This window comes from Mesocricetus auratus, unplaced genomic scaffold (assembly GCF_017639785.1).
Source record: "Mesocricetus auratus isolate SY011 unplaced genomic scaffold, BCM_Maur_2.0 Super-Scaffold_100015, whole genome shotgun sequence".
NCBI classification, from domain to species: Eukaryota; Metazoa; Chordata; class Mammalia; order Rodentia; family Cricetidae; genus Mesocricetus; species Mesocricetus auratus.
This window is the reverse complement of record NW_024429198.1, coordinates 27,878,508-28,022,686: the sequence shown is the minus strand read 5'-3', so window position 1 is coordinate 28,022,686 and position 144,179 is coordinate 27,878,508. Positions and strand designations below refer to the sequence as shown.

Sequence of the window (144,179 nt, the reverse complement as noted above, 5' to 3'; positions counted from 1 at the left end):
ACGGACATGGCGTGGGACTCACAGTGAGAACTCCATGTGTGGATTCAATAATGGTGGCTTTAAAAAAACCCATGATCCAGGCCTCTAGCTCACCTGTCCCTTCATTTCAGGCCTTATTTCAAATTCTATAGCATGTCATCTGAAATACTAAGTCAGCACTGGGTGTTAGTTACGCCGCTCCCATGTCAACTACACATCTCAAAGTACACTTCTCCAGCTCTCTAGCCATCCTGAAGGCGGCCGGAACCCAGGCCACCAGCCAGGCTCTCCAGTCTTCACTAGCCTGGGCCCCACTTAGCTGCGAGCTCCACCTTCTGCATCAGCTGCTCTCTGGCTTCATTTTTGTTTCCCTAATATACCATACGCACAAACGTGCATAAACATGCAATATCCGTATACACAGACATTCAAGTGTACCCTTGTGTACAACCATGTACCACATGCCCTTCTGTGCATAGACCATCAGGTGCATGCATGTACATGCACACATACTCACACACTCACGCATACTCACTCCAACACGCTTGTGCATATGTATTTGCATGGTCATGAAATACCCATACACACACTCAAGGGCTCACTCCTACACATATGCTTGCTCATGCAAGCATCTGTGCACACATGAATACACACCTTGCCGCCTCCTGTGCTTTGACCCTACTTCCCTTATGTGAACTCCCCTGTCCTCCACAGGGAGGTTGGACGTAGATTCAACCTTCCAGTCAAAGAAGAGAGTCTACTTCCCCTGAGGTGACATTCTTCCCAACTGGCATGGGGGCTTTTCCTTTTGCCTGACCTCCACCGTGACTTTCCCTGTGCAGTTGCCTGCCTTGCTGCACTGCACAACCCTAGGAGCAGCCACAGAGCTTGTTTTCAAGCCTGGATAGCACACATTCATGTGAACATACCTCACTACGTGTTCTAGAAGGCTGCTGTGCTGAGGGCATAGCGAGTTCTCAGGCTGATGCAGGACCTCAGAGTTGCTCCTGTCCTGGAGCAGGAAGGCTGCCCTCTGTTGCCATACTTCTCTCCCCTAAGGCTTCTCGGTCTCTGTGGATACAATGGAGTTCTCCAGGAGCCTGGGGAAGGAGCCTAGCGAGTATGAAATCTAAGGTTCCTGTATGGACCAGGTAGGGTCGCCTCTCTACAGACATTACTCCCTCGGGCCATCTACAGTTAGCCCTTGAATGGGAAACACCCCAAAGTGAGGATTGGGTAGAGGGCTGACAATGGGTATGGGAGGAGAATATAGACCAGGTATGTGAATCTGAGACCCCATGTCAGTTTGTTCACTGCGGATTTCAAGAAGCCATGGCTGCTGTTCTATCCTTACAGCTCAGAGCCATGATGTATGGTTTGCAGAGGAGGGTAAGCACTAGGGTTGGGGGGTAACTGTAAAAAAAACACAAGAAACAGCTACCCTATTGAGATGTTACCACTTCAGTGATTTTTTTCACCCCAGAGGAAATCTTTGAACTTGCAAAGCATTTCCCTGTGTCTGTGCTGATGCCACTGAGTGGAGAGCAGCACTGCAGGTGTTAAGCATGAAGACCAGCAGGACACGAATTCGGTGATGACACCTGCTCCAACTACCGAAGGCACCTGCTGGCTTTTCTTAACCAAGGGGCAACACAGAGGAAATGGAGTCACTCTGATATTAGGATTTTCTTCAAACTGTGCCTGTTCCCTTTAATAACAGTTATCAAAAGTCACTTATATGAAAAGCTTTGAGGCTGAGCAGAAAACATCTCGCATGTTTACTTGTTCTGTTTTTCTGAAATTCAAATCAGACGTGAGAGGCAGGTGCTGGGCACTCATACCCACATTGAACAAGGGTGAACTCACTTCAGGTGCCTGGCTGGGACTGGGTCCAGGTGGACAATGAAACAGATTTACTGGCTGTGAAGATGGAGGGTGGGAGGGCGCATGAACCAAGAAAATGGCTCCTCTGAGAAGCTGAGAAGGGTGAGAGAATGGAAGGCCTCCTCCCCAACTTCCGGGGGTGACAACTCCAACACTGTGACACTGGCCCAGTGAGACCCTCGTTCCTCAGGGTTCCAACCTCCCTCTTGACTTGGTTCCAGGGAAAATTCCATTAATCCCTGATGTCCAGATACCCAAGATGATAAAAGTGTTGGGAAGCTGTTAAGTTTGAAGTTGTTTCTCAGCAGCCATGAGAAACCAGAGCAACCATCACAATTTCACCCCAGAGAAATTGCCTCATAGTCTGAAGTCAGAGGACCTGCCTTGACCAACCACAAAGACGTCAGACCCCAATAGCTCTCTCAACCTGAGAGCCCCTCTCCCATTTGTAAAGTGTGTGTCCTCATGCCTCTGGGACTACCATGACTGCTGCTGAAGTCAAACTAGTTAACCAGAAACAATAGGAAGGACAGGCTCTTTTATTAATCTGTAATGGGCCTAGAAAGGAAAATTAGGTATGTCCAAACTGAGGCTAACCACTGTCATCTACTTCATCAAATTCTTAGTCAAAGAATACAATTCCTAAAATATCCTTAAGCATCCCACTTTTCTTTTCAATAATCACAAGCATAACTCTAAATCAAAGTGACGAGACCTTTAAGTTTGAGCAGATAATCCCCAAACCTCAGACATTAGAACTTTAGGTAGAGCAAACAACAGCCCAGCCAGCCTCCTCCTGAGGGAACTCAGAATACACATCCCAAGGCAGACATTTCAGGAAGCTTTTCCTACAGCTGACAGGAAGTGACTCTTGGAGGATTTTTATGGTTGGGACCTCGGCAGAAGACAGTGTTGACTTTAGATTGCCATTGACTTCTCTCAGAAAAGTGTTTTTTCATTTGTTTTCTCAATTATTCACTGATCGGTTGTTGACTGAGAGATAGACAGCTAATCAAGGGGTCATGTTAAGAAACCGGTCTTCTCCTGAGCAACGCCCCCAATTCTTACTTTTCTGAGGTAGGACCCTGCTGTGTAGCGCAGGATGATTCTGGGTTTTCATTTTGTTGTTTCCCTCTATTTTTTTATTGGAAATAGTTGTATTTTCATCTAATAGATTCCACTCTACTTCTCCATGTCCAGTGAATTCTGTAGTGTGGTCTTCAGCAATATGGCCTCACTATCAGTTTTTAGAGACTGACCAAAAGCCTTAGCAACAGCCTCCGTTGTTTGGGGATTCCCACAGGACCCCTTTGGCCACTGACTTGATTAGATGAAACCCGTTCCTACACTGGAAGCTTAACTTGGTGACAAGAGATGAGCTCCATCTCCCCTATTATTTGGCAATTTCATTTAGATCACTTTTATATGTATATAGATTTTAGGAACTTTTGAAGATTGAGGTTTCTGTCCCACCAGTTCCTGCCACCCTTCAGCCCCAAATAAGCACACAGAGACATATTAATTATTAAATTGTTGGCTGATGGCTTAGGCTTCTTACTGGCTAGCTCTCTCTTAATTATTATCCCCTAACTACTAATCTATGTATTTTTACATGGCCTTATCTTACCAAAGAACACCTGTCGTGTCCTATCTTCCTGGTCTCTACATGGCATCTCTCTCGAGGCTTCCCTCTCTCCTTACTCCTTCCTCTCATAGCCCCACCTATACTTTCTGCCTGGCTACTGGCCAATCAGTGTTTTATTCATCAACCAATAGGAGAAACATATGTACAGAAGGACATCCCCCATCAAACTTTCTACTGAATTAGGTTTCTATATTAATCCTCAAATGACCCTTAGATTTAACTGTCCTTCCCTGTATTTCCTCCCTCACCACCCTCTTCCCTGCCTTACCTGTTTGAGCCTCGATTCTTGTGCCCCACCATCATCCATTCAAAACCACACATTCTACTTCCCCTTTCTGAGGAGATCCACCCCGCCTCTCCTCCCTTGTTGTATATCAGCATCTGTGGTTATACAGATTGCAGCTTATCAAAGGCATAAAAACTGATATTCACATATAAGCAAATACATACCATATTTGTCTTTCTGGATCTGAATTACCTCACTCAGCATGATTTTTTTTCTAGCTCCATCCATATACCTACAAATTTCACGATTTTGTTTTTTAAGCATCTGAGTGATATTCATTTATGAACACGTACCATATTTTCTTTTTCCACTCATTTGCTGATGGACATCTAGGCTGTTTCCATTCTCTGGCTATTACGAACAGGGCAGCAATGAACATAGCTGAGCAACTTACTCTGTAGTGCAATGAGATGTGCTCTGTGTGTATGCCCAAGTGTGGGATAGTTGGTTCTTGAGGTAGATGCATTCGGAGCTTCCTGAGAAACTACCACACTGATTTTCACAATGGCTGCACACATTTGCAGTCTTCCAGCAAGGGATGAGTGTTTCCCTTTCTCCAAGTCCTCACCAGCATGATCTGTCAATTGTCTCATTGATCATTGCCATTCTGACTGATATAAAATGAAAATCAAAGTAGTGTTGATTTGCATTTCCCTGATGGCTAAGGAAGTTGAACATTTCTCTAAATGTTTCTCAGTCATTTGAAATTCCTGATCTGTAACCCATTTCAATTGGACTGTTTGCTTTCATAATATCCAGGTTTTTTTAAAGTTCTTTATATATTGGGTATCAGCTTTCATTAGGATATGTAGTTAGTAAAATAAAATCTTTCCCTACTCTGTAGGATGTTACTTTGTCTGAATGATGGTGCCCTTTGCTATACAGAAGATTTTCAAGTTCATGCGGTAACATTTATTAATTGCTGATCTTAGTGCCTATGCTATCAGTTTCCTGTTCACAAAGTATTTCCTGTGTTGATGAGTTCAAGGCTATTCCCCACTTTCTCTTCTGTCAGGTTTAGTGTGTCTGGCTTTATGTTGATATCTTTGATCCACTTGGAATTGATTTTTGTTCAGGGTGATAAATATGTGTGTATTTGCATTCTTCTACTTGCAGACATCCAGTTAGACCAGAGCCATTTGTTGAAGATGTTTTCTTTTGTCCAGTATATATTTCTAGCATCTTTATTTTTTAAAAAATCCATAGATTTGTGGATTTATGTTGGGGTCTTCAAGTCAATTACATTAATCAACATATTTGTTTTGTGCCAATACTCAGGGTGATTTTGAACTCAATACCCTCCTGCCTTCAAATCTGGGTTCTGGGAATATAGATATACACTCCAATTCTTAGCTTGGGAAAGCATTTTTTATCACTTCAAAAGTTATCCCACTTTCACTTCTTGTAAAATTCTGTTTAGAATTTTAATATATCACGTTTTTACAAAGGCACCTCGCAGCAGAACCTAGAACCAGTTTTGCAAAGGCCAGCATTCATTGAACATCTGTCTACACTTGGCCAGAAACCAATTAAATCTACTCTTGCCCTCAGTCCTTAATGCATAAAATATCAACAAGGCTTCCTTCAGAAGACTAAGTCAGTGAACTGCGACCGCTGATCTTTCTGGCTCTCTTCCCAGGCTCTTTGAGGAATGCCCCTAAGGTGTTAGGTTATTCCCCACTCTAAATTCACTTCCCACTGCATCATCTGACTTGGGTTTTAATCCACAGTACATAGACTACTAAATAATATTCTCTTTTCCAGCTACACATTCACTTAAAACACTATTTTAAAAGAAAACCAAATATGTCAATGTTACACAACCAAGGCTGGCCCAGAACTCAATATTCTCCACCTTTGGCATCTTGAGTGATATGATCACAGACACATGTCACCATGCTCAACTTCAAAACAGTACATTTTTGTAAATGCATTAACAATAGAAGAAAATGTGGTGTAGGCACCAACAGAAAACTCCAGCATTTATTCAGCCTGTGCACCAGGAATTTGTGTTGCACAGAAATCTTGTAAGAAATTGTGCACACATGCTATTAAAATGAGAAGAAATAGACAATAATTGATCAGTGATTGAAAAGAGGAACTATCAAGATGAAGTACCTTACTTCCTGTCTCTCTGTACAGACCTCCAGACCTTTATGGTTAGCTAGTGGAAAGCTCCATTCTCTGACTCCCAGACAGGCTTTATTTGTACAAGCAAGATATCTCCACAACCAAGATTTATACAAAGACAGCTAGAAAGTGGTGCCTTCCCTAAACTTATTTAGGAAAATGCAACATATCAAAATACAGTTTGGGAGACCTGAACAGAAAGGTCCAAGGCAGGAATGAACAGGAAGAATTGCAAGAAAGCAAAGGGAGGGAGCCAGAAGAGCTCAAAAGACACATAGACATCAAGAAGACATCAGAGAGGAGGCGGGCAACTCTCCAGTATGACATCAGAGGCCAGGCAGAAACCAGACGCCATCCACTCTACCCCAAGACTGTGAAATACTTATCCCACCTAAGTGTGATGAGAACACTACATGTACATTAGGTAAGAGGTAGCAAAGCCTGTTTTGCCTTCTGTTGTGCCAGTGGTAGATCACCCTGGCTGAAGGGCACAGAATGGACTACAGGAGGCCCTGTAAAGAACAGAGAGCTCATTCTCCAAGAAGCCGTAATTGAGGCTTGGAATCAAGAGGACTATGGTGGGAAGGAGAGTAGAAGGAAGTTGTGGGGTGAGTTTGGTATATGCAGAGCAAGACCTGGTGATCTACACAAGGGCTACAGTGACTGGATCACTCAATCCATCAATCTACCCCATCCCAAGCATGACAAGACTGTAGGAAAAGCACATGCTCACCACAGTCTCAGCTGTGCGATTTGTTCCGATGCGCAGAACACACTCCTGCTACCAGGGGAGCTGCACAGAGCATCATTAGTTTCTGCTCTCCTTCACAATGCTCTGCCACGCACCTCCATAGTCCAACTCCTCTGTGGTCTAGTTCCTGGGGGAAAATGACCACAGGTTTCCAGTGAACCTAAATAATCCCAGCCAAAAGCAGCGGAAGCCAGAAGTCTGCAGCCAAATTACAGTCATGGGATTTCAATGAGTAAATGTTAGCTGCTGCAAGGCACAGAGGATTCTGGAGTACTCATCATTCTGAGGGCTTACAGGTGATATTGGTAGATATTTGTTTTGTGGTGTGGTGTAGCAAGAGGGTGTGAGAGGGACTAACTAGATTTCATTTAAGAACACATGTAACAAACAGGAACATGGCTACTTAATGTACGGTGATGTGTACCTTTTACACTTCAACAAGAATAAATTATTTTCATTCACTCTAAGATTCTATCTCAGCCCTATCGAAATGATCGCCATCAGGAATATGAATGACAACAAATGCTGGCATATGAGGAAAGAGAAACCATTATATCCTGCTGGTGGAAATACAGCTACCTTGGAAGTCAATATGGAGGTTTCTCAAAGCACTGGAAATAGAACTAATATATGACCCAGCTATACCACTCATGGGAGTATACACAAAGGAATTTGTGTTCTAGCTAGCAGATATTTGCACATCCATGTTCACGTCTGCTTTTTCATAATAGCTATGAAATAGAACAAGCCAAATGTTCATCGCCTCATGAATAGATAAGGAAAACACAGTTCACATACACTGTAGTAGGACTTTCTTGTCAGACTTTCTTTGGGACTACTAGCTCCCCAGTAATGACATGGAAACTTATCATTAATTATGAAAGCTTGGCCTTTAGTTTAGGCTTATTCCTAATTAGCTCTTATAACTTAAATTAACCTGTTTCTTTTAATCTATAATCTGTCATGTGGATTTTACCTCTCTTTCATTCTGTACTTCCTACTTACTCCGTGTCTCACTGGTATCTTTCACATTCTAGATTCATCCTAAGCTCCTCCCTCCCTCCCCAGAAATTCTATTTTTTCTCTCCTGCCTAGTTATTGACCATTCAGCTCTTTATTAAACCAATCACAGTGACACATCTTCACAAAGATAAACAACTTCATTTACTTATTTAATGTATTTAATTTTTTTTCAGTTACAAAGAAAAAGGAACATGAAATTTGCAGATAAATGGATAAAACAGGAAAATATTGTGCTTACTGGGTCACCCAGGCCCAGAAAGACAAACCCACATGTTCTTTTTCATATTAGGTTTCTAACTTCAAACCTTCTGTTTGGTATATTCAACTTGGAGTACACATGGAAGCCAAGAAACTAGAGATGTGCTAAGAAGGGTTTCTCTAAAAAAAAAAAAAAAAGGAAAGCAATAGACACAGTTAAGGCAAAAGCAGAGCAGGAATACAGGGACAAAAATGTTTAAGCAGGGAGGGAATGGAGAATGTGGGAAATAAGGGATGGGTAGGGAGGGGAAATGAAGGATCTATGAAAAAGTCATAGGGAAGCCTACTATCTCGCCCCCAATTAAAAAAAATGTAATTGGAGGGAATAGAAGAACACACAAGATAGGAAAAAAAGATGTGTAATAGAGGAGATTAAAAACATGAATGTGGATGATACAGAGGAGTACAGGTCCGGATAAGCAAAACTAGGTGTGGATGAAAAAGTCTTATGGAAACATACTAAGCTAATTTTAAAACATAGATGTTTCTGTTTATGAGTATCTATAACCTGAATAAATAAGTCACAGATTATATACACAAGAGCACACACTCGCCCTTACTGTCGGAAAGTCACAAATATACTTAAAAATGCCCTTTCTCTGAAGGAGAAATGGGGCAAGGTGGGAGACGGAGGCAACCAAAGGGAGAGCGGCTAACAAGCCCTTCTCTTCAGTGAGCCTGGCAGAGGTGCCATGCAAACATTAGGAAAATGGCTCCATCAGCATCTTCACCCAGTAGTCACAGTGCTCTAGTCAGTGTGTCCCTGACACACCTGCACATATGTCTAGTGAAGATTTTTGAGTGTAGGAAAGGAAGTACACATTGACATTTTGATCTAGTCCATTCCCACAGTTAAATCGTGCTGTGGAATGCTATCCAGAAACACATTATTCTGTACAGAGCAGAATCAGAACACACCTGAACATGGCAAGCCACAGGCTCCTCAACTCCATAGTTGGTTGACTGATCTCAGAATCCCACCTGGACAACCATGACCCAAGAGTTTACAGTCTTTCCACTTTCTCTTTGGTGTTTTAACTTGGATGAAACCAGGTCACCAAGATTTCAGGAGCAACTACTGAATTTCATGCTAGCTGAAGCAAAATCTTCAAACGTAGCCCCACTGCTTCTCCAAATGCTGACTCACCATCGTCTCACTGATGCTTCCAACAGGGCTGGCTGCTGGAGGCATTTGAGCAGAATCTTAAACCTTCTGTTTGCCTCCTTTCAGACCTTAGAAGACCCTGGAGATCTTGCCACATAACTGAAAGGGATCACTTGTTCTGGATGGTCCACCATGCTCTTCTAAAACCATCTCCAGGACCAGACACACTTGAAATAGCACATGGTGGTGAGTGTCAGTACACTGCTGGCATTGGCGCTCTACAATTCTCCTTCAGTGTGACAGCATCCCATGTCCCATGGGCATCTCTTCAATTGGTGCTTAGAAGATAATCACCTTTACAATTGATCCAAGAATTGACCTATTTGGGTCTTTAACACTTGAAGTTAATAAGCACGGGAGCCTTCATAACACTCTTTCTCTACAACACAAACAACTGAAAGAGGAATCTAACCAACTGTCCCAGGAGGAGAGGGTAACAGTACACATCATTGGTTTCCTGGTCAATCCCCACAGCATCACAGTGAGGCCCCCACTCTTCATCCTCCCAGAGCTACTCTCATAGGGAAAGATGGAGGAGGTGTGTCTACCACCACCTCTGGACCTCCTCTAGGATCATCTCAGGCCCTGTTAATGTAATAGTTGGAGAGAATGAACATCAGGAGTTCTGCAGGGTCTGGAGAAGCAGCTGGAAGAGTACTGGTGCTTTTAAGAAACAGAGTGGCATTTGTGGGCACCCCATACCCACCCATCACTCACATGCTTATTTGGACACCCCAGATCCACCCCTAAACATAAGCGTCAAGAATACAAGACATGGATCTTCATGATCTTCTGAGTTTACAGCCTCGCTAAGTACAGAGAGCACTCAGAGGAAAAGTCTGAGTGCTAAGACATGGAGTTCTGAGAACTGGAGTATCAAATGATACATACTAGAAGGCTGATTATGTAACATAGCCCAGCTATGCCGGTCCAGAATAAAACAGAGGACAGAGAACTGCATGCATCCCATAGGCCTCCAGGCCACAGTGAGAGCACAGAGTTGCAGACTCAGGTTCTCTTTGATCCACTCAGAGAAAAGCGAGCATTCAGGCCTGTAACTGGCTAATTGCAATTTTTAAATCCCCATCAGAAAAACATACATAATTGAGCCCCCCAAAGTAGTATTATTTTCTTTTTGAATTATCCATATAATTACCTTCATTTTCTCCTTCACTTTACATATGCAACTGGAACCTCTTATCATCCTCTGGAAAATCAGCACAAAGAAAATTTCTTCTCTAACCATCCACATATTGATATGTGTGATGGACACTGGAGAATTACCAACTAAATCCCAAGTGCATTCTAAGCACCCTCCTCCTCCTCTTCCAAGGCTCACAGCCCTTCCTGCTTAGAAGAAAAATCACAGAGATGTGTCAGTCCAGTTTCTGTAGAGAAACAAATATAATTAAATGGGCTGCATATTAGGTTGGCTTACAAGATGTCATCTAGATGGTCCAAAGTCTGTCCCCACACTGCCATAGCTGCTTAGTCGGCAAGGTATGTGCTTCAGTGGTCCCATCTTCCTCGAAGGTATGGAAGATTCCTGGGAGCCGGGCGGTGGTGGCGCACGCCTTTAATCCCAGCACTCGGGAGGCAGAGGCAGGCGGATCTCTGTGAGTTCGAGGCTGGGCTGGACCGATAGCCTCCAAAACAATACAGAGAAACCCTGTCTCGAAAAACCAAAAAAAAAAAAAAAAAGATTCCTGGGGAGTCTCTGGACTTCAGTCCACTGAAGGCCAAGGTATCTGGGTCCTGATGGCAGCAAAGGGTGAATGGTAGCAACAGGGTCGATGGATGAACTAGCCAGAAAGACTTGAAGGCAAAGTAGGCAAAAAGCAAAGCCTTTTGCCCTCTTCATATGTGGGCTGCTGCTGGAAGGCACTGTGCACATTCAGATGTGTCTTCCTGCTTCAGGGAATATAATCAGGGAAATCCCTCGTAGGCATGGCTTTAATCTACTTACTTCACCAAAGTTTTGCCCTGGAACCATGATTCTTAATCGATCCCAGATCTAGACAGGTTGACAGCCAAGATTAACCATCACAGAGGTGAGGTGTGGTGTCAAGGTGCAGAGAAGGACAGTGTCAAGAGGTCAGAGAAGGCATGGAGTTAAAGAGATATGAGGCAAAGTTCAGTGCAGAGTTTATTACATAGTCTGTCATTCTCCATCAACCTATCATCCACCCATCTTCTCATTTGTACTTATTGAGAAGAAAAAGTTCACATACCTGAGGTATGTGTACACATCACCCATGGGAGTGACATGCTACCAGGCAGAACTCGCCTCTATTCAGAAGGGAGAAGGAAACTAGTTCAGGTTTCCGTGGAGTTCTGTCTTTGCATGCCCAACCCCAATCTTTCTATTGTTCATCTCCAGTTCTTTTGTATAGATTATGTTACCCCAACACTTCTAGGTATCATTTGGGCCATAATTGACACGAAGCTGTGGTTCTCATAGATTTGAAAATCGAATAACTAAAATTTATGAAGAGGCTGGGGTGGCCAGACACTAACTCCTCTGCTGTTGCTCCTGTGTACCCACCAGAGTCCCCTTAGTCTTGCTTCTTGTGTCACCTTCAGAGATTGGGATCTGGACTCCTTCTGACTCAGGGTGACATCAAAACAAAGTAGCATGTCCAAAGAGGAGTTAGGTGACCTGGATGCATCACATAAACAGAGACAGGCCTGTCTCTACTTGAGATTCCTTGCACAGCCTCTCTTAGATTTATCATCACATTCTGTAAAATGTTTTCTAGTGGTGAATGGAACAGTTCTGAGCTCTTTATACCTTTTGGTAAGGGATTCTCACTAGCCTTGAGTACATGCCTTTAAATGACAATTTTCCTGGAGGGACGCGTGCGCGCGCGCGCACACACACACACACACACACACACACACACACAGAATGCACATCTACTTATCACCCAGGGGTAGGAAACCCATGACAGACAACAGTAATTATGTTAAATTGTAATAGAAGGAATGTCACAAAGTTCAGAAATAAGGTAAGTTTAATTGTCATGAGTTTCTATTAGAATCAGAACAATTACAGTGGATATTATTAAAATGTGTCTTCATACTGATAAATACTATAAATTATTTTGTTTTCATAACTGTAGTTAATGTTCTAGGACAAACAGCTGACCAATGTGTATCCTTAGTGAGTTTCTCTAACTTGCAAGGATATTTTTGCTAGATTTAGCTAAGCAAGCAGAATGTATTCTTCTAGACGTTGGAGGCTACTATTTTGAGTGTCTTTATCAGACTTTCTATTTGTTATTCCTCCGGAACACAGAGTCAGCATGGAAAGCTGAGAGCTTAGCTTATCTTCTGAGGAAGAAGCCCATGAGCTAGCTAGCTAGTTCATTTATACATTCACTCACTGCATTTGATTTTATTCCCCCTGTGTGTGTGTGTATGTGTGTGTGTGTGTGTGTGTGTGTGTGTGTGTGTAAATTAGAAGCCTTATGTGTGCTAAACTTTACCCGTCTCTCACTGAAGCACCACTAGAGTCCGCCTCTGCAGCCTGTGGCCTTCTCCCATGATCCCACATAATCCTCCCCATGCTTGTTTGGGTCCTAATGCAGTCTAATCTCAGCTTAGCCTAATCATGTCTGCAAATACCCTATGTCCAAATAAGATCACATGGATACCAGCCAGGCATAGGGCCGCAAAGTATTTTCTACAAGACCCAATCCAACCTATAACAGGGGTTTGGTAGCTATAGGAGGAGACTCTAGCCAATGTCTGGCTGAGAGACCTGGGTATTATTCTCCAGGTGGGACCCAGAGTGAGAAGCATGGCTGCCAGGCCTAGGCAAGGATTTCCAGGGGTTATTCAACAATGTACTTCTGTTCCTCTCGGACCCTGGACAGAGCCCTCTACTCCCAGTTTTCCAAGGTTCCCAAAAGCCAGAAGCTCAACAGACTCTCCCTCCCTTGGAAAGGAGCCCAGAGTGGTGGGACGGGAAGAGCACCAGGACCCACATGCCTGAGGACCTCATCCTGACCCTGCTCTCTGAGCTGAAGCAAACTGGGCACCAAGCTTCTTACGAAATGAAAGGGTCACTGCTTTTTAGTTTTAAGCCTCCCACATTCCATTTTCCTGATGGCTTACACTGTAGTCGTGCTCACCCTCATTTCCCCTCGGGGCAGTCTTGGCTTTGGTGGAGGCTCCATTTTCTGAGTTTCTCTGCCCTTGCATCTAGCGGGGTAATGTATGAGGGAGTAGCTTTGCTGTATGGTCCTCGGGGAAGCTCCTGCCAAACTCCCTTTGCCTTTGAACATGCAATGATAAAATGTGTCCAAAACCAACAGGATTTGCACCTCCCTCCATCCCTTAAAAGAGAGGGCTGAAGAAAGTGACAACCAGTGAGAAAGAGGTCTGGCCAAGTTGACCCCAGGAAGACAGGACCAACACCCATCTTTTCTGTCCCTGAGAGCCGCCAGTGTGAGAAAGTACATGGCTCATCTCCTGGGGGGGGCACTTGGATGTGGAAACAAAGGGCAGGTTTCAGTAGCCGCCCACACTGGAGGTGTGGAAGGAGGTGGCCCAGAAACACCCCCAGGACCTCAAAGGTGCAGTGTTGTTTTTGCTGCGGGATAACTCGAACTTCCTGCAAGTGTGTATAGTACAGACCCTATAGACAGTTCTTGAACCTTCACCTGTCTGGCATTTATACATTTTATACTATTGTATTATCAACTAGTAATCAATGCATAAAATGTTATGATAAATAGTAAGCAGAAAATATACATGTGAAAACATTAGGGAGTTAAAAACAACACTGGTGGGCCAGGCATTGGTGGCACACGCATTTAATCCCAACACTCGGGAGGCAGAGGCAGGTGGATCTCTGTGAGTTCGAGACCAGCCTGGTCTACAAGAGATAGTTCCAGGACAGCCTCCAAAGCCACAGAGAAACTCTGTCTCTACAACCCCCCCAAAAAAACCCAGTGGTGGAAAATGTTAAGGAGATCCCATCAATCTTACATTCATCTCTATATAGCCTGTTATCACAGCCCTGCCTTCTGCTTCAAACTACTAGGAAATGGGGTGGGGTGGGGTCTGCACAGCTTGTGTGCGAGACTGGCAGCACTTGTAGCTTCAAAATCACTATACATGTCAAACCAACCAGCTAATGAATATGGAAACTAATTCTCAGCTTTAAAAGGTATTTGTAAACTATTTCATCATTATTAGTGACATTTTTATTGACCTTCATTTTCATTTTCAAAATAATTCTAAAATAATATCCCCCACTCCAGGAAGCAATCACCACACTACAGAAGCACTATTCACCACACCTGAGATTTGGTTGTCCCAAAAATAAGTATTTTTCCTTTTATGGCTGGAATTTTAATAATAGCAACAATGACAGATGAGGAGGCATGTGAAATTGGGACTAAACAATGGTCCAAAGATAACTGAGAAAGGGCTCTCTCCTGTCCTGCCTTGATGGGCCTTCATTTCACAGGATTAATGAGCAGGCGATTCCTGGTAAATATCAGACACTCCCTTCCCAAGGTTGCATAAGCTCGGCAAACTCTCTGTACTGCTACTCATAAATGGCTGTCAATCACATGGAATTGGTGGGCTCAGGCCTATGCCATCCCCTCCCAGGGAGTGTTGATCACAAAGGCTGTCCCTGAGCTGTCACCCACCCCACAGAGCAGCATCTTTCGGTTCCAGCTACTGAGAAGCAGGGCAGTGTCACAAATAAAAGTGTGCAGGCCAGAAGGGCCACAGGTGCAGCAGGAGGACACAGTGGTGCTGGCTTATGCCTGTACAGCTGTCAGATGAAGCCAGGACACCCTATCCTGCCTCAGGCCGCAGTGTTGTGGGGCCAGCCAATGAGTCAGCACAGGCCCAAGGTTTTCTCCAAACCTGGGTCTGGTGTTGTATGTGTAGAGTGATTCCCAGGGCTTAACCAAGAAACCCAGGTTACCACGGCAGCTTCCAGAACATCTTTTTCATTAGAGCCTTGGCAGAGTCCCTGACACCCATGAGGATCGCATTCTGGGGAGCTGGGTATGTGTAGCAGGGAAAGGAATTCCCTCAGCCAATGGCATGCTTATGGTGGATGTGGGACCAAATACCAATGGGGATAACCTAGGAACTCACGGTCACATTTCCTGGGTACTGCCCATTGGCCTGAAGAGGCTAAATTTCAGGTCCAAATTACAAACAAACTGTATTTCTGTAAAAATCTACCTCGGCCTTTCCTGAAGTAGGATAGAGTTTCTCATCATTTAACAGATGTGGGGCCGGGCGGTGGTGGCACATGCCTTTAATCCCAGCACTCGGGAGGCAGAGGCAGGTGGATCTATGTGAGTTCGAGGCCAGGCTGGACCGACAGCCTCCAAAACAATACAGAGAAACCCTGTCTCAAAAAAAACAAAACAAAACAAACAAACAAAAAAGATGTGGGGGCCCCAGAGGAGAAAGACCCAGCCCTGGTCCCATGAAGGCCTTCAGATACTGCATAAGCACAGCCTAACCTGCTTAGAAAGTTCTAGGCCAGTGAACTAAAAAATGCAAGGTAGACATAACTGAAGAATCAAATGGCAGAAAAGGTTGTCCTCTGTCTTACACACACACACACACACACACACACACACACACACACACACACACACGGGAGTGGGGGAAGGCTGGGAGAAGGGGGTATGTGGGGGGGTGACTAAGTCAGGAGAGGCCCTCAGATGTTGGTTGATACTGTAGAACAATGAAGACAGCGCCCTTGTGGGACCTCCTAACAGTGAGAGCAGCGGCTGTCTCTGACTCTTGCCAGCTTTTGAGAACCTGTCCCTCACAGTGGGTTGCCTTGTCCAGCCCTAATACAAGGCAAAGTGCCTAGGTTTGCTGCAACTCTGTGTTGCCATGCTTGGTTGATATCCAAAGAAAGCCTGCCCTTTTCTGAATAGAAATGGAAGAGGAGTGGAGGAGAGGGGTGAGGGGAGAGGTGGAGAGGACTAAGAGTCGAGGAGGGAGGGGAAACTGCAGTTGGGATGTAAATAAAAAATAATAATAATAATTTCAAAATCATTTTTTAAAAGATGTTACTATAAATTTAAAAAAGAAGGAAGTGAAGGGAGAGGAAGGAAGAAAGGAGGGAGGGGAAGGAAGGAGGGGAGGGAGGGGAGGGAGGGAGGTACTGTTAGCCATTGCAAAGCCAGGGGCTCTGAAAGGAATTCTAAGTGCCATAATCCGGCTGGACACCTGAGTCTGTCTTCTTTATTCTGAGAAGGAAGAGTCTAAAGACATTTGAAGTGGGAAAGTGAGGTGCTGACAGGTATGTGTGGTGCCGAGCTTTCCGTATTTTTATGAACATAAACCAATGTATACATACAGTGTTGCTGGTCTCATGAAAGCATAAGCAGCGAGGGAGGAAATGAGTCTGGGGTCCAGAACCTGTATCCTGAATGTCCTTCGCAAGCAGAACAGATATGTGGAGCAGTATTCTCTTCAATGCAATCTGTTTCTGCCTGGTGTATAAATAGCATTTGTACAAACACAGGTCTACTTAACTCAACAAGAGGAACAATAAAAAACAGGCTTAAATCGATGCTCCGGAGACCGTGCTGGATAAATGGGCGGCTCAGCTCACTGTGCTGACTCAGAGCTTGGCTGCTCACCGTGGACAGCTAATAAATGGTTATTAATAAAAAGTGGCGATAACGGCCAGCCGCCATTTGCTCCTAGAACACAATTAGCCTCACAGCGGGGTTCAGTGCACATTGGAACAGTAGCCTTCCATTGTCACTTCTGTTTCCAACCCGAAGCAGTTAGACGAAGGTGGAAGTCATCCGTGTCTTGCTTTGTGCCTTGGAAGTGTGAGTCAGCCTGACTCTGGGCCCCAGCTGTTGCTTTGGAAGAAATTGCTGGATGCTGTGTTAATGTCCCTTTGGGATACTGATGCTCCAACCTGCATACTCACAGATTAATAAACAGCACTGCACTAACTGGTGGCCCAAGGGCTACCGTGAGATATGCCTCCCCCAGTACTCCAGAGGGAATAAGGGGGCCTGGAGAGTGGAGAGATAGAGTGAGGAGGGATGGTGGGAGGACCAGTCTCCTCCATACTTAGTGCCAAGGCAGTCCTGGAAAAGGCACTAGAAAGAGCCAGAATCCTCAGAAGGTTGGGAGAGGAGGGGGTGTAGGAAAAAGATCCAAGAGAAAAAGCAAGAGGCATTGAGGGGATTCAAATGCCGGGGCTCCCATGCTTGCACAGAGCCCATCCCTAAGAAAGAGGAAGAAGATGCCAAGACCAGCAAGGTGGGGACAGACAGCAGTGGCTGAAGGAAAGAGGGGAAGCTTTAGCAGGTCCGGCTCTGGAAGGTTAGGCCCGCAGGAGCCCATCCATCATTACAGCAAGTGATGCCTGCTGTGGGCCAGCCTCAGACTGTCCCCACACCAGCCCAGGGGCTCAAGAAGCTCCTTGGAATATTGTACGTCCCAGGCACTCCCCTGCCCTGTCTCAGAAGCCTAGGGCCCACACCCTGCTTGCTTGCTGTCTGACTGTGCCTTGCCTGGGCCAGCATCTGATCTGTGCTCCTGGCTATGGCATGCAGGGCAAAGGCGAATGTGGCCTCCTGCCTCTGGGAGAGGGCCTGGAGGACAGAACCTCTGACCTTGTACCTCGTGAGCTGTGTGCTGCGGTGACAGAGCACAGAAGTCCCTGTGCTGGCCTGTTCTGTTTCTTTTCCCTTCTGTACATGTGTTTTTGTGTGTTGTACATGCTCACGTGTGTGTGGGGGGGGGTGTATGTGCACATGTATGCCCAATTCTCCAGTGGCTGAGGTTGGCATGGGGAATCTTCTTCGAATGTTCTCCATCTCATTCACTGAGACAAGGCTGAACAAGGAGCTTGTCAGTCAGACTGTCTTGCTTGCCCTGGAGTCTCTCCTCTGCTTCTGAGATAGACCAGTCACTGTGCCAGCCAACATTCCAGTCTCGGGGCTGTTGAACAAGCACCTCACCCACTGAGCCTTCTCCTTCAGGCCCCACGTGGAACTCCTCTCTCCCAGCCCCTCACAGGTAATGCTCCTGGATCTAGTGTGAACAACCTTTGTCTAAGTTGGATTGAGACCGCTATCTCCAAACAAGCTGCAAAGCTGCAGAGGGGTCCTCTGGCCCTCCCGTGTCACACGGCCGCCTTAACTGCTGGTCAAGAAGAGGCGCTGCCGGAAGTGCTGTGATCACAACCCCCCCACACACAAGGAATCAACTGCAGGAGCAAATAGCAGAAGGGTGGAGTATGGGGGGGCAGCAAACAGCAAGAGAATGGAGTGCGGGGGCAGCACACGAATGGAAACCAAAGAGGGGCAGGCGAGCCTGAGAGGACCATCAGTGTGGCAGTACTGGAGACCCCCAGAGTGGTGGCCCCACCAATCTGCTGCTGTGGGCTCTGAACCAGCCAACTCTGTAAACAAAAGCCAGAAATCAATATTCCATCAGCGGCCCCTTGTCTTCTCAGTGCGTGTTCACAATGGCCTCCCGTCTTCAGTGGCACCGGCTGCCATCCTTCCTGTTCTCATTACCATCGCAGCCCTGTCACAGAATCAACAGCCACAACACTCCTGCTAGCTGGACTGTCTGTGTCCACAGCATGCTAACGGCCAGGCTGTCTCCTCCTCGCCTTACAGTTTAGGCTGTGAGCCGGGAAAATTACCCAATGGTCTATGCCGGCTCAGGTCGGCATTGCCTTGGGTCCCAGTGTCAATGCTGTGTCCAGCCTGTGTGTGGGCTGGTTGGATGTGTGGTCTGCAAAAAAACAAAAGTCATGCCCAACAACATGTCTGTGAGCCCCCTTGAATGAAGGTGGCATTCGCTTATATGTGATCATACTTGCCACCCATGATGCCCCCAGCCTGAGGCAAGCAGGCTGTATTCCATCTCCCATCATCACTGTGCCCCGCCCTTGCTGATGCTCCTCACCTTCCTGTCAGGTGAGGGAGGGGGTTGGTCCTTTCACCTCAGGCAGTCTGAAAACAGAGAGATCTAGCCTGCAGTTCACCCCTGAGGTGAAGTAGAAACGCCTCTTCCCTATCTAGGCTCTGGCTATGTCTGTAAGGGGAGAGAGAACCTGGGTAGCCTGAGGATTAAATGGAGTAACAGCTGCCACATGCTCTCATGGTGCCACTGGCTGTCATCATGGAGAAGTTAGTGAGACAGCCTCATGGCCTCTGAGCAGTCAGCAATGCTCAGCTTCCTCAAGGCATGACAGCCAGTGTCACTTTCCTGGCACTGTCAGGACTGAGCCTCATAAGCCAGGAACCAAACCAGGCCCCAAGTCAGCAAGTGGGGGCATCAGTGAGGACCAGGCCCAACTGTATGGGCTTTAGAAGATCTCACGTGAGACAGAGAAGCTGGACCCCAAGCTGTGCCCACTCAGGCAACCCCAAGCAGGTCGGCATGGGGACCCCACACCAGCAGACTCATGGCTAATTAAGAGTCAAGTGTCTCCACTTCAGCTCTTGAGGACATGTGCTGTGCCTGTTTGCAGGGGAGTGAGCCTCTCTTCATTTTCCTGACCTGGGAAACTCCTGCAGGCAGCAAGCAGGCAAGCTTGCAGGCAGGACACAGTGAAGACAGCCTGGAGGGGTGAGGCCAGGATGGTGTAGGAAACCCAGTCCTCCCGTCAACAACACACACATAGACCATCAGCCCACCTGCATTTATGCCCTCTTCCTTCCAGGCTCTTTTAAAATGACCACATCTACGCTCCTGGACCGGAAACTGACCCTGTGATGGAACTGCTATTCCATTCAGTCTGTTCACAAGCTGGAATCTGCACACATGCAGGAAAAGTCCCTGTAGAACACGAATCTGTCTGTGTGGGGACAGAACTATGCATACAGCAGCTGGGCTCGTGGAATGACTACCGGTTGGCCCTTGGATTCCACCAGCTCTTCCCACATGTGTTTAAAATGACATACACATCTCCATCCCATCTCTGTGTTTACCCTCCTGTGTTTTACCATGTGTGTTCCAAAAGGAAATGATCCTTTATGTATGGTTTTTGAAACTTTTCAAACCAACATGGCAGAGCCTGCAAACCGAGCCCTACCAGTGTCTACCAGAAAGAGCCTTGACATTCATTCAAGGGGCTGGGAGCACACCTCACCATCCAAGGAGGGAATTCCATCCTTCACGTGCATTTTGGCTTGGCTAGGACAGTGGCCAATGTGCTTCTGTGTGTCCCCCGCCAGGCTCCCCAGGTGCATTCTGCACCATGCCCAGCTGCCCAAACCAAGGCGGCTGCACTTTCCTCATGGCCTCGTTATCTCTCTCTATGAAGTTTTCACGCAGGTACATGTGTGTCAAGGCCATCTGCAAGGATCCCTGCATTCTCAGGCTGTGACTATGTATTTCTTCCCTCCTAGCAAAGACAAACACTGACTACACAGACCTACCATCTAGTGTTTTCATGTCCTGGGTCCATCCCTCTCAACTTCTGAGCCACCTGCTCTGGGAAGAATAGGACAGACACTGCATGAGCAGGCCAAGTCCTCAGATGAGTGACAATACAGATAAATGCCACCACAATGAGACTTGACACAAGCCACCAATGCCAGGCACTGCTTGGCCAGAGCTGCCAGGAGGGCAATGTGGTGGGCTGGGTGGTGGCCCCGCAGGAGCATGTCCACCTGAAATCTAAACATGACCTTACTTAGAGAAATTGTCTTTCCTGATGTCACGTTAAAATCTAGGGACTGGTTATACTTTGTGTGCAATGACAGCGAATACCCTTATGAGACCCCGGAAGGCCATGTGGAAGGGTGATGCCGATGGGAACGAGGCCAACAGTGAAACTCGGGACACCTGCAGCTGTGACAGACAGAGGGAGGAGAGTGTGGCCCTCACAGCAGTGTGAGTCAGTGTGGAAGGCACCAGGTTCATGCTGTTAGGGTAACCCCTGGATATTCCAGGCAAGGAGCAAGAACCCCAGACCCCACTATAATCTTCAGCTATCCTTTTGACCTCAAAAAAGCACAAGAATATTCCTTCAAATCTACCAAAACTGTTCATTTGTTTTCACTTATCTCCTCAGCAATGCTTCTTCGGGTGGTAACTTCGTATCTATCAAGTATTTCAGGAAGCATTGGTAAAAAGGGGCCGTGACAAAGACTACAAGCAAGTAAAAATATGTCTTCAAAGGCCAGTGCCTAGAGCGCACCCTGTCACACGTGCCTGACCTCATGCTTGCACAGGTCACGTGTTACTGTGGCTGTCACACACCGTAACACAGACTGGAATCTATCCCCCACAGCTATGGAGGTTGGCAAACTGAGATATCCTTGGGGCTACACTTCTTCCCTGTCTCAGCTTCTAGGGGGTACGTGCTTCCTTAGCTTGTGGCTGTTTCTTCAAACCCAGAAGCTGGACATCGACAGCCACCCCTGTCCTCTCTTTAATCTCTGCTTTTTACCTCTCCCTCCTGTACAGACCACTGTGGCTGCGCTGGGGACCTCTGGAAACCTAAACAGGTTCTTATAGCTACCTCGCACCCTCTGCCAGCTAAGGTAACCTCTTCATAGAAATGGAATGAGGACACGGAGATCGCTAGGGTCCTTATGACACCAGGGCACAGTTGGATACACTACTAGATAATGATAATCCCGTGTCATACAGGAAACCTTTAGACAGGGAATGGGGAACTACCGTGAGAGTTGTTAGAGAGGAGAGCCGACAATGAGAACACTGATCAACATTTTGGAACTTGGCTAGGCACTGTCACTGTGACAGGCCAGCAGCCTATGGTCTGAGGTGAGCTAATGGAAGTGTCTTTACACTGGAGCCTGCTGTGAGTGCAGATGAGCTCAGCAGCTGTGAGAAGAGACCTGCGTGCAGGCTCCTGAGGAATAGTTCTGTGGAGAGAAGAGGGAAGTCGGTTGACACATGGTTAGGATGCACATAGGATGTGTGGATTACCATGTAAACCTGGAACCTTGGTTCACAATGAAACCGTGAGAAACAGGAGCCTCACCAGGCAAGGGTAGGGAGTGACAGGTAATCTGGGGAAGCCAGCACTGGGAGCTCTTACACCATAGCCTGGAAGCGGCCAGAGGCAACCCTCCCAACAGTAGGCAGATGACTCTGGGAGAAACTCTCAACACAAAGACCCCAGTTACTATTTCCTGAACAGGCACACGCTAATGACATGACACACCCTGAACAGGCACACACTAATGACATGATACGCCCTGAACAGGCACACACTAATGACATGGCACACCCTGAACAAGCACATGCTAATGACATGATACGCCCTGGCCATCTGTGTTGATGTGCATGCGCCTCCCCACACTGCACCCCAAATAAACCTTAATTTAAACCACTGCTGATGGGCATTCAAGTCACTGCTCTTTATCTTTCCCTGTTGTGAACACAAGCATATCTGTGCCTTCCTTCTGCAGGTCAGATCATTACGGACCCCTCCCCCTAAGCAGGAGCAGCATCACAAGGGGGGAGCTAGTTAGCCAGCAGGCTGGCAACTACCCTTAAAAACACAGCCCAATGCACCGCCTGAGGCTGTAGCACACTCCCCAAGGTCTGACCACACACTACAGCACTTGCCAACACTGTGAGAAGTCAGTGTGCTCTAGCATAAGCCTGGAAGGAAGAGACTGTGGGAAAGGGGAGCACTGAGCTGGGTTTAGAGGTTTCCTACCTACTGTGCCCGAAGAAAACAATGATTTATGAATATCATAGCACTTGAATTAACAGTTTACTGTTCACAAGACATGCTATTCTACCTTGTAAAAATGCTACAGAAGTAATTACATAGATTGAGCCATGTAAAACTTACTTTATTATGTCTAGTTGAGACTCATGAAAACAGTTGCATTCATATGCACCACATCTGAAAATGGAAAATATAAAACTCAGTTTTGTCTTATGATCCTGTAACAGAACAGTACATTAAAAGAAAATATCAAGTAGAATTCCGATCTCACATCACATTTCAGCAAGGCTGTCTTCCTGCCTGTCTTCCCTAGAGAAAGGAGGGACCACCGAAGGGTCTGAGAGCTGCAGGGACAGCTGGGGACACAGCTCTACTCCTCTAGTCCCAGAGTCCCACAGGGTCAAACAATGGGAGCAGGAGGTAGGAGCAAGGCCAGTTCCTGTGGCTGGAAGGCAGCATCGGCAGGCAGCTTCTCACTGGATCAGTCCCGGTAATTAAAGAGATGTGGGGGTCTTCACATATTTAGGAAGGTGGGTGATCTTCCCCACGAATGCTCCGATACTTGGCCATGTCTTCTGGAAACACTTTAGAAAGCTCCTGAATCAGCAGGCTTTTAAATTTCTACAAACAAAAATAGCTGTGTCAAGAAAAATCCAAGTTATAGGCAACACGACCCCTCCAAGGAGCCCACAATTCCAACTGGGCCACCCAGAGGAATGGAGCCAATTACAAGACTGCAGTTAATTAAGGCGTTACAGGGACACCAGTTCTCTGAAAGGGAACTATACCTTTAAGACAACTCCTTCCCTCCAGCCAGGTGCTCCCCCACAGTGGAGATGACTTCTGCAGGCCACACTCACACCACAATTTTAAATAACACTCGTGGAAGCAGTTACTCACTGGAATCACACCAAGGTCACGTGAGCAAACACCTCCTGCAGCTTTCCCAAGCGCAGGACATGCATCATCTACTGCAAACACCATGGATCTCCAGCCACTCATCCCAACATCTGTTCTATCCCAGTCTTAGAAGCTATCCAATGTGCCTGAGCCAAAGTCAGGGAGGCACATGCTGCTTCACTACAAAAACTGAAAAAAGTTTCCACAAGTTTTAACCGGTGCCCTCTAGGGACATGAAAAAATTTCCTTTAGACTGTGACAGATCTCAGGTGCACAAGGAAGATGAACCACACGGGCACCCATCAACGGGCAGTGCACACTAGCACATCCCAAGTCAGTGACCCTAAGATGCCTCCGCCCCAAGGGTCAATCACTGTGTCCACAGAGGAGATTTCTGCTGGACATCCAGCAAGTCCTCAACCCAAGCTGACAGGAAAGATAACTTAAGGGCTCAAGGCTAAGGGGACCAATCCCACTTCCATGGTGTATGATCTGACAGAGCCCACCCTCACTGCCGCCACTCAGCTAGCGCCTTCTGAACACCTGGACGCAGCAGACACACCAACCAGCATGTGTGCCCGGCTGACATCAGGCAGGTAGTGGGCAGCACAGGGGCAGACATGCAGTGCTGGAACTTACTAGTATGCAGAGTGGACAGTGGGTAGACAAAGAAAAATGGGCAGCCCAACTAGCACCTGGGGAAAGAAACTTTAAGGAAGGCCAGTGAGCCTCTCGGAGGAAGCAAGGCTCACTGTGCAAACAAAACATGAGCAGGCAGAGGAGAACAGAACACAAGTCAGGCCTGGTGGCTAGCTGGGAGCTCAGAAGACACAAGAGTCCACAGTACTCTCACTTTAGGCCACACACAGCACATCCACGGAAGGCCAGCGAGGTCCAAAAGGAGAAAAGCCAGCACCATCTGAGCCACATTCCAGTAACCGACGTGAGAAAACTGTAGTTTATAGTCAAGACACGGCTCCCTAAATCTCATCGAGGCAAACTGGCCAAGTTCTCTGAGGGCAGTGTCATGGGAGTTTCTAAGGGTCTGGAGGTCAGACGCTGGAGACAACATAAACCTCCCAGAATCCTCCACTGGCACACAAGAGGCCTCCAGTTAGGGTGAATACAGAACAGGCAGGCACACTGATGTTACATGTCACCCAAGGGGAGTCAAAGAGGAGAGCACGCTGAAAGCCCCACTGGCCAGGAACATCACCAGACAAAGCGTATGACTGTCAATTTATTTCCTTGTTTTTCAAAGGACTGAGGCTCAGCGGCAGTCAACATAAAAACTATTACACATGCCAGAAATCCCGCAGTGTGGCAGCCATGAGCAGCCCGCAGAGAACAGCGAAGTCTGTCACTCATGCTGGCACGCTTGCCAGGTGCGCACACTAAGATGGCTGCCTTTGTCTTACCTTCATTGTGTCAATCTTCCCCTTAACTTGCTCATTTTTAGCTAGAGCCCTCTCCAGGCACTCTTTGGTGTAGAGCTGGGGATTTCGGCCTTGATCGATGTATCTGCAAACAACAACGTCTCAATTAATGCACAGTTGACTCACTTAACCTCAGTTTTCTGGCAAACTAGGAAAAAAACAAAACAGTAGACACGCCTTCATGGGGTCAGTTTAGGAACCACATTCTTTTAGATTCTCAAATTTCTCCAAGCAACCACCTGTTTCTAGCAGTTCATGATCACTACGAATCCCAGAAAGCATCACAAACCACACCCTTTTATATGTCAGCACTCACCATTCACAACGCATCTGCATAAAAAAGAAAGGAACACACACAGACTGCTACCCTTCAGACCCTCTAACAGCCTGTATGATAAACAAGTCAATGTCGTGCAGGAGCTCAGGCCTGCAAGAGCCACAGCTGAGGTCTGGAGTGCAGGCAGCCTGACTGCTCAGGACATGCTTCCCGGGGAAGCTGAAGGGAGGAGCAGGGGAGATGCGGTGGGAAGGCCGCCTTTTCTGAGACTCAGAAGTTAACCCCACCTCTGCGGATGCACAGGAGGCACTGAGTAAAGTGCTGAGTTTATTCTTATCCCTGCCCTGGACAGTCCAGGAGCCTAGCAAAGTGTGTCCTAGCAAGGGCAGGGGAGCCTCTGTCCCTCCCACTGGGCTCACTGCCCATTGTGAATACGCCAAAGGCACCGGCTCCTTGCAGCCCACCATCTTCCCGGCCACTGATGCAAGACAGGTCTACAGGACTCTGGTACATAGCCACCCCGACTGAGGTCTCTTTCCTCACAACAGAGGAGGGGCCACCATCCAGGCCCAGGTCACCACAGGAAGCTTCCCCAACACCAGACCAAGCTATTTTTCCAGATGTATATGGGTATACATTTTTTTTTGTATTATAGCCCATACACAACTCTTGTTTTATTTTTCTTTTCATGACAGGGTTTCTCTGATAAGCCCTGGTTGTCCTGAAACTTTCTGTAGACCGGGCTGGCCTCGAACTCAGAGAACTGCCTGCCTCTGCCTCCTAAGTACTGGGATCAAAGTTGTGAACCGCCACACCCAGACACAGCTCTTTACTTAGTGAATGCTGAGGTTTTTGTTTGGCCTGAGGCTTTTCTCCATTGAACTCAGAAGCCTGCTTTAATGTACTTAACACGCTTTTAATTTCTCATTTTCACCAAGACACCCCTGGAGTGAGACCTATCCCTTTTTTAACCCCACGACATCCCATGAAGACAGGCAGTGCTGCATGCCTCCCTCAGCTCACTGAGGTGCACAGCTAACCCAGATTCAGGGCCGACAGCGGTCCACAGTGATACTTACTCAAATACTTCTAGAGGCACCGTGATATCATGCAGCTGCTGTCTGCACTTATCTATGTCTTGTAAGCCGGTAACAATAAAGTTCCTGGGGAAAAGGCAGAGTGGGGGGTATGTGGTTAGTCCAGATTACACAACCAGCACAGTCCGCACACAGCACTGCTGGCCACTGGTTTTCACACTGGTTAGAGTAGCAAGGTCAGGGGCACTGTGGCAGATAACTGAGGTGGCCACACTAACTAAGCAAGAGGGAGATAGGGCCCTGGGAAAAACAAGGAAGCCAGTCTCTGCAGCTTGCTTCCCACAAAGCCCTCCCTGAGGAGAAGTGCAAGACACCACTGCCCTCTACTCTGGTAAACATCTCCGCTTTAGATACATCCTTGCCCTCAGCTCTAACAGACGGAACTGTGGGTAAGGGTGGTTTCTAGGGCAGTCTCCCATTCCAGATAGGGGACCGTGGGGGTGGGGGTTCCAGCAGATTTCCAGGTCCAGACAGGAGAGGCGGGCCATGCCTTTCTGCTGAGCTGGATGTGTCTCAGCTGGGGGTGGCTTTCAGCCTGCTACATGAACCTCCAATACCTGCCTGCTCTACCTGTGCCTTCTCCCCAAGAGCAGTGGCTGCGCCGGAGAGAAGTCAGGAGACCCTGCCTCCCTGACCAGGCTCACACCTAAACCCTTAGTCGCCACAGGATTCTGGGGACACCCTTTAGACTTAGAAACCCACCTCTCCCGCGCTGAACCTCAGCTCCTTCCACAGCCACCCCACATCACCTCACTGCCCTCAGCCGAGAGTGTGTCCCCTATAAGGCGGAACATTTCGTGTTTGCCTGTCCGCCATCCCCAAACCAGGCTGCATGACCAGCAAAGATAGTGCTTAGAAAAAAAATCAAATCAACCCTTTCTTCCACAGCCAGGCCTACGCGACCGGTGGCTCCGGGTCCTCGGGAGGTCCATGGTCCTCTTAGAGTTAGGAGTGGACTCAGCCTCCCGGTGGGTGTGGTGGGGTGGAATGGGGTGAGGGGGGAGAGGTGTCTATCTCCCCTTGTGGTGTCAGTGTAGTCCCAGCTTGCCCTGCAGGGTCAGAGTGGTGCCAGCCTCCTCCCCAGTGGACTCAGGGCGGAGCTACTCCCACCCCCCGTGGAGTCAGGATGGAGCCCCCTGCCCTGCAAGGTTCCCGGGTGAACCCAATGGGCCCTAACGGAGTCCCCAGGCCCGCGAGCAGGGGCTCCGCATAGCAGCACCGACCTCCGCCCCGCCCGCCCCGCCGCCACTCACAGTTTCTGGCTGAGCCCCGCCTGGCTGCTGGGCTGGAAGTCGCTGACGATGATGCCGAGCTGCCGAATGTTCTCCACGAACTTCTCAAGGTGCTCCTCCAGGTGATCAAACTTCTCCGCCATCGCCAGCACCTCCCGCCTCTCCGAGGCAGCTCACGGCGACTACACAACTGCACCGCTCGCCCGCTTCCGGCTTCCGGACGCCCACTTCCGGTTCCTCGGGGGCGGGGCCTGGTCGATGGGGGCGGGGCGAGGCTGAAGTCCTGGACCCACAAACTGCTTGGAAACGTCTAAAAGTGAGGGAAATCGGGGAGAAAACAGCTGAAATAAAGACGGGTCGAAGATGAAAATTCTTAGCCGGTACCTAGCTTCCTTCAATGAAGAAAAGTCAAGTCTCAGCCGGGCGTAGGTGGCACACACCTTTAATCCCAGCACCTGGGAGGCAGAGGCAGGTGGATCTCTGTGAGTTTGAGGACAGCCTGATCTACAGAGTGAGTTCCAGGACAGGCTCCAAAGCTACACAGAGAAACCCTGTCTCGAAAAAAAAAAAAAACAAAGCTCTCATCAGAATCAGAGAAAAAAGAGAAAGCTAGAGTGCAGGAACATAATCTAATAATCTAGTTACACTGAACCCCTTGTATGTTCATAATCGGGGAAGCCTGGGAGATCTAAGCAATTTTCTTTTAAAATATAAACAAAAATCTGGGTCCAGTGAGATGGCTCCGTGCCTGACCGCCGAGTTCAATTCCCAGGAAACGGTAGAAGAGAACAGAACCCTACATGTTGTCCTCTGGCCTCTATACGTGTGCTGTGTCGTAAGCATGCCTGCACACCACGTGCACACATGGACACAAAATACATAAGTAAATGTATCTAAATTGGAAAATCAAAATAAAGCCATGCTTTTTAAAACTGGCCAGGAGGCAAAAATCTCTTTCAAAAAAAAAAAAAAGGTAGCCTAAACCCTGGCTGCTTCTCACTCTCACTTTTTTTTTGTTTGTTTTGTTTTGTTTTGATTTTTCGAGGCAGGGTTTCTCTGTGGCTTTAGAGGCTGTCCTGGAACTCGCTATTGTAGACCAGGCTGGTCTCAGACTCACAGAGATCCACCTGCCTCTGCCTCCCGAGTGCTGAGATTAAAGGCGTGGCCACTAACACCCGTCACTCTTACTTTTTAGATTAATCAAACACTAAAGAAAAATGGGCCAGGCGTTGGTGCCTCACGCCTTTAATCCCAGTACTCCGGAGGCAGAGGCAGGCGGATCTCTGTGAATTCAAGGCCAGCCTGGTCTACAGAGTGAGTTCCAGGACAGACTCCAAAACAATAAAGAGAAACCCTGTCTCGAAAAACCAATAAATAAATAAAGACAAAAAAAAGAAGAAAGAAAGAAAGACACTTTTAGGGACTAGAAAGGGAACACTTCCCAACTCAATTTAAAAGTTGGTGCAATGGCTTTGATGTGAAAATCAACCCTGAAGGACTAGAAGCAAAAATATAAGTCAACCTCTCAATCCTCACAAAAGGAGGAGAGACAAAGGGACCAATGGGACGGAAGAATAGGGAGAAAGGGGGTGCAGCAGGATGTAGAAGGGTTCCCTGTATTAGTTGGGGTTTTCTAGACTATTAGAACTCACAGAATGAATCTCTCTCCATCTCTATGTATGTATGTATGTATGTATGTATGTATGTATGAAATATGCCTATTCTCCTCCTTTACATATTTCATATGAAGAGAAAGTTCAAGAATCCACTAGCTGCTTATTCCACAGGGCTGTGTGTCTATGTCTCTGCTGCTCTTCCGTGTATGCTGGAGTCCCAGAGAAGTCGGCTCTAATGCCAGTGATGGAATGGATGTGCTAGCAACGTGAGGGCCAGCAGGCAAAGAGCAAATGTGAGTCTTTACACGGGCATCCAGCAGAGGGTGTGGCCCAGATGGAAGTTGTATCTTCTTGCGTCCAGACCCAGATCAAAGGCATCTGTCTTCCTACCTTACAGGTCTGGACTGGAAGTGGACCCACCCACTTCAAACCAAGCCAAAAAAATCCCTCACAGGTATACCCTCCATGTCTAGATTCCAGTTAATTCCAAATGTAGTCAAACTAACAACCAAGATCCCGTTGAACTAAGGTATGACACAGGACTGTGCTGTTAGTATACTCTTAAGAAAAAAACAGTGTGGATGTCCTGCTGGCCTCACTGGCTGAAAGCAAATGTCTAGCTATCATGGGGAGGAGGGGGAAATATGCTTAGCGCACAATATAGCCTCATATGAAAAATTTAAGTAACTTAATATATTCTTAAAAGAAAGCAGCTGCCAAAATATTAAACAAATCGCTGCCTAACAAACATCTCCTAGACTTGCAGTTTATAACCTGTTTTTAGTTTTAGTCATATGGCATTCACGGCAGATTCTTCCATGTGTCTTTTCAGCTGAGTTGATGTCACTGCACGTCACAGGACTTACATTCTAGATGACTCAGTCCATTGTCATCACATTAGTACACATTAGCTGAACCTCAGACTGAAAACTGTCCTTCGCCTGCAGGCAGATGTCCCTGTTGGATTTGGGGCATCTTCACCTCATGGTATTTGGATGCCAGAGCACTCTGCTCCAGCAAAGCAGATAGAAGCAGCCCCGCCCACACATTATGACATCACCATGGAAGTCCTACCGTAGCCATGGCATATTAGAATCCCTGGAAGGGAACACCAACTCAAACTCTCAACAGAATAAATAGGAGATCACTGTATTGGAAGAACAGAGGTGAGGGGATCTTCTGGAGTCATTTTTGTAACTCGAAGCCTGTAATTCATCCCATTTGAGAAAAATAAATCATCCAGTGGGAAGCTGGGCGGTGATGGCACACGCCTTTAGTCCCAGCACTCAGGAGGCAGAGGCAGGTGGATCTCTGTGAGTTCGAGGCCAGCCTGGTCTATAGAGTGAGTTCCAGGACAGTCTCCAAAGCCACAGAGAAACTCTGTTTCAAGAAACCAAAAAAAAAAAAAAATCATCTAGTGGGGCTTTTCTAGTGTTATGTGGATGATTTGATTAAATATCAGAAAATTTACCTCTGTAACTAGGATATTTAAGAAAAAAAATCTCAAGTTTTTAAATAGATGACTAAAGTTTTATTAATGAGTTTTAAATTAAGAAATGCTATAAAAAAAGAAAAATAGGGCATTTTCTACACTTGGTAAATGACAGCCACAAAAACCTCTACAAGACAGCAGACTTTTTGTCTATTTGGTTTTTTGTTTGGTTTTTTGAGGCAGGGTTTCTCTGTGGCTTTGGAGGCTGTCCTGGAACTAGCTCTTGTATACCAGGCTGGTCTCAAACTCATAGAGATCTGCCTGCCTCTGCCTCTACCTCCCTAGTGCTGGGATTAAAGGCGTGTGCTACCAATGCCCAGTTCAGACATTTTTTTTAAACGCTAATCTTGTAAATGCCTCCTGTCGTGTCACTGCAATTCCGAGGTGTTTACACTGTTGTGGATGCAGAGGGATGCAGAGGGCTAACTCTGTGGTTCTGATCTTAGACACAGTGGCAGCCTCAGCTCTTGTGTTCCTAGAGAAGTCCTAGGGTGTAACATGTAGTCTTCCCTGCCAGCAGCCGGTGCCCTGCCACAGTTGCAGTCCCCAAATAACACACAGGACACTATATTAATTATGAAGCTGTTTGCTTGTTTCCTACTGGCTATCTCTGACTGAAGTATTTAACCCATAATTGTTCATCTAAGTATTTCTCTTACCGGAGAAAAGGGTCCAGACCTCTTACTCCTCTGGCGGCCTATACCGTGTGTGTCTGACTCTGCCTCTCTTTCCCAGAATCCTCCTCGACTCCTAGTCCCACCTATCTTGCTTCCATATTGGCCAACAGTGCTTTATTTAAACCAATCAGACACATATTTACAGAATGACATCTCCCAATTCTGGGGCACCGGGAGAGCTAGAAAGTACTCAAGGTTTATTTTAACAGGCAAGAAAGTATACCTTCCAGCATGGGGTATAGACAGAGCAGAGCAATCACAGTCAACACCTTCCTCTCATATCTGGACACCTAAGTCTAGTCTACCATTTTCTCCCCTTGTCCACTCTTGAGGTGATCTGAGAGGCGATCTCCTCCCGAGAATAGGCGTGACTTTCTTAGAAGCCATCTTTACACACAATTCACTTTGTTTCAGCTAGATACATTCGGTAGTGGACTGTGTATAGAGGCACAACCACAAAGTTGAGAGGTGACTACGGGAAAGGGCAGTGATGCCTTACCTATATTTCTCATGGGGGGGGGCTTGGAAACCAGCTGGAGCCTTGTAAGACTGACTTTTCTGTTTTGCCCTGAATTCAGTCCCTCTTATCGACGTTTGGCTACCTCTTGTACACCTGGAAACCCATTGTTTGCTATCCTCACTGTTCTGAACTTGGCTGTTTTAACCCTGATAGTCATTTAACCTTAACATTTGTTTATACCATAGCAACGCCATAGTGCTCTCGTCAGGATATAGCTTGACTCCCAAAGTTTTTATCTTGTTTCTCAATATGGTGGTACAACTGCAGCTCTAAGATGTGGGACCAAGTGTATCATAGGTAGGACACAGGGACTTCACTCTTATGTATGGGCTAATGTCATCTCTAGGGAGTCTGTCATATCTGCTAAGAGTAGATAATTCACCTACAGAAGAGGACAAAATGCAAGGTCACTCCCTCCTGCATTTCCTGCTTCCTTTCTCTCCACGTGACTTCTGTGTTTCTTCTTATGTGTCCCTCTCTTTCATATTGAAATGTAGCCAGGAGTTCTTCCCAGGGTGCTAACAGCAGTCTATCACCAAGAAGTTCAGTGACCAAACTCGTGAGCCAGATAAATGTCTTATCATTCACCCGCCCTTGGGTATTTTGTTATAGCAGCAGCAACAACAAAAACTGACAGACTTCATTTCCCACCTATGTCATAAGCATTTGAGGATAATAATCTAATCTTACTCCTCCACTAAAGCCTGGTATATGTGTGACCTAGATCAATGAACTACTTTTGATCATCTGAAGGCTAAGGGAAAAGAAGGGGGGCAGAAAGGTGGCATAAAGAGACAGAAGTTTTCCTATGTTCCCTTTGCAGCTGCAGTTCTTCAGACTTGCTGTAACATTCCTGTGGATTTAGGTCTGGCAGCAATATGTCTTTCAAATAATCCAGAGAATTGGATGCTACCATATTTTTTTTTCTTAAGACTCCATCTGCCATGTTCCTTTCTTGTTCATTCTCAGAATTTGGTGGGTTGATCCTGTTGCCTACCTTACAAGAAGGTAAAGCTCAAGGTAGGACCTAATCTAAGAGAAACTTTGGTCATAGAAAGGTTTTCTGGGCATGTTCTACACAGCTGCCTTCTCTTGCCATCTGAAGCCTTGCCTAGAAATGTCTACCACCTATATGTTACTATGATACCTTTGAAATGATCCTCCTGGCCTCTGTAAAAAAAAAAAAAAAAACACTGGATACTAGCCAGTTTAAACCACAGAAATGCAAGGTCTTATAGATCTGGAGGCTCAAGTTCTAGGTTCATATGTTGGGAGCGCTCAGAGCACTGATTCCTTGGAGTTTTTCAGAGAGGATGTGCTGGCTAATAGTGGCTGTCAACTTGACTACATCTGAAACCAACCAAAACCCATGATGCTGAACCACTCCCCCTGGAGAGTTTCTTAATCAGATCATTTGAAGAAGGGAAAGCCATTCTAACCTGAACCACACCCTCTGATGACAGCCCACTGGAGAGGACATAGAAAAGGAGGCTTGCTTTCTGCCCACTTGCCCTCACTCTCATCGACAAGTCCATCTGTCCTGTTGCTGTGACCTGTATTATCAAACACTGTCAGGACTCCAATGTAGATCGAAGTCCTCTAGGACTTCATCAACAGATAGTGACTGAAGAGACACCCAAACTCCCAGACTGAACAATTACCAGATTCCCGGGCTTTCCATCCTTGCCTTTCCATTGTGAGATAGGGACAGTTGGACTACCTAGACCATGCCCTGAAAGCCAGTCTAAAAAGCATCCCTGAGTCCATAGTTCTCTCCTTGTGTATATGTTTGTGTGCATATTTCCTTTCTTATGAAAACATCATTCATGCTGAACTAACACTGCACTGACTATGTTGCATTTCCTCGAGAAAAAGATCACATTCTGAGTTGCTGGGGTTGGAACTGAAAGGAAAATTATTGGCTCAGGACCCCAAGACCAAGCTGTCAGCACAAAGGAGATTTATTTATCCCAGTGGGACAGAGGGCAGGGATAAGGGACAAAGACAGGAGATAAAGGAAAGGGGAGAGAGGAAAGGGAACAGGGAAAGGGGGCAGAGGCGTTTGTCCTGGAGAACAAAGGGCTGCCTGTGGACAGATGTGGCACACATAGGAAAATGGTAGTTTATAAAAGTACAAGAGGAAACTCACATTAGGGTAAAGTTCTAATTTTGACTGGACAGGTTAATTAGGTGAGCCAAAGGGGACTTTTGATTGCTGGATTTTAATACTTTGCTAGCTGGACCTTGGTAGTCAGCCTCAGCAAGAGGAAGTGGCCAAATAAGGGACTAGACCTTGGTGGGGTGGGTAGCTTCAGAGATGTAATCTAACAGTGTGTAGCAAGGCAGAGGGAATTGGGAAGAAAGGCGAAGCCTGCCAGAGCCATGCCCTCAAGTGGGACACCAGAAGGTCTAAACCCCGCCTCTTTTCTTCTGAAATTGCCACTTGTCTAGATAGTGACAAGACAATGACTTTACCTTTGTCTAGCCACATGAATATAACGTGGTAGCCATCTGACATTGCTGTGGTTTGTAATTCTCCATCATCTCTGATGACCATTCCCATCTGCCCACCCTCTGCTCTCTCACTCATGATGATGGCGAGCCCAAGAACAGAAATGCAAGGTTTCAAGTCCATCTCTTAAGCCAGGGACTGAGACAGGAGATGCAGAGGTTTCGTATACTTCTGAAACACTTCTTTACAGCTTGTCCAAAAGTACAGTTCCAATGCCTACAGTTTTCTGCTGAGGCCGGAGCATGTGAAAACCCACTCCAATCAACAGTAGCCTCCAATTCTTTACCTATCCATGAAGCAGTGACTGTGTTTCTCATTTGAAGCATGCTAGATACTATTGATTTGTCTGTAAGAAGCATTTTAAAATTTGAGCAGGTTAGACTTCAGGTAGCTCTGAACGATCTCTCCTTCAGAGTTTTAGACATCAGGACACTTTTGTTCCAGCTGGTAGCATTGCTTGGGGAGGGTTGCAGGATGTGATTTCTCTGAAGGAATTATGTCACTGGGGACTGACTGTGAGCTCCCAGTTGACTCTCTGCTTCCTGCTGGTTCCAGTTGTCATCTTGAAGCTACCAGCTCCAGCCACCGAGCCTGCACCCTGACATCACGAACGCTTCTCCCTCTGACACTGTAAGCCCGAACAAACGCTTTCCTCTCTAAGTGGCCTCATTTGTGGTGTTTTATCACCGCAATAGAAAAGTAACTAATACAGGGTTGCAAAGGTAAATGAAATGGTGGCTGGAAAACACCAGGAAATCAAAAGGCATGCTGGGAGCACGGTGCACATAGGAGCCTGCTGCCCTGTGATGACAACTTTGTCAGCTTACTGTGCCTCCGAAGTTCCCAGGAGCTGCCACTGGAACATTTCCTCACTTTGAACTCCCTGATCATGGAATCCGAGGACGATGCGTTCTTTTTTCCTTCATTCGTGTAATGACTATTGCTCTACCAGCACGCTCAGTCCTAACTGGTGTCGTTTGGAACATTTTTGCTATTCATTCTGAGTTATTCTAAGAACCACTTTTAGTTCAGTTAGGGGGAAAAAACATTTCTCCTACCGAGAGGGTAAAGCAGCTGGCTTCTGTCTTTTCTTTCCTTGTGGATTTTCACATTCGCAGTTCCAGCAGAAGGGAAGATTTGTAACACTATAATGAACAGCCGTGATGGTGGTGGTGGTGGTGGTGATGATGATGATGATGACAATGATGACAGTGGTGGTGACAAGAGCACTATCTGACATCTTAGCATAGTCTACAGAGTATCTCATTTGTTCTTTATGGTCCCAAGATGCGGCAATTATAACGTGAATCGCTCATGTGCAAATCTAAGCCATTTCCCCCCTAAGCACAGAATTTGAAGGTCAAATAATTTAGCGGATGGAGGATATTTTTAACCATGTGCTGCATCACTACACAAATATACAAGTGCATTAGGTACCAGGTCATTCATGGAGTTCACATGAAAGCACTTGACTTACTCAATATAAATAGAAATCACATCCTATTTACACACTGTGAGCACTAATAGTGGGACTTCTCTTTTATTTTTTTTACATGTGGTATTTGTAGTTCTGCCTTGAATTCTGTGAGAAAGAATTAAAGAGAAAATTAAGATTACACTAGGGCAGCTGGCTGAGTGACCTGCGTGCCAATCAGAGAACAAAGTGAGCAGTTGACTTGAATTATCAAGTTCTTGCTTAAAATTTGTTATAATTTCAAAGGAGACATCAGAATACACTACAGAAATAGAGATATGGTGAAAAGTTATGAATACACAGAAGGGCAAATTTTCTTAGACTACATGGCAGTTTTTACCCTATGACGGTCTTAAGTATGATGCTTAAGCCCTGGCGCCTTCCAGTCCTTTGCTAAACTGAATGCCACTCAGGTTGGGGTACAAGTTTGTTATTCTATCCTCCATTAGTGAACAGCTGAAATAGGCACCTGTGAGGGCATTTGCATTTTGTTTTTGTGGGTTTTGGGGGTAGGGGGAAACAAAGTGGAAATATATGGACATGGAAGATGGAGCTCAGAGGGGGCAGTGATGGAGACTGGCATTCTTTTGTTCCTTGGACTGACTCAATGATGATGCTCCCTAAATGTGTGTCCACATGATGGAAGACGCAGCTACCTGAGTACTGCTTTACCTGAGAACCCAACACTCTAGCTGCTGAAATGATGCCCCTTGGATGTCACGTCCTGATGAAACTCTGACAGTCCCCCAAACAAAGGTGTTCTATCCTCTTTCATCCAGATCCTCCCTGAGGGACGACTGCTCTCCCATCACTAATGAAAGACTTTCTGTACCACTTCAGGCCAGCGCAAAGCCAGCCAAGATGACTCATTCGCCCAGGCCTTTGGCAGGAGGCACCTTGGAATCATGCTCACCCACTGCTACTTTAAAGAACACGTCCCTAAGGACCGGTGGGAGATGTGGTGAGACACAGCTCTCCCTGGGAGCATCGGCACATTATCCTCACTCCTGTAGAGCAGGAGCCTGGCAGGAAGCCTTATTCACCGTAGGCTCCTGGAAGAGTCCTGGGTCTGGGCCACTCTCTGTAGTCATGGCTGGAAGATAGAAAATTGAGCAGATGTGGTGCCCAGGGATCCAATTGCACAGGATGAACCAGACCTGCAGAGCCACCAGACAGTCCCTGGGGCAGGGTGGTGGTGGCATAGATGTAGAATTCCTCTATTTTTAAAAATATATCCTCACTTTTTATCCTAGGGAAAAGGATGGAACTTGGGGAGAAGGGAATGGGGGAATGTTCACCAGACTTCCGGTTTCCTACTCAATATTCCATAGGGAAGACTTCTAAGGGGCGTCTTCCTCCTCAGAGTAGAGGGACAGCAACTGCAATAAAGGGTTTGTTGTTACACAAGGGACCTTCACTAACAACCCTTGTCCTAACAACATTTGAGATAAGGAATTATCACAGGTTCAGTTAACTCTCAGTGTGACAGGCCATGTGCCTCTTCTTCCTGCCCACCACCCAGAGGCTGGAAGCTGGTCCGGTCCCTGAGTGACATTTCTCAGCCTAGCAGACAGTATGCCCTGCATACTCGCTGCTCATCTCTGGAGACTTGGGACAGAAATGTCCAGAAAACAAAAAACAATCACCACATAATCTAAGTGTGCTTCTAAAGGTCCTCTGGTTGTCATCTTTACCTCCACAAAAATCTCAGTGGCTCTCATGCCAGGTACCTCAGGAGCAAACCTAGAAGAGAGAAGAAAGAGGTAAGAACCAATTGCACAGGATAGAGAAGAAGCTATAATAGGCAATTCAACAAAGACACAAAAGGCAGAGATCAGTGACAAAAGGTCTCCAGGGATGTGGGTGGCTCTGGGGCCCGCCTACAGTACCGAAAAATTAAACTATAACTAAGAACAGCAGCCAAAGTCTATAACTCCACTCTCCTGTATCCTTTGGCCTCCTCAACAAGGGATAACATAGTTCCTGGTAAGCAGAAACAGGGTGGTTGTTGTTACTATCATGGTCCTGGGGGAATGTCAGAAGCTCCTGAGGCCACAGTAACAAATGACACACACCTACTTCTCTTAAGTTCTGAATTTGAAGTGAGACTTACAGGACAAAAATCAGAGTGTCTTCGGGATCCCTCAGGGTAGGATTGGTCTCTTCCATCTGGGGGACACCTGTGTTCCCTGGGCCCCTCTACTATCCTCATACCACACAGATTCTGTCCTGTCCTAACACACACCCCCGCCTCTGAATCTGTAGCCTCTGCATCTCTCCTGTATAAGGACATCATTGATTGGACCCCTGAATATTGTAATAATACCCCTGTGGTCATCTTCCTTCGCTGTCTTAACTTCCTGTCTGTAGACACAACACAGCAAGGTTCTAGACAGTAGTACAAGCTTTGCACACACGTTATTCTGCACACCATGTGAACATTACAGGCATATGGTAAGTGGAAACATAGGCATGCCTAAGACCAGGAGGAATACTAAGCAATGAAAACTCCCTCATGGGAAACACAGCGGGAGACCCCACTAATCCAAGTGTCCCTGTACCCAATGAGACATAAAAGAGGAGGGACCAGAATTCATATCTCAACTTTCTCTTTTAATTTGTAATCCCAATGGAGGAAAGAGGGAGTGGAGGAGGGACCAAGTGGGTTTGATCCTGGGAGGTGATTTCTCAAACAAGTTCAGATGCGCATGCATATTCTCTCTCTCTCTCTCTCTCTCTCTCTCTCTCTCTCTCTCTCTCTCTCTCTCTCTCTCCTTCTCCCCCTCTCTCTGTCTATCTACATATCATCTATCTATCTCTACCTCTGTCTCTGTCTCTGTCTCCCATTCCTCCCCTACCCATCTCTCTCACCTTGTGGTGCCTTCCACCATGTACCATGAAGCAAGAACCGGCCTCACACTAGGAAATCGGCTGTGGGATTGTGTCTCCTTGAAATGACAGGGAAGTTACATGCATGCTACCTCAATAATTTGGCAGCCAAAATAAGACCTGAACAAGGATGACACCAATAGACATGCTCACACGGAAGAGGGGAATCTCAAGGGGCCTTACCCACAGACAAAGAATTTTGGGAAACTGAGGAATCCTGAGAATGGGAGAGATAGTGTTCCCCTAGGAAGAGGCCCCTAATTTGTTATTCAATACTAATCTGAAATCATATACGCACACAAGCCACACTTAATGGATTGACTAATGTGTGTGTGTGTGTGTGTGTGTGTGTGTGTGTGTGTACGCGTGCGCGTGCAGCTGTAGGATCTTCACACCAAACCATGAAAATACAGTGCAATGCCCTCCACACATGTACAAAGTGTATATGTAGTATATGTAACAATAATAATTAAAGGAAAAAGGCTATAATTTGAGAGGAACTGAGGACTGAAATCATGGGCACAATTGGAGGGAAGAAAAGAAGGGGAAATGATATAATAATATTCCAATTTTTAAAATATTTAGTTAATTAAAAGACAAAAACATCAGAAAAGAAAGCCCTCACAAGATGCCAACCCCTGTATCTCCCTTTCATGGTCTCAGGAACCATTAGCCAAATAACTTCTGCTCACAGGAGCTTACCGATTCTGTGCTATTCTGTGACAGCAGCAGAAAAATAATGCACTTCTGTATCTGGAATAAAAGAAACAATAAACCAAAGTGACTTTCTGTTTTGAATTTGTCAACTTTTTTCTGTGTCAGTGGCTATGGAGGCAGGGGGATGGCTGTGAGTGTGGTGTGGGGCATATCTGACTGAGTCAGGTGTGGCTGGGGTCAGCTCATCTTGACTTGTCTCATGTTTTCTCAAACAGAACCCAAGCTAAAAGGACAGCCACATTCTGGGACATGCGGGGCCTACAGTGGGATGCAGGAGCTGGGAGGCAAGGTCAAAGGGTCACATGGAAAGCTCTGCTCAGCCATGAAAATGTCTGCCCACTCACTCCCAAAGCCGGTGGTGTGTAACATGGCCCAGCCCCTGGGGTGGAGCACTGCTCTCCAGTGCTGTGGACTGACACATGGACGGTGAGCGTGACCATTTTTATGATGCAGATGGCCAAAGGACCAGAACAAAGTTGTGATCATTACTGTTGTAGTCACCGGGGTGCTAGTTCTGGCTCATTCACGGGAAGTTGGAAGCACCTGTCTCCCACCCAGGAGAGTCCCTCCTACCTTGATTGCACCTAGGTGTCTGTCACTCGGTTGTGTATTTGGGGAAGTATTCCACGTTAGCTAATACAGGACTAAGTCTCCAGACCCTAGTTGCTTTGCAGTGGGACACACATGTCTGAGACTCTCCGTTCTTGGAGAGTAGGTTGTCCGTATCAGGAGGGCTGGAGAGTGGTGGTGTGAGATACATTCCAACTGCAGCCCTGGGTCAGCAATGTGCAACATGACTGGCACTTCTCTGCCTTGTCATCTGCAATTAGGATAACTAAGGCAGCTTGACCTCCCAGTTCCCAGCAGGCTCCTCTGAAAACTGGAAAAATGCCACATAGAACGATGACAAGAGTCCCTGGTGATCAGACACACATTCTCTCACACAGAAACCCAAATACCAGCAAGCATGTAGCCCTAAGGGGGTGACCACTCCCTCAGTCCAGAATCAAAAGAGGATCTCCACCCAGGTTAACACTGATTTTGGTTCAAATGGTGTGTGTACTTACATGGTTCTCTCTCTCTCTCTCTCTCTCTCTCTCTCTCTCTCTCTCTCTCTCTCTCTCTCTCTCTCTCTCTCTCTCTCTCTCTGTCTCTCTCTGTTTCTCTCTCTCTCTTTCCTCTCTCCCTCTCCCTTTCCTTTTGCAGTATTAGGGATTGAACCCAGGACTTTCTTAATGCTTGACAAACCAGTAAGCTAGGCCCTATCCCTTTATACATTCTATTTAAAAGTAAACATAGAAAGAAAGAGCAATAATTTATAGTCACATAGGAGAAAAAGGTTCTGGTGTTTCCTTGCAAAGTAGGGTGGCATTAGATAGAAGTAATTTAGTGTGTGTTTTCAAAACCAGAAAAAGAAATTTTGAGTGTTTCCATGATAAAGAAATGGTCATTGGTTTTGGAGATGGGGAGTTTGCCCCAGCATGAGCATTGCTAAGTGTATGTATGCATTGTATGGAAATGTCACATGGTATAATTTATTAAAAATATACAACTTTTATATATAAATTTGAAATAATTAAATGCAATTAATCATTTCAAAACTAGGAACACTTTTTATCACTGTGCTCTTCCCTGAGACACATGTGATATTCTGCTTATTCTACATTTTACCAAGGCTCTTCAGAGTGTGACTCATTGTGTGTGTGTGTGTGTGTGTGTGTGTGTGAATTTGTGTGCCCATGTATATGTGCATCCATGTGTGTGTTCATGTCTGTATATATGTATTTATGTGTGTGTTAGTGTCTGTGTGTGTGAATTTGCGTGTCCATATGTGTGGGTATTTGTGTGTATCCATGTGTGTGTGTTGTTTCATGTCTGTGTATGTGTATTTGAGTGTGTGTATGTGTGTGTGTTCATGTCTGTGTGTGATGCACAAATTCACACAGACATGAACACACACATATTGTGGGTCTGGGTGTGTGTGTATTTGTGTGTATCCATGCATGGTGTGTATTTCTGTGTCTGCATGTGTGTTTATGCTCCCAGCTGCATCATCACAATCCAAAAACCTGTGCTATTTTCTTCTCTTTTCCTTCCCATGCTGACCTTGAGCCAGCTGGTGTGACTATATGTCACAACCTTTGGTTCTGATGAAAGACGTGATACCCCTACACCTAATCACAGAAGCAAGCTGGACTACAAAGTGCCTGGCCACTGTCTTCTCAAAGGTCTCCTACACTTAACATATCCACTCCATCCAAGCAACAGTCCTAAGGTGGGTATCTCACTACACATCTGTGATAATTCCTAGCTTTCAGATCCATGTTTTCTGAGTAGCATATGATTTCCCATTCCTTGAGATGGTAAATTAGCACTTCTCAAAACTCAGTACTATTTATAGATGCTAAATTGGGCACATTTCTTGTACCAGCCATTAAAGAAGTAATCTATGGTAGACATTTTTGCTGCTACCATAATTAACCTTATTTTCCTTTCTTCTTTCTCGTCACCAGGCTCAGCTCTGCGACCCCAGCCTCTTTTCTCCACCTATGGCAGGTCCTGCTTCCCAGCAGGCCCCTTGGTGGAGCAGCAGACACAGGCCGGTGGCTCTTCCGTCTGACTTGGCAAATCCTCTGGCAAGGAGAAGTGCCGAGGTTCAGGAAACCTGCAGCTGATTAATTACTGCATGAAGGCTGGAGCAGATGAGTGAGTCAGACTGGAAAAGTCCCCTCAGGTCATGTCCTGGAGGATCCAGGAGAAGCCTAGAACTTCCCCCCCCCCCTCTCTCTCTCTCTCTCTGTGTGTGTGTGTGTGTGTCTGTGTCTGTGTGTGTGCATATGTGTGGGTGTCTGTATGTGTGTGCCTGTGTATTTGTCTGCGTGTGTGTCTGCGTGTGTGTGTCTGTGTGTGTGTGTGGTTCATACGCATGTGAGTAAACGCCTGTGAATGTTTCTGAGAGAGTGTGTCACAAAACACATGCATGAAAAGGGTCTTTAATTTCATTATTAAATTGTTTACTCAACAGCAAGCATGGTAAGACCTAATTTGCAGATCTTCTTGAACATCTAGGAATCAAAACCAAATGAGGGCTGTGTCCACAGAAGAAACTGATGGGACCAAACTCCTGTGCCTGAGACACAGGTGGCCTCCTGCAGACACTTGGACAGCAGCATCTAGGGAAGAAACAAGAATTGGAGTTCGTACCCAGAACTGAGAGCACCACCAAATTCTAGGACAGATGGCTCAGATTTGATTCCCGCCCAGCATAGCAAAGGTTCCTTTGCTATTGGGTGTGGTGTGGTGTGGTATGGTATAGCATGATATAGTGTGGTGGATTATGATGTAGCATGGGGTAATGTGTTGTAGTATAGTATAATGTGGTGTGGTATAATGTAGTGTGATGTGATATGGTATGCTACAGTATGTTGTATGGTACAATGTTTTGTCATGTGGTATGATTGATATGGTTTGGTGTGTTATAGTATAGTATAGTGTCACGTGATACATAGAGTGTGCTGTGGTGTTGGTGGTGTTAATCCCAATGGCAAGAATAAGACTACTACCGCAATCTGAGCCAAATTTGAAGACACCTTGAAATTTATTGGAGTGCGCCCAAGAGCTGGCCAGCAACTGCCTCCTGAGTGTGGTTAAACAGGGAAGCCCTGAATTCATCTCTTGGACTCCTTTTAAGGAGTAAAATCATGAGTAGTTTTACAGAAGAGAGGCAATGGGACAATAAGGAAATACAAAAAATCTTTAAAAAATCACATGGTCACTATGTGATTAGGGAGAGTCAGGGTGTTCTCAAAAACAAATCAAGGTAATGGGTTGGGGAGGCCAAGTTCCAGGAAACAGAGCTACTCAATTCTTACAGTAATAGAAACTTATTTTTAATAATACAGCATAATAGCTCCTGCCTTCAAAATGAAGTCAGATAGGTTCCTCAGTGGTATGGTGTGGTGACGTGGTGTGCTGGAATGTTATGTGTGGTGTAGTATAGTGCCGTTTGGTATGCTGTGTTATGCTGTGGTATGGCATGTATGGTATTCTATGTTGTGCAGTACTATGGTATGTTGTTGGTGGTATGGTGTGGTGTGGTGTAATGTGATATGGTGTGGTATGGCATGGTATAGTCTGGTATGGTGTGGTGTGGCATGGTGTGGTGTGGTATAGTAAGGTATGGTGTAGTGTGTTGTGGCATGGCATAGCATAGTATAATATTTGCTATATAGTATTATTTGTGATGTTGTATGACATGTGTGATATGGTAACTATCATATGACATGGTGTGATGTGCTATGGCTTGGTATGATATGGTGTGGCAGTGTGTCGTGTGGTGTGTCATGGTCTGGTATGGTATGATATTATAGTGTTGTAAAACTTCTATCCAGTAATATCATGCATAAGTACAGACTTCCAATGACACAACAAGATGTAAAAAGACCAATAGTTTGGTGTCCTGAGCTTTCTGGTTTCCCTGTCTAGAAGCCCTGTGGGCTGTACTCACTGTTAGCTCCTCTGGTGGCTTCTGACATCTGAGGGATGTGCGCATATTAACCCTTGTGGATTAAGGTGTTAGCTACTGATGGACAGCCATAAATGACTGCAAATAGCCTGACTTACACTCTTTGCTAATATGTACATCACCATTTTAACTTTCCTGTTGGCTCCTTTGGAAAAATAGCACACCATCTTTTCTTACTCCATCTCATATAAATAAGTTATGTTCTGACCCCCAAATGTACACGCACATCCCATAAGGTGTAGTGCGCAACTTACACCAGCTCCATGGACCCTTCAGAAGCTCTGCTGGGTAGCTGACTCCAGTGTCCCACCAAAGGCACCTTCCTTCCTAGCTTCCTTCCTTCTTTCCTTTCTTCCTTCCTACCTTCCTTCCTTCTTTCCTTTCTTCCTTCCTTCCTCCCTTCCTCTTTGTGTGTGTCAGTGTTTGTGAGTACACACATGTGTTCTCAGATGAGATCACATGTTTCCTATACCTCACACTAGCCTCAGTTTCACTATATGAGGAAGTCCTTGAGATCCTGACCCTCCGAGCACAGGACTGCAGGCGTGTAACGCCATGCCACAGCAGCCGCCATCTTCTTACCAAGGATTAGGAGCGTGTGTTTGTGGAGCCCAATAGCAGGCTTTGGTCTCAGTTCTTTATTGGAGTTAGTATTGTTTTTCCTGAACTTTCTAACAGCTTTCATTTTAAAAGGATTTTACTTCTTCGTCATCTTTTATTTTGTTATTTGTTTCAACTTCCAGGATCTATTCCATTTAATTAATTTTTTATCTGCCTCTAGGAGGTCCTTCCCTGATTGTCCCCTAACACTGTCCTCTTTCCAGGCCACATACCATCTGCTATGGGTTGAATATGAAATGTCCCATATACTCCTGTTTGAACACATGATCCCTTGCTGGAGCCTAGCAGGCTGAAGTATGTCCCTGGGCTGGGCCCTGAAGTTTCTTAGCCGGCTTCCATTCTTGGCCCTTCTTTGCTTTCTGACTATGAAGGCAAAGTGATCATGTACCCCACACCTCTGCCGCTGTGCCTTCGCTGCCCACATGGACTGTATCGCCTTGAATTCCAAACCAAATAAACCCCTCATTCTTTAATTTGCTCCTTGTAAGGTATTTTTTTCCAGGAATGATAAATACACCCTCACCTTGTAGAAATGTCCCTCATGCCAGGCAAAACTTGTTACGTGTGTGTCACAATTTTTTCTTTTTCCTTGTTTCAGCTGAATAAAAATTCATGTCTAGGAAAGAACATTGATAGGTAACGTTTTCAAATCTGTACTACTTCATATTGTATAATCTTCCCTTGGTGATTTGTTGTTTAGTTTATCTGGGTACAGAAAGCTCGCGTGTCTCTCATTGTTCAACTGAATAAAGAAATCTTAATTTAAAGTCACTATCGTCAGAATGGGGAGGAAACCGTTCTAGTACCACTAACAGTCATTGTGGGAACAACAGAACTGATTTCAAATGTATTCCTGTAGATGAAAAGACCCATTCTGCGTAGTTAGTTTTCTAACTTCCCAGGAATGCGTGTACTGGGGTCTGTCTCATTCCTGGACCTGGGAACCCTACAGGACTGCTCAGTCTAACTTTTGTCCTTTATTTTGAGATAAGGCATTTAGTTCTGTACCCCACTTTTTCATTGCATCCTTTGGTGTTTTGGAGTCTTGCTTCTTGAGTTCTTTGTAAATTTTGGAGATCAGCCCTCTGTCAGATGTGGAGTTAGTGAATATCTTTTCCCATTCTGTGGACTGCCTTTTTGTCTTGTTGACTGTGTCCTTTGAGATAAAGCATGCTCCTTTTTATGTAATTTCTTCGACTCTGTGTTTTTGCTTGTACTGAGTTTGTTCTTTGACAGCATTATGTATACATAATGTTCGCTTTTAGTGCCTCCTGCTCAGCAGGTGCTAAGTCACAGGTATTGAGCTTTGGTGCCTTTTCTTTTTCTCTTGTGTGCATAGTCCCTTTGTTATTATTTCCTTGTCTTGGTTTTATTTCTGTATTTAACTTCCAACCCTTAACTGGGTTGTGTTTAATCTAAACAATTACATTTTATGAAGAGTTAATTTTTTATTCTACAATTGTTCCCTTTTCTCTTATGAAATGCCTTTTAGCTCTTCAAACAACAATTCTGGATGATCTGAGGACACAAAATTATCGAATTGAATGATAGAATTGATTTCTTAAAAGGCAAGCTGTTTTTTGTGTTCATCATCTCTCCCTGTTCCATCCCCAGTATACCATGGGGTATTTTTTCTCCTTTAAGTTATTTTCCCTTCTCATTTGAGTCTTTTCCATCCTCAATCAGGCACAAACTCATCAAAGTTACGTGTGAACTCAGGGTATATGAGTGGGCTCACTCCCTGGCTGACTTCTCTTCACTAAGCTGGAAGAGAGACCACCACTATGCACTAGGGCATGTTATTTACAAAGCTGTCTGTGCCCTCCCACTCTAGGCAACTCCCTGGATTTCTGTAGACAATAATTCTACTTTGGGGAAGGGTTTGATGCTGGAATGAGAAAATTATGTGCCCATTGTTGTTGCTATCATTGTTCTTTTCATTTGGAATTAAGTTGTTATAAACTGGATTAATTCCTGAAGTTGCGAAGTATTCAGTACTTAGGAAGCATAGTATCTCATACAACTATGTCATATCCCTTAGAATAAGGAGCAGAGAAATCAGGGGGATTCAAGCCGAGACTGAAATGGTTCCGGTCTTCTTAGGTCATGATAAAGCATACATTTCTATGACATCTGTGATGAATACAGAAGCCACAGTGTTGCCTACCTTGGAAAATCCAAACTCAGATGAAACAGCACACTTCATTTATGTCTAACTATGAGGGTGGTTTGCCCTCAGATGCATGTTTCTGCTATTTGTGGCTTCCCCTTGCTTCTGTAGATCAACACTCCGTGTATGCTATATGAAAACAGATGGCTTCGTGAAAGCAGAAACTGCTTTTGTGTCTTCTAATTACCAAAAGTGAAGAAACTGAGACCCAGGGGATTTTTCAAAGGTCACACAAGTAGTTAGTGTGGTAAAAGAAATATTGGCTTGCAGTAAGAAGTCTCGGGTCTTAGTCTGGGTGTGGGGGTGTGACAAAAACCCTGACTCAGTCACTTATAAAGTACAGAAATGTATTCCTCTGGGTTTTAGAGGCTGGCAAGGTCAAGATCAAAGGAGCAGCTGACTCAGCATCTAGTGAGGACTGTTCCCTGCTTCCAAGGTGGTATCTTCTGGCTGTGGTCTCCACATGCTGGGTGGGGACAGGTTCTGTGTCTTAATATGGCAGAAAGGAGGGAAGATTAAGAAGGCAAAGGGGACAGGACTTGTACTATAACACCTTTTAAAAAATACACGGCCATTAAAAAGGTCAGAAAACTTGTGGTTTAATCATTTCACAATGACTCCGCCTCCCAACAGTCACATGGGGTGCTGAGCTCTCTCTGTCTGATCTGTCCTCTGGTCTTACTTGTCTTAGACTTATCTTACCCAGACATGAGCTGAGATGTGCTGTGTTAACTGAACTTAGAATAGAAATATCAGGCATTTTAAGTCTCACAGGTAAGATGGCAGACCTTGAAGACCCAAGTTCTATCCCCAGGTCCCACCTGATGGAAGGAGAGAACCAACTCTCACAAATGTGGAGGTATACACACACACACACACACACACACACACACACACACACTGCATGCTTGCATGCTGAACAAATAGGTACAATGGAAAAAATTAAATTCCAAGAAATCCTACAAAATACCAAAACTATCTGATGTCATTTAGAAAGCTCGAGAAAGGATCTCTGAGAATATTCCCTAAGTCCATCCAACCATTTGTGGGGATGTGCTGGTAAAACCTTTTAAATAACATAGTTCTTTAGTGCTCTTTGGTTACTGTTTTAGTTATGTAGGTGATTAGCTAGTTAACTAGTTATTTCGTTAATTAGCTACTAAGTTAGTTATCTAGTTAGTTGGCTAACTAGTTACTTAGCTGATTAGTTAGTTACTAAAAATGTCTCAGTTTTTGTTTCATACCAGCCTATAACACAGGTTGTTCTTGAACTGGCAGCTTCGGCCTTTGAAGTGCTAGGATTTCAAGTTTGAGCTAACATTCCTGGGTTCTTCACCATTCTTCCTGTTGTTCTGAGAGCTGACTTAAGAGACTGTGAAGAGGATTCAGGGCTGGGAGGTGGTGGCAATACAGATCCCAGGTCACAGATCCTGTGACACATTCCAGTCCCACATCTTCATTTCACAGATGAAGAACAGAAAATGTTAAGCAACCTGGAAAATCCTCAGAGGGAATCAAGGGACAGAGGCCAGAGAAGCAGTGGGCTGGACTTTCAGGCTGGTGTTTTTCCCCTCACAGTGCCACGTGACTAGCGGCACCACAAACAAGCCTTGTGAGTTTCAAGTCATGGGAACACAGATGCAATGATAAATACGAGTTCACACAACTCCAAAGACTGTTAGTTCCAGATCCTCATAGGCCGTTCTTCCTTTGAAAATGTGAGTGTGTGGCCACAGCATTGCTGAGAAATCACCATCTACAGTAATGATTTTAAAGGGGGCTCCAGCAGGGGACTTCTGATGCAAAGATGAACATTTCCCAAATTAACCACCTTGAGAAATCATTTTTATCCCACTTGCTCAGAAGTCTACTCTGGATCCTCAGGCTTTGCACAGGGTTAACATTTAACAAATACACTTCTACTGGATTCTACTGGGTTGCTGAGGCTCCTCTGTCTGGTTTGTAGTGGAATTTGGTAGAAAAACAAAAGGTGGTGCTTCAAGAGTTTAATGTAGTCAAGAGACACACTTCTTCTCTGGAATATTCCTTTTCTCTGTGATATTGGGTATTGAACCCAGGGCATTATATATGCTAGGCAAGCATGGTACCCTGATCTGCACACCTTGCCCTTTGGTGGAATGTTTTAGAAGCTTGGATGCTGCACACTCACAGAGGCACTTACTCCACTTGAGATCTTTTCATGACTGTTCACTAGCACATGAGTGAGATCTCCGTGAGAAACATTTCCCTATCAGAACGACTGCACGATGTCTTCTGTCTTACTTAATGTTCTGTTGCTGGGAAGAGACTCTATGGCCATGACAACTTTTAAAAAGAAAGAATTTAATTGGAACTTGCATACAGTTTCAAAGGTTTAGTTCATTATCCTCCTGGAAGAGAGCTGGCAGCACACAGGCAGGCATGGAGCTGAAAAAGTAGCCGAGAGTTCTGCATCTCCATCTGCAGACAGCAGAAGAGACAGACATTGGCCTGGCTTGGGTTATTGAAAGCCCAAAGCCAACTGCCAGTGACACACTTCCTCCAACGAGGCCACACCTACTCTAAGGCCACACCTAATCCCTAAGAAGTAGTACCATTCACTGTTGACTAAACATTCAAATATAGGCGTCAATGGGGTCCATTCTTATTCAAACCACCACACCTTGTGTTGGGGAAGTCTTATGCTAATAAAGCACTGTCTGGCCAATAGGAATCTAGATAGGTGGGGCTAGGAATCCAGGAGGATTCTGGGTAGGAGAAACACAGGAGAGTCAACATGTAACGCCATTGGGGGTAGGAAGCCTGGAAGAAATCCTCAGCTTTTTATGTTCTGTGGAAACATAAATTAAAACTCCTTTTCCAAGTAACATATCCTTGTACTTAAATTTTGAAGTCAAGGCATTTTCAAAAGTTGGATTAATTCAGCAGCATTTATAATCAAGTATACTTTAGCATTTGTTCCTTCCTTAGCAATCAAAAAACTGAAAAACACAATAGCGTACAGTATCCAGACTCTCTGTGTATTTTCCATCTTTAAGTGGCTTATTTATTTATCTAATATTACTTTATTTCTTTCACTTTTATTTATTTTTCTCTGAGACAGGGTTTCTCTGTGGAAACCTGCCTGCCTCTGCCTCTGGAGCAATCCTACCGGCGTGTGCCACCACACCCGGCTTTTGTATTTATTTACCACTTTGCCGTTTCATTTTCTCTCTCAATCTCACGTATATTTTTAAACACACTGTAAACCTTTAGAGGTTTTGTTCATCCAAGTCTGACTTTACTGTAAATCTTTACGTTTTTCTGGCCACGTGTCTTATCTGTAAAACCGCGGCTGTTTTAAACTGCCGTTTCAAGATGGCGGGCGTAAGCGTGACTCCAGCTTACCGCCTCAGTCCATGCTGACCTCCAGCAAAAGCTGCCACTTCCAGCTGTACGTACACACCTTTCAATCTTTAGTAGAGTCTCTTAAAACAACCTTGCTGGCTGTTTTTTGGGGGTTTTTTTTGTTTGTTTGTTTTTTTATGCCGAGTCAAGGAAGACTCTGGTAAGCAAGCCGCGTGAATCTTGGCTTGTCACTAGCAAAACAGAGCACACCTGAGAAAAATGCTGCTACCAAAATCTGTGCTTCTCTCCGTTCTTCTGTTTCTAAAATTCCTTTAAAGCTTTTGTTATTTTGCGTGGAAATTCATGATCCCACTCCTGATCACCATTATGTTAAGAGAAGCTTTTTCTTTTGCTAGCCGCTTTGGTTTATCCCCTGCCAGTCGCCTGGCCTCTACCGCGCCAGCCTGGTTCTAGATCCACATGAGTCCCAAATAAACACACAGGAGGCTATATTAATTATGAAGCTGTTGGCCTTGCTTGTCTCTTACTGGCTAGCTCTGCCTTAAGTAATTACCCCATAATTGTTAATCTAAGTATGTCTCTTACCGGAGAATAGTTCCAGGCTTCCTACCCCCAATGGCGTTACATGTTGACTCTCCTGTGTTTCTCCTACCCAGAATCCTCCTGGATTCCTAGCCCCACCTATCTAGATTCCTATTGGCCAGACAGTGCTTTATTAGAATAAGACTTCCCCAACAACCTTGTTCCCTTCCTTCTAATGTTTTCCACCACTCTTGTTTGGAAATCTGCAATTTATAATCAGAACTGTCAGCCCAATGTGATATCTACTTAATTCTACAAAGCGTTCACAGAAACTGAATTGATGTTGACAAACTAGAAGGAAGTTTCAAAACCTAAGGAAAATGAGCTTTGAGAAATTACAAGGATTAAAGGGAATGGGATCAGAAAGGCCTGCCAAGGACACCTAACTCTGAGCACAGAGAGAACATGGCTAGTCACTGGCATCTGTCTCACCCTGAATTCACTTAGTCTCCTATTAGCGGTTGCTTGGATGGCTGCTTCCCCTCCTCCAGGTTTTTTCTGATCACTCATTTATAAAATGAGGTGTTGAAGCCAATGACTGCTAGGGATTTTTGCCCAACCTTTGGCATACCATTATCTATAACACAGATTTTAAATCGCTTTCCCTGAAAACGCAGTTCGATCACCAGGCACTGAAATGTCCCCTTGCTCTGGTAGTAGTTTTAGGGTGAAGCCATCAGCGTTCATTGTCAATATGCTGAATGTGTTTCAGACTCCACAAAAGTTGAAAATTGTACATATTTGAGTGACAAGTGCATTAAAAATCTTTTGAAAGCATTGATGTTAACTTTTTATTTCAGGATTGTATTTCATCTTGATTGGTGATGTTGACATTGAATTATAAATACTGGGAGTGCAAATATACATATCCAGTTACAGAATACAAGTGAATAAAACTGTTTAAACAATTAACCTTGACAAAATACAAATCTCAAGCACAGTTCATGGACATTTGTATCTCAGTCTGAAAAATGTTTAGGGTGACTTCTTTTTGAGTCAGAGGCTTAGGTGAGCAAATGGCCCAATAAACCCTTCTTAACATCACCCATGTTAATGCCATGGCCCATCTCATGTGCTGTCTGGGAGCTTTCCAAGTGACAACTTGCAGAAGTATCTTGCAGAATATCTTGATCAAACATTTTATTTGAAGAGACCACTATACATTCCCCAGTGGGCAAGAGTGCTCCCCTGAAAGTCACATAGCTGAGCAATCATTACTACTCATTACAGACACATAAGAGAAGGGCATTCAGGCCCCTGGACCTCCACAATTCCAGCAGCTCCAAGACGGTCCACTCTTGACTAAGGTTTCTCTAGAAAAATTAGCTAAAGCAAAGCCAGCTGCAGTAATTGGGCAGTAAGCCAATTCAGCATCATGACAAGGTAAATGAACAAAGACCCCAAGGAGCTGCAGCGCCAGGTGACAGCCTGTTAATCTTACCTGAATCTTAATCCCCAGTCATTTGTAGGAGTATATCTGCCTTGAGTATGGAGTGAGATCCATATCAAGTGCTCATTTTAATGTCAGCCTGGAAAACACTTGTGAATGCATCAGTCAGTTCAGTAGTTGTAGTTGGACAGGACATGTCCTTTAATGTAAAGGAACCATCAGATGAGTCTCACTAGCCCCTGAACACTGACTCCTTTGTGGCCATTCTTGCCAACAGACCCCAAGCACAAAACAACAATGGCTGTGGGAGGAAAGCAGAGAAACCCAAAATACAAACAAACACAAACACAAAAGCAAAAACAAATACAAACACAAAAACAGAAACAAAAACAAAACTAGGGAACTGATATATCTCGTGGATTAAACCCATGGGTTCCTCAGATATTTGGTGGACATCTGGAAGCTTTTCCTTCTCTGTCATCATGCTGGACTCTAAAATTCCTCCATGGTCAAGTCTACAATAGATTTATCTCAAATGCCAATTCCAGAAGACCCTGACTTGAGAATAAATTAAAATCAGACCAGAATAATGCCAAGAATCAAGTGGGCTTGAATCTGGAACCACCAGTTGCTGTGGCCTTAGTACTATGGTGGAAAGTCACAACATCCCCAGCCCTGAGCAAAAACAAGGCACAGACCCTGCTTCCTATCCTCTCTGGATTCTGAGCCTGCAGCAGTGGCAGAGGGATGGGTTGGAGAATGATAGCTCTTGAGATGGCTCCCACCAGGTAAACACATCCCTGACAACCTTTCTGCCCTGTGTACACCACGGACACAGAGCTTCATCCGTGATGGAGCAAGTCACAGTGAAGACCACAAGTGAAAGCAACCACAGATTAAATTAGAGAAACAAAAGCCTTGCCTCCCCTGGCAGAGCTCAGCTAAGGACAGCAGAGCCTGTTCTATTTTGGCACACACTGTTGAGCTCCCCATGCAGAAATTTAATAGGAAGACAGCTCAGTGGAAAGGCTGGGGGTGAGATGGGATTGCTCCAAGCACGGTGAACTGGAACAATTGATAAAGACTTGCAGTAGCGTTGCTTTGCTTTGAACTACCCTCCTCCCACTGAAGACACGGATAGCCCTTTGAGGACCGAAGAGCTCTATTGTACAAAGAACTCTAGAGCAAACCATCTCTGCAAGCAGGCATGCTGAAAGTGACAACTGAGACCTAAGGGGGAGTTTAACAATATGTTTGTGACAGATAGTTTGAATATTCAGGAGAGGAAAGATAACATTTCTCAACCGCTTCTTTAATTACAGCCTTGGAAAGAGGAGGCTGTCAGTTCCACCTTCATTCAGGAAGCTGTCTGTGATGTCTCCATTCATTATGACTGTCTATGTACTCCAGGGAGGTTCTCAATTGCCCCAAGCCACTACTGTCTTGCAGTGGGTCTCAGAGAGGGGCAGAGGCCCATTCCACACCAGGGGTCAGTGGTCAGTACAGTTCTGCAAAAGGTCAAGGGTCATGTGTTCAATCTCACAAAGCTCTGCCTTTGAGGAGGCATCCATCAAAGCCAATGCCTTGGCCATTCCACAGTCCTGCCCAAGAAACACCAATATCCACCATGCTCTGCATGAACTTGACCTATCTGGTTCACTGATGTCTTTGTTCATAAACGAGTACAACTAGGAAATATTTGAAGGCGTATTTTTCTAAAAGACAATACATAGGAATCCCCAAGATGGATGAAACCCCTTCAACTTTGGGTTACACCTCACGACTCACTTCTAAAGAATAAAGTTATAGAAATGTAAAGCAGTAACTCTGCTCTGTAGTTGCCCAACCGCCATCATCAAACCCCAAGGGCTAAGATCACCTTCAGCTGTTTTCCCATGGGCACAGCAGCTGAACGTGAATCTACTGCTGTTTCAGCCAGTAATTGTGGCTCTACAAGTACTGGCTCACTTCTCAGACAGTGGTCCACTGGGACTTTCACATCCCTGCCACCACCACCAAATGTAGTTTTTAACTAAATTGCTATCATTCTATTTACCAATAAGACTCAGGAGTCAGAGGCTGGGGTGAAAACCTGCTAGCTCAGAGAGGTTGAGGAGCAACCAGCTGACTTTCTTCTTCACTGGAGTCTGAGAAAGAGAGCACCTCCTCCAAAGCTCCAAACCAAAAAGGACCACCACACTCAAAGACCCTCCCTTCTACTTCCTGTGCATGTCTCTGTTTTCTGGACTCCTGACTCTTTGTTATTACTTTCTGTCAGTTAGTTGCTGGCTCCACCTCCTGACTCAAGGCTGATTTTATTTAAATAATATAAACTTGCAAACTCAGGTTTCACAGTGTGATCGTATATACCCAGTGAGCCCTCTGCAGCAGCATCACACTAAGAATGGTTGCCATTGAATACACACTGAGGGAAGACATCAGAGAGAACATGCTAAAGATTACTAAAGGCTCAAGAAGCAATCCTCAAAACTGCCAAGATGAGGAAAAATGAAGAGGAACAAGTGAGGAGTTGTCACAGACAAGCAAAACTGAGGAAACCAATGGAATAGTGGGTGGCATCCTGACTAGGACACTGGATCAGAACTAAAAACCAAGAAGCTAAGCCTTCAGTTATGAGATATAAAAAAGTGATACATATCAAATTCAGATTCAAAACTATGAAAGATAAATAAAGCTAAGATTTTAATTTAAGTAAATGGAATTGATAAAACTACACTGAAGGGAAAAAGGGAGAGAGCCCTACAGAAATAAAATCAAAGATTAAAAAAAGAGATACCATCACCAGTACTCAGTGCAGTCCCTATCAAAATATTGGTGTCTTTCTTGGCAGAAATAGGAAATACTCCCTAAATTTTGGGATCATGGAAAAACTGAAAGAGTCAAAAATTGCTGAGCAGAAAAACCAAACAAAAACAAAAACCTGGAATTATTGTAGTGTCTGACTTCAAAAACATACAAAGCTAGAGTGACAAAAACAATGTGGTATTGGCATAAAAAAAACACAGAGGTCAAGAAAACATTTTTTAACCCAGGAATAAATTTGTTTGCAGTCAATTGTTTGTCAAAAAGTGCATATATATATATATATATATATATATGTATATACACATATATTTCTTCTCATATATATATATACTTGGTGAAGAAAGGGCAGACTCATCAACAAAGAATCCTAGAATCTGGATATTCATGGAAGAAGGAATAAAACTAGACCCTAATACCTCAGTGTCTTAGTAAGTGTTCTGTTGCTGTGAAGAGACACCAGGACCAAGGTAACTTTTGAAAGTAGTTGTGGACTTGCTTATAGTTCAGAGGGTTAGTCCATGCTCATCATGGACTATGGTAGCAAGCCGGCAGGAACAGTGCTAGAGCAGGAGCTGAGAGCTTACATCCTGATTCTAGAGCAGGAGCTAAGAGCTTACATCCTGATTCTAGAGCAGGAGCTGAGGGCTTACATCCTGATGCTGGAGCAGGAGCTGAGGGCTTACATCCTGATTCTAGAGCAGGAACTGAGGGCTTACATCCTGATTCTAGAGCAGGAGCTGAGGGCTTACATCCTGATTCTAGAGCAGGAGCTGAGGGCTTACATCCTGATTCTAGAGAAGGAACTGAGGGCTTACATCCTGATTCTAGAGAAGGAACTGAGGGCTTACATCCTGATTCTAGAGAAGGAACTGAGGTCTTACATCCTGATTCTAGAGCAGGAGCTGAGAGCTTACATCCTGATTCTAGAGCAGGAGCTGAGGGCTTACATCCTGATTCTAGAGCAGGAGCTGAGGGCTTACATCCTGATGCACAGGCAGGAGGCAGAGGGAGATTGACTGCATCTGGTGTAGACTTATGAGGCTCCATGCGCACCTCCCAGTGACACATATCCTCCCACAAGATCCAATTCCTGTTCCTTCCCAAACAGTCCCCTAACTGGGAACCAACCACTGAAACATATCAGCCCATGGACCCATTGTCATTCAAACCACTACACTCAGCATCTAAAAAATGTCAAATCAAAGTGGGTCAGATATGCAAATGTAAGTGCTGGAACTATGGAGCAGTGAAAACCAGGAGGGATGCTCCAGGACATTGGTCTGGGAAAGAATTCTTTGGATGTGAATCCAAAACACAAGCTTCAGAAGTATAAATTGGCAAGCAGAATTACATCAAACGATAAAGTACCAGAACAATAAATGAACGGCCAACAGAGAGAAAAGAGTGGGAGGAAATAATTGCAGACTGTTTGTCTGGTAATGGGTTAGTCTCTGGGTGTAGTAGGAACCCAATCAAGGGCATGAAAACTAAATGATCTGGTTTTAAAATGAGAGAATGATGTGAAAATACATTTCTCAAAGGAGGACATACAGATGGCCAGCAGGAATATGAAAATGAAAATGTTCAATATTCTCGCTATCAGTGAGATGAAAATCTAAACCACAAAGGGAGTTGCTTCGCTTTGGTTGGAATGGATGGTATTACAAAGACAAAAGAAAAAAGGCAAATACTAGCAAAGACACAGAAAAGAGAGCTCCATATAATGGTGGTGGGAAAGTAGCATGCTATGGACAATAAAAACTGGAGCTGTGAACAGTGAGATGGTTCAGTAGGTAAAGACACTTGCCAACAAGCCTGACTACCTGAGTTCTACACCAGGGAGGCACAAGGTGAAAGGAGAGAACAGACTCCCACATTCTGTCCTCTGACCTACACATGTGTGTCATAGCACTCTCTCTCTCTCTCTCTCTCTCTCTCTCTCTCTCTCTCTCTCTCTCTCTCGCTCTCGCTCTCTCTCGCTCTCTCTCTCACTCACACACACACACACACACACACGTAATATTATAGTGGTTTGTTGATTTTAGAACTACCATGTAAACCAGTAATTCAAACAACTGGAGTACAACCAAAAGAAATTAGCTTCATCTGTCAGGGACACACCTGCTTGTCATGCTCACTGCAGCACTGTTCTAACCATAATAACACATGGAAACAACTTAAATGACTATTAGCAGAGGAACAGATGTAACAAATGTGGTGGGTAGACACCATGGAACATGATTTGGCCAACAGAAGAGAGGAATCCTGTCATTTGCAGGATTATGGGTGGTCCTGGAGGACAGAAAGACAAACCACACCCTCCCACTAACTTATATGTGGAAGGAAGTTCAAGAGGCTGGATGACATAAAGGCTGGATGCACAGGAGACGGTGATAAGATAGGTTCAATTGGCTCCAATCAATGGCTTCCAGTGTCTACAGCACAGCCTAGTCACCATGGCTAACAGCAATTAACCATTGTGGAGAGGAAGGACTGCCAGTGGCCCTTACCCAAAGGACGCATGCATCAGTCACCTGGTCTCATTCATGTGACACTTACTTTATGAATATTTTCCACTTATTATTCGCATTACAGTTTTAGATCTATATTTTTAAGTTGTTCGTTTTCTCTTCCCTGAAGAGAGAACTGACTATATGACCCTAGTCATGACGGGTGGTATCCAGTAGGATCCTTCTTCCTGGGGTTAATATTGCTCTGACCACACCTAGTGCACTGGTGCCTTGTCACTATAGGGATGCCATCTGACAAGAAGATCACAGTCTTCATCTACAGTCACAACAGTGGACCACATGGGTTTCCCAAGCTTTGGGTCCCATCCTGGTTTCACTGTGTATATGTGGGCATAGTAAAGAAGTCCACAAATGCCTGAATAAAAGAATATCAAGTATTTATTTGAGAAACACTCAGCCAATGAAGGAAGACAGACACTGAGGTCTTCTGCTCTGGAGAAGCAGAGTGTTGCACTCTGATTTGTAACCACCACACGTGGTGGTCCCGGGCCCCAAGTAGCACCTGAGACTCCGCCCCAAAGGGACAGGTATATCAAAGGCTATTGGCTGAATGAGTTCCCACACCATGTAACAAGTATAGAGTCAGGAAAATGAAGAGTTACAACTTATTAGATAAAACAAAATCAGGCATGGAACATAATGGAGAGGGAGTGGGGAGGGACTGAATTTTTTTCCAAGCAGAGTCGCCTCCTACTTGAATTGTGAGCTAGCGTCCACCCACGTGTGCGGCACCACATACTTCCGGTGTGATGCCACCAACACCCACATGCGGTGAACCGCAACCAGTTGTTCTACCGCTGGCATCGAGCTCTGGGGAGCAGAATGGAAACTGCCATTCCAGAAGTAACCTGTGCTGGTGGCCATGTGGACAGTCACGCAGTGTCTCCTTCACAAGATGGAAATGATGTTTCGAGATTTGAGGACCCTCCTCAGGGAGCTGTGGAATGTTAGCAAGAACAGCACTGAGCAGACCCAGAACTCATTTTCTAGAAACTCTGAAAGCCTTCCACCAGCACGCGCCTCCCTCTGCTGGAGCTGCCAGGCTTAAGTTTCTCACTATTTTTATTTTTTTGGAGAAATGATCATTCTTATAAATAGCCTTTTAAATGTCAAACTAACTGTTTGAATAATTTATCTCTACTTCTTATCCTGTATAACTTGCTTAATTTTCTTGGGCATGTCTAAAAGGTTAAGGGGGAAAGTGTTTTACAAATAAGCATCAAAAATAAACAACCAGGATCTCTCTCTCTCTCTCTCTCTCTCTCTCTCTCTCTCTCTCTCTCTCTCTCTCTCTCTCTCTCTCTCTCTCTCTCTCTCTCTCTCTCTCTCCTCTCTCTCTTGCTCGCTCTCTCACTCTCACTCTCCCTCTCTCTCTGAGTATGTGTCTCTCTTTTTAAACATAGGTTCTGGGGAATGAACTCCAAGTCATGCATGTCCTTCACTGATGGAGCTACATGCCCAGCTCTGGGATACATTTCTTAAACACCAGCTTTCTCTCTGACTCATGGTGTTGGGTCCCACATGGCTGGAAGGTGGTCTTCTTTTTGATGTCCTATTTGCATTTGGCTCTGACTGTTCATCAGTCACCTACAGTTGAGCTTAAGATAGTTTAAACCAATAATCTTCCAACCAGAGCACTTCTTCCACAGCTACAGTAATACCCCAACTTTCCTTCATCAGAGAAAGGGGCCACTTCTGAGAACTCCCACCCCAACCCTGGGCATACTGAACACTTGTCAGCTTGGCTGTCTCTGTCCTCCTTGGTCAGGGTCAGTTACAATTTGGCTGGTAGGCATTTAAAAACAAGAAGCATGTTATCATTCCCTTAACTGAAGTTCTCACAACATATACAGAACAAAGGCAAGATGCATCTGGGAGTCTGCCAGAAACATATGTTCTAGTCCTTCCTCCAGACATGCTGAATCAGGATCTCAGGATAAGAACTCTAGTTCTCCAGTGTGGCAGTGTATTATTTTAAGATCTGGAGACAGGGAACTAAGAATGTATCAGTTGATAGCATTCTTACGTAGCATGCACACAGCCCTCAGTTCAACCCCCAACACTATAGAAGACAAGTGTGGTGGTGCCTGTAATGGTAGAGGCAGTAATATTAGAAACTCAATGTTGTTCATCCTCAGCTACAACAAGAGTCCTGACCTGCACGAGATCCTGTCTCCTAAAAGAGTACTGACTTCATGACCCCCAGAGATGACAAGTGCATGGACACTGACTTTTTCAAGAGCCCTTAGTGACCGACAGGTAACAAAATTGAAAAACCTCTGGACTGGAACATAGAAGCTCTAAACTTAGATGTCTCCCCAGTGCAGTGCCCTTTGGCATTGGTGCTCCAGCCCACTGCACCTAAAAGTCCATTTCTCCCTAGCAGCCAGTATAAAGCAAGATTCACTGCTTTGAACACCGTATACTAATACAGAGGATTCCAAATGTTGTCATTCACCGTTTTTTTCCCTTCTAGTATCACTTCTAGAATAAGTCTGGGAATGGGGCTAGCCATGCCCCCCCCCCGTTGACTCCTGAGCACTCTCTATAATGAGTCATTGGATTCTCTACCTGCCTTTGAACCTTGAGTTGCAGAGAGCAGGAGATCCCTGCAGGAGGTAGCAATGGAGATCTCACCCTCCTGGGCAAGCCCTTTCTCCCTTGACACTACTGCTTCTGTGCTTTAGAAAGGAATGATTCCTCTATACTCCTTCTATGCTCACTGCTTATATTCAGAGATGGCCCTATGGCAATTTTATGAAAACTCTTAAATATCCAAAGTTGCATTTAGCATAGCCAATTTCACTGCAATTAACATGCCCTAGTGGATGTAAATGACCTAGAGAACATAAGGCCCAGCTTAAAATCCTACAGTAAGCATGCAAATTTTTTCCAGGAGAGCTCAGATCTCATTACCTCTGGGAAGCCCTTCCCTTCTTTGTATTACATAAAATAAGCAGGTTTTCTACCCAGTGGCCTCCTACCTCTGTGGGCCTCTCCTCTCTTTCAATTAGCAATCTGCTAAATGGATTCATTGGTCATTTTCTTTGCTTTCATTTCATCAAAATCTCTTTGTTCTATTTGAGACAGGGTCTCAATTATTGCAGGATGGCCTTGAGTTCACTACATAGCTCTGGATGGCCTTGAGTTGCTAATTGTTCTGTCTCCAACTTCCAAGTACCAAGAGTGTAGGCATACACCATATACCACAGCATATGCTTGATAAGGAACTATGGCTTGAACCCCGGACTTTGTGCATGCTGGGCAAGCACTCTACTAGCAGAACCACACCCCTGCCCTTTCCATTGGATTTTATTCCTCTGTGGTGAGGGAGGGCAGATCTTCAGAGCTAACTTTGGTCCCATTGGCTGGCAGGTTTCTCAAGTAAACAAGGCCATTGCCCCTACCCCAGAACCTGAGTACTTTTCTATTTTGAGAAGATTTCTCTGATCAGGCTTTTCTTTAGAATCAAATGGGTGTATTGCACACGAAGGGAAGAAAGGTGCACAAGACCCTAAGTGCTGAACCTTCACCAGGGCATCCATGTACTTCTCTGACTCACACCAGGACCCAGTCACCCACCTGCAGGACATGGATTATGCCTGGCATTGGGTATGGAGGAAAATCATTTCCCAGGGCAACCACAACAAACTCCACAACCATATCAAGTAAGGCAATGGAAAGTTATTGTCTCAAGTTCAAGAGCTCAGTGACCCTAAGCCAAGATATCAACAGGACTGGGAGGACAGCAATAGAACTGGGAGGCGTCAACACCACTGGCAGGACATCAAGAGAGCTTCGAGACTGTCAACAGGACTGGGAGGACAGCAACAGGATTGTGCTCTTTCTGCAACTTCTAGGAGTTCTTTCCCACCTCTTCCAGTTCCGGGTGATACCAAGCATCCCGTGACTTCTTGCTCTGTTATTCTAGTTCCTACCTATTTTCACATGGTCCCTTCTTTTGTACCTTTGCGTCGTCATCATCCGTCTTCTAGGAAGACATTGCCTTTGGACTTAGGGTTCCTTTGAATCAGTTCACTCAATGCCATCACTTCTACAAAGTCTGTTTCAGAATAAGGCTTCCCCTCTGAGGTTCTAAGCTATGAATTTGGGGTGGTGGTGTTAGAGCAGATAGCTAGGCAAACATTAGCAGAGGCAAGAAGGTGTTATAAGGGACCTACCCTTTTGCAGCTAGGCACATCTAGGGAGGAGTAGTTAAACATGAGGTAACCAAGGAAACCACTGCATCTGGGAAGCTGCATCTTCTGATAGTTAAAAATGGCCCTTTGTGGCTCAACATTTTTAAGGATGGAGTTGGGTTCTTCTCCCATATAGAAATTAAGGAGTGAAGGCTTGTTCCATCAACTGTATATAGCCACTAATGAATATCCTGTTAGGTAAGGTAAGTGAGAAAAAACAGAGGCGGTACCCAAGGAGAAGAAACCATTAAAAATGGTGAAAGCAATGGAATTTATAGTACTGGGAATTGAACCTAAAGCCTCAATAGGCTAGGCAAGTGTTCCACCACCCAGCTACATTCCCAGCTTTCTTCTTATGTTTTTTTATATTGATACTGGATTCCATTAAATTATCCACTTCATTTGGAAACCATGATTACCTTGCAAGCTATGTTCCTCTTGCCTCGGCCTCCTGGGTTGCTTGGATAGTAATTTTGTACCACCAGGTCCAATTAAAAAACCCACACCACAGAACCGTTTGGGCAGTCCACTCCAGTCTCTCTGGGAGGCTCCCTTGCTCTGCTTTGCTAACTAAACAGTCTGTCTCTTGTCTGGGTATCTCCTATAAGAAGACAAGAACTGAGGACAGCAACAAGAAGACACTGTCCAATATAAATTATACCATTAACTGATAAGATACCTCCACAGAAACATTAAATGAAGTACCAATTCTTCATTGAACAGGTGGGTTCCAGAGCCCAGCTAAGTTGGCTGGTAAAGATAGCCTTCCTAGTAGCACATCTGTGTTATGGGATAGTGGTATTTATTCCATCCCAGAATCCCCATCTTTCACATTCATCGTAATGTGTTTCTTCCCAAACAGTTGGCCACAAGAAGACATGCACCCCAACCAATTCCTAAGACAGAAGTGTGGGTAGTCATAATTGTAAGATGATGAATTGCCTTACATAATAATTTTCCTAAATGAAGCTGGAGATGGAGGCTGACTCTACCCAAAAAAGTCAAAGACATACTGAAGCACAAGTCAAATTCTTCTGAAGACTCCCTTGTGATGTAGGCTGGAGATGTAGACCCAGCAGGATAAGGACAGACTATGTTTATGTCCCTCTGGCCTAGACATCATGGATGTCCTCTTGTATCTCACCTATGGAAGGCTCCTAGGGGTAAAACAGCAGCAGAGTCCCTTGCCAGTCCCCTTTTGCTGCAGAATAGTGAGCAGAGAGAATCATTGTTCTAGCCCTCCATTCAGGAGTGTTTTTAAAGTATTAAAACATCCCCTTCTGCCACAAAGAGCCTTGAGAGCTAACCCAGACCAGCAGTGTCATCCATTTCAGGAGAGCTTTAAGCTTTTCATACCTGTTTTATCCCACACTCAAATGAGGCAGCCCACTCATTTCCCATCCTGTGCTTGAATGCCCAGGCTACAAGCTGTGTTTGGAAGGTCCTGAAGATGTAGACCAGAGAATCAGAATCAGAACTGCTGGTTCCAACTTCCACTCTCCAACAGGACCTATGCCCTGAAGCAGAACAAGCTTCTAGCTTTCTGAATGAAGCTCTCCCACCCAGAGATCCCTTGGAAACAGAGTTCACATTCCTGGGACTGTCCACAGTCAGGAGAAGTTGATCCTCTCTTTCCCTGCACTTTCCTGGTGGGAGAAGCAGTCCTCAAGTACACACATGTGACTCTGGCAAAATTATCCATCAAGACTACTTATCATGATCTTGACATACATGGCCAACCGCGCTTGTTGGGGCTGCAGGCTAAGAAAGGCTTCATGAGGTGAGGGGACTGAGAATACAGGCTACAAAGGACAGTAAATCTCACTCTAAACTTCAGTGGAGGGGTGCTGTCAAAGACTAAGGAGGATTCTCCAGGTAAACAAGTCTTTTATAGATTTAGCAGTGTTTTAGTAGGTTAGCAAGTGCCTTTCTTTAGCAATTAAACAGACTTCTATAAAAGCACAAACAACATTCTTTGGCCTTGATGTGGTGCTAATGCCCCCTCTGGAAAGGAGAGAATTTAAAAGCCTTCTAGTCAGACCTGTGCTAAGGAATGGGAGTCTTAGCAGAGGATTGTGGGTCAATAGGAAGGGGTCAAAGACTCTGTCATATCCCCCTATACCTTCTCAGAAGAGGAGATTGGCATAACTGCAGGACAAGCCCCTTCTTAATACCACACAGGAAGAAGAAACCACAAAGCAAAGCTGGTCAGGACAGAGGGGCATTCTCCAAAGCTGGGGTGCTAATCGGGAAACCTGATGGTCCTCAGAGGGGTATAGGAAGAAGCTATGGGAAGATACTGTAGGCAGAGAGACAGCGAGGCAGGCTGTGTCGTTATGAAGGAGGCATCATGTCCACAAACAAAGTGCCCAGGCACCCTGGGATCTGGGAGACAGCATGGCCAGGCTCTGATTTTGACAAATGGGAGTAGTTAGATTGTCTATGGCTTCCTTCCCCCATTCCCACTTTATAGGAAAATTAAACAGAGAAAACAGACACAGAGGACATTTATCCGGCCCCTATCACAATATCATAACGCTTTCAGAGGCAAGAAGACAAGTGCTGGATGAAAAACCAAGCCTAGGAAAGCCTGGTCAGCTTACACCTGGCCCCATCCACACCTATCCTCTGTAAGTGAGGTCCCCTTCCCACTACCACCTCTGGAGCTGTGGGCCTGATTTTGATAACAAACAAGTTGATACACCATATAAAGAACTTTCCTGATGTCACCAAACCCGAGTCCAGAAATTCATCTCACAAAAGAAAATGGCCTCTTACCACCTGCTTGAGGCAAGTGCCTCTTCCCAGTCCTTTGACACAGGGGCTGGTATCCCTGCAGCACACTTACCCTGATGGATGCTCTGCCTGGATGTTGTAGCCAGAAAGAGAGGCTGTATTCATTCAGGGGACAAAGAATGGAGGAGGAGCAGAAAGGAAAGCTATCTGATACAAGACTCAGGTAATTCACACCCAGGGCTTGTAGCTGAGAGGTCACAGATATTGTATAGGAATATTAAAGGGGACACGTGGGCTAAAGAATGGAAGGAATATTTGTGTGGTTTCTGGGAACAGGTGAAGATCTCCCCAGAACTCAAGTGCCACCTCTTTTCACTCCCTTCATGGTGCGCTGTTTCTAGTCATTCAGTTGGCAAGTATCTTTGAAGGGGAGAGAGAGACTCAGTGAATCTAAGTCAAGTCAGCCTGTGAGATAACTGAGAAAAATGTTTCTCAAATGACCAATGCCTTTACCTTGAACTGAGTCAGTCCAGAAAGGGGGAGAGACAACATGAAGGCAGAGAAGCCAAGCCTTTTCCTCTCATTCCTGTCAGCCATCAGATACTGGGGGCCCAAAGGGGTCAGTGTTTTCAGAAATGGCCTTCCAAACTCTGAAGAGTAACCTAGGCAACCATGCCATCACAATGCACATGGCAGACGTGTCATCCACAGCAAAGCTGGCAGGAGACTAATAATGTGTTGCTAGCTGCATGACCTTCAAAACTTGAGATTTTTCTATGTCAACCAAGAGCAAGTGAAACTGAGGGCTTATTTGGCCTTGGTGACACCAAGGGACTTGTCATAAAGAGACTGTGGTTCTGCTCTGATAGCTAATATCTGGGGCTGGCCAAGGACATGGCATGGAATGAGGGTTGTCTTCTGTAGTACCCAAGGCCTGCAATGAACATAGTCAGAGAAACCACAAACACAAAATGCTCATCAGTGCCACGGTGGTGGGGATGTCATGAGAGGGAAGAAGGAAGACATGGTCCTTCTCTTCCAAATCCTGGAGCCAGAGACATCATGTGAAAATTCTCTAGACAGAAGAAGCCAGAATTTACTGATCTATTGATGACCCCATGATTAATACCACTCCACAAAATCTGAAAAACAAGATCCCTGACTTCAGCAAGGGTCAATGTCCTGGGATTGTGGGACCCAATGGTTGCCATACAGAAGCTAGGATGGCATTTCATATCTACCTTTGTCTTGTTCATACTCACATGAGCCTTACGCTCTTCCTGTAACCCTGAATGCCTGGTGATGGCATTTTTGCCTCTGAAGAGTCATGTGAGCATGTCTGGAGACACTTTCCTTATCTGCGAGTGTGTGACTGCTGGCATCTCGATGTTAGAAGGCAGGGATCTCATGAACACCCTGTGATGCACAGACCAGCCCCATTGTGCTCTGCCCCAATGTCCAATATAGAAGACAGACACTTGGCTGTAAGCCCCAAAGGTTCAGGTTCTAGATTTTCAAAATGTTTTCAAATTCCAGATTCATTCATCCAAGCTAATCGTGACTAGCCCCCATATTTAAATAATTACATCTTGGAGGCCAAAGTAGGACATCTTGAGACAAAATGCACAAGAGAGACTAAAAAGAGAGGAAATATGAAATCATTCATTTTCTAGCCAGCATTCAGTAAGTTTGGACAAACTTATCACATCATGGTGTGAATAAAAGATTAGGTCCCAAATAAGACCAGTATGATGTTTGCCTGTGACCTATCACCTTGGCATATTCCCTGATGTCCCCATATTAACAAGCGTGGCAGGAGCCCAGGCAGTACCGCCTGTAAACACAATGTCAACTGAAGGAGAGGCATGTAATTACAGCAGGCAGGAGATGGAGCTCACCAAATTGCATGTTTTCCAGCTTCCCAGTTCACAGTTTAATAATACCGCCTGTAATTACACACCACTACAGCATGTGATGTCAGAGGCACACTCAATACATGCTTTGGGGATCTGCAGTGGTCCCGCGGTGCATCCAAGGCTTCCCCTGTGCTCAGGGTGTTCTAGCCTCCCTGTAGATCTAATTAGCCAGAAGAGCAAAGGAAGCAATAAAACAGCTGCACCTCCAAGCAAACAGTGTGTCTCCACCGACAAGGGAAACGTGCTATGAGCCTATGGAGACCCTTCAGCAGAACATCCCTAGCTGGTACGGCATACACAGGTGGGTGCTAGACCTCCCACCCAGATACACCCACCATGACATCAGATGTCCCACTGTGGTGATACTTGTGTCCTTGTGTTTAGGTATCCTGGGCCAATGTCCCACAGCCCAGAGTGGAAATGACATTGCTTACTGCCCTGAAATCCAAATGTCTGAGTTAGAGGTGATGATTCCCTGAAGACTCTGTGGAGGGACCTGCTCTGAGCCCCTTTCTATGGTTTGCGGATGGCCATTCTCTTACTGTTGACCAAGTGCCTGACAGAAATAATTTGTGTGACGAGAGTTACTTTTGAGTGACTGATAGTCAGTCTATGGTCACTTGGCTATTTCTGCTTCTGTTGTGCAGCAGAAAATCATGGAAGCTGAAGTGTGGTTCTGAGGAGCTTCATGGTAGACAGGAAGCAAAAGCTAGAGGTATAGGCAGAGGGCATGGTAAGCCGTAGCCTCCGGGAGCACGTTCCTAGATGCTGCCTACAACTAGGCCCCACCCCCTACCTTTCACTTTCACTAATGCCATCATACTGAACTCATCAACACATCAAGCCATCCACAGGGTCAGAGCTTTCAGGATCTGAACAACACTAAAGATGCCCTCACTGACACACCAAAGATGTGGCTCGGTGTTTTGCTCCCTCTCCATCTCTCATGGCTTTATTATTTGTGGTAAGGTCTCACTCTGTTGCTCATACTGGCCTGGCACTCACTGGGCAGTTCAAGGTGGCCTTGAAACTTCTGCAGTCCTCCTGCCTCAGCCTCCTGAATATTGGGATCTCAAGTGTAAGCTGCCATACCTGGCTTTCAGGTCCTTGCTAGTTCAATCAAGTTAACAGTTAAGATCACTCATCTTCTCTCTGTGTCTTTTTGCATGTATGTGTGTGTCTCTGTGTCCAATAGCCCCTATTACAAGGACACAGATCCTATTGTATCAGAGATGGCCCTGCACCAGTGACCTCAGTATAACTGGATTACCTTTGCAAAGACTACTTCCAAATAAAACCACTCTGAGTCAGATTTACATTCTTTTTTGGGGGGAAGGGGTTCAAGACAGGGTTTCTCTGTGGCTTTGGAGGCTGTCCTGGAACTAGGTCTTGTAAACCAGGCTGGTATTGAACTCACAGAGATCCACCTGCCTCTGCCTCCTGAGTGCTGGGATTAAAGGCATGCACCACCACCTCGTGACCAGATTTACATTCTTCAGAGGGAACATAATTCAACCCATCACTCACTTCTCTCACTGGCTTCCTCTTTCACAGAGGCACTATAGCGAGATATGTCTACCAAAGACCCCAGGAAGGTTCAAGCATTTTCAGGTGCAATCCCCCAACAATCCTGGCTTAAACTCCATACATTTCTATAAAATGACAAGATTGGTTTGTGTAGTTGTGTAGTTGGAAATGGCAGGTCAGGATTTGAACCTGGGTCTGACTAATAGAAAAACTTGGGTCCTTCCTAGTCCCACCTGCTAATTCCTACTTCTTCTCTTTATCCCTGTAACTGACTGAAGTAAATCAGTCTTAATTTAGCTCTCTGTGTGCTAGAGAACGCTCCAGGTCCTCCAGAGAGAACTAGAAAACCCTGTGTGTCATGAACGTGCTGTTGGGAAACTCGCTTCTACCGTTTTATATTTTTAACTCAGGCAGCAAAAGTAACCCTTCTACTTTGTGGTTATCGTCTAAGTCAAGCTGGTATGACACTGGAAAGGCAGCCTCTGGTTGTCTGGCTTTTATTTCAGTCTAATGCCAGGCTTCTTGCCTTTGGAGCAGGAGGAAGTATATGACTCCAGGCAGCACATTCCCTCTGCCTCTCAGTGAGAGTGAGTCTCAGGACAGTGGGCATCAGACAGCAGAGTCCCCCAGTGGCCACAGGTTGTCTGACTTTGGAGAACATGCCAGAAGTCAGAACTGCAGACAAAGTCACCACTTCCTCTCCACTTTTCCTGCTTACCTTGACCCAGTTCCAATTACCTGTCTAGCCAAAACTCGACTTGAAAGGCAGACTATGTGCTTTGCCCCACAAATCAAGATATTCAAATTCTATCCACTATACTGTAGGTGACATGATCCCACATTCACAAAGGCATCGGAATGGAAACTGGAACATGGCAGCTAGAGGTGGACCTGCAGGAGTTTGTGTCTTCGTGCTCAGCATCCCTTTCAGCAAAAGGTCCTCCTGCTCACCCCCTCCTCCCTCCTGCCACACCAGGACTGCTAAGGTCCACACAAGCACCACTGTTGTCCTTCCTCTCACCTTGGGTGAAATTATGACCCAAGAATGTATGCTTTGGTCCTAATCCTAGCACCTATACAATGACCTTATTTGGAAACTGGTGAGAACTACAATGAGGTCCCCAGTGAGGCTGTGGAGCTGTAATGGGCATCCTAGCCAGCAGAGGGGACCCATCATCCAGTCAGGTGCCACTTGGCGGGATGCAGAGTCAGCAGGGAGACAAGACTCCGAACATGCCTATGGGGAACCCTGTAGACTGGCCTAGTTGGGGTGAGAAAGCACACCCTCAAACAGTGAGATGAAATGACCCTTTGTTCCTTAAGGTGCTTTGGTCACAAGAGATGTGTAATACAGATTAGTAGCAGGTAAGAACTGGTATGGTTCTGCCACACCCCAGTGATGCTAGGGAGAGGTGGAGAAGACTGCTACCCAGCATTGTAGAGGGACCACAGCTCCATCACAGCTTGACTTGGCCTTCTGCCCTGTGGCAATGACACAGGGCATGCCTCTGTTGTTTCGGGTGCCCACTTTGTGGTTTTTCGTGATGACAGCACAGGGTGACAGCATAGCTCCTCCATTGCCTTCTGCATTGTCATCTGTCAGTTCTGATGGGAGGCACAACCACTCCAGTGAAGATCAGCTCAAAGAAAGTTTTCTGGTGGTTAAAAACAACAACAACAACAACAACAACAAAGAAACCTAAATTCTGTTTAGAAAAAGGAGGTGTATTCCACATGGAGGGATGCTCTCTCAGTCTGGACACATGGGGAAGGGCCTAGGCCCTGCCCTGGATGAAATGACAGACTCGGGAGAACCCCGATGCAGGGCCTCACCCTCCCTGGGGAATGGTGTGGGGATTGGGTGGAGGGCCTAGGGACTGGTGGAGGGACAAAGGAGGAGGGGAGGAAGCTGGTTGACATGTGAAGCAAGCTTGTTTCTAATTTAAATTTTAAAAAATTATATAAAAAAAGAAAAAAGGGGGCTTGTTAGAAACGATCATGTCCTTGATATTGAGGGCATAGCATACATACAATATCCCAACCATGTCTCGTTCATTGCCTCCTTTTCCCTTGAATTGGATATATTTGCTCTAGTTGCTTCTAGCAATAGGTCTTAAGTGTGTATGTTCTTACATTTCCTTCTCCTAGAGCATACTTGATATTTGCTATCTTTGTATATAGTTTTGCATCAAGGCTAAATTGTTTCTTTAGACCAAAAGGGGAATTGTAATGAGATCTTCACACCCCCCCCCATCTGTAGAGCTGACCACACCCAAATGGGGGTGGTCACAGGTCCAGACATGGCTGAGAGGAGGTCTGGGTCGAGACCTTGCTGGCTCTCGCTTCCTGGTCGGGTCTCCGAGATTATCCAGGTGGCAGGGTCGGCGGCCTTGGAGCAGGAAACTGCAGCAGCCATCTGCCTCTTGTGCAAGTGAATTCTCCCTGAAAAAACTTCACCTAATCTGTACTGAATGTTGATTCCCTCGCAATACTCCCCACCTGCTGCCTCTCCTACCTGAGTCACCACAGAGCCATACAGCACTGTTTCTCCCTGGCGCGACTCCCTCATTAAACAGAAACACAGATGAAACACAAGCATGGGATTGGACGGATGCAAACTCTCTCTGCGAAGAACAAAGAGCCTCTGATAAGGCCACTCGAACATTATTTAGTTTCTCGTCAACCACTAGAACATCTGTGTGTTGTTTCCGTTCCTCATTGCTGTGATGAAAAATACCTAACAGAAGGTACTCCAGGGGGAAGAGGCTTGTGTGGGATGCAGAGGTGGGGAAGGCATAGGGGCAGGAGCCTGTGCCTCTGCTCCTCACACCTGGTTGCACAGAAAGCAATGCAACCTCAAGCAGAACCTTCAAAGGCTGCCCCAGTGACCCATCCTCACCTATCCCAGGAGAGCTCTGGTCTGACCTTAAACTTCTTGACCTCGGCAGCAGGTACCATCTGAATTTCCACCAGGGTTCTCACCAGAATGGCCCAATGGCCTCGTCCTACAGCCCTCTGAGGCTTCTCTTGCCCACATGTCTAAACTCCCACATTCCTCTGTAATGTCTAAGAACACAGGGTCAGGTTTGTCCCAATGATGGCCTTATCCGGGGCATGTGACAACTGTTCTTTTTGTCATGACCAGCCAAGATGCAGAGAACATGACCAGATTCCTAGTTAGACTATAGTCTTCAAAAGCCCACCCCAGTGACACACCTGTCAGCCAGCGCCCATCTCCTAAGGGTCACACAACTTCCCAGAATGGCACCACCAGCTGGTGACTAAGTATTCAAATACATGAGCCTGTAAAGCACTGGTTCTAAACTGTCCTCATGCTGTGACCCTTTAGTACGGTTCCTCATGCTGTGGTGACCCCCCAACCATAAAATTATTTCATTGCTACTTCATAACTGTAATTTTGCTACTGTTATGAATAATAAGCATCTGATATGCAGGATATCTGATAATGTGAGCCCTAAGAGAGAGTCATTCAACCCCCCCAAGGGGTTGGGGCTCATAGGTTGAGACTTTCTGCTATAAAGGAAGGCTCAGAATCAAACTATGACTAACATGTATGAGCTATCCTCACAAGGAGACTTCTCTCTCAGTCTCCCCAGAAAGCCCTTTGGAATACTGTGAACCCTTTCAGGTGCTGGGAAGGGTCTCCTATGGTGATCCAGTGCATATCTGTCAATATCCTTTAATAAGAGTCATGGATACCCAGATACTTAAATATTAGGAAAACACACATCAGCATGAACATGACTATTGGAGATGGCATCTCTGCCTGACTGAATCCCTGTGGACTTCCCTATGGTCCAAGATTCCTGAAAAAGACTACCAGTGACCAGAACCACATGTCTCTAACTTGCCACTGAGTATAAGATGGTGGACCGAGGAATGTCCTCAGGTTGCCCAGTCAACACGTTCATTTAATAGGGTTGCTATTCTAAGCCTAGCCCTCTCAGATCTAAGCATTTACCCAACTGGTTGCCTTTGGAGTTCTAGAGTCAATGGATGGTTCTAGAACATGGGCCTCTCAGATGAAGTACACTGAGCACTAGGTCACTCTCCATGGCAGCACCATGACTGAGGCTCATCCAGGGGAAGAGCAAAGAGTTTGTGTGGAAAGATCATTGCCCTCACAAGAGCCAAACACTTGCAGGCTGTAAAGGCCCCCGGCCTCCAGCTCCAGCGCATTTTGTCTGTAATGAACTTTTCTCTCTGAGTTAATTTGAAAGCATTCAAGCTCCCCACCCTCCCTGTCCTCCCATTTCCAGTACCACACTGCTCCTGTTGAAGTTCTAAGCACAGCACATCAAGAACATCCATTCATGCACCTCTCTGACTGGCCCAGGTATCCCTTCCTAGCCAGGGTGTGTGTGTGTGTGTGTGTGTGTGTGTGTGTGTGTGTGTGTGTGTGTGTGTGTGTGTGTTTGAGATAGACTTTCACTCAGTACCTCTGCCTGGCCTATAAATTATGTAGACTAGGCTGGCCTCAAACTCACAGAGATCTGCTGGTCTTCCTCTCCCAAGTGCTGTGATAAAAGGCATGTGCCACCACGTCTGGTCCTTGTCATGCTTTTATGTCTGGTGAGATCTTCAAATGATGCATGCGTGAGCCTCACTCAAGAGGATCTGTTTGATGGGCCCTTAGGGTGCCTGGCATCCTTCAGACAACCATACATGCTGAACAAGCACACCAGAGTAAGCCCAGGGCAAGAAAGGTAAACACTGAGTAGAAAACCCCTGTGTCCATTTCTCCATTCTTTCCTCAGATTTCCTTCCTTTTACTGTAAGAGCCCAGCGGAGTCGGTCACAGCCTACAAATCTTCAGCAGACGAATGGAAGTAATCTTTACACAGCTTCCCTTGGTTAAAAGCATGGAGCTCGGTAAGTTATCCGGTTACTCGAGGAGGATGAGAAGGTTACTTTGCTGTCACATTCTGATCCCTGAATTTGTTGTTTGACCTGAAGGAGAAGAAAATATATTTTTCACACCTGCAAAATTGACTAACAGCAGACTTCATTTGACTTGAATAAACCAGAAGCAATCTGGCTTCGGAATTGGATTAAACACAGAGAGAAGCAGAAATAAGCCATGACTCGTAAAAATGAGGAGCGGATGAAAGCCGATGAGTGAGAGACTTTCTAACAAACAGCACTAAGTGTGGCAGCAACGCTGGGCACGCTAGGCATCAAAGCTGGCAGCGCCACACTTATTAACCTCTCGCGTTCTTAGTACAGTAGAAACCCCAGTTGCGTGGCATCTTAGTCACCACGCTTCAAACAAACAATATCACCAAACACAACCAACCAGGCTCAAACATTTGCACAGGAGGGGTGAAAAAAATCCTTCAGACAAACAAGAGATTAAGAACTGACTTCAAAAATGAGTAAATGATGGAAGAAAGGAAGCACAGAGGCTGCGATTATGAACCACACAGGAGTTGCAAGGACACACGCTGCGCAAGGAGAATGATGGTCCCCCGATGTCTTTTTCATTCACAGGTGAGCCTGTGTTATTCTCAACTGCTCTGTCTGCTTAAACCACACTCTAGGAGTGACGTTCAGAAAATCAACCCAGCAGCTGCTCACCAACATCTCCACTTCAGTAACAATACTTGACCAGACTACGAGAGACTCAAGCTTGGTGCAAAAGGAAGGGCAGCCCCAGTGCCAGAAGAAAACAGATTCCACTGCTCATGGAAGTTAGCCAGGGCTGAGAGCAAACACCATCACCACAGTGTGCTGCCTAAACTCATGAGCCATGCTGTCTGGCTACATCTGTGACATTGCCATCAGAAAGGGCCATCACAATGTCCTTTTAGAGCCACTCTGAAACTAGGCCTAATCGTGTGTCTCATATCCAACAATCAGCCAACAGCCACATGCCCACTTGCTTTGAAATCCGTGTGCTCTAGTCAGACACAATTTTAGGAGTAGTGGATCATGGATTTCCCCTGGTTTGATAACCTTTATGTTCAGATGTTCCCTGAACTGGCAGGATGGGTAATTAAACTGATCGCAGATGAGCTTAGCTTAGGAGGTTATGGGACACTGGACAGCCATCCTCATAGTAAGCAAGTAGTTCTCTGCATTTGACAAAGAGATTTAAGGTTTGTTTTAAAAACACTCTCTATTTATGCATCCCTAGCTTCATACTATTCCCAAACCCAAGCATTTGTAAATTTTTACAATTTTTATAAATTCCAGCATATCCTGGACTTTAAACATTCTAGCCTGTGGCCTGTCTCCTTGACCCCCAGGCTGTGACGCTGGAAAAGCGTCATGGGCTGGATTGCATTTCCTGCTCACACACTGCCTTGTTCTAGGTCACAGCACAGCTTTTGTGAGGAACTTTTAAAAATAGCACGCTTGGGTTCCAAGTGTGAGCTAGCTCATCATTGCCTAAGCATTGCCTTGGAGAGAAGCCCAGCCTGGAGGCTGCATGAGGTGTGGGAGCCAGGCAAGGGAGCCAGACAGATGGGATGAGGCTCTGGACAGTGTGCAGGACATGGCAGAGCCATAAACAACCCACCTCACTGCAGTTGCCACCTGGGAGTCAGCCCTTGAGTCCCACAGATGGGTGGACATTGGGAGTTCTTCCAGGAGGGAAATGTTGGAGCAAGCCCATGCAGGATCCCAAAGCTGGTTCTCTGATCTCCATGAGCTGCCTGTCTCAGCTTACAGTGACTCCCTCTTAGATTTTGGCCTATGCCCTTTCAGTTCTCAGAGACACCGAGACCTGAGCTGTCATCCTTTCTTGGACCTGGAGGCCCAGAACATGGAATAGATGGTTAATTTTCTAAACGTTATTCCCAGAGGCTCTTCTGGAAGTAGGAGGTGAATACAGAGTAAGAAAGGGGATCAAAGCTTTTCCACACTGTTCTTCTCTATGTTTGGATCAGGGATCCCATCATCACCATCCCATAGGTTATTTATAAGACCCCCCTGGTGTCAATTGCTTGGCTGATCACTGGAAAGCACAGAGGAGGATGTAATGAGTCTTTCCTGTTCCTCCAGCCAGCTCTCAAATAATGACATGGATACTTCTTATTAATTATGAAAGCTTAGCCTATAGCTTAGGCTACTTCTTATAACTTAACCCATTTATATTCATCTACATTCTTATCATATGGCATTACCGCTCTTTCATCTTGTACCCCATTTCCTCTGTGTCCCCTGGCATCTCCTGTGAGCCTAGATTCTCCTCCTCTTCCTTTCTATCTCCGAAATCTTGCCCATACCAATCAGAGCAAATACATCTTCACACCATGTACAAACATCCCACAACATTTCCCACCTTTGTCTAAAGAAAAAAGGAAAGGCTTCAACTCTAATATCGTAAAACTATATACACAGAAATGTGTACTGTGTGAAGATGTATTTGCTGTGATTGCTATAATAAAAAAGCTGAATGGCCAATAGCTAGGCAGTAGGTATATGAGGAATTTCTGGAGAGAAAATGGAAGAGGAGAGAATCTAGGCTCACAGGAGATTCCAGGAGACACAGAGAGGAAACAGGAGGTGCAAGACTGAAGGAAGGTAATAGCACGTGATAGAAGGTAGATGAATATAAATGTGTTGTGGGAGCTAGTTAGGAATAAACCTAAGCTTCATGCTAAGCTCTCATAATTAATAACATGTCTCAGTGTCATTATTTGGGAGCTGGCTGGTGGGACAGAAAAAGACTTGTTACATATGGCATCCAATGTGGAAGCTTGAATACTCACATAGGACCAGAGAAAGTGGTGTCTCAAGTAGGCTAAGATCTTTTTCTGAAGAGACATAGTATATACATAAAGGGATAAAAGGGTGAATTGTTGAGTCTACTTTTAAACAATCACTAGTCTCAAATATTTTATATTGATATGGATTTTTGTAGACTGATACAAATTTAAGGTTATTTTATTAAACTGTATGTTTCTACTCTTATTTAAGATATTGTACCTATGCATCTCATTTAAAAATGTAATGTAAAATTTTGGTCCTTGAAAACTATTTAGGATAATAAAGAAATACAGATTAGTAGTTAGTTATCTATAACAATTAATCTTATAGTCTTGTTAGGTATGTTTTCAAGGTCATACAGAGATATATTTTAAATAGATGCTCTTCAAACACTTCAAAGACTTACAGAAAGTGGCATTTTAAATGTTCTGATAACATAAGGCTTTTCATGACAGTGAGACATGATTGCCCCTGGTAGCACCAAGTTACTTCAAAAGAGTTACTTCGATGATGGGCATCGAAGACCCTCTATATGGAGTTTGCTTTTATTTGTAGCAAAGTTTGCCACCAGGCAAAGAAACTGTCCTTGCCTTGCCTTCTGATAGTATGCTGTCCAAACTGGACAAGCAGGACACAAAAGAAAATGACTGCCATGAGAAGGTAGAACATTCCTTCAAAATTTCTGCTTCACGGAAAAGTCTGTCAGGTAGCCTAGGCCCATAAGCCAAAGATAGATGCCCCAACATTGCAGGAGGAGGAGAGACTCTCCTTACAGGTAGCTTATGATGCACATGAGGGAAAAGCAAAACTAGGTCTTAAATGTTTAGGTGAAGTATTTCAAATAGAGCCAACTGAAAAAGTCACAGTACACACACACACACAACACAAACTTGCACACGCATGCACACAAACACACACATGTGCACACACCACACACACACACACCTATTCAAGTGTTGAGGATGCACCCAAAGGACATGATCATCAGTGCAAGGTAAAATAACAATGTTGCCTTCCAATGTGGCAGTAACAGAGATTACTCAATCAGTCTGCCCATCTGTCTATGGTTTGACTATATGATAGACTGTATAAGAACACCTAGGATAGCTAGGAACTAGTTCCAAATATTCAGGGATACAAAGCCCCTGGGTAGTCTAGAAGCCTAATCACTGTGCCACTGTAGACAGGTGTTACCTTCAGACTTAGAAGTGACACACGGGTGCACAGTTGTTCCCAGAACAGATTCTGCCAGGATTTCACACATGTACTTTCTAGAGCTAGAGAAGGCTGGAAATGGAAGCCACAGCCATCTAGAGTGAGCAGGAAGTGCATGAGGAAGATATGGAACCAGTGTCTTTTGTGTTCACAGACTCCTTCGTGAGAGGAATGTTCCCTTGTGTCGCTATGCAAAATGTCGCAGCTGGGCGACTTAAAGAGCAGAACCTACTGTCACCCAGTTACACAGAGTAGAAATCCAACGTGAAGTGTAGGAGATAGGAGAGACGCCTGAGCCTTGTTCTCTGCTGCCTCTCCCTGTGTCTCTCTTCTCAGATCTGCATCCAGGTTCCACTTCTTTGTGTTTTCCAATATACCAAGTGTTTTTAGTTACTTCTTTGAAATTGTCATTAAATGTAATTTCATCTCTTTCAGTCCCCCTCTCATCCCTCCCCCCAGATCTACTCTCCTACTCACTTAACTTCGGGGCAGCACAAATTGGACCCAGTGGGTTTTTTTAATTCCCACATCTTAAATGAGTTCTAGTCCATACTAGACTAGGACTCATCCAACTACTTTAATCTAACGTCCTTGTTAGGGCCCTGTCTTCAGATACTGTCTGACCCACAGTGAGGTGCTGATGGAGACTATGATTTCAAAGGATGGTGAAGAGGAGTGACTAGAAGCTCTGGGGAGGCTGAGGAGACTGCTCAGTAGTTAAAACCACTCTCTACTCTTGAAGAGGACTTATGTTCAATTCCCAGCGCCCACCTGGAAACTTACAAGCTATCATACTCCAGGCAATCCATAGTCTCTTCTGATCTCACCATACACACTCTGAGTACACATTCATACATGTAGGCAAAACACTCATACAATGAAAGCAAAAGAAATATGTAAAAAGTAATTTTAGGGGAGACACAGTTCATTCATTCTACACCTCGGACATGGGGATATGGAAGAGTAGACACAGCCTTCCCCTCACCCAAACCCATGAGTTCAGACAAAGTTGTGTTGAGCTAAAGCAAATTGCCACAGCGTTCTGTGATGTGTTTTGCCAAAAGCAGCTTCTATACATAGCTAACAGCAACCTACAGTAAACAAGATGGTGCTGCCCAAGTGTGCCTTCCTGTAACTAAGCTACTGATCTCAGCCAATCACAGCTGTTGCATTTTAACCAATCACAAACCAGCTACTAGCCAGACCATGTTTACCAAAGGAAAGTGCCCATTGTAACCAATCGCATTGTTTCTACACATCATTTCCTTCTCTCGGGCTATCAATAGAACTTCTCTGTGTGGAGTCCATTCTTTAATCTGAAAGGATTCCTGATTCTAAAAATTTTGTGTAAATTTTGCTAAATTGAGCTGGTTCCCATATTTCTTATAACTGTTGAATTATCTGAATAATTGTCACTCCTAAGAAGCCGTTAAGAAGTGAGATGAGGCCATTGTGGGAAAGATGGAGGGGTCCATTTTTAACTATTCTTTCTTATTTGTTGAGAATTTTATACACATATACAATGTGTCTTGATCATATTCATACCCTTCAACTGATTCCCATCATATACCCCTCACGACTTCATGTGCTTTTCTTTTCTTTTTCTTAATAACCAAATTAGTGTTGCCCATGTTTGCATGAGCATAGGTGTTGTAATTTAAGAAAAGCAGCTGGTGAGAGAAAGATGCCATGAGACAGGATTCAAGCAGAGGGGTTTTTATTAGGGAAAGGGATCATAAAAAGGAGAAAGGGGAGGGGTTAGACTGGCCTCTGGGGATGGGAGCAGGTGGAGAGAGGAAAGGGGGGAGAGAGAAAAGAGAGGAGGAAGAGAGAGAGATGGGAGGTGGGCCGGGCCTTTTGAAAGGGAACATAGTGAATAGGCACTCTGTGTCTGCAGCTGAGGGTGTATCCTGTCAGAACCCCAAGAGCAGGCCAGTATGGATGCCTGAATACTAACAGTGGGGCCATCCACCAGGACATAGTCAACCAGAGGGTCCACACCAGTGAGGAAGACTTATAGTCCCCTCTCTGAGCAGCCATCCAATTAACAAGCATTCCTCAGCTGTGGGTGGGGTTTTGTGAACCTCTCCCGCCCCATGCTGGGATCTAGACTGGCTTGCTCCTATGCAGGTCTTGTACACATAACCTCAGCCATTGTGTTTTCATGAGTGCAGCAGTCCTGTCACGCCCAGAAGGCAGTTTCTCAGCTATGCTCCCAACATCTGAGTCTTATAGTCTCCCTGCCTCTTCTTTCCAGATATCCCCTGAGGGAGGCAAGTGGGGTAGGAGTCAGGAAGAACTGAGTGCCTGGTGGAGGTTCATGAGAGGGTGATAGTGGGGACCAGAGGACAGGAATGTGGGTTTGATTCCATCTGCTTTTCAGCCTGAAAGTGAGCCTGGTGCTAGGAATAAACAGAAATATTTCAGCTTGCACACTGGTTGTGAGCGAAGTAGATTGACCAGAAAGACCCTTCAGGGTGCATTAGTCAGGGTTCTCTAGAGGAATAGAATTTATGATGCCAATCTAGAGAGAGGGAAGAGCAGGGGACAGGAGAAATTTATTAGAATGACTTTCAGGCTATTCCAGCTAGTTCAACAATGGCTGTCCACCAAAGGAAGGTCCAAAAAACCAGTACTTGATCAGTCCACAAGGCTGGATGTCTCGGCTGATCTTCAGGGTAAGGGAGTCCCAGAGAAGTCGGCTATAATCAGACTAAAGGAATGGACTTGCTAGTGAGAGAGAGAGCAAGTGGTCAGAGAGAGCTAGCTTCCTCCTTCCACATCTGCTATATAGGCCGACGGTAGATGTGGCCCAGATTAAAGGCGGATCTTCCCACCTCAAAGCTCCGGATCAGAAGTGGGTCTTCCCATTAAAGATGGCTTAATTTTAAAAATCCCTCACAGGTATTCCCAGAGGCTTCCAGATATAGTTGAGCAGACATCTAAGAATAGCCATCACATTGGGCCAGCAAGAGGGCTCAGTGGGTAAAGGTGCTTGCCACCAAGCCTGATGATCTAAATGGGAAACCCCAGGACACACAGAGTGGAAGGATAGAACCAATTCCTGCAAGTTGTTCTCTGACCTCCTCATTCATGTCATAGTTCATGCTCATACACACACACACACACACACACACACACCACTTTCAAAAAATGAATTTTCTCATCTTGAACAAGTCCCCTTCTCAAAGCCCCTTAGAAAACCATGAATATCCTCTTAAATTCTCTAAGTTACAGGAACTTCTAAATTCCAAAAATCCCAGTCAGAACCAAAATGCCTTTTATATAATAAATTTGAAAATAAAAGGGAAATATTAACAGACATTTTTCATGAATTCCAATAAGGATATGCTCTGCTCAGAGACAGCCTAATTATAAAGCTGCACACTAAACTTCCAGTCCAACAGAGTTATTCTTCCCTATCAGGCAGATGGTAATTGCTTTTAAAAAATATACGTGTGTGTGTGTGTGTGTGTGTATGTGTGTGTGTGTGTGTGTGTGTGTGTGTAACTCACATCTTTGTCTGTTTGTAATTTCTTTGGAAGAAGTAATATCTATCTTTTTAAATTGCCTATTTTTTTATTCTGCAAAAGCTAACTCTGAATAAATTATCTTCTTAGGAAAATATTGCTGTCCTAGGCCAGAATTTTAAAGGCACTAAAAAAATAAAACAGTGTTGTTTTCTCCAAAATAAAAACAAATGAGACTGCAATGTGATAGTAAGAGTGAGGGAAGTGGAAACTTGCTACCAGATCCTTGTGAATGCAGAATGCAAAACCAAATTGCCTACCAAAGTACTCGCTCTTTCATACCCCACAGGAAAATGGAGGTTTGTGCATATTATGGACAACTTTGTGTGACTGCTCTTAGGCTTTCACCAGAATGACTCAGTTTCTTTGAAACTGGGACTCAGACCAAGTGTCTCAGCTCTCCCTCTTTCCCAATGTGATGGTTGGTCTCGTCAACCTGACGACTTTTAGAGTTACAGGGTTACCTAGGGAACACTCCATTAGATGTGTCTGGATGTCCATACCTCTGGATGTGTCTGCAGGTGCATTTTCCGAGAGAAGATCTATCCTCGAATTGAGTAGTGCCTTTCTATGGGAGGCCTGGTTATGAAGAGTCCAGGGGAAAGGCAGTGTTACCTCCTGAGCAAGTGTCCCTATCACCTATCACCGCTGCCACCATCTTCCATGGGAGATCTGGATTCTTCAGCATGTCAGTGTGTATCCAACACCAGAGAGTCACCAGTGAGCTCCACAAATATAATGATGCTGCACAAAGTGAGAAACGAAAGAGCTCGGAGACACTGTACCCAAGCCCCAGAAGTGTAAACACTTCCAAGTGCACACTGAGATCATCTCTCCTCCAAGACAAGCTTACTAAAAACCATGACCTTACAACTGACTGAATTAACAACACTAGTTTCTAAGTCTCATCTTCAAATGGTGTCTATAGCAATCATGAGATCATTGACTGTAAGAGTGGGATCATGTACCCAGGCATGGGATGTGAGGGAGAACTCTGATGAGTCTGAGGGTATTAAATTTTGAGGTTCTTATTGATTCCCTACCTTTGGTGGCATTTCCAGGCCCAGCCCCTGTGATACTGCCCTCCCTGCCCTAGACAGAGGTAAGACAATCCCACTTTGTCTTTGGAACTCATAGTTATAGTCACAAAAGAGGTGCCAAGTGAGGCAAGTCTAATGTTTCTCAGGGTCCACCCATCCTTACCTCTGACCTCTAGCCAGACTCATTCCAGTAGGTCCCTATCTACAAGATATTTCACAAAAACAAGTATTTTGCCAGTGTGTGGGCAAGAGTAATTTCATTTACTTAGTAATGGAAACTCTGCAGAATATGATTGCCACATGCTGGTCGAAAGACGATCAGACAATAGGGAAATTAAGGTATTGATTGATTTCCTTATCACTGTGACCAAATACTAACAAAGGTCAACTTAAGGAAAAAAGGGTTTATTTCAGCTCATGGTCTGGCAGCTGTCCATCATGGCAGAGAATGAATGGCAATGGGAATGAGGTATCCAGTTGTATCACATGTGCAGTCAGAAAGCAGGAGGCAAATGCTGGGGTTTAGACGGATTTCTTCTTCACGTTTGGTCAGGTCAGCTGTTTCTATGGGCTTCTCCAGCCTGGTCTTGACCCCTTTACTCATCCCTCCTCCCTCTCTACAACTGGATTCCAGGAGTTCAGCTCCATGCTTAGCTGTGGATCTCTGCTTCTGCTTCCATCAGCTACTTGATGAAGGCTCTAGGATGACATATAAGGTAGTCATGAATCTCATTATAGGGGAAGGGCATTTAAGGTAGCCTCTCTACCATTTAATTGTTCTTTTTTATTTTATTCCTTTTTTCCTTAGAAACAATCATATTTTACATATAAATCCCCCTGTTCCCTCTTTCCATGTTCTCCACAGACCCCACCCAACCCACATCCCAATCACTCTCCAAGGATAGGATCTTAAAGTCTGTCACATCATTTGAGGGAGGGCCTTGACCCTCCTCCATGTATCTGGGCTGAAATAATATCCCTCCATAGGGAATGGGCTCCCAAAGTCCATTGTACACTAGGGATAAGTACTGGTTCCACTGTCAGAGGTACCATAGATTTTCCAGGACTCGTAGCTGACACTCACATTCAGAGGCCTTGGTCCGGTCCAATGTTGGTTCCCCAGCTTTACAACTGGGGTCTGTGTGCTCTCACTAGGTCAGGTCAGCTGTTTCTGTTGGTTTCTCCAGTATGGCCTTGACTTCTATGTTCATCCCTCCTCCCTCTCTACGACTGGATTCCATGAGTACGGCTCAGTGCTTAGCTGTGGGTGTCTGCTTCTGCTTCCATCAGCCACTGGATGAAGGCTCTAGAATGGCAATTAAGGCAGTCATCAATCTCATTATAGAGGAAGGGCATCAAAGGCAGACTTTTCTTTACTGCCTAGATTCTTAGTTGAGGTCATCTTTGTGGATCTCTGAACATTTCCCTAGTGCCAGATTTCTCTTTAAACCTACACTGGCTCCCTCTATTAGGTATCTCTTTTCTTGCTCTCCTCTATTCCTCCCCTGACTCAGTCTTCCTGATCCCCCTTGTTCTCCTGCCTCCTCTTCTCCCCTTCTCCTTTTCCTATCTCCCCCCCCCCCATCACGTGCTCCCAATTTGCTCAGGAGTTCTTGTCCCTTTCCCCTTCTCTGGAGGACCATGATGTGTCTCTTAGGGTCCTCCATGTTTCCTAGCTTCTCTGAAGGTATGAATTGTAGGCTGCTAATCCTTTGCTCTATGTCTAATATCCATATATATATGAGTGTGTACATACCATGTTTGTCTTTTTGTGACTGGGTTACCTCACTCAGGATGGTTTCTTCCATCCATTTGCCTGCGAATTTTAGGATTCCATTAATTTTTTTTACTGCAGATCAATACTCCTTTGTGTAAATGTACTACATTTTCTTTATCCATTCTTCAGTTGAGGGGCATCTAAGTTGCTTCCAAGTTCTGGCTATTACAAATAATGTTGCTATGAACATAACTGAACAAATGTCCTTGTTGTATGTGCATCCTTTGGCTATATGCCTAAGAGTGTAATTGCTGAATCTTATGGTAGACTGATTCCCATTTTCCTGAGAAACCACCATACTTATTTCCAAAGTGACTGTACGAGTTAGCACTCTCACAAGCAGTGGAGGAGTGTTCCCCTTTCTCCATATCCTCTCCAGCATAAACTTTCATTTGTGTTTTTATTTTAGCCATTCTAACATGTATAAGATTGTATCTCAGAGTTTTTTGATTTGCATTTCCCTGATGGTTAAGGATGTTGAACACTTTCTTAAGTGTCTTTCAGTCATTTTAGATTCCTCTATTGAGAATTCTCTATTTAGTTCTGTACCCCACTTTTTATTTGGATTATTTGGCATTTTGGTGACTAGCTTCTTGAGTTCTTTGTATATTTTGGAAATCAGCCCTCTGTCAAATGTCGGGTTGGTGAACATCTTTTCCCATTCTGTGGGCTGCCGTTTTGTCTTGTTGACTGTATCCTTTGCCTTACTGAAGCTTCTTTGTTTCAGGAGGTCCCATTTATTAATTGTTGATCTCGGTGTCTGTGCTACTAGAGTTATGTTCATGAAGTGATCTCCTGTACCAATTTGTTCAGGGTACCTCCCACTTTCTCTTTTAAGAGGTTCAGTGTGGCTGGATTTATGTTGAGATCTTTGAACCATTTGGACTTACGTTTTGTGCATGGTGATAGATATGGACCTATCTGCAGTCTTCTACATGTCAGCATCCAGTTATGCCAGCACCATTTGTTGAAGATGCTTTCTTTTTTTCCATTGTATAATTTAGCTTCTTTGTCAAAAATTGGGTGTTCATAGGTGTATGGGATAATATCTGGATCTTCAGTTTGATTCGATAAGCCTACCTGTCTATTTTTGTGCCAACACCAAGTTATTTAATTGTTCTTGAGCTGAGGTAACGACTAAATTGTAAATCAAAATGGGAGGAGACAGCCATGTTCTATATAATGTTCCTCTATTGTGTTGTGTTCATTGAAATCATTGCTGTGTTTGATAAACTAAGATGTCTTGACTTTTACTCCTAGTTAACATCCACTCTAAGTTGAGGTAAAATTGGGTTTATTTTTCTCCAGCCTGTTCGTGTACATTTGGAAGGATTCTGTCCTGGGCTCTCCTCTCTGCCAGTGTGTTCATCCAAGAGGCGAGGTTCTCATCCCTCAGACACCTAAAACCCTCCCCTCAGTCCTGTGTTAGGAGTTCTGGGGAAGCATAAACACTGAAGGAAGATATGGCACCTTTGAGGTCTCTGCTGGCAAATAGCAGTTATTGCCTATTCTTCCTCACAGGGCATTTTCAATGGTGATTTCTCCACACAACTGACTGTGGGGTTATGTCCCCCATATCAGTGAGGGAATTCCCCTGAGCTGACTTCCTGAGTCGAGACACACTGAGAGCCACGAGGAAGGTTGCATACACAATGCTGTCCATTTATAGTCCAAGAAGCCAGTCAGGTGAGGGTTTGGTGAAGGTTGCTGACCTGCCTGTCTGGTGGCCTGAACTGTTCATGGAAAGCTCCAGGGATGAAATGTCTGAAGAGAGTTCCACAGGCTGGGGTGTGACCAGGACACAGGCTTTCCACTGGAGTATTTGTTCTTGAATTAGTTAATTTCATCCAAAATGGATTCAACAGCTCAACAAAGCAGCTCCTGCAAATATCACAGCAGACGGAATCTTCTCTCACACCTCTGGTTCTAGTTCCTTGTTTGAAAGTTTCATACTGTATATAATGTTTCATACTGTATATAATGTTTCATACTGTACAATGTTTCATACTGCATACAGTGTTTCATACTGCATACAATGTTTCATACTGCATACAAAGTTTCATACTGCATACAATGTTTCATACTGTAAAAGGTTTCATACTGCATACAATGTTTCATACTGTATACAAGGTTTCATACTGCATACAAAGTTTCATACTGCATACAATGTTTCATACTGTAAAAGGTTTCATACTGCATACAATGTTTCATACTGCATACAAGGTTTCATACTGCATACAGTGTTTCATACTGCATACAATGTTTCATACTGTATACAAGGTTTCATACTGCATACAAAGTTTCATACTGCATACAATGTTTCATACTGTAAAAGGTTTCATACTGCATACAATGTTTCATACTGCATACAAGGTTTCATACTGCATACAGTGTTTCATACTTCATACAATGTTTCATACTGTATACAATGTATTTTAAGCATACACATTTCCCAGTTGCCTTCAAGCTCCTCCTGCCACATCCTTCTCCCAATTCCATGTTCTCTTTCCATGACCCAGTGATCCCAATCAGTGCTGTCACGGTATGCATGGATGTTAGGTCATCCACAGAAGCATGGGCAGCCTATCAGGGGTCACAGCCACAGAGAAAACTGATTGCCTCTCCCAGAAAACTTGAGCTGCCAAAGCCCCTCAGTCAGGAATGGAAAGATATTCCTCCCACATACTAAAATTCTCTCTCCCTCTGCGGAGAGATGAGCAAAGGGGTCAAGACCATGCTGGGAAAACCCACAGAAATAGGTAACCTGAGCAAGTGGAAGCTCATGGATCCCAGTCTGACAGCTGGGGAACCAGGATAGGTCAGAACCAAGCACCCTGAACTTGAGTGATAGTTGGGGGGCCTGGGCAGTGTATGGGGCCTCTGGCAGTGGAACCAGTATTTATCCTTAGTGCACAAATGTGCTTTTGGAGATTATTCCCTATGGAGGGATACTCTCTTAGTCTAAATATAAGGGGGAGGGCCTAGGTCCTGCCCCAAATGATGTGACAGACTTTGATGATCTTCCATGGAAGACCTCACCCTCCCTGGGGAGTGGATGGGGAGGCATGGGAGGATGGGAGGGAGAGGGAACTGGGATTTGTATGTAAAATGCGATTATTTTTAACTTAAATAAAATTGTATTTAAAAATTCTCTCTCCCTCTATTCTTTCCTTTTCTTCACTCTCCCAGTCTCCTCTCTCTCTCTCTCTCTCTCTCTCTCTCTCTCTCTCTCTCTCTCTCTCTCTCTCTCTCTCTCTCTCTCCATCCCTCCCTCCTTTCCTGCCCTCTCTCTCCATATCTTCCTCCCACCTTCCTGTTTAGCACTGTTCTTCAGGCCTTGGGTTGTGGTTCCTCTTTCTCAACTGTTTGGTGCTGTTTTGATTTCTGAGATGCTAACTGTTAGGGGGGGCTCACTTACTGACTTGGGGGGGGCAGTTCTGATTGAGAACTGGACCATTTCCACAAGGAGTAAAGTGGTATTTTTTTCCTGTGGGTGGCCAATTTCCAGTTCATCCTGAGGCATGCAGCTGCACCCATGTTTTCTCCTGGATGTGAATTCCTGACAGGAAGCCTCTTAGCCTGTTTTTGTTTGGTTTTTACTCTACTTACATCATCATCTGTCTTACTTACTTTTCTCTTGCAGTGATAATATACACAGTGACCGAGGAAACTGGGTTCACAGGTCCAGAAGATTAGCATCCACAGTAGTGAAGCAAAAGCCAGGTGGCAGGAGTAGTGGAGAACTCTCATTTCAAACCCCGACCTGAAGGCAGGGAGTAGCCTGGCAATGATAAGAGGGTCTTTTAAAATGTCAAAAGCCCACCTCCACTGACACACCTCCTCTAGCAAAACCACACCTCCTAATCCTCCCCCAAGGAGTCCCACCAATTGTGGACTAAGTATTCAAGCATATGAGCCCATGGGAACTATTCTTATTCAAACAGAGAGCTCCTGCTGCCAACACTCTGGAATATCTATTGTTTCTGCTGTAGTCTTCCAGAGATTCCTCTGAGACCCATGCTCACAGGTGAGCTTCTCTCATGTTCTCTAGCAGTTAATGTTAATGGGAATGTAAAATGCTACAGTCACTTCAGGAGTGTCTGGAATTTTGCCATGAAGTTAAATATATAACTACCCCTTGACACAGCTAGGTCATGCTTTGCCAGCTATAAAGAAAAGTAAAACAGGATCATTTCAGGAGCCATATGTACAGTAGCCGAAGCCAGAAGCAAGCCAAACATCCTCCAACAGCAAGATGGGAGAACATTCTCTGGTGTCTGCACCCAAGGAACCTTTCCAGCCATAAAAACCAGACTATCCCACACACAAGAGAAGCCAGCTTCAGCTTGAGACTATAGATTGATTGATAGATGCTAGAATTGTGAGAGCTCATTTTGTGTTATTCTATTCACATGTCACTTGCACAGATAGATGAGGAGAGAGAGAGAGAGAGAGAGAGAGAGAGAGAGAGAGAGAGAGAGAGAGAGAGAGAATGTAAAACAAACTTATGGTGATAGGAACCAAAGCAGGTTGCTTATGGTGGTGGGGTAGTATGGGCTTGACTAGAATATTGTATGGGAGAACTTTCTAGAATGATGATGGAAATCCTTCATGTCTTGATTGAGGTATTTCCTAAATTACATATGTGCATATTTTTGAAAACCCAGAGTTATGCAGTTAAACTCTGTGCCTTCCAGTGCAGGCAAATGAATGCTCTTATTTTAGACAATTTTAAAATCAGATTCTAGTACCAAACTGCTACCAGAGTCAGAGAGTTTATTCTCTATTGTATTTTTCAAAACTGACACTGTAGCAGCAGACGTAATGACAGCAAAATAAACACCAAAAGCATCTATTCCATCCCAATGCTCTGAGAGTATGTAATATAACTGGGATACACATTCCTTGTTTCAACTAATTAGGGGATTTTACCCACCACCCTCAGCTACTGGGAAGTCGAATCAACTTTCTTTTCTCAGAATACTATGCTAGAACCTATATTTAGACCTAGCATTGAAGGTGACATGGAATAGAGACACTATCTTGACACAATGTCAGCTGTCATCTCGCACTTCCACACAACCGGAGAGCAACTGTCTTTGCCTGAAGCAAAGATGAAAAGGGCAGGAGGAATGAGACTACTCTTCTGGAAGTCTCTTTAGGATTAAGCCATTTCTTCCTCAGAAAAGAATGTATGACTCATCACTCAACTGGCACAGAGAACCTGCATCCCATAATGGCAAAATCTTCTCAGATCCTTCTTCCCTGCTCAAAAACTAAGCTCAGCCCACAACAAACAGCTGAGGGAGCCACATAGGTACTGGGTCCTCCCGAGCCTACAGACCCACCTATGCGAGAACCTGACCAATAGACATCCCAAGGTCACAAATGAACAGTGGAGCTGTGATGCTCCTAACAGATGCCACAGTGACCATGAAAGGAACCCATCAACCATGCGGTGCTCCAGGGCAACTCCATGGTCATGACCTAGGTGTGAGCTTGCACCATGAAAGCGTGTCAGCAAATTTCTCAGGATTGCAGCCCCTTCTACCTGCTTCTTCAACATGTTCATTCTTTCTTAGGTCCTTGAACACCCCAGCATTTTATGTCCAATTATCTGGGTTAAACTCTTCTATTGGAATACACAGTGTAACCAACTCAGGGCTTCCTGTAAGGAATGTATCCAAACACAGACTAATCAACTTTGAACCTGATCCTGGTCACTGTGTCAGTGCCACTCAGAAAGGGCAGTAGTTAGAGAAAAGCAGCTGCCTCAAAAACCCCACAAAAAAAACAGACTGTGGTGGCCCCAGGTAAAGGCTTGAACAAAAGAAAAACTCTGTCCTTGAGTGCTGTGGAAAGAGTGATACCAACTACGAGAAAGAGGAGGTTGCACTACTTGTGAAACAGTGAGAGGATTTGCAACTGTTTATATAGGAGACAGACAGACAGAGAGACAGAGAGAGTAAGAGGCAGGGAGAAGAGAATAAGCACAGAGGGATATCCTGGAATGTCCCTAAGAAATGAACATAACTCAAAGAACTATAGTCTTGACCTTGTTGAAAACCAGCCTCAAGGATCTGAGTCTTGAGGTTTCAGACTCTATAAAGTACTTTAAAGTCTCAATCTTGCCACGCCTGTCATCAAAGAGTTAGATTGTAGCCTGGGAATAAGGAAAATACCTGATAGGGGATGTCCTTCTGTATCTATGTTTCTCTTATTGGTTGATGAATAAAACACTGATTTGTGGGTAGCCAGGCAGGAAGGAGAGGTGGAGCTACCAGACCAGGAGAAGCCTGCGGGTAGGAAGTCAGAGAGGCACTGCCAAGAGACACCATGCAGCTGAGGAAGGAGTAACAGGTCTGACCCTACTCCAGTAAGAAAAGACCATGTGGAAATACTTAGATTAACAGAAATTGGTTAATAATTTCTAGCTAGCCAGTAAGAAGCCCTAGCCATTGGCCAACAATTTTATAATTAATATACCATCTGTGTGTTTATTTGGGGCAAATCGGCTGTGGGACCTGACAGAACAGAAACCTCCATCTTCAGACAACTGGGATGGCTTGGACTTTGAGAACCAACATCCTCACACTCCTGGCCACCATTAACACACAAGTCCTTCCCTTCTGACCTGGCAGGAAGAGTCTCCTGTCTGAAGATGCAGGGCTGTGTATCTATTTCCTCTGGACTGCAGCATGCCCTCCTGGAGAGAGGGAGGTGACTCACAAAGCTCACAAGACTCACCACGCTGTCCTAAAGTGACAGTAGTGAGCACCTGTGGAAGAGAAGGCTCCTGGGTGGGTGCCACCTGTGAGTTTCACAGAGATTCCAATGGTGCAGCGTTCATGAGTGACCACCCCAGCAGGAATGGGGTTTTTGGTGACATTCCAACTCAGTTCACCCATGCTCCCAGAAGTAACAATTAAACTTACTGTCTCACCAAGCTAGACTTAGAGAGAATTCTTTCTTTGGCCTACCAGTACCCTCTCTATCTGATGTACATAGGCAAAGATGGCCCAGTAAGAGAAATACAGCATCCAGTGCTGACTCTACCCTTGAGAAGGGTTTACCTGTTCTCTATTGTCAAACCAGTATCCACCAAAACACCAGGGCACCAATGCTGTGTGTGCCTCAAGTAGAGGAAGATTACATCCTCAAGAAATCACAGGGCAGTGTCAATCAATCCTTGCAGGAACCTGTGTCCCAACCAAGGGCAGTAGGGAGAACTGTTCTACCATAGGTGAGAGGAAAGGCTAACAAAGAGAACAGTTGTGTGTGGTTGGAAACCTATGCTTTAGGTTTTTTTCTCCCTGGAAAAAGGGAAGAACACACCAAGTAGTTATCCAACACCAAAATGCTCAACCCTGAAAACATACGTCCAAGTAACATTATACAGATTGAGAAGGTTATATTTATGCATTTAATAATACATACGCATATAGATATATGTGTGTAACAGCAATCAATAAAAAAGAGGCCATGAATTTGAGACAGAGTAGGGAGAACTATATGGAAGGGTTTGTAGGTAGGAAAGGGGAGGGGGAAATGATGTAATCTCAAAAACTAAAAACAAAAAACAAAAAAAAAACATTTAAGTCCACCCTATGCTCATTGGCCCCCGCTTATTTCTAGTGAGAACTTATCTGGACATACGCTGTCCTTCCCCAGGCCACTCTGTAGCTGGAAGGAAGTGGGGTCCACCACAGGTGCTGTATAAATGGCCAGTGACTGGAGTTGCTACGGAAAAAGTGTTAACTACCCTTTCTTATTACATGGGAGAGAAACAAACTTTTTCCATTGACTCTAGTTAAAGCATCCTGGCATGCTCTACTGAACATGAGACAGGTTATTGAAAAGTATGAATTCTGCTAGGGAGTTGTGTGTTATCTAAAATCCATATTACTTGTGTTAACCAAATTTTCTTCTAGATTCTGCGTAGTTACTTAAGTCCAAGTCCTGCTAGTGATTCTCCCAGAATGCACTCTCCTGAAAGCCTCCCTCTCAGTCTTCTGTTGCAACTTCCCCTAACTGGTCCAAACTGGTGAGGTGATAAATAGTCCCCTTCCCGAGTTAGGCTTGGGTGGAAAGCAGCAAACACGTGATCACAGAGACGGAGGCTTTGAGAGGGGAAAGGCCATGAGAGCCCACGGATTAGGGGAGAATGAGCGGCACATAGCACCAGGCAGGTGTGAATGAGCACTGTGTGCCAACACTATTCTGAGCAGGGACAATCTAATGCACGCAGGAGGCGTAAAATCAGCCCTTGGTCATAAGCAATGGGGGTCATCTCAGCCCATTGCGATCAGAAAGGAACACACAGAAACCACCTTAAGAAAGTATAATCCAGCTGGGTGTGGTGGCACATACCTTTAATCCCAGCACTTAGGAGCCAGAAGCAGGCAGGTCTCTGAGTGCCAGGCCAGCCAGGAGCTGCACAGTAAGACACTGTATCCCCCTGCAAAAAAATCTACAATAGGGTCATAAATATCTAACTGTAAACTATGAAGCCTACAATGTAACCCAGGCTGATCTTGGGACGATGCCAGAACCATCATCCCTGAGTTTCAAAGCCCTGTGAGGACTCTCAATGCTAATACCTCCAGAAGCAGGTGACCCTCCACAATCACACCTTTTGGACTTGTCTCTTCACCCTGAAGCTTCACTGTAGGAATCAGATTGGCCCAAACCAGATCACATGTCTGTGCCCATCTGCAAAGTGATCTGGGCAAGCGAGTGCCTAGCTTTGGGAAGGAGTGGTTATATCTATACAGACACCGTATAATTTACCCGCTGTTTCATAGTAAATGGTCCCAAAACATAGTGCAGAAGGTGATGCCACAACCCAGATTCGGAGAAACTTTCAGGTCTTGGGGAGTCAGCTCTCCCTCCCATGACCTGTATGTATTCCAGGCAGGACATGGACTTTTCTGATCTCTGACATCTGTGCTGGGAAGTGAAGGGCTGGTCTTTCAATTCAAGAATACCAGCAAAAGTGAGTATGTGTCCACCCTGTTTTGAGCAAATGCAGAGTGATTATGTCACATTCCCTGGGGTTTCCAGGGTCTTTGATGTAGCTAGAAAATGACAGAGATTCCCTCTGCGGAGAGCTCGTTCTGGGAAAGCAGAGCTTTCCTCCCATCAGCCCCACAGTGATGGCATGCAGGGGCTCATGGAGATGCGGGTACAAGCACCACCCAGAGCCAAAGCTGGGGAGTTAAATCCTGGCTTCCCCCTGGGACAGCTCGACCTCTTTGCTTTTAGTTCACCTGCCTTTAAAACTGGGGTGGGCACAGTGCCTACACAGTATCGTTGCTGTGGGAACTAAGCAGGGGCTGTTCACAAAGTACGTGGGGTGGTGCTTACGGTGTAGTTCATGCCAACTAAACGCAAACTTGGCTGATGAGATGGTGAATTGGTCCTGTGACCATGTAATAGCACAGATGCATAAAAAGAAGCATTCATGTCAACGTCCACAGTGACCTTAATATGTGTCCATGAGGACAAACAGCACGTGCGAATTTAGGGCAGGTATTTCTTGACACAATTACTTTTCATGTCTTACTGATCTTGAGATTGGAGTTCGTAAAGGAAATAACCCAAAACACTGGGGGGGGCAGTCATTTTTATTATTTATTTGTCTGCTCACTCACTGAAATTGTCTTGGTTTGTAGTTCAGGCTGACTAGGAACTCACCATCCCCCTGCCTCAGCCTCTCAAGTACTAAGATCATAGACATGTACCACTATATCTAGCTCTTGGAGGCCATCCCTGTACAAGGCAAAAAATAAATTCACAAACCCTGTTCTGTCTTTGTAAAAACTTCACCTAGAGAGTTGACATCTAGGACCGTTGATTGAAGGCTCATGGGGGAAGCCATCGGCAGGTGCGGCTCATTCTCAGTGCTCTGCCTATGTGGTGACCATCTTGGTTCCCTCCCATTCATGATTTCACTATCAGTTGTCCTGTGCTCTGACTGTGGATTCCCTCGCCGCCCCTTCCTCTAGCTGTCATGATGAGACCCATAATTCTCCTTTGATGTTACCATGTTCAACGAGATGCATTCCAGCCAGCTATTCTAAAGTTGTAAACTTAATCATTAATAGGATGTTTTTAACGTCCATTCATCTTCACTGTGAGTTTAGAATAACCTTTCCCAATGGTTGAGAATCAAGCAAATGGGGAGCGATTGTAATGAAATGTGTCTCAACACATATTTGGATGGAATTGATGTCTTCATTCTTCCTGTAAGGTATAACTTTCTGGAATCTACCAGATTCAAAGTGAGGCAGTGAGCAGCCCCATAGTCCCGCCCCCTTGAAGCTTGCCTACCATGGCCAGCATCCTGCAGCTTACATCCATTGGCTGGAGAGAACAAAGACAGGCAGCAGCATCTACCTGCTCTAACACAGTAACTACCATTCACAATGCCCTCTCTGGTCCTTTCTTCTCAGTGTATCAAGTGTGTCATTGTAGCTACTGTGCAACACTATAGACATCACCCTTCACTCTGCCAGCTCACTTAAAGGTTTTATATGAACTATAAATACTCCCAACCCCTACATAATCTGTGTAACTATTATGACACTACTACATGGTGAGTCCCCAGTTGGAATGTGTGTGACTCTCTTAAACATCTACACTTACAAATATGGGTTATTTTTTTATTTTTAACTAACATTTAAATAAAATTTGGCTTTAGATTTTGATTTAAAGATTTTATTTTATTTTTAATTATGTGTGTGCATGCATGCGCACTTGTGGAGGCCAGAAGAGGGCATCAGAAACTCTGGAGTTGGAGTTACAGATGTTTATGAGCCACCATGTGGTTGCTGGGAATCAAACTCAGGTCCTCTGGAAGAGCAGTATGTGCTCTTAACTACTGAGCCATCTCCCCAGCCCTGGCTTTAGACTTTTATAGAGTTGGTGGTCCTGGATTCTGTAGGTTATGCGGGTGACACACTTAACCCTGGTGCCAGCCAGTCTTGATTAAACCTCTTGTCCAGAATCAGCATCAATCCTGATCATTTCACTCTCTGACCGTGTCTACAACAGACACATTCATTACGTAAATGCTGTATCACTCTGCCTCTGTTGCTACAATGAAACTCCTGGGTCACTTGCAAAGAAAAGAAGTTGTTTTGGCACATCATTTCAGCAAGTTCAAAATCAAAACAGCATGGCACAAGTTCTTTCAAGGGCCCTAACTGCCTGTGTCATATCATGGTGGATGGCCTTCCAGTGGGAGTATTTACAGATGAAGCCAAAGAACAATAATAATGTCCCACTAAGCCCATCTCTCCTAGTTTAAGGATTACAACACGTGAACCCTTGGGGGGATACACCATATCCACATCAAACAACTACCATAGAGAATAAGTGCTCTCAGAAGCAGGTGCAAATCAGTTGCTGTCTGGGATTTCCAATGGCAATCCTGTTCCAGGGGGATGGACGCATCTCTGCCCAAGTTCTCTGGTTTAGAGACCATGGCAATTGCATTCAGCTCATCTCCTCTGCTGGGTGTAAGGCACAGCAAATCAGTCTCAGGCCAGTTGGTCAACAGCAAGCCTGGGGGCTTGGACCTGGAGTAGTATAGGGTCACCATGACACGCGTCCCAGCATAGACCATCCCTCTTAGTATATGGCAGTGTGGAGCCAGCAGCTGGGTCTCTTTAGAACTCAGTTTCTTTGTCAATAAAATGTGTCTCAGAAAACTTGGGAGGGCTTCTGCGGGCACAATTACATAAGGCACAGACTGTGATAATTAATATTGATTATCAACTTGGTGTGATTTACAATCACCATGGAATAATAGTTCTGGGCATGTCGATAAGGGCATTTCCAGAAAAGTTTCCCTGAGCGAGGAGGAGCTATCCTGAATGTGGCTGGCATTGTGCGGTGAACCTGGGTCCCTGACTTAGTAACTATGGAGGATGGCAGAAAGCAAGATGAATTTGACTCTGCTCCCTGGCTGTAGATACAATGTGACCAACCTGCCTCTGGCTCCCACCCCCATGCCTTCCTCACCATGATTGACTGTGCCTGAAAACTGTGGGCTAAAACAATTTTTTTCTTCTTAGTTAGGATTACTATTACTGCGATGAAACACCATGATCAAAAGCAAGTTAGGAAAGAAAGGGTTTATTTCATTTGCATTTCCGTTTAACAGTTCATCATCAAAAAGCAGTGAGGACAGGGACTCATGCAGGGCAGGAACCTGGAGGCAGGAGCTGATGCAGAGGCCATGGAAGGGTGCTGCTTACTGGCTTGCTCCTCATGGCTTGCTCAATCTGCTTTCTTACAGAACCCGGGACTGTCACCCCAGAGATGACCCCCACCCACAGTGAGCTGCATCCGTCCTCCCTCATCAATCACTAAGAAAATGCCCTAGGACTTGCCTGGAGCCATATCTTACAGAGACATTTTTTCTGAGTTGAGGCTCCCCCTTGGGGAATACTCTAGTACGTGTCAAGTTGACATAAAACTAGCCAGCACACCTTCCTTAAGTTGCTTTTGCCATTGTTTTGTCAGAACAATGAGAAAAGCAGTCGATACTGACGCCCCTGGCCAGTCTCTTTCCCTCCAGCTTTTCATCATTTTATGCAGCGTGCATGCTTAAGGGAAGTCGCTCTCAGGAAGCTGCAGGCAGATATTTCTACCCTCTTGCTCTTCCTTAGTGATGATGAGGATGAGGATGAGGATGAGGACAAGGACAATGACAGGGGTGGTGGTGATGCAAAATGATAAAAATAAGAGAATGGTATAGAATGAACTCATAAACAAAGCAATCAGGAGATTAGGACAAAGAGACCTTGGGTCAGCTTTGCTCTGATTTAACCAATAGACTGAGTTGTTCTTAGTCCAAAACACTGTGTGGTTCCTGCTGAAAGCCAAAGGACTGCCAGGGCCTCTGGGGAACCCCCTCTCCTAAGGCAATACCAGGTGTCCATGAACCTTCTGCTCCTCTATGCCAGTTAGGCTGGCTCTCCCGTTACATATCTATCCCCAATTCCGAATTCCAAAACCCTTCCGCTCTATGCCTTCACAGTGACCTCACCAGTTATTTTCCACGCTGAAAATTCAAAAGCTGGTAAAAGATGTTGGAAGCAGAAAGGCAACATGCTGGCATCCAGAAGGAACAAGAACCGAGCGAGCGGCTCCCGCTCCTCGGCATCCACAAACCCCACGCCAGTTAGGGTGGGATTGGGATATTCTCTGTACTTGAAGGATTGGTTTCGCCTTCGCATTTGGGCTACACACCCAACACACCGGACGCTTCACGGTTTGAACTAATCTGACATACATACCTTTTAGTTGGAATTTTCACCAGATTTTAAGTGTGAGTTTCCACGCAGGGAGGGCTGGGAATCTGCAGGTGGAAGGCGGATACCTCCCTTATGCGAGCACTGGGGAAGTCCCTCGCGGACGGCGCTGGGGGCGAGGGAGGTCCTGTTCAGAAGGTCCCTTCTCACCCTAGGCTCCGGTCAGCGGCAGAGAAGACATTTGATGTGCTTCTCCGTAGCATTTTGGAAAGCCGCCACTGCTCACAGGCTGGCCACGGAAAGCCAGAGACTCTGATGCCAGCAGGCAGGAGGGGAGAGGCCCAGTGAGGTCTAGGTGGTTTGGCTAAAGGTTTGCTTTTACTCAAGTCGTGACTTGGAGGCTGTGCTTTAGGTTTGCGGCTGGCGTGGCCTCTCATCCCGCTCTCGGATCGGATTCTTTCATCTGTCCTTAAGAAAGTGTCCCTCCTGCCTTCCTTCGCTCCCACCCTCCCAGAACTGTTGCGTAGAAACATAGGGTTCGTCCATCTGATTGGAAGGATTAATAAAGAGGTAGATTTCCACCCTTCCACTCTACGTTGTCCTAAGGAGGTTAAATGGGATATGAGACCGAGACCCCGACACGGCATCCAGAATTAGGGACAGAAGAACGCAGTGGTTCTGAGACCCTCTTGGCTTGCTCAGGCCAACCCATCTCTGGCTCCCCGGCTCAGGCAGCTCTCACGCAGCCCAGAGCAAACGGTGCGGGCACGCACTGCTGTCTCCCCCCCCAGCGGCCGCGCGTGTGTCACCGCAGGAACCCGGCGGCGGGGGTGGCACGGCTCAGTCAAGCCCGCGGCTCCGCCCCGCGCCCCCCCCCCCTCCCGACCGGCAGTGCCGCCCCCTCCGCGCCGCGCTGGGCTCAGACGGAGCAGCCGCCTCTGCAATGTCAGCAGCCGCAGCGGCGGCGGCGACGAGAGCGGCAGTGGCCCGGGCCCCGCGGTAGCCGCCAGCGCCGCACGGCCCGGCAGGCGCATAGTGCGACTCCGAGGCCACCTCGCAGCCTCCGGGAGCTGCGGGCGGCTCTGCGCGCCTTGGTGCTGCTCTCAGACTCCCGGCCAGCCGGTCTGTGGCCGCGCACAAAGGACCACGGACACCGGGCGTCCGGGGACTGAGCCCTGGGACCGGCCAGGGACAGTAACGGCTCCGCGTCTCCACGCCTCCCCCTCCCCGGGCGGCCGGAGCCCTCGCCGGAGCAGACCCGTCATATGACAGAGGCGACACAGCGGCCAGCGAGCGCCGGTGCTACCAGCTCCGCTGCGCCACGGCCGCCGGCTCCTGAGGTGGCCCTCGCCGCGCCCCGCTGAGCGGTCGCCTGCCGCCGCCCCAAGCCCCGCGTGTCCCAGCTATCTGCCTCCTGGACCAGGAGTCCCGGCGAGCCCCCGGCCAGAACCGAGCCTAAGATGGCCACGCTGCTCCGCAAAATCGGGCTCATTCGCCTGCACAACCGGGACACGGAGGACCCCAAACACCACCACAACCACCGCGGCGGAGGCGGCGGCCAGCAGAGCGCGTCGCTGCGCGGCAAAGGCGGCGGCAAGAGCGGCAGCCACAAGCAGCAGCAGCAACAGCAGCAGCAGCAGCAGCAGCACCCCGGGGGCGCGGGCGACGCCAGCCCCGGCCCCGGCAAGGGCAAGAGCAAGCGCGCCGCGGAGCTGGCCGCTCGCGACAAGCAGCCGCAGCCGGCCGCGGGGGCGGCGGGGGCGGCAGGCGCCGGGGGGCCCCGGGAGCGGGCGGCGGGCGCCAGGGCGGGGCCGGGCCCCGCGGTGGCCGCGGCAGCGACAGGCGGCAGCCTGGTGCCCGCGGCGCGCCAGCAGCACTGCACACAGGTGCGCAGCCGGCGGCTCATGAAGGAGCTACAGGACATCGCGCGCCTCAGTGACCGCTTCATCTCGGTGGAGCTGGTGAACGAGAGCCTCTTCGATTGGAACGTGAAGCTGCACCAGGTGGACAAGGACTCGGTGCTGTGGCAGGACATGAAGGAGACCAACACGGAGTTCATCCTGCTCAACCTCACCTTCCCCGATAACTTCCCCTTCTCGCCGCCCTTCATGCGGGTGCTTAGCCCGCGGCTGGAGAACGGCTACGTGCTGGACGGCGGCGCCATCTGCATGGAGCTGCTCACGCCGCGCGGCTGGTCCAGCGCCTACACCGTGGAGGCCGTCATGCGCCAGTTCGCTGCCAGCCTGGTCAAGGGCCAGGTAAGACTGCGGAGTCAGTGACTGGGGTTTGGGGTGAGTGGGGGGTTCGAGGCTAGGCCGCGATGGGAAGCGATGTCTGACCTCTCTAGGGGCAAGTGAGAGCTAATCCAGCTCATTCTGAACAAACCTGCTTGGGGACGCTTGGTCCCAGTGGCCTCTGCTTCTTTTCCCTAAGGGATTTCTTCCTGTCGGTTTCTGCATGGCAGTCCCCTGGTTTCCAGAGCTGGCCTTATTAAAAACGTGGGCTTCTCTGGCTTGCCGGTTCTCTTGCTTTCTGCTTTCTGCTTTCTGCTCAGAGCCTTGACCCTATATCCTCCCTCCTTTCCTCTACTTCTCCCCGAGGCTGCACGTCACTCTCTCTTCCTCTTCCACCTCTGAAGGTTCTTCTTCCCTCCGCCTTCCTTCCTCACAAACCCCTTTCCCGTTTCCTCCCTCCTGGGTTTCCCATACTCTTCCCTCTTCTCCATTTGCCCTCCTGTCCACTGTCTGTTTAACTGGTCTCTGGTCAGAGTGATTACCATGAAGGTATGAACTTTTCCTGAAGCCTAGGACCTAAGATTCCAGCTCAGCACATCACACACAGGCACATAAGCAAGCAAGCGCGTGTACACACACACACACACACACACACACACACACACAGCCTCATGAAAGCACATATATATACACACGTGCACAAGCGCGCGCACACACACTCATCCATAAAAGCACAGACACCCACACCCCCCCCACACACACACACATTTCTTCTTCAAACCTCTACGGTGGACTGATTCAGACCAGACCAGCTGCCTGCTGCTGAGCTCCTCCCCTGCCCCCTCCTTCCAGCAGCGTCCCCCTTCTCCCCCCCCCATGTAAAGATGAAAAGTTCTCTACAGAAGTATGGTTCCAGTCTGTGTTAGACCCCATCCAGGGAAAGCTGTCCTGGCCTCCCCCTTCTCGGCCTGGCGCTTGCACCTTCAAGGAACATCTCTGGAGTATACGCTGGGCCTCAGTCTGCTCAGAACTTGTTTCTTCTTGTTGTTAACTTGCCCCGCCCCCATGGGTTGGAAACTAAAGATTCAACCAAGCACAGAGAGGAATGCTAAGCAAGTTACCTGAGCCTCCTCACCTATTGCATCATGGGGCTACTGTACAGAGATAGAACCCCAAAACTTATAGGAGATAAATGGATTTTCTGAGCTACGTCTCCCCCCAGCTGCAGGGAAGAGTATGATGGGTTTGTTTCCTTGTATTCTGTGTTCTTGGCCACATTCAAATCTACGGTGGGCATTTCCTAACATCGTTTTGTCAAATCGCATTTCTTTCCGGCGTGCATGTCTTCAATATTTCCAGAGAATTCTCATTTTCTTTAAAAGACCGCCGGGACCTCCACGTGATCTCTGTGCAGCCGTTTCTTCTTCCCCAGGGCCTGTCTCTGCCCCTTTCGCTGCAGGGGCACACACTAATCAAACAGAGCTTGTTCTGCCCATTTCTCTCAAGGCTGGATGCCTGGGATTTAACAAAAAGAGGAGGAAAAGGAATGGAAAGGCATCCCATTGCCAGCAAGAAGGTCCCTGCATCCTGAGCCATCCTGCCAGTCCACCTTTTCCAGGGGTCACATTCCCCGTAGGAGCAGGCTGGGCATGAGGGCTCCAGAGCAAGCGCTATAACCGCTATACCCTCTATACCCACGCAGGCCGATGCTTTGCAGCCTATCTCCTTGATCCCACCCTGGCTGCAAAGCATCGGCCTGAGGCTAGCTCTATTTCCCAGTGGGGATTGTATGGATACATTAGGAGACTGGTCCCCAGGAATGCCATGATCATTTGCTTCTCAATCACTTCTTCTTCTCAGGGAAGATGACTTGCAGGGTCAGAGAAGAGGAGGGTAATTTGCCCCATAGCCTCAAGTCTATGTCGTTTTGAACTTGGGGGATAGTTAAGGTTCCAGGCTGCATTCTGAGATTCAGGGAAGAAACGATTTTAAATGAGAAAGTGTCTTGATAAACAGTTTTTACAATTCTTGCTTGACGCCGCAAACAACAACTCCTTCGACGTCCAGGTCTTGGCGTATGTGTTCTATAAAGAAACCGAGAGTCACTGCAGATGAGAGCATTTCTCACTGAAAATAAAGTTAGCAGCATTTTCTTCCACAATCTGACAAGCAATTAGACCCCGCTCCTTCCATCTTGCAGGTTGCCTTGTATCACCTGATGAGACCCAGTACATTTTATATGATGGCCAAGACTTGGGACTTTTTAAAACAGCCATTTCCTATCCCCTGGCTTCAACATACAGTTCTCCGAAAGGGACTGATATGTGCTACACATGAAATATTCAGGTGCAGTGAAAGAATTAAAGAGATGAATTGCCATTAAAGTTTTAAGGACTAGGGTATGACAGGACAGCAGCCTCTCTGGTTACCTGAGGACTGTGATGCCTTGTTCCCTTTGCAGATCAGAGACCAAGGGCTGTTCACTGCACATGTGGTAGTTTTCAAACTATTCCCATAGGTAGAGGTGATGTGAGTTGGACCCATCCAAACACTTGGTTAACTGTTCAAAGGAAGCAGGGTTGCTACTCACCTACAATCACTTGAAAGGGCTGTTACAATCTAATGGTGCTATTCCTCTGTCTGTTTGCATTTCTTTTTTTCTTTTTTTTTTGTTTGTTTGTTTGTTTGTTTTTCCAGACAGAGTTTCTCTGTGGTTTTGGAGGCTGTTCTCGAACTAGCTTGTGTAGACCAGGCTGGTCTGGAACTCACAGAGATCTGCCTGCCTCTGCCTCTTGAATGCTGGGATTAAAGGCATGCGCCACCACGGCCCAGCTGCATTGCTTTTTAGGGTTTGTTTTCTTGAGCTGCAGTTAGAAAAGACTTGTTTGTCCCTTTCACAGGAGGGCACTAACTTAACTCTCTGAATTGAGGAAGCACCCATCCAGTGTCTTCAGAAAAATCTCAAGGAGTTTAACGTGTGACATTCAAAAATATTTGGTTGACAATGTTGTCTGTAAAGTCAAAAGCTCAGATTTGTCCTCTGTGTGAAGAATTCAGGAACTTCATGAAGCTTTGCCTGGGCTGAATGGGTGTCTTCTATTTCCAAAGTGGCTTTCACATTGAGCTGTGGATTATTCTGAATTAAATGAATGCATTTGTCTCTTCTATGCTATATTCTGTGTATAAGGAGACATAAGCCTCTTAACCTGCTTATGACTAAATCAGGGAATTCTAAATAGGGACATTGTTTTTTTTTTTTTTTTGAGATGATACTGAAACTCAGGACAATCTTCTTGCAGCAACTTCCTAAATGTTGGGGTTAACCCTCCACATTCATCGAGAGGGGTTTGGGGTGATGCTTAGTTCTCTACAGTTGGATGAACAGTTTCTGGGCCTTTGAGATAATTCAGTGCAAGAGTTAAAAGCTTTTAGAGTAGCGTTTGCCTCCTCTGTCATGCACAGAGCCATAAGAATATAACTTTTAACTCCAATGTGATGGTGTTAGCATCAAAAAGCTTTCAGAATTCTGGCTGGGCGTTGGTGGCACACGCCTTTAATCCCAGTACTAGGGAGGCAGAGGCAGGCAGATCGCTGTGAGTTCGAGGCCGGGCTGGACCGATACCCTCCAAAACAATACAGAGAAACCCTGTCTCATAAAAACCAAAAAAAAAAAAAAGCTTTCAGAATTCTGTCTTGGAACTGAAGGAAGCGGCAGTGGCATCATAGAGCTTGCACCAGCAGGCATCACAAACAGCTTGCACTAGCAGACATCACAACAGTGAAACTTGAAGTTCGGAGATTACTGAGAGCAGAACCTACAAGTCTAGGCCAACTGGCTCCAAGAATAAAGAGGAGAGCCGGGTCACAGAGTGCCTCCAACCTCACCAGCATAGAATGGGGCATATGTGATGGTCACATGAGTGGCCAACAGCCCTCTCACGTCTGCAAATAAAAGGCACTTGATTATGCCCTAGCTCAGGGTTCTCTTCAGACACTTGCACACCTCCTGAGTGCCCCCGTTTTAATTAATTAGCTATGATTGTCATCAGAGAACCAGATGGCCCCTGAATGACAGTTCCTCTCCCTTCCCTGTCCCCTCAGAACTGAGTTTCTGCTTTACAAACAGTAGTGACAGCAACAGCTAACATTTCCTGTTTTCATTCCACAGTGTGGCCAGTCTGAGCACAGCAGCCACCAAACCTTCCAGGGGTATTCCTGACAGGACCACTATCCAGGTGTGAAAGCCATGGCTCCTTGGAGTCAGGACAATCTAACTGTCCACTTCATGTTTTCATAATGCCTCAGAGGCCAGACTCTTGAGTCAAAGGTGTAAAAAAAGGCAGCATCTCATGCTGGGCCACCTGAATACCCTGGCTGATTCCAGGTGGCTATTCATTCATTGCCACCTGCATAATTATCACTGTCACCCACATAGAAGCAGCAGTAACCAGCTCCCTGCAAAAAGTTCACAGGCCCTCGGGACCAAACCATCCTCAAGTCTTAGTGTTTGGATACAAGCTGGTAAGCCACTGAAGCAGTGCCATGTTTCTGAGATTTTACTGATGAGGGAGGGGCAAGAATCACCGCTTATCTGAGGGCGATGCCAGAGTGAGGGCTGTGTATCCCGGATGGCAAGGTGGTATAGCCCAGGAGTCACATGAGAGCTGGCAGTCTGCAGCCAGGCCTGTGCAGCCTTCTTAAAACTATACATGTGACATTCCATTAAGTTTTTGAGAATTTCATACATGCACACAGTGAAGTTTGATCACATTCACCCTCGATCCTCCCCCAGCTCCTTCCAGATCCAATCCCTGTACTCCCGTCTCTCTCAGCTTCATATAACTTGTTGTCTAACTCGTGTCACTCACATGCTCAGGGACGAGAGCCCATCAGCGGTGCCTGGATGACTTAACAGAGGCCTTAAAGAAATCGACTCTCCCTCCCGCAGAAGCCATCAGCTGCCAGCAGCTTTTCAGCTAGATGTGGGGTCTCACAAAACACCATTCTCATCCCCACCCCCACTGCTGGATTGTTTACTGACGAGATCTTGGACAGGCAAGACCTTGCATAGGCAGCCAAAGCTGCTGTGAGTTTATGAGAGAGGAGCCCTGCCATGTTCAGAAGACTCTGACCATGCATACACACACACACACACACACACACACACACACACACACACTCTTTGATGAACTCTGAGAGTAGGGACCTCCTGCCTTGTGGAGGGGTGGATACAGATGACCCATTTATCGCTGAGCCTTCCACAGTCACTTACTCTCTTTACTTTGTCCACCTGTGAGTTTTTGTTCTAAATGTCCTCTGTCCAACCTTTTGTCATTGTAATTTTATGTCATCTGTGATACATTCAAAAATGGCACAATCAAGTTACAAATATAGAGAGATAGACAGATAGATAGACAGACAGACAGATAGATAGATCTTAAAGTGTGTAGCTTTGGTTTTGTGTTGGGCCATGTTCATAACTGTCCTGGAACACGTATGGCCCATAGACTTCAGACTGGACATATTACACTGTGGCAGAGAATATAGAGTATAAGTTCAGGTGTATACATAGAGTCAGAAGCAAATCTCTTCCTTAGACCTCCCTCCAGAGCAGCAGACCAAGCAGCAGCGTTTGCTCATGATTGCACAAATACCATCATAAAAAGTGACCCAGGCCATCATCCATTGAGCTCCTCAAACCTATGGTTTCTGACCTTCTGCAACAGAAATTGTGGATACAAAGCTTTGTTAATTTTCAAGAGCTGTATCCTGGAGGTACCATAGCTTGGTGGTTCCCAGGACAGACCTGCATTTTCCCACAGCTCTGAAAGCTAGATGTCAAAAGCCCAGGTGTGACAGAGCCTGCTTCTCCTGAGATGATCTGTCCTTGACTTGGAGATGGCATCTTCCATATTGTGTCTCACACCATTCTTCCTCCATGTGTGCCTCTGTCTGGCCTCTTGTGATGATATAGTCCTATGAATTAGGACCTGTCTTGAGGACCTCATTTTAACCTTATAACTATTAAAGACCCTCTCTGCAGATAAGGTCAGGTTTCCAGGTTCTGAAGGTTGTGGGTTCAACATTTAAACTGGGATGTGGGAGACATACCCATAGCTAATCCACATGCGGTTTATTAACATCTTGGTTGCAGAGAGTCTGCTACTGGCTTGTAAAACATCATGAGTGAAGCCATGCTGTGAAGGCACAGAATGGTGGATCTTGCCTCCAGTGCCAAGCCAAGAAGGCCAGGGGACACCAAGGAGCCTTCATCCTGCATGGTGTCAACTAGGGTTGGGGTAGAGAGTATTTCTGATTCACTCCAAGAGACAAGGGTTTGTATTCTTATGAGTCACTGTGTTGTGTTGTCCTGTGCTGCATGGAAGGGACAGAAATAATTACCAACGACAATGACTCTGCAGCTTGAAGTATCGATATGCCTGACTATTTGAAAAAAAAAAAAAAGGTACTTGTTCTCCTATCAAGTAGGGCAGGCAGGAGGACACAGACAGGACTCTGCATCCTAAAAATAGCCCCACACCAACCCAAGCGCTCCTTCGAGAGCTCCCACCCCCAACACCTAGCACAGTTAATAATAGGAGCTACCGACTCTCCTACCTTGGGAGTCCAGAGAACCAGAGTTTGCTAGAACAGGACGCTGGTGTGTGTTTGCTTACCTTTCTGAATTAACTGATGGGGAGATCTTTCTGTTTGAAGAGACAGCATGCTATTACTATTGTACCATAGGATACTATGTCGAAATTCTGACAGTAACACTGCCCTAAGACTCTAGTGTCTCCTCTATATCTCTTTTATCCCCAGGAACGATTCCTTTGGATCCAAGTTTAGAGGTAGGACAGCCACCCTAGTACCCCATGCATGTTAGGAACAGATAGGGAAGCAACCATAGTGACTCTCATATGAAAATAATAAAATGATTAATAATAATTAGAATAGAATAGAATAGAAATAATGAGCCACTTATATGGGTCCTCCATGCCACACTTCAACTATTCCTATTGTGGAGTTTGCTACTTGGTTACCAAGGAAAAAGAGGGGAGGTGACCACGTGACTGCTTGTTCTTTCCTCCATGCCAGTGGTTCTCACAAGTGGGGATACATTATGTACCTGATGATCTTAACTCTTCCAGCGCCGAGGCCCAGCCCTCAGAGCTTGACACTATGGTTTCGGTTCAGACCCTGGCAGAGGATGCAGGTCAGCCTCTCTGTGACCACTGTGAAAGCAAGTCTTTCCTCTGACCACTGACACAGCCCAAGGAGGAGAAGGCTGGAGAAAGACAATGTGTTCAGGTCGATCCACTCAGCATCCCCAGGTCCAGTTGGGCAGAGCTGGGGATGGTGAGGGGAGCACCATCTGTCCATAATTCATTAGTTGGAGCATTTTCAGGGCTGTGCACACTGAGCCCTGGAAATTCTAGGTTCTATTGTGGGGAAGCCTGTGGAGAGCCGACCTGCCTTGGAGAGCTCACCATCAGATGGAATAGTGCACAGCAGGTTTGTGGCAGTGTTTGCTTTTTTGTGATTTTTTTAAGGAAGTGCACATTTGTAGGATGTCCGCAGACCTGGCAATGGACAGCAGCCTGGTTGTGCACCAGGGACTTGGATGGGAAGTGTCCCCAACTGCTTTAAGTGACATTTTCACAGATAACATCCCACTTAAGGAAGCCAAGCTTTGACAGGGAGCTTGCTTATTTTGTTGCCAAAAGTTAGGAAGATGGATATTTCCAACTGACCAAGAACTCACTGTAATAGCAGCGGTACTTCTAGCAGGGGCCACGCTTTCCCACCTAGCAAGTGGGTGCGGTGGCTCAGATGACCAGCTATGTCCTCGTTGCCACCTGGTGAGTGTGCTTGATTAGCTATTTCCTCCTTGTGCCTCAAATCAATTAGTCACCACCCACTTGCTGAAGGTCTACCATGATTTGTAGTGACATTACTCTTGACATTCCTGTGGTATCTTTTCTCTGTGCATTTTCCCGGGTCCTCTTCGTGGCTTGTTAATCCCATGAGTCAGGGGAAGCCAGGGGGGAAGCAGATTTGGGACCATCGAGGAAGAAAGACTGTCGAGCAAGGGTGGGTGTGGCTGTGAGAACAGCGAAGGAGCAGCAAGGCAGCTGTACTCAATGGACTCACACATGGAGGGATCACTGTGTGTGTGTGTGTGTGTGTGTGTGTGTGTGTGTGTGTGTGTGTGTGTTCCCCCAGTCTCCAGTCTCCCTACAGCTTCTACCCTCCCCCACCATAGCATGGTGTCTCGAAAATGCAAACCTCTTTTGACCAGACTTACACATTATGAACCTTCTAGAACACAGCCATATTCCGCCGGTACTGCTCACCACAGTGGGAATCCTTCATGCCCCGTGGCCCCCCTGGAGTCCCACCAGCCCTTCCTCCCAGAATGCCTTCCAGTCTTGTCCACTGGAAAGAGCCCCTGTCCATCCTTCAGAACTCTGCCAGTATGCCCCGGCTCCTCCTGTCACAGCAATGGCTTCCTCCTCTGAGCCCATCTGTAATGACTGCAAAACACTCCTTTCCTGTGTGCTCCTAGGTGCTATGTGCTGGCGATTGTATTTTCCTTCTCTTACCAGTGTCCCTCTGTCTGAGCAGATGTCCCCCACCCTTCACCTCCCCCTTTCTGCAGTGTAACCTAACAATGAGAATATACCTCAGGTGCTTCTGCTCTCAGTGAAGGATTGTGGGTAGGCAAAAAGAAACTCCACGTTGGCAGTCCTGGGTTTTTCTGTTTTGAAGGTCCAGAGGCTTACAGCTCCACTGCCTGCGAGCTGAGGGCCTATTGCTCCAACCTTTAGAAACCAGAGACTTAGTGTCATTCTCCTCACAAAGTAGAGGCTCTCTGGCTTCAACTCCCAGCTTCCTGGTCCTGGTGCCTATCGTGAACCTCAGTCTCTAGCAGCAGTGAGCAGTGGCAGCAGACCGTGGCAAGCAGCAGCAGGGGAGCTTTCTCATGCTCCAGGACAGTGTAGTCCCCAGATGCTGGAGCCCTCAGTGTTGTGGCGACAGTGTTACAGCTCTGAGATCTAGGGTGTGAGGATGCTCAGCCCTTGACAGTGGACAGCATTGCAGCTCTCAGGCCTAAGGTCTCTAAGACCTTTGGTCCTTGAGCAGTTTCATAGAATTCTTCCAGTCCTGCAGCTTCTCATCTTCACCTCTTCCCAGCCCTCTGCCGTTTCTGCCCCGAGAAAATGTCGTATGTGTCAGCTGTTCTCTCACGGCTACCGCTGCTGTGGCCAGCACTGCCACCACCTTTCACTCTTCACGTTGCCAGCTCAGCCCTCTGGACTACCAATAAAGATCACGTGTAGGCAAGGAAAGGCTGCTGGTAAATGCCTTTATTGTCTACATGTTGCAATGGCAGAGGACAGCCTAGGAGGCTTCTCCTCCCTGACTCCAAGCATGAGGAAGAGCAGCCTGCATTAATAGCTAGAAAGGGAATTTGGTAAGGGCACCTGCCAATTATCATGGTCCTGATGCAAATGAAAGGTTACATTTGCACCCATCACTGTGGTCTCTCTGCTGGGCCACTGGGGAAGTGCCTCACCTCTCACCTAAGCAAAAATGGACTGCAGGGTCATCTAGGGCTCCCCATGGCTTGTGATGGCAAGAGGTTTGGTGCAAGCTGTTTTGAAACAATCTTTGGCAGCAAGCAGCTGTGATTGCCGTGTAGCTTCCTCAAGGCATCATGGAGTGTTCAAAGCAGCCAGTGCTGGCATGACGACAGTCCAGCTGGTGGCTTGGCCGATAATCCTTGGCTTCAGGCATCTGCATCTGGGGCATAAGATAAGTGTCTAACAGCTGTAGGTTGGGGAGTGAAACTGTCCCAGGATTTCAGTGTGTTTAAAGAGAAAACGAACATTAGGAGGGGTGCTTGCATTAAAGACTTCTCATTAACATTAACAGTGTTTTGAGCGTGCTTAACAGTGCTCTGAAGGTGCCTAATGTCTACACAGTCAGTCACTGAAGGGAAAGTGGGGTCCCTCTACTTGGTCACCTTTCCTGAGAGCCAGCTGCTTGCATAGTTGCTTCCATGGATCGTTTCATTAAATCCTAGCAGCAGCCTATGAGGTGGGTGCTGTTTTCATTCTCATTTTACAGGGGAGGAAACCAAGCACTCTCAGGTGAGGACTCTTGTGTCAGAAGCAAAGGGGGAGAAAGGGACAGGGCCGAGGCACCATCAAATGCCCCAGCACCGGAGTCATCCATCCTAGCATCTACCCATCGGCAGCCACCACTCAAGTGCCATACAATGCTGGTTTGTTCTCCATGGGTGACTGTAGATGGTATGATGGCCTCACACTCAGAGTGTCCTTGTGGCTTCAGCTCTCAGGACTGAACCAGGGGAGGGGCAGTGTGTCCATCCAACTCGGGCCATGGCTCTCAAGTATCAGCAAAAACCAAACTCCCCAGAAGCTTGTTGAGTCTATTGTGAGAATGGTAAGCATGCTTCAGTTCTTTGAAACTGTAAGAGAAAGATAATTATCACCGCTTTATTTCTCCTCTACACAAAAGAGAAAGGAGTTTTAAAGATTCTGAAAATAACTCAAGAATGAAGTGCTTTTTAAAGATAATTATCACATTGGCAAAATCAGTAAGATTGAAGAAATTACTACTTTAAATATAATTTCTGTAAAATAAATACCAATCCCCCGTCACAATATTTGGCAAGCATTTCCCCTCACACTCAGAAAAAAATTGTTAGGTTTTTGATGAGGAAATGCTATCTCTATATTGATAAGGACACACCTCAAGTTAAAATGTGCTCCGCTCATTCAGGATTTGCAGAGAAAATCTCCAGATAAATGCCATTAAGGGTACTTTCTGTTTTTAATCTTGAAAATAAGACTTCTCCAAAATTCAGAATATGAAGTTATAGATTTTCCTTTATCAAAGCACAGTAAATAACAGCTTTTCTGGGGCAGACTCATATTTGGATCTGATGGGATCACTTCTGACAGTCACTGTGACTTCTAAGAGTCAGCAAAAGTTAGCTGGGATTTTGATAGGATTAATATCAAATACATATCAATCACTGCAAGCATTCATTTGTGCAACGATTCTTGGAGGTTAACAGCACACCTTATATGATGTTCCTTCCAGGCAAGGAGACATAGAGATACTACAGGAGAAACCTATCAAGAATGGAGTTGGTTACAATTTTAATGTAGAGTTATAAGTGACTGGGCATTACAAACCTATGAAACATAGATTTTTTTTAAAGTCATCAGACTATCTCTTGATGCTATTTCACCTTCCTTAGAAGATACACAGAATAGTATATGAATCATAGTTCTGTTGGTTTTGTTGTTGCTGTTGTTTTATGGGGGGCACATGCATTAGACATTGGGGCACACCTCATCGCCTCACAGGAAAAGAGACAATTTATCTCAGGTGTTATCCTTCACTGTCCATCTTTTTAAAAACAGTCTCTCCTCACCAAATAGGTTAGACTGTCTGGCAAATGAGCCCGGGGGAACACCTGTCTGTTGCTGGAGTCTAGGGCTCTGACTCGTGTCCTCAGGGTTGCAAGGCAAGGACTCTCCCAGCTACTCTGTCTGTTGCTGGAATCTCGGGCTCTGACTCGTGTCCTTAGGGTTGCAAGGCAAGGACTCTCCCAGCTACTCTGCCTTCTCAGCCTCTCACAGTCAGAAGCCTGTCCTGCGGCACATGCCTGCAGGTGTCTGAGGACTTGTCATGGAGTGAGTGTCTATCACCTCTTCTTGTCTTTGCTCTCTTCCTTCCAGATTGGCCTGGAGAAGGCAGAGGGCCAAAGGGAGGTTTCTTGCCCGCAGTAGCAAGGCTGTGATCTCCAGTAACAGCACCTGCATCCCATGCACAGGCAGACAAGCAGGGCACTAAGGGTTTCTGAGCCAGCCCTGTGCTCGGTGCCCCTGAATTGACTTTATGGTGAATGTTGCAAATCATGACAGTCTCAGAGAACTCAGAGAAGAATTCTTTTTTGACTGCATCAACCCATAAAATTACATAAAACTTTAAGGACATTAACTTAATGCATAAGTACGACTAACCTGATAAAAAGTGAGCTTGAACTCTACTAAATTGAATTAGGGTGATTTTATTAGTGATCTCCTTTTAAAAGGATCCTGGCATCTGCCTTTTCATTTGCAGGGGTGATGGAGGTCTTATGTTTGTCCATGAGGCTCAGGCAAGGAGAAATAGAGAATCCTGGAGCCTCTCCTCTAAGCGTGTGTCCCCCGCAAGGTCACCTCCACAGAACAATGCCTTTAGAAGCACAAAATAAAACATGTTAGAAAACTGTCATGGTTGGCTACAGTTACTACATCTGTAATAAGATGAGCTGAGCTATAAGGTTAAATGGCACTCCACTAACATACTATCAGGACCAAGAGGCATGGCCAGCAGCCCCCACATCCGACAGTCATGAACCTCTGCCATGTTTACAAATGTGGATGGCTGTGATATGACCTGTTTTAGAATGTGGGATTCCTTTTTCGTTTGTTCTATTGTTTGGGTCAGGGTCTCACTCTCAGCCCTAGCTATCCTGGAACTCACTGTGTGTCTCAAGCTGGCATGATCCTCCTGCCTCAGCCTGACAAGTGCTAGGATTACTACTGTTGGCAAAGGCATGGCATTGTTATTGTGATTTAATTTGGGGACAGTTAGTGAAGGTAAAGGGACTTTCCCATTCAGAGTCACAGCCCCTAGGAGCACTTGGGTCACAGTCCCTGGAAGTACTTGGGTCAGGTAAGAAGCTTCAGGTGGCATCTGCTTTGAGATTATGGCAGTCTTGGGAATGCTCTTAAAGCCTATTCTACAACTCATAGCCAGAACCTTTGGGAGAGAGGGTTACAACCCTCACGTGTCTTGGTTCTGCCATGTTACTGTGGTGGGGTTAAGATGAAATCCTGGATCTGGAGGTAGACACAGGCTCCAATCACATTATTCCTCCTGACCACACCTTACTGCTTGGCTTAAGGTGCCTCCCCTAAATGTGAGAAGCTCTCAGCCCACCACTCAGAGGCCGAAATATCAGTGTCTCCTGCCCACACTGAAATCCAGTTGGCTCAATTTTCCCACACTAAGCCCCAGTTCAACCCAAAGAAGCACAGGGTAATCCCCATTTCATTCTCTCACCACTGCAGCCTCTCAGGATGAGTCTTTGTCATGACCTCGGTTGATTTCATTTCACCCCATCACAGCATTGCCCATCAACACACACTGACTTCTGACAGTGACCCACCCAAGACTGACAGCTGAAGGAGACGGTACTCTAGTTATTGCCTTTCTATTGGAAGTTGTGAATTTTCACCTGGATAACTCTACTCAACTCTAGCCTCCTAAGAATCCTGTTATATGGCTGGGAGATGACTCAATGGCTAAGAGGGCTTGTTGAACAAGCATGAACCTGAATTCAGATCTAAGCACCCGTGTAAGAAGTCAGATGTGGCCACGCATGCTATAGTATCAGTGGGCAGCAAGGGAGGGGAAGTTGCAGGGTACAAAGGTAAAGAATAATTGGGGTTTGCTGAGCATCCAGGCTAATTCTAGGAAAGGATTTCGTTTTTCCATGGTAGTGGAGTCTACAGGGATAACTTAACCACTCTGGGGCCTACTGATGTAGGCGTGAAGTGATTTTGAGCATCATGGTCGGCAAATGAAACAGTTTTACCCAGCAGCTCAGACTTCCTCCTTATATTTATTTTTCATGTTTATGCGTATTTAACATTTCTTTCACTGAATCTAATCTCACTTGAAAGCTTTTCAGCTGTCCTATCCTACATGAAATCCTGAGAGTCTTCCATTTACCCCTTCGCTCCAGTCATGTCTGCAGCTCTGAGAACACACTTAAGTCTTAGCGTCATGCTGGATTTTCCCAGCATCATCAGAAGTCCCTGGAAAATCAGCCAGAGCACTCCCAGTCCTAGGGATCCACACTTGGTTAGAAGGGCAAACCTAGCAGGGTCTGCAGTAACTTTCAGTCAGTGATGATGTTCTGTGTCCCTGGTGGCCAGTGGCTTAATGGGCATAAGCAAGAGTAACTGCGAGTTGACCTTCTCAGGACTGTTGAATGACCTCATGCTGTCTCTGTGATCAGAAGAAACGCAAAGCCTTCCGATTAACGGCTTATTGGTGTGGTGGTTTGAATGGGAATGGCCCCCATGGACCCATATATTTGAATGTTTGGTCCTCAGTTTGCAGAACTGTTTTGGGAAAGGATTAAGATGTGCAGCCTTGTTGGAGGAGGTGTATCTCAAATGTGGGCTTGAAGGTTTCAAAAGCCCAATCCATTCTACTTAGAGCTTCTCTCTCTCTCTCTCTCTCTCTCTCTCTCTCTCTCTCTCTCTCTCTCTCTCTCTCTCTCTCTCTCTCTCTCTGTGTGTGTGTGTGTCTGTCTGTCTGTCTGTGTGTCTTTCTGTGTGTGTGTGTGTGTGTGTGTCTGTCTGTCTGTCTGTGTGTCTTTCTGTGTGTGTGTGTGTGTGTGTGCATGTGCACCTCCAACTTGGAGATAAGATATAAGCTCTCACCTAATGCTCCTGCCCCAAGCCTGCCTGCTGCCATGCTAACCCAAACATGGGAGGAATTGCATGAAGGATGCCAAACAAACTGCCCTCAGAGTTGTCAGGAAAGAAGTGGGGACTTGACTCACAGGGATTGAGATCTATAATTTAGGTGCTGAAGACAAAGCCTCTAATTTGTGTTCAGCTTTAGATTAAATAAAGCATTTGGGAGTTTCTGGAAGGGATTTTAGTGTAAGAAACAAGAAGCCAGCAGTCTTAGGAAGCAAGGCTCCTAAAGTGACATGACACCAAGAACCCTGGCTCACTACCCTTTTTATGGAGCACAAATCCTAAGGGCACCTTCTTCCCTCCTGGTCTCTTGTTGGAACATCATCATACAGGACTTGCCAAGGGTCCAAGACAGACAGACCTCTAATTAGAGAAATGTCTACCCAGCCTGCAGACTGAACAAGTGAGCCCATCAGAGGATTCAGGAAGTACAAGACCACCCAACCCTCACTGTGCTGTACCCAGAGCAGAACAAGTTTCTCCACAATTGTGGGACCATGGATCCATATCTGATGGGAATGCACATACTTCACCATTAAGTTAGGATTCCCAACAAGGCTAAGGGGAATGTTAGAGTCGCTGCTGCAGGGACATGGCTGACATTTCCAGCTATGAAATACACTGTGAAAGACTGCTTTGTAAAAATTGAGTCTCAATAAAAATAAGACATTGGCATCAACTGGTCCTGTAAGTCGAGCCCAGGGGAATGGTACTAAGCAGGACACATAAGCCATCTTGTCTTCCAGAGGTATGTGTCTGTATATCACGCAATGTTTGCCGTTTAACTTTTCCTTTTCCTTTCTTAAATAATTAATTTCGTACCGACTCATAATTTTCTTCACCTCCCTTCAGTTTCTTTTCTTTTCCTGCCTCCTGCTGCTCTTTTAAATCAATAAGTGGTAACATTCAGAGATGAATAATGTTTTAGAAAACAGTGCAGAATATTCAAGAAGGTTTTTCCTTTGAGTAGGGTGAGTAAATCCCTTATCCATTACTCTCGCACACCACATCTTAAACGTGGCATTTATGTAGGGGAAGATTATGAGTTTGGGGAGCAGAAACTACTGGAAGAAAATGAGGAGATATAGGGGTACACAATGTGTGCTCAGAACAGATGTAGAGGAAGGCATGTGACAGGTGACTCCCCCATTTCTCCTGACTCACGGTACAGTGGTGTGGATTCGTGATAGGGTTCTGTAGCCAAGTTTCATTCTAAAATATTCCTAAGGCTTTTAAAAACAAATGCCTTAAGCCGCATGCTGAGCAGAGCTAGAAAAGTAGGCCTAGTGATTCTAGCAAACCAAAAGTCCAGTGATTGGTGCAAAGCGGAGATGAGTTTATCACCATCTCCTTGTGCTATGAGGATTCTTTCCCTTGTGCAACACTGAGTTTTGCATATGAATGACAAATCCCACCTTGGACAAAATTCCAAATATGAGGTGATGAGATGCTGTCTCTAGACAAAAGAGAACTGAGAAACAGTGCAAGTGGCTACCACACATACCTCCTGGGTGTTTTTCCACTTGTCTGTTTAATATTCAAAGGCCCCATCAGAAGTGGCTGCTTCACTGATGTAATATGGAGGTTGCTTACTCATTCCTGGCTGCATTGCCCAGTTAGAGAAGGCCTTGGACAGCATATGGAAGTCACCAAGAGGACAAGATAACTTTTGGATCTGAGCTGCTGACAGCTGGCTGAAGGTAACTGGACTCTGGAAGGCATGGCAGGAGAGGCTGAATTGGCCCTAGAGACTTCATTGGTTATACGACAACCATCCCAGGGAACCCCAGTGAAAAGCTAAGCCCACTAATGGCCCTTTGAGAATGGATTCACTCTGATTCAGTGAGCAGATCTTTTTCTCTCTGGGTGTTTTAGCCCTTCAGAGATGAGCATTGGGACTCTTAAGGACCAGTGTCCTGCTGCCCAGAGAGAAACTGAAGCTTAGAAGGATAACAAGCATCACACTTACATAGGACCTTTAAAGCCTCAACATGGGATCAGGACACTTCTTAAATGGAACAACCAGTTTTTATTTTGCAGACTTTCCAAATTTCAGAGCTGAAGGGAATTGTCTGGTAACCAGGAGCTGCTGCATCTCTAGAAGAGACAATATCTTAATTTCATAACAGGAAATCAGGAGGGGAAAGTTGGGGTGTCACCAAGTCCCTTGTGCCAGGTTCCTGCGTTTCTCAAGTCTGGGTAGCACCTTTTGGTCCCTACACCATGTTAGGACAGGCTCCTTGCCACCATGTCCCCTTTTGGCTTGCTCCCCTGAGATAGTTTGCAGAGACCCACAACACACACACACACAGAGAGAGAGAGAGAGAGAGAGAGAGAGAGAGAGAGAGAGAGAGAGAGAGAGAGGGACGGAGGGAGAGAGAGAGAGAGAGAGAGAGAGGGACGGAGGGAGAGAGAGAGAGAGAGAGAGAGAGAGAGAGAGAGAGAGAGAGAGAGAGAGAGAGAGAGAGAGAGAGAGCAGGTTTGGTGTTGAGTCCTAGTGAATCTTCGCCTTCATGTTTCCTCCTTCAAAAATCAGTCTACCTCCAGCCTTCTTGAGGACTGGGTGATCTGTGACCCAGAGTATTTTCATTGTTGCTATGAGTATGTGACTAGGTCACAATCCTCTTGCAGGGTCCTAAAGTCAAAGCTCCTTGTTGTGTTCCCCTCATCCATCCAGGCTGCCTCACTGTCTCATCTTCCACGAAGCCTCGTCCCTTTTTCTGGGAAGTGAATGTTTGCCTTCCATCCCCAGAGCATTCTCAGACAGTTTCCTTGAATAGCCAAGCCATGTGTCCCCACACCCAGGAGGAAACAAACCCTTAGCACGTCTACATGGTACTCACAAGCCATTGCAAGATGTGTCACTGTTGCTCAGCCATCTGTGTTTGGGTTCCATTCTCAGTCATCAAATGTGGAGAAATTCACAAAAATATTCCCTCCCCCTACCCCGGCTGGCAGGATCGTGGAATTCCTTGGACCTAGAGGACTCTCTGTAGATGTCACCAAATGAAGCAGAGCAGGTGCCCTTGGGGTACAGCAAGATTATGAATCATTAGAGGAAGCTGGAGGGTGCTGAGTGCCGGGTAATTGCAGTGTCGGGAGAGTGGACATTTTTAGCAACAAAGCCACACTCCTCGCAAGGACATTCTGCAGTTGACACCAAGGACGGAACAGTTTCACTCCTGGCACCACGAGCATTCCATGCGATTGGAAGTTTCTGCTTTTCTCTCAGCATCACTTTTGCCAGCCAAGGTATTTTAGTGCATGTGAATTGGCTCCGTGGGGTTTTGTTTATGACTGGCAGCCTTTGAAGTGTTGTTTTGCTGATTGCCTGGAAATCGTCAGATGGACACTGGAGAAGTGAACCAACTCCTCACTGTCCTGAGCCTGCCAGGCAGCGTGTTCAGTGTGAAATTTAGCCGTGTTTCAAGATCTGTCTAATCACCTTTTGTTTCTTCTTTAAATGATATGATTTTTCTTGCCTGGTTATAGTCACATCCGAGAACAATCAGGAATCGGTAGTTTAACAGTCTGATTGAGTCAAACACTGAACAACCCTGAGTGAGACCACAGACCAGGCATATCAGGGAGGATAGCCTTGTTTATTAGTGTGCACCTTGCGTCTGTTCTTACTTTACTCAAAGGTAGAGACATTCGTTACAATATCCCCAAACATCACCACCAGTCTGCCACCATGGCTCAAGAATGAACTACTATCACCCTTCCTAACAGCTCATGCCTCCAACGGCTCCATACGCGTTCTTCTCCTTTGAGCTCTGCAAGAATGGAGCCGGCTTCGTTCCATGCACTGAAGTCTATAAAGAACCGCAAAGCTGCCAGAGGCCTGGCTGCATCTCCTGGGTTCAGCTGCTGGTCACCTAGATGGCCCTACAGATGTTTCCATACATGGTCGCCAAGGCTGGCGAGTCCCAGAGTTTAGGAGTTCTCCACAGACCTCCTGAGTCATGCATAGCCTATTCAGATAGCTACAGCTGAAACACAGGCAGAGCACAGGTAATCCTGCACAAGGAAGGATTCTAACAACCAGAGGGGTCAATGGCACCACAAGCAAATGACCCACAAAATCATGTAAGCAGGGCCCAAAGGTGGTCACAGAGACTGAAGCAACAATCATGGCCCTACAGGGTCTGATCTAGGCCCTCTGCGTATATGATATGGATGTGTAGCTTGGTGTTCATATGGGACTCTTAACAGTGGTCACTGATGCTTTTGTCTGCTTATAGGACCCTTTTCCTCCTACTGAGTTAGTTACCTCATCCAGCTCTAATATGATAGGATGGTGTGCTTATTCTTTTTGTTTATTTGTTTTTTTTTTCAAGACATGGCTTTCTCTGTGTAGCTTTGGAGCCTGTCTGGGAACTTTCTCTGTAGATCAGGCAGGCCTCGAACTCACAGAGATCCGACTGCCTCTGCCTCCCAAGTGTTGGGATTAAAGGCGTGCGCCACCAATGCTTGGCTGGAATGTGCCTATTCTTACTGCAACTTAATATGTCATGTTTTGTTGACATCCCTGAGAGGCCTGCCCCCACCCCCCCAAAAAAAGGATATCTAAGGCTTGGTTCCCTGCATGTGTATGAATATATATATATATATATATATATATATACAAGTGTGTATAAATATAGGTGTATGTATATATGTATCTAAGATGCTTGTAAGGTTAAAATGGATATTTAAAATACTTATATAAATTTTTATTCGAATAGAAGGCATGTAGATATTTACCTCTTAACTTCAGGGAGATATCCCCAATGTTTGCAATATGACAATTAAAATAATCTTTAAACTTTCCTCTAAATGTACCTAACCCTAAAAGGAAATTAAACAACAAATGGCATAAATGGATTTTGTCTTTTGCTGCTGACTTCAGTCATCTACCCTCAGGATAGTAACTGTCTAATGGATAAATAGATGGTTGCCTGGTTCCATCCTCCAGTTATGCTTCTTGATACAGCTGGGGTGAGACCCTGCCTCTATCTATAGCAAGCCAGGCATGATGACACACACCTTTAATCCTCACATCTGGGAGGAAGAGGCAAGCAAATTTCTGTGAGTTCCAGGCTAGCCAGGGTTACATAGCAAGACACTGAATTAGAGAGAGAGAGAGACAGAGAGACAGAGAGATAGAGAGACAGAGAGAGAGACAAAGACAGAGAGAAACAGAAAGATAGATGGAGAGACAGAGATAGACAGAGAGAGAGACAGAGACAAAGAGAGAAAGACAGACAGACAGAGACAGTAATAGAGACAGACAGAGGCAGAGTGACACACACAAAGGAGACAGAGAGAGAGAGAGAGAGCTGACTTGGAGGGGAGCTGGTGTAAGGGGCTGTTCTCGCATTCCAGTTCAGTGGGTAAACCAACAATGACCACAGAGTTCTCCAAAGGGTCAGAATTAGTCAGCAGACAGAATGTATCTTTTTTTTTTTTTTTTGGTTTTTTGTGAGACAGGGTTTCTCTGTTTTGGAGGCTGTCGGTCCAGCCTGGCCTCGAACTCACAGAGATCCACCTGCCTCTGCCTCCCGAGTGCTGGGATTAAAGGCGTGCGCCACCAACGCCCGGCCAGAATGTATCATTTTATCAATGGCCTCTGAGAAGGCATGTCTTTCCCAGAGGTCGTCTCTAACCCTCCATAGGCCCACAGCTGTCCTGGCACCAACAAGCCAACTCTAGTTTGGCATGGTGATCAGTATTACTCTATAGTTCTTTCTGTGACTGTCAGAGGCCTGTTTCCTCCTGAAAGGGCTAGGAAGATCCTGGACAGGATGTCAGCGTATGAGATTATGGTCGTGTGATGGTTGTCTAACATCTGTGGCTCTCTGATTAGAGGGCACCCTGGATATTTGTATGAAGTCTATGCAGTGGCACAGCTTGAAAGTGGAGAGTAGATGCTCTCAGATTCTGCTTCTCAGAGGTCATGCACTTTCTCACCGTTCCCACGTGGTCATGTGACCCACAGCCTTACACAGGACACTGGGTCACCCTTGCACAGTGGCCTGAAACTCACACATCACAGGCCTTCTTTCTGGCCGTTTACCTCTTAAAGATGGCTAGCCCCACCCCACCCCCACCCCCGAAAGAATAGGCGTGCCTGGGTGACTGAGCAGACAGCCAGGGTCCTGTAGCCCTTCCCTGTCAGCAACAGCATGCATAGCACACAGACTACACTTGAGATTTCCTCCTGTACTCTTATTACCATAAATGAAATCTCACAAGTGGGGTGCTGTATCAAAGCGTCACACTGCTTACTGATTGGACAGATATCAGCAAATTGCCCCAAGAGAAGTTACCATTAATGAGCCCCTGACCTCTTCACCCCTGTGATCATTGGTCCACCTACTCTCGCAGGTAAAGCACGGCTTATTTTTTAACTTACATTGTCTTATACTATTGAGACTTGGCATGTGCGCATTAAGTTTCCTGATTGCACATGTTTTGTTACCAGTTTCGTAGAATTCCTTCATCTCTAGTTCTTTTCCCCCTGTGGGTTTTAAACATTACCAGTATTTCCTATATTTTCTCTGTTCTCCTCCTCTGATGTTGTCATAGAAAAATGAAGCCTGGGTTGGAAGTAGTTACATCCATCCATCCTTGGTGGTAGATGCTATGTATAGACCATCTCTCTCTAAGCTCTCACAGAATGTACTCTGTCTGCACCAATGGCCTTTAGTTTCCCATCACTTGAAGTCTTTCTCTATCACATGGACAAAGACCAGCTTCACTTCTCTGCACACAGTGAATGGCTTTCTTGTCCAAGCTTTTTGTAGCTAATGAGAAATTTTCGATTATTTGTCAAGAATTTTGCTCATAGCAGAAAACTCTGGTTCCAACAGGTAGAGAGGCCTGGCCAGTGACCTGCACTCCAGAGCCAAGTCTCATGGAGGCATGGCTCCTGCATCTGGTCCCCACCCTGACCCTGAACCCATCAGGTTCACAGCCCCTTCCTAGCTGTACCCACAAGGTACTCACACGGGTTGGCTGCATTCCCTTATGGGAAGCGCCCATGCGGCCAGTCCGGTTGTAAAGGAGGTAGAAATACAAGAGTTGCACAGCACTTTGGGGGGCACCAATGTTCTCTATTGTGTCACATTCCTCACAAGTAGCCTGGCCTCAGCCACTTATGCATACTCAGTTCTGTTGTCTTCAAATAGCAACGTCAGTGTGATATTGTGCCTCGGTGACAAGAAAACCCCCAAGTAGCACAAGCACAAGTGAAACAAAGCCAGAGAGACACTGACTGGGTCACTGCAAATATGAAGACTGAATAAAGATGATTTTTGTCAGCCTTTAAATCATAAATCAAGCCAAAGTCGATACCACAATAACAGAGCTGAGAGGAATTAATTTCTTTTGCCAATGTACGAAATGCATGTGGATGAACTTTCCCATTATGAGCAAAAGGGCAGTTTTGGTGGCTTACTCTTTTGTTCCATTTGACGTCCCGTAATGCTATGCACAGTAGCTCCTCCATGGCATCACCAGAGACCAAGCACAGCACGGCCCACTTTCAGAGACATTAGTGGATTTTTACTGTGAAATCCTATGTGTTCTGAAATTGCTTCCCTTGTGAAGGATAGTCACAGAGAATCCATGATCAGAACCCGAGTGTGATTGAAGGTCCAACTCTGTGGGGTTAAGATGGCATGCATGTGAGATCTAATAGTACATGAGGTTAACATAACAATTATCAGCACAGGGCCTGGGCTCTCGGGACATTAACAGTGATGACAGCGTGTGTGGCATGGTGACAGCTGGCTATTCCATAGCTCAGTGAAGTTACAAGTCCTGGCTCATTGAAGAGGTATGGAAGGATTCCAGGAGTCCACGAGGGGGCTGACATTTCTGGTGACTGTTCAAGTATCATGGGGTCCAGCCCTGATTCTACAACTAGACAAAGGTTTATAGTGCTGCCCTGCTACCACAGAGAAATCATCTGCCCTCAATTCTCCAATCGTTCATTTGGAAAAGTACAACTGTACTTAAAATTAGCCCAGCTATCACGTGTGACACACCACATGGGACACTTTGAGAAGTGATGGTGTGTACACCAACCTTCCAACAGGGGTATAAGGGTTGCATCCTGTAATAGGGGGATATTTCTACAATGGCCATTGTGTGTTGCTCCATGAATTTGCCTGAGCATCCACCGGAATGCTGGGCATAGAGCTGTGCAGGGCTTGCAGAACTCAGTCCACGAGCAATGAGTCGGATGTCAAGGTCAGGGGGTTTGCTGTCACGTGGAGTGAGAAATGAACACAATCTTAAACTCGACCACCCAACATGGCACGGTCTACCGCTGGCTGTGTGACTCTGTGCTCCTTAAGCCTGGCCTCAGCTTCCTCCTCACCAGGAGAGATTATGGAATTCTCACCTGGGTGAAGACTAGGAAGTGTACACATCCTGAGAGCAGGGTCTGGCACAAGCTTTACCAGAATATACAGTAGGCATTGTTTGAGGGCTTCCGGAGATGCTCATAAAATTGGGTGGACTTCTTTTCCTTAATGTTCTCAAAAAGCAAAGGCTGTATTGCCACGGACTCACACAAATCAAGGAACTGTCAGAACATACGCACAGAAATGACTTGGAAGTACGAGCAGCCACCGTGGTTACTTGTGGAGAATGTCTTTTTCACTTTATTAGGTCAGAGGGAAATCAGCCCGTCAGTTCCTCTAAGCTTCTCAAAAGAGACTAGAAACTGGAGCTTGGAGTCAGCTTCTTCGCTTGATTGCGATCTGAAGCCTGTTTTATGGTAAGAGAACACTGTGTTTTGGACTGAGGTCCACAACTTGTTTTGGCAACACACACTAAGCTGCTTCCTGCCATATCTCTGCCCCATTTCATTGGCAACAGAAAAAAAAGCATTGGGTCTCATTTACTCTGGAGCCAGCCAGCCCCAGTTGCTCAGAGTACCTGTATAATGCCAGCAGATTTGAACGAGTTTCTGGAAGACATAGTGCAGCCCTTGAGTCATATGGAACTCTTCTTCTCCCCCAGCTGACTGCAGCATACTGTGTGGTTGGTATTTTCTTTGTGCTCGGGGCTCTGGATTGCACAAGACATCTTGTTAGTAGACAGTGGGGAGTAGGAAGGCAATGTGGGTGTTGGGTGGGGAGTAGAAGTTAAGGAACAACTGGAGGAGGCAGGGGTGGGGTGGAGGGAGACGCCAAATAGAATGTTCTGGCCATTGCCGGCTAGAACCTGGAATCCCCAGTCTTACAGGAGATGTATGCCCTGAAGGTGTAGGGAGAGCAAGCAGAATAATCTGGAAACACTGAGGTTCCAACAGGAAGGTACTGGGGCCTCCAGGGCATAGCCTCTGCTGGTGGCTGCTGGATTTCACAGCCAAGACTGATTTTTGGAGATAGAGTGATTCTATAAAGTGTATTGGGATGACCTGTGTCAAGGGCATTGCACCCACTTAAATGACTCAAAACAAGCACTTTGGGGCCTTTGGAATCAGGGTAGTGAACAGTCTGCTGAATCGCCTGGCATCCTAGGAATCAGAAACTCCAGGCTCCCCTCCTCCCTACAGCCAACAGTCCTAGCAGGGAGGGGAAGAGTCTTCATTCTTGCTGAGTGGATGCTTGCTTCTGCACCTACAGCCTGCCACCTCATTAGCGCCTCATTAGCAGACACTGCACAAAACAATCCAGAGGGTGTTCTCGGGGCAAATGTATCCAGTGGTTACAGCTTCTCATATGGAGTTTGGTCATTAAAAGTTTTTCAGGGCCTAAAGGTCCAATTTTCCACAGGAGGAGGCATCAGTTTTAAGATGGTGTTTGGGGCCTGCCCGCTGGGTCACTGAGTGGCTGAATTGTTGCTGCCTCAGATAGGACACCGTTGTGCTTGCTCATTAGGGAAATGGGCTGAGGAACAGTGTAGTCTAGGGGCGGCGAGATTGAAGGCCAAGGGCAGAGGCCTCACTCGGACCTGTGCTCCTGAGCTCAGCATGTTTTGGAGAAAGGGCTGCAGGGAACAGAAGTCCCTGTGACCACAACATGTTTGTGGCAACACTCCTCAGTCCCTTTAGGGTATGGTATTGCCTTCAACCCACTTGCTAATGGCACTGTTTTCTCAGCAGGCAAACATAGCTGGGCTTTGTAGTAGTAACCTCACTTGTCCTTGTTGGTCATTCCCTGCCATCATTAAGTAAACCAGCGATTCCTTCCAACTCCAAGAGTCTGTCTAAGTCTGCCATACCGCTAAGACCTTAGAGCAGTGGCCAGCATTGATACTGAAGTTTCTATATCCTTGACAATTTAAGCTCTTCTGGGGCATCGAGGTAGATAGATCCACCTCACATACCCACACCTACCCAGCCACCCACATCCCTCAAAAGAGGTAGTAATAACCACAATGTTGCCTCGGATGGTGCACCTTCACCCACATGCTTAGATTCACTAAACCCCACTATGTAAGCTCAGCCCTGGTCATGATTTCCTCTAGGTCATCCTGATGTAGAACCAGACACTGCAAGACCACTGTGAATTCAACCGTGGCAAGAGTTCTCAACAATCACCCCAAAGCCCAGCCCTTCATGCTAAATTAGACCTGTAGCAACCACAGTCATTGTAAGGGACAGAAGAGAGTGCCTATGGAAGTCACCCTGTGTCCCTCACTCAGGACAGCTCTGGCTGCACCAGGTATGCCCCCTTGCCCAGAAGATGGAGTACTCCACCCGGCATCTTGGTGACACCACAGACTTTAGAGAAACAGCTCCCTGGAAGTTTCTCAGACTCCTTTTACAATGAGGCACTAAAAAGAGATACTTTGGGAAGAAAATTGATCATTTGGATCTTTAAAATGCCCACTCTGAGACAGGGAAGAGAGTGACATGTCTGAAAGGAGTGGGAGGGGCATTTGGGTAAGTGTTAAGGACTGAAGTTGTAAATGTTGTGTCCTGAACATAGTGGTAAACTGAGGACCAGGTGGGCTGTCGATAGAGTGCAGGCAGTTCTGTAGGACCCACACTCCCTGCCCCCAAATGTGCAACATTCACTGTCCTTCCCTGAGGCTCAACCCTTCTCCATAATGAGTTCGACTTTCACCTGATGGTGTATGAAAAGCCACACCTGGGTCACTGTGCTCTGTCCATAGAAACTGTGCCACAGAACCTGGTGGACTTCTGTCAAGCAAGTGCGTGGATATGTGTAATGGTTGAAATGCAATTTCCTGTCCTTGTGGACACATTTGGTAAAACAGATGAAGTAGACGTCCATATAGCCTTGTTGCTGTGTTTTTATACCAAGAACAAACTATTCTAAGAAAGTAGTGAGTGTTTTATGTGGTGTGTGCCCAAATCATAACGTTTTCTCATTTCAATTTTCCAGAAAACATATCTCAAGTTAGTGTGATTTGTTTAATGCCGTAACTCTTTCCCCATCTGCAAACCTGGTGCTGTGATATGCAATGTGAGCTTTCTCTGTCATTACAAGCCCCCTTGCTTCAAGAACAGACCACAGCTGTGAAATGTCACAGCAAGCACAAAGGCAAACCTGTGTCCCAAGGTCAGAAACCCTCTGCACGGCGAATTCCAGGCTCACTGCCCTGGCTGCCTGAGAAATCCTGTTCTTCTTCCTCATGTGTTTTTTCCAGACCAAACTGTTTTTCTCCAAATCATGGCATTCTGTGAGCAGGGACAGACATCAGAGCAAACTTGCTCTCTCTCTTCTGGTGCACCGATCCCCTGGCATTGTCTGCTGCCACATTATCTAGGATCATCTTGGTCCCCTCATTTGGGAGGGGTTTCTCTTCAAGGACATTGTCTATTATCTGTGCTAAGGGAACCGAATAACAGGAGCTATGAAATAAAGAAACGTTTCGATTGCTCGATGGTGGAGAGTGATCAAGTCAATGGCAGTTGACAGGGAAGAGTTTTGGGTCAGAGACAAACATAGTCATATGTGGGGGAGAGTGGGCCTTGTCAGTACTGGCCTTTCTGTAGAGAAAGGGCAGAAGGCAGGAAGTGTGAAGGGTGAGTAACATTTATCACATTGTGTCTCCCTGGAAACCATCTGCTCGGCTGCGTGTATCACTGAGGGGTGTGTCCTCCCTGGGGACAAAGATGGTGTAGCCTCTTCCACAGTGTGGCTAGCCATGGGTCCACACTTTTTTATGTGATGCACTAGGAAAGCCCCCCGGTGAGACAATGACTGCAAGAACAGATGCTGACATCATGGGCTTGCAGCAGGTGTGTAGCCATGGAGGAGAATGAGCAAAGTTGTCCCCAGCCCGGACAAAAGAACAGGAGTGAGTCTAGATGGGTTCAGACCTCTGTAGTGCTGGGAGATGGAAACTTGATTCCGTTTTCAAAATGTGTCCCAAGGAGATGGAAAATCTGGTGACCTAAGGAAAACCTACTGGTAGGGAAGGAAGTGGGACAAGATCTGAAGCAAGATGCAAAATTGACTTGGAAAACACCATCGTTCCTTGAAAGTCACTCACAGAGTACACAGTCAGATAGAGTCATCTGCGACTGAGCGGGGGCGGGGGGGGGGGGGGAGCATTGCTGGGAGCAGCGAGAGCAATGGCAACATGGATACACTCTCGTGGAGCCAAGACCCGGCATAAGATGTTTAAGTAAATGCAGAAATATTGATGTAACATAATCTGTAGGTCTACCCATGAAAATGAGGTAGGCATATAAGGATATTTCTGTAACTGCCCATATAGAATCTGTAATGATAGAAGAGAAAACACAGGAGTGGCTATGTATTCCAGCTTGACCCTTGAAAAGCAGCATCTATAAAAAGCAATGGAGAGGGCTAGGAATGTTGCTCAGGTGGTAAAGTGTTTGCCTGTCATACACAAGGCCCTGGGTCTAACCTCCATAACCAGTTGTGATAGTGCATGCCTGCCTATAGACCTAGCACTTGGTAGATAGAGGCAGGGTGGTCAGTCAGGGTCATTGGTTACTTCATTTTGAGTTTGGGGCTAGACTGAGATACATGGAGCTCAATCAGTTATATTCCCGTGGATAGGAATATAACTCAGTTGTGCAGTGCTTACCCAGCATGTATGAGGCCCTAGGTTCAATCCCTGGCACAGCACAAAAGTAAATATTCAAAACAGTGCCAATTACTCCTTATCATGGAATGTGACTGCCCTAGTAGGGTGTTAACTGTCAACTGGATGCAGTCTAGAGTCACCTGAAAAGTCTATGCTAAGGAACTCTATCAACTGGGCTGGTCTGTGGGCATGTCTGTGGAGACAGATCTTGATTATGAATTAATGCAGCAGAGTCCCGCCCACCTGTGACATCATCATCATTCCCTGGGCAAGCAGCCTGGCCTGTATAAAAGAGCTGGCTACTCGTGAGTTGGAGAGCAAACTAGCAAGCAGGGATCCTCATGGGTTCTGCTTCACGTTCTCGCTTGTGTTCCTGCCCTGACTCCACTCAGTGATGGAGTGTGACCTGGAAGTGTGAACCAAACAGAACATTTCCTCCCCGTGTTTTATCGCAGCAATGGAAAGGAAGCTAAAGCAGATAACAGGAATAGATCAAATCTCTGGGAAGATGGGGAAGGTCAGAAATGGCAATAAAGGCAGGGTTGATGCCTTAGCAAACTCGAGGTTCATGCATAGTGGGATAGTGAGGTACAGGTTTGGAGCTCCAGACTAAAAAAGGGGTGTTACCAATGGCAGAAGAAAGCTCCCTGTGGAGGAAGTGATGGAGAAGTCAAGGAAGGAAGTGTATGGGGAGTAGGTACCACTGCCTTGCCTATCCTCTGTTCAATGGACCACCCTAGCTTCACAGCCAAAGATCCCATTGTGATAATCCGGCAGTGGTGTTCCAAGTTGTGTGGCTTTAGGGCCCTTCACTGATCCTTCTGTGTCTCGGTTACTCCATGTGTATAGAAGGGCCCTGAGCCCAATCGCTAGGGTGTCCTGGAATATCTGTGTTGCTGGAGTTTTCTTGTCCCTCCAGCTTCAACTGCTTCAGCCCCAAATGAACACACAGAGACTTACATTAATTATTAAACTGTTGGCTGATGGCTAGGGCTTCTTACTGGCTAGTTCTGTCTTAATTATTAACCTATTTCTATTAATCTAAGTATTTCCATGTGGTCTTATCTCACCGGAGAATGCCAGGACCTGTTACTTCTTTGGTGACTACATGACATCTCTTCACGATCTATGATCTCTCTCTCTCTCTCTCTCTCTCTCTCTCTCTCTCTCTCTCTCTCTCTCTCTCTCTCTCTCTGCCTACCTTTCCCAGAATTCTCCTTGTCTCCTAGTCCCACCTATCTTCCTGCTTCTATTGGCCAAGCAGTGTTTTATTCATCAACCAGTAAGAGAAACATATATACAGAAAGACATCCCCCATCATATCTAATGTGAGGACATCTGGAAATCTGTGTCTGGCACACAGTGGGCAGTGTCTTCCTTCAGCGAAGTCTTGCTGTCTCTCCACTATGTTAACATAAACAGTACTGGACCCCCACCCTGAGGACCCGACTACTCAGGCAGAAACATGCTAGTGAGTCTCAAAACACCAACTTTAAAATGATCATCTGGTACCATGCATGCTTTTAGCACAAGTGTTGCTTTTTCTGTGCTCGAGTCCTCCAACAAAATACCATCTGCTTCAGTGCAGACTCAACAATTGCTAGAACTTTCTTTAGGCTGGAGAGGAAAATGCTGTTCTGTGTTTTTGAGAATCCGTGAAGTATGCCTTTGGCACTGCCAGTGGCTGGGGAATTTTTATGGCATTGTTAAACAAAGTGCCTTCTGCTTTAAAAGATTCTCAGTGAACACCATCAAAATGTACACAAAACCAGTGATGGTTTGTCCTTCCTTGAGGTTTCATAAAATTAAGAGTATATCCGAATCCATAAACTGCTTAAAAACTGGGAAAATATTTGGGACTGGGTTAGACAGTCTGTTGTCACTTACAACATCTCAGTGAGGTTCTGATAAGGACACATTTCCTGTTGCATGGAGTGGCTTTGCACTGAGATATTGCTCTCTTACCTTGTACGAGAGTCGGATTCTTACAAAAATCGTCTGTGATCCTCCCATCACGGGGACCATAGTCTGTCCATTGCTTTCATCCATTCATTTATTCATTACTTCCTGTATTCATTATTTCAACTGGAGACCTCCTTCACCAGGCTGAGGAGTAGGAAGCCCTGTGCAGCATGCCTTCCCAATGTCTCCCGCTGCCACTGGAGACTCTTCCGATACCAGTGAATTGATCAGTCCTTGGGGACTCTAGGCTGCCCACTTAGAGCCCCTTCATGGATAAACTTCACTTTCTGTGAAGGAAACATATTTATTCCCAGATGCAGCCACCACTAAAACAATCAAAGAAGGAAAGTGCTCAGGCTTTGATGGGCTGTAGCTCAAGTAGCCATCTGCATTGGTTCAACTTTCCTTGTCTCTGTGGTCAGATATCTAACACAACAAGCTGCTTAGGGGAGTAAGGATTTATTCTGCTCATGGGTTGAGAGGATGAAGTCTATCCTGGCAGGAAAGACATGGCAGAGCAACTCCTTGGAGGAGGGACACCTCAGTAGAACCAGGAAGCAGAGATAGGCCTTGAACCAGAACAGCCTTAGGGCTTGTCCCCAACAATCTACTTCTTCCAGCTCAACCCACTTCCTAACAGTGCTCCAGCCCCAAGCCCTGCCCACAATTGCCTTGTTGGACAGATGCAGTGTGGCCTCTGCCAGATCTTCACCCTTCTCCTCTGCACTGTAAGAATATCTAAGCAGACAAAATCCCAAGCCTACCAGAGCACCTACTTATGCCAAAGACAGCCCGTCCCCGTGCTCTCTCTAACCATGTGCTCTTCCGGGCCTGACACACAGCGTCCCGCTGGGATTAGATGCTGCTGGAGTCTGGAGAGAAGTCACTCTATCCCCTGCCCCCTTTTGTGTGCAGAATTACAGCTTCTGAAAACACGTGACTGTACTTAACCAAAATGCTTGGGGCATGAACTGCTTCATATTTTCAAACCGTGTGGCACATCATGCCAGAGAGGGGTTTAAGTGAATCTGTTATGGCGTCTCTAAAGGAATTTTGAACCACCCTTGGCAGAAGCCTTGAGATGAAATCCCTTCTGAGAACACAGGAGCTGCATGCAGCTCAGGTGCTGGAGACTGGAACTGAGCAGGTGGGCTGACGGGCACCAGTGCTCACTGGAATGCTCTAGGTCCCTGAAGGTGGCCCACCATGCTCAGTAAATCTTCCTCCAGGTTTTCCTAGAAGCCTCTCCAGAGACCTGGCCAGAATGTCTTCCCTGGGTCTTCAAGGTCTCTGGGGTACAGGGCCTCCAATCTCAGCAGCCCCAACGCTTCTGCAACCTTTAGCAAGTCGAGGAATAGAATAGTTGGCTCTGTACAAGTTGCTGAGATGGCCTATGTGAAAACAGCCAAGCAGCAGCTGTTCACCAGTAACTCTGGGTCATACAGAGGCGTGAGGGGAGTTAGCAGTCTGGGCTTTTCACTTCAGACAGCCTCCGCTGGCATTCCAGAGCATCTGCACCAAGGGCATGTTCCCACCGTCTCAGGCCCTCAGCCTATGTCCTCCTGGCCCTCAGGGTTGTCACAACTGGAAAAAGTAACTAAGCCTGGGCACAGAACTGGCTGACCTCCAGACTGACGCATGCAGCCTGGGCCTCCCTCTGTTCAGAAAGAATCTGGCCCTGAGGTCATTGCTGGGCTTTGGTCAGTAGCCATATCCCTTCAGGGAACTTATCTGTCCCCACAATCTGAATGCCACCACTATGATGTTACACTTGCCCAGGCTCACATATGACAAGCTATGTGCCCGTGTGCATTGACATGTGTGTGCATTTACAAATACTGATGTTCATTAATTACATACATGATGCACACATATTCAGGTCACTGCATGTGCTCCAGGCCCTTCTGTCTGATGCCTCACTTTACCCCAGCCAGAAAGGTCTCTTTCCTGTGGCTTGAGTGCCCTTTTCTGTGACTGGGCAACTGGTTTCTCTGAAGCCATCTTGCCAGTGTTGTGTCTTACCTGCCCCTTTAGAAACTTACAAATACATTTTGCTTAGGATTTGCCCCAGGTGGGCCTCCTTTCAAGTTTCCAGGCACCTGAAGTCCCTTTCCTGCCAGCCAGGAGCCTGTAAGGTTTATGTGTCTCCCCAGGGAGTCCTGTGACAGAAAAGAAGGCTGGGGAAGGGTTACCTGGGCTTGGAAGCTGTGCTAAAGTACAACGTTCCTGGATGCCTTAAATCTGCAATAACACTTCCAAAGGTTTTGAAAGTAAGACTCAGCTCTGAAACCGAGGATCCGAAAAATGTTCAGGAGGCCGGAAAGTCTACAGGAGGAATCTGGAAACATCAATATACATTGAAACTCACAGACACATGGAGCACAAATATCAAACAGGGTAATTGATAATAATAAATTCACTTCAGACAATAGTAAATAATAAATTGAAAGGTGATAAATAAAAAGCTATGGAAGTTAACGATACAGAACTGAGGTTAATGTTAAACAGTTATGGTGGACACAAGAAGGCTGGGAAATTAGATAAGACAATGAGTCCTGTTTACCTAAAAGCAGTTTTATAACAAATAGCCTAGGTCATAATGTGCACTTTAAAAGACAGAATTTTTGTGACTTTTTAATAAGAAGGCAAACTGACATTACCTTAAAGGACATGACGACATGATACCTTGACAATAAAAACCCCTTGACTGCTTATGCATATTGAATCTTTTTGGAAGCCCTGCATTTTCTAACATGACCGTGATGGTTATTTTGCAGCCAAGGAAACTGAGAGCATCCCAAAGGCGCATGTGGAGGCGTGCTGGATTGAGGACTTAAAAGGGAACCAGTTGAATTCTACCCCTTCCCCCCTCGGTGCACTACACAGCCTAAAATTTCCATACATAAGCCCACAGAGCATCTGGTCATGGCTCCTGGAGTACAGCAGTCTATTTCAAGCCTTTGCTTGGGGCTACATTTCAAGGCTAATTCCAGCACCACCAAGAAAAATCTCTGGGGACACAGGAACCATCGCACCTTTTCGCTTATATTTCTTGTTGTGAGCCTTGCCTTTACGGCTGAGCCTTCTCTCCAGACCCACACCTTTTCTCAGTTTCCCTCCTCCCCTCTCCTTTTCCAAAACTGGGCTAGAAGACGTTTAAAATCTTATTCAGCCCAGCATCCAGCACTGTTCCCACTCCAGGGACCAGACCATGTGTATCTGCTGAATAGTGTGGATGGGCCCAGGCCCCTTTGCTTGGTCCTAAGCCAGATGTCAGTTGGCAGTGACTGTTCTCCCAGGATATTTGACATTGTCTGGACAAGAACACTGTCATACCAGCACCTAGTGGAATTAGGCCAGGCATGATGTTTGTACCTACTCTGTACAGAATAACCTTCAGCAGACCAGTCCCGCCCAAGTATCACTAACACCAGCAAAGCCACAACACACTTCGATGATCCTAAAGCTCCCAAAGGTGGCATTGCTTTGTCTTTTTTTAAGCCAGTGCCCAACACACTGAATGAATGAAGAAGCCACAAGGCAGCTGAGGGTGGCTCTATCAACTGGAGCCCAGTGGATACGATGGAGACAGTGCAGAGTTAGAGAGGACCGTCTTTGGTGTCACCTATTAGTCTGTTAGCTGCTAAGACATGGGGATGGCTTCATGTTTAATCACGTGACTGTCCTCCCCCCTCCGGAAGCCAGAGCTAGGTAGGCAAAGTGTTTGCTGTGTGAGTGTGAGGCCCCGAGCTAGGCATCCAGAACCCATGTGGAAAAGCATGGGAGGGGGAAGTTTATGATCCTAGCACTGGGGAAGAAAGACAGGAGGATCGCTGGACTCACCTGCCAGCTCAGCCTAATCAGCGAGTTCCAGACAAAGTGAGAGATCATGTATCAACATATGTGTGTGTGGTACCTGCGGAATGACACCTGAGTTTGACCTCTGGCCTCTGCACAGGCACACACCTAAGGGCTTTGTTTCACAGGTGCAGGCCCAGCCTTCTGATTAACCCTCTTTTTCATCATGGTTGGGTTGAACCCTTAAAGGTTGAGGACACAAATACTATGTTTCCCTGGCGTCACCTTAACAACTTGTAGCTCTGGGGAGAGAGAAAGGGCACTGAGAATGCTGTCATAGACCCTGCAGGATGACACTAAGTTCTCATAGTGAAGGAGGAAGAGAGTCACATCCAAGTGACACTCTCTGAAACACAGTAAAGACAGTTCTGTTTCCCTGGCATCACCTTAACAACTTGTAGCTCTGGGGAGAGAGAAAGGGCACTGAGAATGCTGTCATAGACTCTGCAAGATGACACTAAGTTCTCATAGTGAAGGAGGAAGAGAGTCACATCCAAGTGACACTCTCTGAAACACAGTAAAGACGGTTGAGAAGAAATGAGAGTTATCCAAGAGAAGTATCTGAGTCTAGACTCTGGTTAGCATGTGGAAACAGACGGGTGCTCTGAGAGTAAGCCAGACAGACAGTCCTTAATTGTATCTTCTTCACAAGCCTCAGTGTTTCCAATTCATTTTCTAGTCTTGGTGAATCTGTAACAAACACTTAGGTAACATTTCTTGTTACTGCTACAAAAGTTCTGACAAACTTACTTTAAGGAAAAATGGGTTTATCAGAGTGCACAGATCCAGGGTACGGCCTATCACCTCAGGGAGTCATGGCAACAGGAGCGTGAGGCAGCATCAGCATCACATCCGGTGCTCCGTGAAGAAGCAGGGATGGATGAATGCTGGCTGCTCGGCTTTCTGCTCTTACTCAGTCTGGGACCCCAGTTTGTGGAATGTTGCCAGCCACACTCAGAGTGAATCTTATCACTCAGCTAATACAGTCTGGACACACTCCCTTACCGACTCAGCAGTGGCCACAGGACGTGTGTGTGGGGGGGTGTCTTCTCTCCCTGTTTCATGGCGCTGCAGGACACATCAGTGAAAGCAACTCGGTCACCTGGCAGAACTGGGGAAGGAATGCTGCTTTTGAAACCTAACGTTGATCCGTGTGATGCCGAAGAGGTTCATCTGACGTGGACAGGCAGTGTGTACTCATTGCAGGCCCAGGAGCCTCTCGCTGGTAGCTTAATGGAGACAAGACACTGAGCTGCTGGCTCCTGGCAGCCTCTCTCCCGCCACCAAATTGACTTCCTACTGGACTCTGTGTTCATGATCGTCCCAGAAAGAGAGCAAAGCAACAAAGGGCTACTTGTTCCACTAGGGGGTTGTTGGTGGTATCTTCTAACAGTTGGGACTCTCACAAAGAATGGGCAAAGCTTGTGTTCATGACAAAGCCACCGAGTGTTCTATAATCACTGCAAGCCCGCTTGTCTGGGTGCTTTAATTCAGAATTCTCAGTCAGACCATCAGCCATCAGTACTGTCCAAAGGGATGGCAGAGATGGTTAAAATACTCACATTATCTAAAACTGACTGCTCTCACGGACAAACACCTTCCCCTACGTCTGATGCCAAAGCTTTGGACTTTGACCTCAGGCACGGCTGTGTGAGTTCCAAATCTTGGTGGCCCCTTGTTATAGGGTATAACCACCTTTCATAGAGTATGGAAGCATATAATTAAGCATGGGGCTCATACCCTGGTGAGACTTAGGGGCATCATTACAGCCATCTGGCAGCTGCTGCCTCCCCTTCCCTCCAGTCATTTTTCCCTTTGAAAGCTCACTTGGTCAGAGTGGAAGTCTTTCTAATGGGTGTCAAGTGTCCTGGATAGCAGGAACATAGCAGTAAGTCAGAGGGCCATTGGACATGCAGAGCACCCCTCCCTGGATTCCTGCCTTGTGAATGAGAAGGCCCATTGAACTGGAAGAGTGGGCTCTGAGTTCGCATATGCAAGCTGTGCATCCAAACCCAGGTTCCTGGGATCCAGCACCACTGGATAAAGATTTAGAATCCAGTCCAGCATCTCTCACTTGGTTCATCAGAAAGAGCTAGGGTTGCAGCAAGTAAGATGCCATCCTCAGTGTATGGGTAGTGGTGGAGCATGGTTCTGGTGCAGTGTGAAGACCAGACTCCAGCTCAAGGTCCTGTACATGCACACAGTTGCACTGACATATCAGTGTAGCATCCCAGGAATGCAGAGAAGCTGTTCAGCTACGGAGAAGCAGTAGGCAACTGGATGCAGGAGCTTGCTGGGTGATGGAAGGCAGCTGGGTCGTTAGGGGTGTTTGGGCCCCATCTGTGTATAACATGTGCATGGTTGCTCCAAGAGAGAACGGAACACCAGGAAAGCATGGCCCATGTTAGGAGTGAGCAAGGACATCCACAAGACCAAAGGGGACAACTCAGGTGATCAGTTGCTTAAGAGGCTAGATGACTAAGAGCCACAGCAGGCTGTCCAGTAAGGGCCCACTGCCATACCAACTGCTAGTGACAAACCACCCACGGGCTCTCAGATACATGTTTGTTTCCATTGTGACCCCTCTTTTCTCATTTCTCGTGGCCTAGCGGGTGTGTCCCTACCTCTGCTTTTGGGCTGCATGTGGCTGAGGATTAGCTCTGAATTTGGCCCAGCATGGAAGCATAAACTTACTGAAAATATGATTCGACATTTTTTGCACTCAACTATGTGCTTTTTAAGGGTGAATTTGGTAGATAAGAACATGTTGTCACGTATCAACCCAGTCTCCAGCCATTCAGAACACACTTAGCCTTTTTGAGCAAGAGGTTCTGATCTCTGACCCCCCCTTCCCCCGCACCTGCCTCCCAAGCTGTATAATGCATGAAATGACGAGAAGGCAGTAACTGTTCCCAAGCTTAGATTTTAATTTAGTTTTTAATGGATGGCATTGTGAAAGCATAATATAAACATCTATGTGTAAATGTATTTATTTCCATGACTATCAAACCCAGGAGTTACACTTGAAGCATTCCAGTAAGAAGACTCCCCTCCTAAGGGATCCTTCAAATGTGTCTCAGGAATTCAGCCTCACAGACGGAACCAGTTTGGATAAAGCTGGTACTGTTGTTTGGAAAAAGAAGTTCCTACATCCCCAAAAGGCTTACTGTCCCAGGCTCCCCAGTGTGCTCTCTATCAAAGCTGTGAAACCCCATATCCCTTCCATGAGTGTGCTACAGCGTCCTTGCTGGTTGTCAACACACCTCCTCCATTCAGATATCAGACATGCCTACCGCCGTATGTTCCTTCAACAAACCTATTAGGAGACAGTCTGTCTGCTGAGACTCTAACCTGGTGTCTTTCTCCATCTCACACAGGGACGTATCTGCAGAAAAGCCGGCAAGTCAAAAAAGTCCTTCAGCCGCAAGGAAGCCGAAGCAACCTTTAAGAGTTTGGTGAAGACTCATGAGAAATACGGCTGGGTCACCCCGCCCGTGTCTGATGGCTGATGCCTGCACGAACCCTAGACGCTTGAGCCTCCCGTCCGTCCACACGCCACCCTGCCATCTCCTCCCACCGCTGCGCATCTTCTACCCCTTTCTACTCCAGCCAGAACTGTGTCCTGAATGCAAAGGACACGCTTAAGTTATTTATGAACTGATGTGTTTACGGAGAGAAAGAGCGAACTGTTCGGGATCATGTTTCCATAATAAATGACCGTCTCTAAGTCACTTTAGAACAAAGGCCGAGATGATGATGTTTCCCTGGCCCTGCCCCGCCCAGCCCCCTCTGCCCACCTGTTGTATTGCCCTTAGCTTCTTTCCGCGACAGCAGCTCTGAGCAGCGGGTGGGGATCTCAATGCCCCGCCCACCTCATTTCCATGTACAAGGCTCTGTTCCCAAGTCGGGAGCACCGCACACCACTGGGCCCCTCTGGCCCCTGTTTGCTGTGCTCCGTGTCTGTTTCTCTTCCTGGCTGGTCGACAACACTTGAAGATGTGTCTTTTTTTCTTTCTGTGGCCTGTGGCCTGCTATGATGACATTCAGACCTCATTCACGCTCTGACCTTTGCTCATGAAAACACAAATCTAAGGTTGCCAGGTTCTAGTGCTGACTTAGAACTACAACTGCCACTTGAATAACCCTGCTCCCTCCCATGCTTACCTTGTTGTGCTGCTGTTCACAGATAAATCAGTGCCATTTGATGAGAGGCAGGGGGTGCTGCAGCCACCAGAGGGGTCCAGGACATAAGGTGCACCCACTGGGGCTCAGAGCAGCAGACGGGGGAACATTCTCTTCAGACTTTAGGGAGTGCTCCAACAACCTTGCGGCTGTGTCCCTCTCCTCTCAGCCACCAAAAGACATGTTCCCATTTGCTGAGGTCATCGGACTCATTTTGTCTTCCGTGCTAGTGACAGGAGACACCAGAACTGCCAAAGGACACCAAGTGACACAAGGAGGACTTGCATGACCTGATCTGTTACTTCACCCACTAGTCACTTGTGTGTCCCTGAGGTTGAGGCAAGAGCACCCTCACTGTGGTGTAAACTTCCTGTTATTTAATCTCCCCCACACTTTCATTTTGCTCTTCTGTTAAATCACCTAGAACTTTCTAAGAAACTCCATGAAATGCGGAGATGATGTTTATGATAACATGCAGAAAGAGGTAAAAATGTTCATTCCAAGTGGAAAATCTTATTGGACACATTTTAAATAAAACCATGCATACCTGACTCCCGGCCTCCAGAATCAATCCTTGTGAGTTGCCTTCTACTGGAAGTCAGTCTTTTGCTTTCTTTCTTTCTTTCTTTCTTCCTTCCTTTCTGTCTGTCATCTGTATGTATGTGTGTATGTATGTATGTATGTATGTATGTATGTATGTATGTCTCTTTTAATGTATGTAGATGTTTCACCTGTATGGATGTCTGTGCACCGCATGCATGCCCGGCACCTTCAGAAAACATTAGAATCCCCTGGAATTGGTCTCACAGATGGTTCTGAACCACCATGCAGGTGCTGAGAATCAACTCAGGTTCTCTGAAAGAACAGTCAGTGCTCTTAACCCCTGAGCTAGTTCTCCAGTCACAGTGGAAGTTTTTCATCTGCATTTAAAGTGTTAATATTTCAGACACTGCCAATACTAAAACACAGGTCGGGGGCAACGTTTTACAGGATGGAAGCATATCTTAGGAGCCCAGACTTTCAAACACCTGGTCAACTAAAATGGTTCCAGGGAGTCAACTAGAACCTTACCAGAAAGCATGGCTGCATGACTGACAGGTGGTACTCAAATGTTGTGACTTTGGTCTTCCAACTATGAAGACAGACCCAGCTTCTTGCCTGATTCCATGCAATTATTGGGATAGTTTGGGGGGAGGGGCTTCTCATTGTTCAAAGATGCTTAGGGACCCAGAAAACCTCACTTCAAAGGCCAAAGACTGGCTCTTCCCAGTGTGCCTGGGGGCCAACCAAGTATACCCCGTATTGTCATTCTTCTTCTTACCACTTTTTCTTTTGAGACAGGGTTTCATGTATTCCTAGCTGGCCTCAATCTCGCTATGTAGGTGAGACTAGCCTTGAACTCCTAATTGCCGTGCCTCCAACTCCCACGTGCTAGAATTACAGACATGCACCACTTTTGCCCAGTGTATTCAGAGTGAGGGCTCAGACACAGCTCCATGTATACTAGGCAAGCACTCTACCAGTTCAGCTACAGCCTTGGCCTTCTTACGGCTTTCATGCTCTCCCCAGACATACAAAGCAGCTGCTGGACTAAAAGGACAAGATGCTAAGGGTGGCCTGCCTGCTCGGGTTCCTCCTAAGCAGTCATGATCAATAGAAACTGGCTGGCAGCAAGTGTGTGGACTTCTCCATCCTGAACACCAGCTTTCGGCGTGTGGTCTTCCCACCTGTGGCTGTTGGTTGTCACGGTGGTCCTTCAGCTGCGGACCTTGAAGACTCAGGACACAAACTGTTCTCGCATATCGAGGGGTACAATTTGTAGACAAGCTCCTCTTCTACCCAGCACTTTCAGAAAAAGAAGCACATGCAAAGCTGGGTCACTGAGTTTTGTTTGTTGGCCGAATGAGGAGTGGTCCCCTCGTTGTTCCCAGGTGGCCTATTGTAGAAGTGCAGCCAGGACTTGACATTACCCCAGTGGCCCTGCGACTTTCAGCCACCGAGTGGGAAGGCCTCACCCTCAATTTTACTGTTTCTGGAGCCTGTAGTTGAATTTATTTTTGAGGTATTTATGTTGTTTTGTATAAATCTAGGGAACCAATTAACTGTTTGCTTTTATTTAAGTGCCATTTTCAGGTAGTGAGAAGGTTCATTCAGTGAGGTGCCCGCCACGCAAGCTTGAAGAGCTGAATTCAGACGCTCAGAGCCCACGTTAGAAACTGTGCACAGTAGCATGTGCCTCTAAGGGAGTGGGGGAGGGAGGTGACAAAACAGGCAGATTCTCTAAGCTCATTGGCCGGTCAGTGTAGCTGACTAATCATCGAGCTTTGAGTTCACTGAGAGACCCTCTCACAAACAATAAGGCCAACAACAATCAAGAACAGGCACGAGTCTCAGAATACCACACAAGTGTGCAATACTACATGCACCAAAAGAAGTTTCTAATTAAAATTTTAAAAAGACTAAAATGGGTAATTTTTCAAATTTTGAAAGCAGTAGGAGATCATTTAAAGTACAAATATTGCTATGATTCTGACCACCAGAAACCACTATCTCCATGGTCTGTGCGAAGGCGAGGAAGTTAGACGCACCATGTCCACTACATGCTGACAACTGTTGTGTCCTGGGTGGATCTCACTGTACCCCTCTTAAAGCCATGCCTGTTATGGGGCCCAGTGTGAGAAGGAAGCTCACTCCAGGCCTAGCCAGTTCCAGGAATCTCACTTCCACAAAGCTAGCAAATTCATCCCCTACAGGAAAAAGGGAGGTGGCTGGACAGTGAGCAAAGACACTCATATCCCACCATCTCCACTTACCAGCTAGAAGTCAAATCAAGCCAGAGGTCACAAAGTCACAAGAACAAAAACACAAGCAGGTGAGCTTCCTCACAGTGCAAAACCCCTTCTGCAGCAGAGCATCCTGGACATCAACCACAGCCTGCAAACGCCATGCTGGCACCTCACATGGTCCACTAGGTAACTCTGTAGAAGATGGAGAGTCACTGGAATCTTAGAAAGCCCTGCATGAGACCTCTGCTGCTACACCCACCACCCTGGCTATACACATCATACTTCTGCAAGAGTCATTCATGAAAGTTCATCATTTTATGATCCAAGGTTTAGCTCCCTGGTATGGACATTCTTTCCCACCAGCCTGGTCCCACACCCACATCAGCCCCACATGAACACTCTGAGACTTATATTAATTATGAAACTGTTGGCAAATGACTAGGGTTTCTTATTGGCTAGCTCTGTCTTATTTACTAGCCCATTTCTATTAATCTAAGTATTTCCACATGGTCTTATCTTACCGGAGAAAAGCCCAGGGACCTGTGACTCCTCTGGCATCCTACATGGTGACTGCTCTATGCCTACACCTCCCAGAATCCTCCTCATCTCCTAATCCCGCCTATCTTGCTGCCCTGTTGGCCACAGTCTTTATTCATCAACCAATAAGAGAAACATGTGTACAGAAGACACCGCCATCATTCCCAACTTTTCAGTTTCCATGTTTGTGCTGTCTACCAAAATTGGACCTCGTGGCTTTTAGAGAAACAAATCTGAACCAGTGAAGGACACCCTAGGTTGCCAGTGAGAAACCCCATATATTCATACGATTTTGATGAGTCCATTTACCTGCCTGAACCAGGGTTTCCTCAGATGCAAGCTCTTAACTAGATACATGTCATATTACACAATGCTTTGAGGGAAAGCTCTTTGAGACCAAAGACTAGTGTGTCAGCTTGACAGATTCATCTCACAGCATTGCAAGGTATGGTGGGGCAACAGGCTGTACGCAGACCATGATTAGAAGCGTAGTAATTAAAACAAAACTATCCTGTACTTCCATCCCCACATTAAGACCCCTGTGCATTGTATCAGCCAGACACACTGCCTCTCCATGACACCAGTGTTCCCCTCTTACACACAGGATAAGCGGGAGATTGAGAGGCAGCTATGAGGGTGACTCCTAGGAACAGGTGAAGCCATCACAGATCATCTCACTCAAGTTCAAGTTTGTGCAAGGCAGACACTTTCTCAGTAGGAGACTTTCATTGAGCAAGTGAGGTTTTTCCACATCTGAGAGAAGAAGGTCTCCAGTAGATATGGAAAAGGCTTTGCCCATTCCCCATCATGGCTGTGGTCTACAACCTTACTGGCCCCATGGCGGGTGCTGACAACTCCCTGCTCTTCTTGTCTTCAAGGACTTTGTTCATAGGCCTCATCTCAGAGGAAGGACGCAGCCCAACCCGGCTGTCCAGCATGGCATGAGAAGTTGCCCTGTGTATATAAATTGCATACCAGTATTTCAGCAGAGCCCTTCTGACAGTGAAGTGATATATTATTTATGATCTATTAAAGCTTGCCTGAGGATTCAGAAATCAAAGTCAGCCACAAGCCATAGAAGCCAGGCACACACCTTTAATCTCAGCAGCCAGAAGCTAGGAGGTAGTGGTACACACCTTTAATCCTAGGACTCAAGATTAAGAGATGGACGTATCTCTGTGAGTCCAAGGCCACCCAGATCTACACAAGAGTGAACCAGTCAAAAAGAGAATTGTAGCTCACACCTTTAATTCCAACATTAGGAAAGTATTTAAGACAAAAGCAAGATCTCAGTATTAGGCATTCATTCTCCAGCCACGCTGAAGAAAGGTTACAGTCTGAGGCTTGGTGAGAGCTCCTGGAGACAGGATCAGCCCATTCAGCCTGAGGGAGAGGTAAGAGCTAGTGGCCTGCTGCTTTGCTTTTCTGATATTCAGCTTGCTTGAATCCCCAATATCAGTCTCTGTGTATTTTGTTAATTCATGTTACATGACAGCATGGGGAATTTTAGTGGAATTAGCTTTGTGAGGAAGTAGAACTTGTGCCCCAGTGGTGTAAGTGTGATCATTACATCTCATTGATGGACTCCACAGAGAAAGAGTCAAGGCCAGGGAGTCACTGGCTTGCCCAAAATCAACTGAGTCAAAGCCAAGTTGTGACTTCCTGACACTTCATGGTACTTCTTGGGTCTCTAAGGCATGCACAGTGAGATGGAGAGCCCTTTGCCACTCCCCTGCAGAGGTGGGATATCCCTGCTTGGTAGACGTGTAGTCAATTTGTGTCACTAGATCTTGGGCAATAGCTGGTAGTGACATGGGATTGGCTGAGATCAGAGCTGCCCTAATCATGTGACTTGGTTTGACACTGTGTGGATGGAGTTGCCATTGTGACAATGGTAGAAATGGGTACTGGGGTTCCTGTGAACTTTTAAACCAGCCCCAGAATTCACCCTAACACTTCAGTGTTTACTCTTTTTAAATGTTTTCTGCAGTCCTCAGAAAACAAAATGCATGCAACCCTGAAACACAGGAGAAGGAAGTGTTTGTCACTGGGAAAGGTCACTGGGAAAGGGCAGGTACACATGTGTGTAAAACTATCCCACCCTGCCGGGCGGTGGTGGCACACACCTTTAATCCCAGCACTTGGGAGGCAGAGGCAGGCAGATCTCTGTGAGTTCAAGGCCAGGCTGGACCAACCGCCTCCAAAACAATACAGAGAAACCCTTTTCGTAAAACCAAAAAAAAAAAAAAAAATCCCACCCTCCTGGGGAAAATAATGATTTTTGGAAAGCAAGCCTTTGAAATCAGTAAATGAAATGTCTGTGCCTGGAACATCTGCTATTCCCCTGGTGTTCAATGCCTGGCAGTAGTTAGGATTTCTTTGGGTTTCCCTGTGTGTCATCCTCTGAGATGTGTTGGGGCGGCTTTCTGCTGTGTCATGCCCTTGGGTTTTCTGTGCTATGACTTTCTTGAGGTTTGCTAAATGGAAACTCTGCAGCATGTATGGTCTGCTCCCTACAGTTGATGAAATATAACTGAACTGAATCCTACAGTGCATCCATATGAGGTGGAGGGCGTTTTTCTTCTGCCACAATCTCATTGTAAAGATGCGTAGATGTGTTTTCTGGAGAGCTTGGCACAGTTTCTCAACATAACTGAAACATTGTGCTTAGCAAAAGTCATAGCCCACAACAGCACTAAATTACAGAGACAGTGCTTCTGAAGACGTGGGGGCACAGTTTAAAATATCTTAAGCATAAGTTATTTAAAAGTCATTCTGGCTCATTTTTACATTGATATATGTCAAGTTAGGTTTTATTTTAAACCCCTTAATGGAGGGGTTTCTTAATCCTTAACAAAATTCATAGTAGGCTGGGATTTTCTTTCTTTTTTTTTTCTAATAATGAGCCTTTCTTTTTCTTTTAAGCTCTGAAAGCATGCTTTTAGGATCTGCTGGGCACACATTGTAGAGTCACACAGCCTGCATTTCCTTTTTACCTCTCTACATGTATTAGGGGATGAGCCGCTGACACTCAGGTCCATGCTTTCCAAACTGAAAACATGAGCACCTACCCTTGATGACTGCTGTGACAACACAGGTGCTCTGTGGGGAGCAGGAAACTCATAGCCTGGTATGTAATGCCTACAACTTTACAATGAAATGGACTTGGTGCAGCCAAGAGGTGCCCGGGGTGACTGTCAGAACCAGGCTATGCTTTCCTCCCAGGTTCAGTCCTTATCTGGGGCATCGGAGACACAGATCTGCAGGTGCTGACAGTGATCCCTAGTGAGTGGAGGGGTGGGCAGAGGCTGAGCATGCGACGGATGTTGCACACTCTGGGGTCAAGCCAGCCGTACTTGTATCTGAGAGTTGGCAGGTGGTGGCAGGCAACCGCTTGTGTTCCAGGACATCATTTTCTTAAGGCAAAAGTGTGGACTCTGGACCCTGACAGCAGTTTCAAGTGTGTTCAGTGTCATTTTGGTGCAGCAGAATGATATAAGATAAATGTTCTAGACCCTTCCTTGAGTGCCCCTGAAATACTGTGTGAAATGGGTCTGTTTTCTCCCTCAGAGTACATGCCATATCTTACTAATAACAGGAAAATAGCAGAAGGATCGAGGCAGGTCTACACACAAGTTGTTCACAAGTGGAGTTGAAGTGAGTGGCTCTTGTATGTTTGGGGAACAGGTTACTCATGTGACTTGCAATGGTGGTCTGAGCAGAGGTCACAGGGTGGCAACCTGGACAGTTCTGAAACTGTGTTTTGAGACAAGCCTCAGTCCACATCCCAGACTGCCTGACTGTAGCCCAGACTGGCCTTCACCTTGCTACAGTCCTGTCGCAGGCTCTTGGGTAAAGAATAACTTTTGAAACCTGTTTTGGTCACTTACAAATGGCTTCTCAGGTGACTGCTCCCTATAATTTTGAGTGTCATACTCAAGTATTCTAAGCAGCACGTGTGAGCATTTCCATAATAAGTATTTCTTTTTGTTCTTTTCCTGTATTCACTGTGGCCCACCGTTTCTCACTACCGTGGTCCTCACAGTGAGGGAGATGTGGTCACAGTAGCATATAGTCTTACAAGAACAGACGTTAAGTGTCATTGATTTTTCCAATCTGATTTTACTTAAACATGGCCAATTACGCTCCCTTGTCACTAAAACGTTACATTACGTCAACCCAAAAGCCGGGTCTAAATCTAACTTCAGGGGACCTGTCAAGCTAAAACTTTCCAAAGTTGCATTCCCTTTTGAAAGGCATTAGCAATTTGCCTCTAGTAGTTCTTACTTTGGCCAAATCCTCTGTGATACATGGCTGCACACACAGCTTGTGTGGTTTCCGATAGTATTTCCAGTTAGCAGACAAAGCAATGGGTTCATTACGGCATCTTCACTGTGCATATCCTTACATGTTGTTCCTCTGGC

The 144,179-nt window shown here is 46.0% G+C and overlaps 2 protein-coding genes and 2 long non-coding RNA genes across 4 annotated transcripts; 1 reads left to right on the top strand and 3 right to left on the bottom strand.

Annotated features, from left to right (window-relative positions):
* Positions 1-22,917: 22,917 nt before the first annotated feature.
* On the bottom strand, positions 22,918-27,990 carry Med10 (mediator complex subunit 10). Its single transcript, XM_005065453.4, has 4 exons — positions 27,778-27,990; positions 26,507-26,590; positions 25,133-25,235; positions 22,918-23,435 (listed from the first exon to the last, which is right to left on the bottom strand). Exons 1-4 carry the CDS (start codon positions 27,897-27,899, stop codon positions 23,337-23,339), a joined length of 408 nt encoding a protein of 135 aa, XP_005065510.1. The 5' UTR covers positions 27,900-27,990; the 3' UTR covers positions 22,918-23,336.
* Positions 27,991-58,006: 30,016 nt separating this feature from the next.
* LOC121144318 lies at positions 58,007-65,429 on the bottom strand. The gene is made up of 2 exons (XR_005881646.1): positions 65,095-65,429; positions 58,007-58,583 (listed from the first exon to the last, which is right to left on the bottom strand). It is a non-coding gene; the product is annotated as an uncharacterized LOC121144318 (long non-coding RNA).
* Positions 65,430-82,790: 17,361 nt separating this feature from the next.
* Positions 82,791-97,414, bottom strand: LOC121144315. Its single transcript, XR_005881642.1, has 4 exons — positions 96,628-97,414; positions 86,951-87,101; positions 85,033-85,201; positions 82,791-82,849 (listed from the first exon to the last, which is right to left on the bottom strand). It is a non-coding gene; the product is annotated as an uncharacterized LOC121144315 (long non-coding RNA).
* Positions 97,415-97,505: 91 nt separating this feature from the next.
* Ube2ql1 (ubiquitin conjugating enzyme E2 Q family like 1) lies at positions 97,506-136,983 on the top strand. The gene is made up of 2 exons (XM_040757728.1): positions 97,506-98,840; positions 135,628-136,983. The coding sequence occupies exons 1-2, from the start codon at positions 98,043-98,045 to the stop codon at positions 135,757-135,759; spliced, it is 930 nt and encodes a 309-aa protein (XP_040613662.1). The 5' UTR covers positions 97,506-98,042; the 3' UTR covers positions 135,760-136,983.
* Positions 136,984-144,179: the final 7,196 nt, after the last annotated feature.

What these genes read in the sequence shown, in the direction of transcription:
- Ube2ql1 (XM_040757728.1), top strand. Translation starts at nt 98,043, where the DNA reads ATGGCCACGCTGCTCCGCAAAATCGGGCTCATTCGCCTGCACAACCGG. An exon ending in CCAGCCTGGTCAAGGGCCAG is followed by an intron (nt 98,841 to 135,627) that starts GTAAGACTGCGG and finishes CATCTCACACAG; the next exon opens with GGACGTATCTGCAGAAAAGC.
- Med10 (XM_005065453.4), bottom strand. Translation starts at nt 27,899, where the DNA reads ATGGCGGAGAAGTTTGATCACCTGGAGGAGCACCTTGAGAAGTTCGTG. An exon ending in GCGGGGCTCAGCCAGAAACT is followed by an intron (nt 26,591 to 27,777) that starts GTGAGTGGCGGC and finishes CCTTTTCCCCAG; the next exon opens with GAACTTTATTGTTACCGGCT. An exon ending in GGAAGATTGACACAATGAAG is followed by an intron (nt 23,436 to 25,132) that starts GTAAGACAAAGG and finishes TTTTGTTTGTAG; the next exon opens with AAATTTAAAAGCCTGCTGAT.